The 142,225-nt window shown below is 46.6% G+C and overlaps 7 protein-coding genes across 11 annotated transcripts; 2 read left to right on the top strand and 5 right to left on the bottom strand.

Annotated features, from left to right (window-relative positions):
- Window positions 1-34,703: 34,703 nt before the first annotated feature.
- Window positions 34,704-39,173, bottom strand: amer3 (APC membrane recruitment protein 3; the record flags this gene model as incomplete). The annotated part of the gene is made up of 2 exons (XM_048988432.1): window positions 38,674-39,173; window positions 34,704-37,298 (listed from the first exon to the last, which is right to left on the bottom strand). A coding segment is annotated over exon 2 (2,574 nt), but the record flags the coding sequence as incomplete, so codon positions are not given.
- Window positions 39,174-39,345: 172 nt separating this feature from the next.
- On the bottom strand, window positions 39,346-64,102 carry atr (ATR serine/threonine kinase). The gene is made up of 47 exons (XM_048988429.1): window positions 63,923-64,102; window positions 63,678-63,769; window positions 63,365-63,517; window positions 62,355-63,244; window positions 62,101-62,267; window positions 61,625-61,807; window positions 61,049-61,233; window positions 60,753-60,905; window positions 60,460-60,658; window positions 59,631-59,884; window positions 58,957-59,144; window positions 58,698-58,798; window positions 58,427-58,598; window positions 57,297-57,467; window positions 56,727-56,921; window positions 56,444-56,629; window positions 56,186-56,281; window positions 55,945-56,075; window positions 55,707-55,850; window positions 55,520-55,613; window positions 55,241-55,366; window positions 54,807-55,013; window positions 54,559-54,672; window positions 53,581-53,696; window positions 53,298-53,418; window positions 52,904-53,041; window positions 52,075-52,264; window positions 51,664-51,836; window positions 51,380-51,544; window positions 50,927-51,018; window positions 50,743-50,834; window positions 49,525-49,702; window positions 49,083-49,271; window positions 48,591-48,750; window positions 47,767-47,946; window positions 47,525-47,667; window positions 47,311-47,408; window positions 46,198-46,430; window positions 45,861-45,995; window positions 45,236-45,436; window positions 44,953-45,096; window positions 43,715-43,865; window positions 43,282-43,438; window positions 42,960-43,113; window positions 41,430-41,581; window positions 40,912-41,017; window positions 39,346-39,697 (listed from the first exon to the last, which is right to left on the bottom strand). Exons 1-47 carry the CDS (start codon window positions 63,979-63,981, stop codon window positions 39,524-39,526), a joined length of 7,902 nt encoding a protein of 2,633 aa, XP_048844386.1. The 5' UTR covers window positions 63,982-64,102; the 3' UTR covers window positions 39,346-39,523.
- Window positions 64,103-65,428: 1,326 nt separating this feature from the next.
- On the bottom strand, window positions 65,429-75,574 carry LOC125716301 (U2 snRNP-associated SURP domain containing). 2 transcript variants are annotated; one of them, XM_048988430.1, is made up of 25 exons: window positions 75,508-75,574; window positions 74,578-74,676; window positions 74,272-74,383; window positions 74,022-74,143; window positions 73,876-73,940; window positions 73,713-73,801; window positions 73,301-73,383; window positions 72,947-73,112; window positions 72,304-72,515; window positions 71,662-71,705; window positions 69,452-69,556; window positions 69,209-69,275; window positions 68,956-69,119; window positions 68,595-68,757; window positions 68,393-68,472; window positions 68,216-68,303; window positions 67,939-68,070; window positions 67,614-67,779; window positions 67,445-67,528; window positions 67,299-67,362; window positions 66,900-67,059; window positions 66,699-66,809; window positions 66,407-66,528; window positions 66,053-66,223; window positions 65,429-65,944 (listed from the first exon to the last, which is right to left on the bottom strand). In XM_048988430.1, exons 1-25 carry the CDS (start codon window positions 75,547-75,549, stop codon window positions 65,806-65,808), a joined length of 2,850 nt encoding a protein of 949 aa, XP_048844387.1. In that variant the 5' UTR covers window positions 75,550-75,574; the 3' UTR covers window positions 65,429-65,805. The 2 variants fall into 2 exon arrangements, with proteins under 2 accessions (XP_048844387.1, XP_048844388.1); XM_048988431.1 differs by lacking the exons at window positions 71,662-71,705; window positions 72,947-73,112; window positions 73,301-73,383; ... (4 more) ...; window positions 74,578-74,676; window positions 75,508-75,574 and having other exon boundaries at window positions 72,304-72,441.
- An 858-nt stretch (window positions 75,575-76,432) lies between these two features.
- On the top strand, window positions 76,433-83,710 carry LOC125716306 (procollagen C-endopeptidase enhancer 2-like). Its single transcript, XM_048988439.1, has 9 exons — window positions 76,433-76,588; window positions 76,863-76,971; window positions 77,272-77,527; window positions 78,981-79,105; window positions 79,296-79,432; window positions 79,812-79,975; window positions 81,052-81,135; window positions 81,755-81,922; window positions 82,873-83,710. The coding sequence occupies exons 1-9, from the start codon at window positions 76,518-76,520 to the stop codon at window positions 83,001-83,003; spliced, it is 1,245 nt and encodes a 414-aa protein (XP_048844396.1). The 5' UTR covers window positions 76,433-76,517; the 3' UTR covers window positions 83,004-83,710.
- Window position 83,711: 1 nt separating this feature from the next.
- On the bottom strand, window positions 83,712-97,090 carry LOC125716303 (short transient receptor potential channel 1-like). Of its 3 annotated transcripts, XM_048988435.1 has the most exons (14): window positions 96,669-96,777; window positions 96,104-96,204; window positions 95,794-95,948; window positions 94,229-94,324; window positions 92,632-92,834; window positions 91,457-91,588; window positions 90,865-91,060; window positions 89,809-90,145; window positions 88,792-88,931; window positions 87,987-88,130; window positions 86,183-86,367; window positions 85,890-86,091; window positions 85,046-85,231; window positions 83,712-84,512 (listed from the first exon to the last, which is right to left on the bottom strand). In XM_048988435.1, exons 3-14 carry the CDS (start codon window positions 95,881-95,883, stop codon window positions 84,318-84,320), a joined length of 2,106 nt encoding a protein of 701 aa, XP_048844392.1. In that variant the 5' UTR covers window positions 95,884-95,948; window positions 96,104-96,204; window positions 96,669-96,777; the 3' UTR covers window positions 83,712-84,317. The 3 variants fall into 3 exon arrangements, with proteins under 3 accessions (XP_048844392.1, XP_048844390.1, XP_048844391.1); XM_048988433.1 differs by lacking the exon at window positions 96,104-96,204 and having other exon boundaries at window positions 96,669-97,090; XM_048988434.1 differs by lacking the exons at window positions 94,229-94,324; window positions 96,104-96,204 and having other exon boundaries at window positions 96,669-97,090.
- A 134-nt stretch (window positions 97,091-97,224) lies between these two features.
- On the bottom strand, window positions 97,225-107,128 carry pls1 (plastin 1 (I isoform)). 2 transcript variants are annotated; one of them, XM_048988436.1, is made up of 17 exons: window positions 105,907-107,128; window positions 105,445-105,533; window positions 104,680-104,843; window positions 104,454-104,583; window positions 103,643-103,775; window positions 103,173-103,254; window positions 102,567-102,732; window positions 101,967-102,109; window positions 101,772-101,867; window positions 101,426-101,621; window positions 100,770-100,790; window positions 99,403-99,481; window positions 99,184-99,298; window positions 98,446-98,579; window positions 98,181-98,304; window positions 97,834-97,958; window positions 97,225-97,664 (listed from the first exon to the last, which is right to left on the bottom strand). In XM_048988436.1, the coding sequence occupies exons 2-17, from the start codon at window positions 105,512-105,514 to the stop codon at window positions 97,526-97,528; spliced, it is 1,917 nt and encodes a 638-aa protein (XP_048844393.1). In that variant the 5' UTR covers window positions 105,515-105,533; window positions 105,907-107,128; the 3' UTR covers window positions 97,225-97,525. The 2 variants fall into 2 exon arrangements, with proteins under 2 accessions (XP_048844393.1, XP_048844394.1); XM_048988437.1 differs by lacking the exon at window positions 100,770-100,790.
- Window positions 107,129-110,946: 3,818 nt separating this feature from the next.
- LOC125716305 (carbohydrate sulfotransferase 2-like) lies at window positions 110,947-113,733 on the top strand. The gene has a single exon (XM_048988438.1). It carries the CDS (start codon window positions 111,584-111,586, stop codon window positions 112,973-112,975), a length of 1,392 nt encoding a protein of 463 aa, XP_048844395.1. The 5' UTR covers window positions 110,947-111,583; the 3' UTR covers window positions 112,976-113,733.
- The last annotated feature ends 28,492 nt before the right edge of the window (window positions 113,734-142,225 follow it).

Raw genomic sequence — 142,225 nt, 5'->3', positions numbered from 1 at the left:
TTTGTTTTTGCCATCCCAGATACTAGACTTTGTGTTTACATGTGTTGTTCTGTCACAACCCTGCCCCATCCCAAGAGATCCATTAAGATGGAAATATTTCTAACAAATCTGTTGCCTCCTGCCTAGTCCCTTTGACACAGTGTCCACATTTATTGTTAAAGCCACCACACATATTTCATGATGCTCTTCTAGTGTAGGGAAGACAGCCAAGTAGAGGGTTGAAGCAGAGAGATGCATCTTAGCTTCTTGTCTAAACATGCTCTGTATCTTTCTTAGAACCGGACTCCTTCTGGAGACCTTCACGTCTGGCACCAATTATGTAATCAAGTACCGTCCATATTAAGTGATCCACTAATGAGCTTCCCCATCTTCCCGGCTTCACCTTCTCACACGCCCCACTCCAAAACCAGGGTGGGTTATCTGCCCCCCGCCCCGATGGGATGCCGTGTATTACCGGGGGGTGAGTTAAAAGTGAGGATCTCCACCATGAGCCAGCAGCAAGCAATTCGCGCTCTTGCTGAACACACTCACGGCGACTGCAAACAAGGGCAACCTAGAGACAAGCTTTGCCTTTCACCATGTGAGCAGATATCTTTGTGGGAAACAGTTGATGTAGTGATTCCCCCCTGAGTTCATTATCCAAGCCCTGAAGCAGTGTTCCTAGAAAGGGCAGTCAGTACAGGAGGCACCCAAGCTTATCTGTTCTCCCCATCTACCACACTAGACGCAGACAAGGCACAGTGAACTCCAACACCAAATGACTTTTATGCTGTCATGTTATAACCTTCAATGGCTTACCTGACATCTTCGAGTCACTTATAACCTTAAAACTTTCACCGGCTTGTCACTTACACCGGATACCTCAGCGAGGAAATTCAAGTTCGGTTAGATGCAATTACCGAGCTCCTCCCTCAACCTCCGTCTGAACTGGCAACGTTTTTGTTCTTGTGGGAATCCCGCGCCTCAAGCTTTCCAAAATGGGAAACTGAAAATAGTAGCTCAGTATTGGGGTACTTAATGAGTTAATCTCCCAACTACTTTTTCAGAGTAGGATCAGGTAAGAACCTGAAATCTATCCCAGTAGAGCACAACGTTGGCATAAACCCTAAACAGGCCATCACGGGGAATGTAGATGCATACACCCTTTAAGGGCCATTTAAAGATGCCAATTATCCTAACAAACCCCAAGTGAGTGGTTGGCGGTGAGTGGCTCAGTGAGCCAAATCTGTTTGTCTTTGACTGGAAGATTGCTGGTCTCACTCCCCAGCCTGAGCAGAACAGTCACATGTCTGTGGGCCCTTGAGCAAAGCGTTAACCCCCAACTGCCAGTACTTGTGCAAATAAAAAGGAATGAGGAATCCTCAAGGTAAGTGGCACCATCGCTACTCAACGAGGTACTGTGCTGCCCAGAGTAAAAGCAGTCAACCCTTCCACATCCAGAGTAAAGGCAGTCAACCCTTCCACATCCAGAGTAAAAGCAGTCAACCCTTCCACATCCAGAGTAAAAGCAGTCAACCCTTCCACATCCAGAGTAAAAGCAGTCAACCCTTCCACATCCAGAGTAAAAGCAGTCAAACCTTCCACATCCAGAGTAAAAGCAGTCAACCCTTCCACATCCAGAGTAAAGGCAGTCAACCCTTCCACATCTAGAGTAAAGGCAGTCAACCCTTCCACATCCAGAGTAAAAGCAGTCAACCCTTCCACATCCAGAGTAAAGGCAGTCAACCCTTCCACATCCAGAGTAAAAGCAGTCAACCCTTCCACATCCAGAGTAAAGGCAGTCAACCCTTCCACATCCAGAGTAAAAGCAGTCAACCCTTCCACATCCAGAGTAAAGGCAGTCAACCGTTCCACATTGCGGGGTTTAGAGGCTCCCCTGTGATATGGAAAAAACATACAAAATATTTTGGTCCCGTTGGAGAAACATGGGACAGTAAGATCACTATGAAATATCACGTTGGAAACCGCCATAACCATACCTGGCATCCTCCAATACACGTATTTTATGCATTTATGAGTCACTAAATGCAGAAGGGTGAACTGTACATGAGTGAAGGAAACCTGATTTTCTTCACATCACACTTCAACAGAAATGACACTGCCAGACATTCCTACCCAGAGACCCGGTAGCCTTGGCTTGCTCTACTCCATAAACACAGCCTTGCATCCCTGTTTTGCCCGGTGCCACCTCACTGAGTTAAACCCATTTTCCACTATAATGCCAAGCAAGCATGTGACCAGATCACACTGAACATCAGTGAACCATCTTGCATTTTTCGTTTCTGCTTCTAGACAGAGACTGGGACCAGGGTGAGGCCGGTAAGGTAATAAAAAACTTACACTCAGAAGGGTCACGGCAGCCTGAAGTAATTTTACAACATAATATCCAACTACCATCAGATAAGATCAGTAATAATCAGTTTTAAGAAAATGTGCTATTAGCTAAATTAAAAGTTAACTTAATCCAAAGCTCAACCTTGCCAAATAAAGACAATTGAATTTCTCTCCGCCCTCCCTAGGGTAGGGAAAGAATTATAAATCACCAGCAAATGAGAACGCGTGCTCTGCTGTGGCTGTGGCAACAGAAAAGGCCAGAATATGGGAGGAGCTAAAGGGCTGTGAAGGTTCAGTGTGCTGGATATCACCTGACTAGATAGGATGGCCAGATATTCTCAATTTTTTTTAGTAAACAAAAGCACTGGTTTGTCAAGCTTTAATGAAACTTTAATGAATTAGGGGGTGATGCATCTATCCACACCCCCTGGCATGTGTCACTGTCTTCCCCCAACCCCCAGCACACTTGTTATTGCCCCACCCCCCCAGCAACTGCTGGGGCGAGCCCTGCAGCATGAGATGCCTGAATTCCCCTTCCCCACGGTCATGGCCACACCTAGAGCCTGGATGCCGATACCCCTGGTACAGGCAATTCCTGGTATACATGCACACCCACACACATGTACATGCACACGCTAGCGAGAACCGCCACACAAACTCTTCAGCATAATCCTCACCCCTGGTGACACCCACTCTCCAAAGCATTCCATTCACCTACTCCACCGGCAGCCGCCCGCACACATGACACGTCTGGATTTTCAGCACGGCAAGTGAAGACCCGCCTTCTCCACCCCATGTGTCATGCAACCCGCAAAGGTGTGGCAGGGACGGCGGCAATTGTGTCTTCGGCTCTCTCCCTCCCACACTCACACATATCTTTGTGGGGACCGTCCATTCATTTCTGTGGGAAAAACCCTCATCCCAACATTGACAACCTTAACCCATATGCCACCCCAATGTCAGCCATAAGTAACCAAACAAAATGCATGATTTTTGGTATTTTTAGTTTTTTTTGATTGCACAGACTTTTATATATATATATATATATAACCCCCCCCCCACACACACACACACACACACGTCCCGGTCAGGCATTTACAGGCATGACTAAGCATAACGCTACGATGGCAGGTAGGGACAAAGAGACCCAAAACAAACACTCCTCCACAGCATGCTGGATCTTGGCGGGAGGCCGGTGTGTGAAGCGTGCAGAGGGCATCATGCAGAAAGCGAATCTGAGAACAAACAGGGAAACATCTAAGTGCTTCCTGGACCCATTCCAGTTCGCAGGGATACACCGCACTCCGGCTGTGAGGGCTGTCGTGTTTCTCGTGTTGTGCTGATGAACGTATGATGGGGAGAAGGTCATTTTGGAGAACACTGCTTAGCAGAGTGTAGGAGGGAACATTAGGGCGAGAATCTGAAAAACGAGTCGGCGTGAGACACCCAACCACAAAAGCAATCTGAAGGTGATGATGGCAGTTAAACCTGCTCAGATGCTCTTCCATCCTACCAGAAATGCACCAAACCTACAAATTAATGAAACTCAAGAAACCGACCCGCCCCCCCACAGGACTGAAGCACTGTTGCACCAGCAGCTGAGAAGAACTGAAGCTGCTAATAACAATTGGGGTAACAATGTTAGTGGAATGCTGGTGAGGACGTGCCCTGCAATGTTCTGGAATCCCTACTAGGGTGTTCCCTTCCTCGTGTCCTACTTCCTGGGATAGGCTGCAGCCTCCCGCAAACTTGAACTAGATATGCAGTTATGGAAGACCGACTAATGGACGTATGGATGTCCAGGGAAGGATGCTTAAGGGTAGGAAAGGACGCCTTCATCTCGACAGTAACAAAGTTGGTTTTCAAACCCTAGGGACTCCTGGATCCAGGAAACTCCTTTTCCAAGCCAGAGGGCAATAAGAGGCTACAAGAGGTGTAATGACTCACGAACTGGACTATTAACAAGATGACTAAGAGTCTGCATTCCAAGACACGTAACTGCTTTTGTACACTTAATAAGAACAATTTAACTAAATATTATCCTATCCAGCAGCGCAAATGTGATACTAGCCCATCTCTTCGGATGAGTCGGCTAAAAACCTCGCTAAATCTCCACTAGGCTTGTCTCCACACCCGTGGTTACCTGACTGTCACATGTCAAGCGACTCCCACCTGCTCCTTAGGATCCTGCACATATGAGGACCGAACAGGTGATATTCCTGGCCACACCCTAGTGGCTGCAGACCAGAGCCGAGCTGGGAGTGGAAGGAGCCTGTTGCATTAATGGATAATGTTGGTATGCTGATGCATAAGCGCAGGGCCTGGCAGTCCTGATAGACCATGACGAAGAAGGCAGGGCCCATGATTTGATCAATCCTGCAGGGGATTTGCTCAAGCTAGTCATCCAACAACCACCAAGATTTACTTATTGAACTAGTTAACGAACACCTTCAATAGGAGTTACAGTGTAGCTTGTGGCCAGGCTGTATTCATGCATACATATGCGTTCCACTCCAGTCCCTGCCTTGGAGCAAGTTTCCCAAAAATTTGCAGGATGGGGGGGGGGGGGCAAATCAACCAGAGAAACAACAAACCTACAGCACAGATTATGTTTGCACAACCTGGCACTGGCTACGAATGCGAATCCGTTGGCTTATCTAAAGCAGATTGCTAAAGAACAAACTTCTAAACGTTACGTGATGCACAACGGGCAACTGGCAGCCTGAGTAGGGATAGACGTTTGAGAACATGCGGTGAGCTGTTAGCTCATATCCCATCCTGGTGCAGCCCACTCACTGAAACTCTCATCTACCGTAACTGGATCTCTTGATGAACAACCTTAGCAAGTGACTGCAAATATCTTTTTGGCTAGAAAAGGGGAAAGGCGTTCTCACTTAACTAATTTTCATGGATATCAGTGCCCTACTCTGAAGTTACCCTCTCCTCTCAAGAGCAGATGGGCCTTTGCCGATCACCATGGCAATCCAGAAAGTGGCACTGGCACGCAAGGCTCCGGAAGGGGGAGCAGGGATGAGGGGCAGGAGCATGCGAACGGGGGGGTGTCACCAGAGGTGGCACGCCATCCCCAGTGCAGCCCCCGGCGCTGTCGTGGGTGGGGAGGGGGTGCTGGGAGGTAATCAGAAGCTCCCAGCTGAAGAAGAATCACAAGACCCCGAGCGAAAAAGCAAAGACTCCGACCAAACTCAAGGAACAGTGACTGTCACCTGGTTCCCAAAACACAAGGCACCATTCACCATTCAAATGACCACGCTTTCAAGACCCGAAAAAGACCCCCAGCTGGACAAGGCTTGACCAAAGCCTTCTACACATATGTTGATAGAGTAGAAGAAAAGGGAGAGCATCTCTTCACTCTCTTTGCAGGTTGCCAGCACATTTCACAAATTCCCAGTTGGGTTTGGTGGCAGAGAGGAGAAGTTTGGAAAAAACAAAGAGCATTCATCCTAGGGAGAGAGAGGACGAGGAAGGCCCTTACCTTGAAGAATCTGCGGAGGAAGCACATTACGCTGAACATTTCGAGGGTGTTGCGGAGAGGAAGAGAGCGAGCGAGGGACAGGGGGAGCGGAGAGGCCCCTCGTGCGCAGCCCGCGCTGGCTCCACTCTGACAGGCTGCCGGCAAGGCGCTCACTTGTTGCTGTTTCTGACTGTCTCGAGCAAGAGCAAGAGCACGAGAGAGAGAGGGAGGGAGGGGGGGGGCATGCCAGAGGCTCGGGCTGAGGTGTTGCATAACAATGAGGACTCGGCTGCGCAGGTCTGCCCTGCCCTGCACAGGCAGATGGGGATTCCGCTCCCGGGGGCCTGACTCCATAGCCATTTAGTCATTAACAATTACACCCCCCCCCCTTCCCACCCACAGCTTCATTCGTGCTACATGCTAATGGGGGCCAAGAAAAAGAAGGAGGTGGGATGGGAAAAGTGACAAACTCGGAGCGAACCCAGGGGGTTCTGTAAGGGATCAGAGAGGGGCACTGGAACAGTGGGCCCCTTCATGCTCCGGCCCAAATGAAGATGCGAGTCCTGCCCCTAACCCCACCCCTAGCCCCGCCCCCAATCCTCCCCCTAATCCCGCCCCTCTCTGTTTACTGATGACCACACCTCGTTGCTCCCTTCAGCATTCTGGAGTTCTGATGATTCTCTTCCTGCTGGTTTATGCTCCACAGAGGAGAGTCATGAAAAACCTCATCGACTTGCTTAGATGTAACACAGAGCCAAGATGTCATGCGATATCTGCATTAAACGGCGTACTCCAGCTGCAGCTTAGAAAGATGTGTATTAACACGTCAGGGCAAACTGAAGTGATGTTCAAAGCTTCATATAGCAAATATGCGAAGAATACAAAGAATAAAGAGTTTGACCACTAACAGTACTATGTATAAAAAATTTTATTGATTGAGAAAATAACATCTTATTTTGATTCATAAAATATAATTTTTGTGATACTATTAATAATATTACTGACTATAGTATTCTGAGTTAGGTTATTTACAGTTGTTTACAACTATTTTCAACTTTGGTTGGAAGTTGCACTGTTTTGTACAGCACAGTTATTCTTAAAGTTAGTCTTATGTGTAAAGCTGTTTCAAAAATCCCAGACAAATGCTATTTCATTGAATGCCCTCCGATTTTTGAAACGACCATAAAGTTTGCAGTGACAATACTGCTGCCCTCTACTGTAGGAACATGGTAGTGCAGTTGCTGAAATCCAATCAGCCCCCTGTAATACAAAGCTTTTCATTGGTGTCTTGCTGGAGTCTGAGATGTAAAACATCAACAGTATCATGTAAAAATTCAAAGCTCTGTCAGTCCTTTGTAACGTTCTTCTACTTGCCAAGCCATGAGAAAAATACTTGGGGGGTCACCGGAAAGCTACAGAATATATAAAAAGTGTCACAATTGTCACTGCGGAGCTGTCACCTGATTTTGGAGTCAGTGCCCTTGCAAACACAGGTTAAGATAAGAGACATTTTCATGCTCGTTGTACTTCATCAGTAAAATTAAAACTGGATCGAAAGATACAGCATTGTGCGATCAGTTCACAGAATTTGAAATAAAATTAAAGGATTTTTTATTTACCATTTGTGCAAACAGCCCCCTTACCCCGAAATATACCAATCCAAAGATACTAAAGAAAAATAATCTACAACTTTTACTGGCACTATGTTTGGGTATCGTCTGGGTTTTTATCTGGTACCAGTACTAAAACGGTGCTGGTGCCAAAACAGTGCATAAGGCTGACAACGTTAAACTAAGGCTGACAACGATAAACTAAGGCTGACAACGTTAAACTAAGGCTGACAACGTTAAACTAAGGCTGACGACATTAAACTAAGGCTGACAACGTTAAACTAAGGCTGACGACGTTAAACTAAGGCTGACGACATTAAACTAAGGCTAACAACATTAAACTAAGCCTGGCAACGTTAAACTAAGGCTGACAACGTTAAACTAAGGCTGGCAACATTAAACTAAGGCTGAAAACGTTAAACTAAGGCTAACTACGTTAAACTAAGGCTGACAACGTTAAACTAAGGCTGAAAACGTTAAACTAAGGCTGACAACGTTAAAGAATGGCTTTTTTTTTATCTCTAAAGCAAATTTGAACAATAAGCCTATATTAACTTTGCATCTTAAATCTATGAATATAAATACAAAACACTTCAATTCATGTAATAAATAAAACCTAACCCATGGCAACTACGAAAATTTAACACCAAACGACTTAACACCTTAAATATATACATATAATTAAATCCAAAGTACGTAGATTTACAAAACAGCGTCCTGGTATCAGAATCCTTTAGCCTGAAATACACATTAGACCATTTAGATTTCATCTTATTGTGTTCCAGTGTTGCTTCCTTCTCCGTAGCACCAGAGGGCAAATATTTAAAATCGACAGCTGTCATTTAATAAGCACCGAAATGAAGCAGCGAAATCTGCGTTGCAGTATGGGCTCGTATATACCAATCGTACAAGAATATATATGTTTTGGCAGTCAACCCTAACCGCCACGCCCCCCTTGTAATACTTATAATAGCCCGGTAGCCCCAAATAACCCGGCAGGATAAACAACCAGGAAGCCACTGATAGGGGCATCATGGTGGCAAGTGGGTGACACAGTTATCTGCAAACCCGCCCCTGGTCCCGTGCCCCCCACCCCCCACGCCGTGCGCTCTGATTCTCGGGATTGGTCCCACGATCAGTGGGATGCTGTAGCGGAGTAGGGGGCCGCAGAGGACGGATGGACAGTCCGGAAGTTTGAGATTGCCGAAATGTCCGAGCTTGCCAGACATGTTATGCAACGTGGGAGGAGTGTATGATCCGGATCAGAGGCACGACAAAGCCGAGATACGCCGGCCTGATGGACAAAGGCTCTGCAGTCACTGTTCTATTCATAGCTCTCCAGTTTCATCCATCTCCCACCGCCTTGGATAACAGACGATTCACTCCCCCCTCCAGCATCCACAACCGGCAGTGTCTTCCCTTTTCGGTTCCTACGGCGACGATAATGAGCCCCACACTTACTATCTGGGAGCTCCTCAGTTTGCGTACAATCTGGTAAGACCCTGGCACACGGCCAGCACTCCAGTCAGTCTGGAAATGAGGCCAGCCTGTTTTCTTTTCCAGAGAGTTCCGCCCTGGGGTGCAGTCGAGCCTCCCTCCCCGCCACTCGGAGGCCCGTGACAGCTTCCATTGTGGCCTGAGAATAGCGAGGCTGCTCTCTGCGCGTATAAGTGGCCCGCAGACTCTCGGAGCGCTTCCCGCTTCCCCCCTGGGCGAGCGCTCCTCAAGATGGGCCTGTGGGTTTCCTGACCGACAGCTCCCCGTCACCGGAGACAGGGTGGCGCGACCCGCTCGCCATCGGCCAAACCCTCGGGCAGCAAGATTCCTGCCAGTCACCGCAGTGGCCGGATCCCCGCCACCTCCGCCAAACTTGGTCCCATCAGACTCATTTGTTCCACACTGACAACTGACATCTACAGACACACCCCCCATGCACACAGATAAGAAGAACTTGCTTATTTCCTCCATGTCAGAAGCTGCCAGGACAGCAGTAGGCTACCATAGATACTGTCATGCATGAATAGAATAGACTACCATAGATATTCCACACTATTGAGTCATTATCCTGATGTAACTGTGGGCAAGAACGACGCAGATTCATGTGCTACGGTCACTGAGCTTGGAGTTTTTTTGTAACTTCTGCCCTTTTGACCTTTGACTTATGCGCTGACCTGTGCTGAGAAGCCGCAGACCCCTGCTGGCCACCGGTGAAAGCACATAAAACTGTGCATCTTTTTAGGTGCAGAAAGTTCTAGATGTATTCTATTTTAATTATGCTGTGGCAGCACGCGCAGGGTTATTTTTTTCTGGCAGAAACAGGCAATATAAAGTCCCGACCTACAAGAGGAGTGCTTGTTTTTTTAAGCCATAATCAGACTTTGAATCCTCGCTCAAAACAAGACAAAAAAAAAATCAAAGCTTGCGAAAAGCTACCTGAGCTTCAAGTTCATCTTCGCTCTTCTTTTAAGATGCTGGTTTGGCAGCTGGGTGCGGGTCCCTTAGCGAAGCGGGTGGCCAGTGAGGCAGCACAGAATGTGGCGTGTTCTAAAGCGCAGGACGCAGTGCGGGAAGCCTGACATGGCACCACGCCCCATCGGCAGTGCCTGTCGGGACAGGGCCGCCTCGCCGAACGGCACATTCCTCAGAGGCAGCCGGCAGACTCACCCACGAAACCGGCAGGGCACCTGTCTGCACCAACCGCCGGCGAGATGAAACGGCAGACGATTCGGGTCAGATCGTTGACTCACACTCTATCAATTAATATATAAGAACAAAGTCATAAATTCCAGGCAATTCGCGTTTCTTAGGTACAGTGCAACCGTTTCAAAATAATTTCAATCAAACAATCGCCACTGTGAAAATTGCTTTCATAACAAGTCTAAACAGGCATCCCATCTGATTTTGATTTTAGGGTGGTAGAAGTCGGGGGGGTTGAGCAAGGCTGGAGGACCACAGTGCCGAAGTTTTAGCGTTACAGAACAGCAGATTGACATGTTCCGTGGGTGTCAGGAGAGCTGCTTCGATCTTCTGGGAGATGTGGGATGTGTGTCTCAATGTTATCCCCCTCTATCCCTGTACTGTTTACGTCTGCAGCATAACGTAAAACTCCACCATGAAAACAATACCGGAAACAAAGCCAGTCTACTAGACCTTCACCCGAATCAGGTCGTAGGGATTCCCGGAATCACAGGGATGAGGATTGTCCGTGCAAGCCCTAGGAGGTGTCACTCCAGTGTGCCATTCACAAAGCACTCCACCTGAAAGGGAGCGTAATCCGAATCGACAGCAAATACACGTTTGTGTTTACAAGGGCCGCAGGGTGAGCCGGGTAAACAGGAGAATATGTAAACCAGACCAACTCTAGTCACCCACATCAAAGGCAGCGGTCTGCAGTCACACAAGTTCTTAGCCAGATTGATGCCGACAGTGGTGGGTGAGGACAGCGTTTCACGTGCCGCCGTGCTACGCCCTTGGCGAGAAGCAGCACCCGGGGAGAACGTGGGGAGAACGTGGGGAGAACGCGGGGAGAACGCCGGTCCGCTTCTCACGAGTCAAGAAATCCTGTCCACTTCAGGACCAGACTGGAGCACCTAATCACATCCCCGACGGTCAACAATCCCAGATAATCTGTGTGAGAACCTTGTTATGTGATATATCCCGCTGCTGCTGATCTTTTCTCATAATTACGTGAATGTCCCCCCACCCCAAACCCGGCTGCCCGCCCACCCCTCCAGGTTTTCAAGCACGTTATTTCTCAGAGGCATGGCGTTGTTGAGTTTGCCTGCCCCTCCACAGCATGGAGAGGGGTCCGGCGGAACAGTGGATACTGTGGCACGACGCGAGCCCCCCAAGCAGTCGGATGTGGAGCGTGAGAAAGCTCTAGAGCCCCACAGTAGTACAAGACCTCCTCCCGAGGGCTCCGCCCCCCTCCCCCCACGCCCCCCTCCCTGTCTTCCCCCACCACCCACCTTGCCGACGATCTCTTTGATCATTTTCAGCTGTTGTTATGGGCAAAAAGTGCCCTGCTGGTATGAATTTTGCTCAGATGCCAGCATGGGTGATCTAAGGTTGACCGCCACACATTGTTATGTTTCTGAGAACCAGTCCACAAAAAATAAAAAAATAAAAGCCTACATGGACATTACGGAAAAACAAACGGATATTGCCTCCAGGATGAAATAAATGAATGAATAAAATGAATGGATAAATGAATGGACACCCTACTGTGATCAAATCCGCTCGGTGCTGTTTGGTGTGTTTGAGGGCAGGACTCGGAAAACAGCACATCACCAAACCGAACCAAGATGGCCTGAGAAAACCCCTCACACTGCATGCTAACACCAAGTCTGGACTGTGTCCAGTGAACACTGCTCTTCACGTTTTCTTCTCACACACAGCAGAGCACAGCGATGACGGCCACTTAGCCTGCGTACTTTCATTCAAGGGTCACTGGTCTCTCCCATCTGGGCCTTTTATTGAAGAACTGACAGACCACTCCCACGTGCCCTGTGATTGGCTACATGGTCACATGATGCGGCATTATTATTTCACTAACAGTGAACCACAAACCTCACTAATTCCAGTCTAATCAATCTCATTGCTCCCTATATCCCTAAGCTGTGGCCTCCATCAAAACTAACAGTCGAGCCTCTTTCAATCTAACTGGCTCGTATGCGTTTTCTCAGAGATTTTAGATGTGAATACCAGTAATGATGTTACAGGCAGAGAACCCAGTCTTGTAACCCTATGCAGACACGCTGACAGCCAATCTGTGCACTGAATGCAGGTGAAACCCAATGTAATTAAAGGCTATAAAATTCAATGACACAAAGGACAATACGGACGCTTCCTGGTTTACGTTGGGGTTACGTTCTGAGAAACCTATCATAAGGCGAAAATACATTTTAATACAGTACACTTAACCCAACGAACATCATAGCCTAGCCTAGCTTAAACATGCTCAGAACACTTACATTAGCCTAAAGTCGGGCATAATCATTAACACAAAGGCTATTTTATAATAAAGTGTGAAATGTCTCGTAATAACATTTATCCATGGTAAAGCTGAAATATCATAACACAGACCATCGTAACCTGGGGATCCATCCATCCATCTATTGTCTGAAACCGCTTAATCCCAACTGGGGTCGCGGGGGGGGGGGGGGGGGGGGGGGGGGGACCGGAGCCTATCCCGGGAACACCGGGCGCAGTCAGAAAACAAGCTTTGGGCAGTCGCCAACACATCTCAGAGCACACACACTGACACACACTCACGCAGGGCCAATTTGGACTCACCCATCAATCTATCCTGCACACTTTTGGACCGTGGGAGGAAACCGGAGCCCCCGGTGAAAACCCACGTGAACATGGGGAGAGCGTGCGAGCTCCACACAGAAAGGACCCGGAACCAAACCCAGGACCTTCTTGTTAGGAGGCAGCTTGAGGAAGTTATGCAGTTATGGCAGTTATGAGGAACCACTGCTCCAGCATGCCACCCCAACCAAGGGATCGTCTGCATTAAAATTCTGACAGGCGTTTTAGCCTGTGGCGTTCAAGGTGTACGTCCAGAATATGTGTTCACTGGTTAAATGCAGACTGTGAAAGTGCTGGGTAAAACTATCCAGTGTGCAAACTGGTCTTCTGATAGATGTGGACTGTAACCATTTAAAGGAATGTTATCCATGGAGACCCCTCCTTTCAGGGTGAGTGAGGAACGGGCAGTGGGGAGGGGGGCTGTCTGTACAGAGCCCAGTGTGAGAAAGCCCATTCTCTGGGTCCTGAGAGACTGAAGCCCTCCCGTCTCCACGGTAACTCCCTCAAACAGAGAATAATCGAGTGTTTGCTCCCCATTTGCATGACAAATGAGGATCTTGAGCCTCGTCCAATTTCAGTGCTTGAAAATCCTTTGGAGGCCCGTCTATGTAAAAAATGCCATCTCTGTCCGTCAGCTTGCCCTTTCTTCGGAAAAACAAAGATCATATAAATGTTATTTAGCTAACGGATGCCCAATTAAATTGGAGTCAGCATTCATGCAAAGCAGAAGCTCCGAACGCCCATGTCCGCTCCGTGTCAATGGCGTGGTTTGGGGCTTGTGGCTTTCTTCTACATTTCAGGCCTCCACATCGCAGAAAAACAGAACAGCAGGTCCTCATTCACCCTCTTCATCACACTTGTGTGGTCTTGCATACATTACGAGAGACTGGTGATTCTTTAACCAGGAAACAGTTTTTTTTTTCATATGACCCTCATGAAAGACAGACCATTATGGCTCATCTAGTGGCAGTGTAGCAACTTAGTGGAGCAGAGCTCGTTACTTGAAAAACAATGGCTCCCAAAACGACACACGTTCCCTTCGTTTGCATTCAGGAGGAATAAAAAAAAAAACCACACAGTCTGCTCGCAAACATGCGTGGAGATAAATTCCTTCACGCCGGCCTACTGTGACCAGGTCTGAGAAACAAAAAAGCATGCAGCCAAATGGCTCCAGGAAATATCAATGAATAATTATTCAACAGCCCTGATCAAAAGAATAACATAAATGTGCTATATTGTGATACCACGTAAGAAGCAAGTCATCGCTAACTCCTTCTGCCTTGGACTGACTTCTACCACTGGTCCTTCATTACAAGGCCACATAGTTACAGTACCTACAGAAGCCAGAGAAAAACCAGACATCACTGGCACAGGCTCACGCTATTATCCAGCAAACTCTGTGAGGAGTTTTGTTTGGCCGCGGTGCCGTTCGGTCTGGCCTCGGAGCCCTCAACGACCATGGGGATAGCCGTGCTTTTGTTTGCTGGGGTTACATTCGCGGGCTGCCTGGATGCTGCTCGTTTGCCTTGGGGGGCTGAAAGGGGGTACAGCTACAGGCAGCGTAGGCTGAGGAGGACAGGTGCAGCAGTACACCTCCATCTGAGCCTCACACCTGTTGAGCTACACGTCACACTCTGCATGCGGTTCACATTTGGACCCTGCGCTTGCCCCCCCCCCTCCCAGTATCCTGGCCCTCCCCCACAAGCTCAAGGTCGGCCAAAAGCAAGACACTTGGAATCCAAATAGCAAAAAAAAAAAAGGGTGGGGGGTTGGGGGTTAAGAATATCTATTAGCAGACATCTCCTGGTGTAAATCAGTCATATGACTGGATTCCGGCCCTGAATCTGTGCTCTCTGAAGCCATGCTGGTTTTTATCTGGCCGCGGTACATTGCGGCCATGAGCTACAGACGGAACATGACTGGAACCAGAGTGGTCTGTGTGATGAAACACGCTTTACAGCTGCCGCTCACCCTCGAAATCCCCCCCCCCAAATCACACCACTTCCGAGGACTGGCACAGGTGGGGGCTCTTGACCTGATCACCAAATCATCCTCTTAGTCACAGAATCCCACAGGAACCTCACAGAATTTAAATAAATGTTATTAGAAAATAATACATTTAAATTCTTACCCTCATACCTGGGCATTCATTGGAAGCTCAACCTAACTGCACTTATGCCTAGTAACTAGTAGTGACTAGTAAGTCACTCTGGACAGAAGCGTCTGCTAAATGTGTAGAATGAATGTAAACTCTGCCAGGGTAATTAACACTGAAAATATCATATAGCAATTTTACTCATTGAATTACTTACAATGTGTAAGACAGTGTGATGGACTGACACCCTATGCTGCCCCCCCCCATATTTTACCTGGGACAGGTTCTAGGTCCACCCTGAAGTTTCACTTTGGGGCCCCCACTCCAATTAAATTAATTGAAAAAAATATTTTTGAGCAATCAAGTCTGTTCAATTTTGAACGATTTACGTCTTCCTGATTTATAATGATTTAGCCCAGGATTCAGAGTTGCTACTTATCTAAACATAAACCCTATTGAGTTGAGAAAAGCAGGCAATTCGGTCGGTATAATTAAGCTTTACTGTACCTTGTGCCAGGATTGTTAAAGCTCAATTGAAAGGGGCTGCCAAATATCACAGAAAGGGGTTTGAGTGTGCGACTGCCCTGCACGGACGGAGAACAATTTGTTCCAGTTGGTCTGGCATCCGGCAGCTGGTAGCTGTCAACACAGAAACGCCGCTCTACCCTTGAGCAAGATAATGAACTTGAGCTACATAAGGTCACTGTTCTGTTAAACATAAAGTTAAAAGTGTAACTTTGGACATGTTACAAGTAACTTTGGGTAAAACCATCCGCTATATAAAAATAACATAAATAAGACAGTGAAAGAATGTGGGAGGACTATAGCGGGACTGAGACAGCCTGGGCTGGAGAATTGGGAGAGACTTCTGAGGAAAGACCAGGGAGCATGCAGAAGGCTGCAGCCATAGAGGAGAAACTGCTCTAATAGGTTTTAGCCTCTGTAGCTCTGTAATGAATCACCAGCTAGGCACCCGGAATCCAGGCTCTCCCAGGATGCCGACGGAGATCGGCGGACTCAAGGAGGCATTGAGGGTAAACGGGGTGGTCATCCACGCGGGTTAATAGCTGTGTGGTTTGGCCGTCGTCGCGGGAACCACGACGCAAGGGCCGCGGTCACCTCTGGTGAAGGACGTCACATGGAGCTGAGATAACCTTCCGATTCGAGCACATAGCAGAGGAGATGGGATGCGATGGATGCAACCAGCTTTACGTCAAAGATGACAAGAACGCCTGGACTCACACAGACAGATAGTGCAAATTCGGCACTGCGTAGCTTGCATGCCGTATGCCAGGTGAACTTAGCTCTGTTTGAATTGCACTGGATTAAGTTAGGGCGTGCAGAAGCCGTGACTGAGCAGACAGATAACCCTAGAGGGAGGGCTCTTTGTTGTTCATTCTGTTGACATGCTGGACCCTAAGCCTGTCCTCAAGCCCCGCCGTGATCCCCGCTGAGGTAATGCTGGATTGGGTTACGGTAGCTGTCCTGCTAACAGAGCCACGCAGCAACAGGCGTCTCGCACGTTCACAGAGTTCTAGGAACGCGGAGTCACGGGGGCACGGGCCACCGAAGAGTATGGAAGGTCGTTGTGGCAACCCGCTACTCCTCTCTGAGCCTGGCCTGAGGCAGGCACCCTTGTGACTCGGCGGTGGGGTTGCCCTTGGGAGGGTTGGATGACTGTTCGGCCAGTACAGTGCAGAAAGAGCGGGAGAGAAAAACAGAAAGAGGGGTAAAGGAAGAGAAAGGGGGACTGCAAAAGAGAGGCAGAGGAGACGACTGAATAGAGCGAAGCGGCACAAAGACAGTAGATGCCAAGATATCGGTTACATCGAGGGCAGCACAAAGCAAGAGCAGTCAAACTATGACAACAAGGGCAACATGAATCATCTTTCAATCTAAAGAGCCATGCTCCTAGCACCAAATCGTAATCTTTCACCTTGTGGGACACTATGTGTAACTATACCAGTTCTTGCATGTTCTTGTGTTAAGTAGAAAGGTGAGCGAAGCATGGAAGGCCGCACCAGTGGTCCTGTCTTCCATGGCTGTGGCCAAAGCCAAACCCTGCATCTCCACCCAACTCCAAGCTATGTTTGTCATTTCAAACCCCCGGCACTGTCATCATTCAGCTCATCGAAGGGCTTAAGTGTAACAACAGCTGCTTCTGATAGCTGGATTCTCCGGGCCAGAGCTTGGGGACCTTTGTATCTCCAGAAGAACGTGGAACAACAGACGGTCCAGAAGATTCGGGCCGCCCAACTGTTTTCGCTGAGGTTTTACAAGGACTGGTCCAGAAATCCTGGGAAAGGTTTCAGAGATGCACCAGAAAGCAAAGGTGTACAGAGCAACCTGGCTTGAATTTAGGCCCAAGTTTGTCCTACACGTTACTGTTTGACATGGATTTGTAGGAAAATGATCCTCCTAGGATATTTCATAGGAGACCCAGTAATCATTTTTAATTACCTGTGAATTCTCCTCAACTATGCCTCCAGTTTGAAACTATCCGCTAACCAATTATTCAGTTATTTCTTATCCCTGCTGGTCCATAAGTAAATGCCTGACTTTGACTGCTGTGGGACTTCACTGCACGGTTTCACTGAAATCACTGCTGTCAAAGGCACACGGTAAGATATTTAAAAGATAACAGACATCATTGCTGCTGTCAAACACACACAAACACACACACCAGAGCACAGTGAGCAGACCGGACCGTTATCCAAGCGAGGATCCATCCAGATCCACTCCCATGATGACAAAACAAGGAAAACTCACAGCACACGAATGTTCTATGACCTTATCACTTTTACATAGGACTGGTTTATGAACTGTTGTCTTTCATTTTGCCAACACTGACTGTCTGAAATCCTGACAGTACTTGCAAAGTCTGCTCTTGATTTGCAAAATGAGTCCCTCCTGATAAACAGAATAAACAGTTCGATATTTCGAGGAAACTCTCTCTGGTACAGAGGTCTTGCTTTTTAATGGAATACTATCTCCATACATCTCAAAATATGTCTCAAGTATTCTCCAACTACAGATGGGACAGAAGCAGACATCCCAGGGTGTCTTCCTGGATTTTGTTCTATGTCTCTCTCTCTTTCTTCATGAAGACAGAAAGGCCCTGAGATGCATATCTCAGCACGCCTTTCCAAATGGTTATCATTTGATCACGCACTTCTTGTGCACCCAGCAGCCGCAGTTATGGGATGCAGCGTTCCATTGACAGCTCTTACTGTTTCGCAGTGTCCGTGTCCATGAGAATCCCGGAGAAACGCTCTAATATCAACAGAGCTCTGAAATATCCCGAAACCACTCTTCCCTGCCAGCGCAAAGAAGGTCTCGCAACAGGAATGCGAGCCTTTCTCTGTACGGAGTCTTGTTCCCAAGCCGAGCTTGGCTGCCGATCCTCATATCTGTCGCCGACGTTCCATATCAGCTCCTAAACTGTTTAGCCCAGTCGTGCTTACGCTGTACAGAATGTAGCATAGGCAAGAATACGACAACTCCAACAAACAACAACAACAACAATGGCAGCTTGACACGGAGCACCAGGAACCGGGGCTTGCCCTGCTACATAACACCACGGGGGCCTTATTTAACCAAGGCCGGTATAGACGGAGCACCAGGAACTGGGGCTTGCCCCGCTACATAACACCACGGGGGCCTAATTTAACCAAGGCCGGTACAGACGGAGCAGCAGGAACCGGGGCTTGGCTCATATGGAACCACCGTCATAATGCTATCTGTAACATGTCAGAGGCTGACATGCCTTTTCTTGAACACTAGTACCAGTAAAAACAAGACCCATCTACAAATCCCCATTACATCAACGCCCCCTTTCCACAAGACACGATTGCCTCCTATACTCAGTTTTTTTAGTTGTCTTGTAAGCACTGTTATTTCAACTGACTCACAAGGTCACCAATTTACACAACTGAAAACATTTCCAGTTATAAACTACGCTCATTTCTCTTACTGGTCTTCGAACTCACCACCTTTCAGCCACGAGCCCACCTGCCATCCACCTGTAGTGCCCCTCGTCCCCTTACCTGCGACACGGGTCCGCTTGCACAGCCCCTCACGGGTACCCCGGTGGCCACTATTCCACTCTGCAGTACGGCGTGGAGGATCCCGCACCCCGACATTACTGAACTACTCATCAAACTGAAAGTGCCATGCTCCAGTCCGTGAAAAGGAGAGGAAGAAGGGAAAAAAAAAACAAGAGAGGGAAGAAGTCCAACCCCCGGAGGTAAAAAAAAAACAAAAAAAAAACAAGTCTGTCCAGAAATGAAAAATCTCTGAGCGGCAGAACAAACCAATCAGGTGAAGAAACAGCCTTTGGGGGTAAAAGCATGAGCTTCAGCGTAGCTCGAGGTAAAGCCAATGGAGTCCGCTACCGTTCAACTGGAGGTGTTTGTGAGGCAAGGAGGGTGCTGATTGCCCCCCCCCCCCCAAGCCAGACCGTGGACAGGTGGGACAGGCACAGGGCCTAGGAAACCCACTCTGACACATTCGCCATGTGTCGAAAATCCAGTGCACCAGGAGACAGTGGGTCCATGTTTGGGACAGGGGTCTCCACTAACCAGGATGAGGAGGAGGGATTTGGGGGAAAAAAACCCTACAGGAGTGAGAAGCACACAAGTGAAGGAGCTTTAAAGAGTAATATTTCCTTCCCAGAAAAGCCTCTGCTGTTGTACCCTAAAGCGCTTCAATTTATCCTGCCCTATTAATAGAAGCATTCGATTTACACAAAAGAATTCCACGTTGAATAAAAGCGCTTAATAGATGAATGATAATGCGAATGCGCATGCGGGAGCCCAAGAGGCGATTGTCTACAGGGTAACTAGGGCATATGAATCAGTCAGTGGAGCAGCTGAATAGGTCTGGCACCGCAGTGCACCCTCTCCGGCCAATGAAATGCCAGGAAAAAGATTCAGTAGCCATGGGGGGTAGGGTGGCATGACCGAGTTGTGAAGAGCATTTGAGGGCCCTGCTGGGGGATGACTCCTTCCTTTCAGTGACCCACACTTCCACCGATACGAATACAGACTCCGTGGCCAGTGCCTCCGGTACGCTGGCGGACCCGCGACCGGCATTCTGACCTTCTATCACTTCGGACTGTGTGATAGGTCACCGGGCAGACGGCCAGTCTGGACAAGCCTGGAGCTCTGGTTGCCGGGGGGAATCCTGTGAAAGAAGGCCACTGGGTACCAGCAGCTGAGTACCAGCACAGGCCGTCTGTCACAAGGCGGCCGCTCATTCGCTGACTTTGCCACACTATCCGTCCCATCACCGAAAGCTGAGTGACACCTGGCGTCGACAACCGTAAACAAAAGCGATTTACAGAGCGTGCATTTTCCCTGTCACTTGGTTTCCAGGCCAGGAATTTAACCCCTGCCTTGCAGCACGGCCTTTAAGGTCAAACAAAGGTAATATCGAGGGGCTGTTTTGTTTACCCAGAGACAATTTCAGGGTTTTGCCCTGCCTGAGGTCACCTTTGACGTGTTGGGCCTCTCGCCCAAAGCCACAGGTCCTCCCCCTGACCACATTGCACGTTCCTGCTCTGCCGAAGGTCAGAGACACTGTGCTGTGGAGATACTTGACTAAGGGGAAGAATTTGCAAAGCCTTTGTGACCCAAGCATGCCGTATCACCACGAGTACGCTGTTAAAGAGCTTTACCGCTAGGAACCCCCCCCCCACATTGTCAGAATAAAATGACAGTAAACGGTTTACAGAACAAATGCACCATTAGAGTCGAGATCGCCGAGCTGCATTTCAAACATACTGCCCTCGATGCCAAACATGCTTCAGGTCACAAGTCTGACAAACGAAAGCAACAAAAGGTACATTCCACTTGCATTCTTTTCCGCTATTTTACTTCAAGTGGCCCCGCTACGAGACAGGTGCATCATCGAAACCAAACGGAACCCAGGCAGAACCAAACTCGCCACATGACCCTGACACGCGGAAACCCCAATGGAGACATTCTCCTCTCATTGGTAGATTCATGCTGTAAAATACACTTTCATCAATAGACACCTTGAAGGTGGCTTTTCAGGTACAGTATCAGTCTGCTTTACCCACAATCCTGTGCAGTGCAAATACAAATACATTTGGACAAAGTAATTACTGATTAAATAATTCAGAATATACCTATATCAGATTATACCTACAGCAATGTAATCTGATTTAATTAGTTAACCAGCACTATATTGGGGTATATTGATGATATAAACAATATACAAATTACGTAATTTCATAACTTTAAAACAATTTTTCTGCAATTTCCTTATATAAATGGTCTGGTATTGCTGTTATGGAAGACGAAGATGTGCTGCTAGATTCTAAAACACAGCAGACCGACCTGCACCCATGTAACTCGTTAATCGCCATCTCTATGCACCATTCTGTGTACAAGCACCATTTCCGGCCCTCCGTTTCCGGTAACGGGCACTGACGACACGCCCGGGCCGTCGTGAGACGCCGCAAATTGGGGACATCGTATTTTCGAGAGCGGATTCCCACAGCCTTTGTTTGGCCGATATTTCTGTTGATTCAGCTGGGAGTGTTTGTCGGCGGAGAGGATAATCACTGTTGCTTTTCCGTTTCTGCTTCGGGCCTACGCCCTCATTTTGCATATTCCGATAAAACAAAATAAAACTGGTTCTTTAATATGAAGGCGAGATACAGCTTACTGAACCAAACCCTTGTGGTTAAAAATAAACAGGAAATAAAATTCTAAAAGCGACTATAAGGACAGCAGGAAAGCTTACCTGACCCCTGGCCTGTGAGCATCCCAGTCTCTGCAAAACATAAACGCCAGGGTGTTAAGCAGGGTTACGGTCCGTTGCAAAACAAAGGAATTTATTGTGATGCTGCTCCAAAATATGTGTGCAGGCTGCCTTCCTCCCAAATGGAGGTAAAGAAATCAGCAAAATTGGCTACAGTTTTACTTCACAACCCTTAAAGTATCCTGGCAATAAAAGCAAGTATTAAGTATTTTTTTAAAAATCCCTTAAACTGCTGCAGACAAGCTGAGAAATACCACACCCACATTTCTTAGTTGCAAATTGTCCAGTCCGCTTATCGAAATCACCTCGGGTCTTACTAATTTACCCTGACATCTCTTACCTTTCCGTAAAACATATTACGCAGCATGGATGCATATTGGGAACACACACTTCCCGACCTGGTGTTTCTAAAACTTTGAAACATTTTAAGTCTTCCGTGCAAGAGCAGTCCTAAACCTCAACGTTTCCAGGGTAATTTGACACCGCGAAAGTCTTTCACTTTTAAGAAAACCGGTTCACGTGTCTGACATGATTTGACATGCCATAAATGAGTGATACACTACTTCAGAAGCTGGTGTGAACTGGCACGCTTTATGGGGAAACTCCCGCCGCTCAGTCTGTCTGCCAGTTTCCCATCATTCCCGTCGGCGAATGTGGGTGTTTAGCGAGGATGACGAGTGCCGAAAGCTCGGGGGAGGAGAAGTTCTGGTACGGTGACCTTTGACCTCCCCTGCAACTGTGTGATGTCACCAGCTGATCCAGATCACCTGGCAAACGCAGCGGTTCCAGCAGGTTAGGATGCTAAGTTTGTGATCGGAAGGTTGCAGGTTCAAATCCCACGGCAAGGCCTTTACCCCCCCCAGTTGCTCTTGGGACTGTCTGATCCATCTTTCTCAAAATGTCGCTCTGGATAAAAGCTTCTAAATAAAAACACATGTAAAAATGTCATGTTGCCATGTGAAAAGGGATTGCTGAACAGCTGCCGTCAGGGACACAGAATAACAAGGCAGACACTGAGCATATTTTTGGGCATTAACCCCCCACATCAGTTCAAGTATAGCAGCAGATCAGACGTACCCAAGATACAGGTAATGTCGAGAAGACAGTTCTGGTCACCTGACAGCCTTGATGTGGGGTTCTCTTTGGACCATGATGAAAATAGCAGCAACTGGTCATAACTCGCCCAGTTATACTAAAATACCCACAAGAATGTCTCGACATGCTCCCCTTTCACTACAGTAGGTCTAGAAGTTAAATTTTCCTGCTCCTAGCATAAAAAAAGAGTTGTTTATACTTTGACGAAACCAAAAAGCGTATGATTCTATAAACAAATAACTAGAATATGTATGTCGTCACCAGGAGCACTGCACAGAATTCTGGGCCCTCTGACAGAATGTGACATTGGGCCCTCCTAGTGGGAAGGGGCTCAGGACATTTTGTTGACCTGACCCATAGACTAATATTTTGGGGCCCGTATAAAGTGCTCACCACCTCTTCTATGCCCTCTGACGCCCCTGGCCGTCACCAGGCCTCCTGAATGTTTATTTTCCTACAAGGTGTTGGAAACTTCCGGAACCCTGGATGTCAAAGACGGATCATGTCCTGGTAAAAGTCGTGGAGAGTGGCTCTCTGATGTGCAGTGGGTACTGCCAACACGCCCAAACGGACGAACTGAGGGACAGGAGCCGCGTCGAGTACAAGAAGGCCGGACTTTTATTTATATATATAAATCACGCTGCTATTTTTAGAGCAGACGTGGACCCTTTGGTGTCCTCACAACATCTCTCCTGGCATTTAAATCTTTTACGCCATCGGCGAGGAGCAAAAAAGGCCGTAGCAGTTGTGGCCGAAGGCTGGTTCTAATTCTGTACGCTCCCATGAGTAAAAACCATGCTGACATCCAGGTCCCTTTTGGTGACCCAAGAGAGCATCAGGCGTCCAGGCTAAAGGAGACTCTGGGCTCCCCGGCTTGGCAGGAATACCGCAACGTGAGTCACAGAGTCACATCGCTGCCTGTTTTGCGGTCATAAAATAATGCCCGTTGTAGCAAAGCGAATGCTATTCCTGGAAAGGCTGTAGTAGCCTCCGTAATCACAAGCAAGCCGGCTGCGTTCACTTTACAGCTTTTTTAACTCTCAATTTGCATGCAAGATCCTGCCAAGGTGTACTTCAACTATTCCGTAACCAATTACCCAGCAAGTGCGGAGATTATCCCTGGAAATAAAGGGCACGAAAAGGGGCCATCACAGGCCACTCGCGGCTTTAAGTTCATACCTGGCCGTACCCTGTTTCCAGAGTGTTCTCACTGTGACACATTTCATCCAGACACATTCTGGACATAAATACATCCCACTGCACACTAAGTTTAAACATCCTGACCTATGCTGTGTCCATCACCCCCTCAGAATTCACCAACCCCCCCCCCCCCCCCCCCCCCCACACACACACACACACACAAATAGGACTACAGGACTACACAAACACAGGTAAACAAAAATGTATGATAACCACCTTTCAATTCACTTAATAAATAGATAGGTTCCCTGTGTATGTAAATACACCTTAGTACATATACAAAACTCACCACTCATCCATCGTAATCAGAAGTTTTAGAGTCCGAAATAATTACCTAGTTTCTCAAGTTTTTTATAGTTTCTACAATAACACATCTTAGGCTGTACATGCGTATTTTTCCAGATTTGGCGGTTACTGTCAACTGTTTACTTGTCGGTATGAGGAAAGACTTTGCTGCTCGGTCGTTGGTAGTAGAGCTGATTATGAGCAACCTTGGACAAGGCGTATAATAACGGCCAAAAAATCATAAAGAATAGATTATCGGGTTTCAACATTAAGATATTATGGAGATGATGAACTCCAGCCGAAGGCTGAGGCAGGATGCGTAGTTTCGTTACCGCTAACGTCCCTAGCTCTTACCTGGCATAACTTCAGGACAGTCCAGCAGAAAATATATGCTGACAAGGTGAATTTGGCCCTCATGTAACGCTCGGGCAAGCAGGTAAGGTGCATTTGCACCTCATCCAAATCACCAGCCGGGCCCCGCTCGCCATCCTTCCCGGCGGAGGTGCCATGTGCGACGCTGTCATCCATCTCGTCGCCCCTCTTCCGCCCTACATAATAGCCAGAATCCAAATCGGAAATAAGTTCAGCCCCGAATTACGCTGACAGTGCTAGTTTTCTCGCATACATAAAATTTCCCCAAAAATGGAAGCTTGCCTCATGTCTAACGGCGTGTAAAAGAAAGTTTGGAAACAGAAAAAAAATAAATGCACCACGTCCCAGGTCTCGCCTCATTAATACTGAAAAGCCTCGACAGTTGTAAAGTCTTTAAAAGAAAAAAAACAAGCACTGAAAGAAGCTGTTGTTGAGCGATTGTATGGAGAACAAGACAAATACAGTCCTGGTGTAAAAGTCCCGCAAAACGCATCCAGGACTCCTCTTGCCAAAGAAGAAAGAAAGAAAGAAAAAACGGGGGGCTATTAATTCCTCTTCGTGGGTCTATTGGTATGAAGTGCTAGAAAAATGCAGGCGACATGCAATACGGTGGCATTTTAATATAAGATGCGTCTGACAGATTCTGATGAGGTGGTGTCGTGTATATTTCAGGCGGCGCTGCAAACATCTGCGTACACTAAGCTGAGTCACGGCGCAGGAGAAGCTGCTGAAGTCTTTAATCGTCAGCGGACAAAAGGGGATCGGGTGTCCTCCCCATCTGACCTCCTAAATATTAAATGCCGTTCAGGTGCTGAGCTCGATCGTCCGGGAAGCGATGTTGGCAGCAATGCGCAGTTTTCAGACCTTTCGTTTTCCGCAAACGCGTCTTGGCAGCTGGACCTGGAGCCGCGCAGCAAACTGCACCGGGGAAAGTCTCACATCCTTCGCAGCTTTGCAGGTGTCTGGGGGGCTTGAAAGTGCATGTCACTGATCGTTGCTTAAAAAGGGCACATCCCAATCCCCGTCTCCCTCTTGAGGATTAGCCCAGCTGCGTGCACACAAACCGCCGTATTGTTTCTATCCCCTTCCCTTAATGCTGCCTGGTCCCGGGACATGCTATGAGCTGACTGGTCTATTTCACGTGTGATGATCATTTAGCTGTTCAACCTTTCATTTGGGAAACATCATACGTTTAATGCGCATAACAGATACCCCTCTTCCCCCAATATCTTCTTAAAAAGGGGCTATTAAAGGATATAGCGCGTGGCACGCTGACAAATAATTCTAATAACGCGAAAAGAACTTCGTGATTCAGCCCCCCCAAAGACATCGATGCATGTACAGACATTATGTCAGTCGGGGTTAACATAATACCCAGTGGCGTAGGAATCTGGCAAGGGGGCGTATAGCCCATAATATTTCATTTGGATTTATCCCCCAAATAAATACACCTTTGTATTTAAATAATTAAAGTTGCCCCCCCCCCGCCCCCAAATATCAAATTATCTCCTTTGACAATAGCGACAGGCCTACATTATGCGGTATTAAGTTCACCGTAAATTTAAAGTCCATGGCTTTTAGCGGGCTAGTATGACACAGCACTGAAACTTCGAGTTGTACTGTAAATATATGGGTGTCGGTCTGGGTAAAGGGTCGGTGTTACTGAGACCATTTTCTGACCTATTTTCTCCACTAGCGGGTCCAGTCGTACTTCCCAGCACAACAGGAGTCCAAAGTGACATCATCCCCTCCCGATTCTCCCACACCCTCTAGTTTAACCCTTAACGACCACACTACAAAACTCATAAACCGAAAAAAAACTTGATTATTCATAAATGTCTTTATTATTTATAATGCATCGCATACTTTACATTTTTACTACGTTTTACATATCGGATCCAGGATATGATCAAAGAGTACAAAACGTTTTTATTACTGTATGGTTAGTGCACAAAAAAACCACTTCCTCTAACAAAATTTTATTTTTTTTAGTATCTGCCCAAAAACGCTATTTCAGGAGAAGGTGGCACGTTCTATAGAAATAACGTATTGCACTTTAAGGGTACTAAAAACAGGCATGCAGACGTGAACATTCGTCATCTTCACAAATTAGTACTGTATTTTGTAAAATATTTATCACATTAAATCGCTGTCGTAATCAGCCTAGCGCTGCCGTAGCATGCGGAACAAAGTAATTACCCCAGATTTATTTAAAAGAGAAAAAAAACATCCTGAGTGAACATTTAATGACTGCATGAACTCTGCTTGGACCCTAATATACCGTGGTGTTATTTACAGAGGAGCGCAAACCAATGCCTGTGAAAAAACTAGGGAAAATATAGCTTTCAGCTGTTTACATACCTTTATTACCACGCCTAAGATAAGCTTCCTCGAGAAACAGAAAATGCTGGTCAGTACGTGTGATAACCATTACTGGTCAGCGGGTGGCACAGTAGTTAAATGATCTGACGTTTTCTGAAAAGGTTTCAGATTCTCCGAGGGAATTTATGTCATTTAGTGTAAATGGAGAGCGGTCTCTCCACATGCGGGAAGAAAGGTACTCGTGCCTTGTGGCCCCACAGCAGACAGACACAAAAATGCAGAATTATCACGGAGAAGAGATTCAGGTTGGTGGAGGGGGGTGTTCAAATGCATGAGGAAATGCCAGACTTGGAATTTTCCAGAGCTCTATAGCCTACCGTGCATGTTGGGGGGGGGGGGGGGGGGGTAAGAGCTGCACTTAGTCCCAGGAAGAAATTTCCACAGTGAAGTGCCTGAACCAAGTGCCCCCCCCCCCAGGCTGGCATGAAACACCAGCCTTTCATTTACTGCCAGCCTTTAGCAGAATGGAATCCCCCCCCCCCCCCCTGCAATCTCCACCTGCTCTCAGTCAGCCCTGCTTAGCATACTGGACTTGTACAGGACTATAATGATGCAGGCTTGAAACCCACGATCGCTATGCCACTATAAATCTTTAAACGGGTGTAAGTCAACGCAGATTAAGTAACAGGGCTGGTCCCAGTCTCTCGGGAACTCGATCTGCTTGCCATGATCCGAGAATGGGCCAGTGTGGTCAGGGCGGCACGCCGGAGGCCGTCAGGGTGGCCGGCCCTTAAAGCAACAGGCAAATGTTTTTGGACAATCTTGTTCTGTGGTCAAAACAAGACTCTCGATTGACGGTCTGGACACAGAAGGCTTCTGTGTGAACTCGTCTCCTTGGACGATGGAGGCAGGAGGCAGAGGATCAGCTTTGGAATCACACGAAAACACAGACCTTGATTGAAGGCGACCACCAATCATTTGACAGTGATAGATTGTTCCCACAATGCACCATGTCTAATCGCTAAAATAACACTGTTGCGGATAACCAAAAAGAAACAGTCGATCTTTTACGAGGAAATAGTGCTACGCTGTGGATTTCATGCTCAGCTATGTTGAAACTTACTGGTAATAATTTAGTCTTAATCTTCCACTATCATTTGCTATAGTTAATCAGTACATGTTAAGGCTTTGTGGAAAACAAAACATTAGAAGAATAAGTTTCTGCACCTCGAACTGGACAAACATTGTGGATCAGTGAAAACGCAAAGATAACATAATTTGTTGCTCTTCTCTGCTGATGTAACAGCAATGTGCTTTGTCTTCGTCAGTACAGCGTTCAGTAAAAGCGTCGCATCTTTGCTAGTCAGCAAGCGCTCTTACCTACAGAGATACTTCTAGAATGTTTATAGAATCACGTACAGTTCACAGATTTGACTGGCAGAGGAAAAACTGCAACAGAAAACACTGAAAGAAAAAAACTTTGAGAGACGGGACGCCATCAAAGGTACGAAGAATCCAAGAGGAAGGTTTGAGGCAGGACTGTAGATCAGAGGCCTCAGGTGTCGTCTGGAACCGGGGGAAGCACTGGCCTCTGCCTGGACTCTGTTGGGAAAAGACACGTCACAGTCAGTAGTGAGCGACTGCTCTCTCGCTAGGATCAAATTAGCCTGCCACTGTTTGTTCCTCTCTGCTCGGGAAATCCAGCTAAATCGACAGCAGCCTCTTTGTCACGCTCAGCACCGACACACCAGCCTCATCCCTTTTCCCCTTGGAAGTTCATTTAAATTGTAATGAGACAGGCAGGGCAGAGTGAGCCAGGGAGGTAAAGTCACTCCAGTCAGGCCATGGATCAGCCAAAACAACACACTGTATTTAGCCTCAGAAGAATCCATGAGGATAGGGGGCTCGACACACTTCAGCGACGCCGTCTATTCAATTTTTACGCTGGTTTCCTAAGGCCTCACTATCCCCCGCTGACTATACTTGCTTTTCACTAGCCGGCTGCAGCTGGGCTTTTGTGGTTTGGGAGCGCGCTCGGCCCTTAAGCCTCAGACAGCCCTGGTGTCCGGGCTAGACCCCAGAAAGGCCTGTCTCTTCTCCTACCCCCGTCCTTCCTCTTTCTGCTGCTTTCTGCCCTGCCGTTTTAGGTCCACCAAGAGCACACAGCTTCTCATTGTGCCCAGCGTCACCCAAATAATGGTCTGTGCTGGCAGGTGCTCCAGACATCACAGCGGCTCATTGCACTTTAATTCGGCAGTTTATCTCAGACATCGGTCACTGCATATGTATACGCAGAGTACGAATACGAGAGGGTGTTAATGTGAGATAGTTTAAAGTGAGAAAAAGTTTGATAACACGCACACAGATCTTGACCTATTACAGAACCGTGTTGAAAACGGGGTGATGAAGCGTACGCGTGTATGTATTGCCATCGTGTGGCCATAAGTGGTAATTACAAGAAGAAGATTTGAATGCATTCGATGGTCACGTAATTTTACCAAGGCAAACGCAATATGTAATGAATAATTTAATCCTGTATACTCTGGAGAAGGTACAATAATACTGATAAAATTAATTGCGCTAAAATGAACTACGTGAACCATACAAAATGCTAACCACATAAAAACCCAGAATGAATCCAAAGATATTGAGAAGAAAATGATTAGATTACATAAATTTTGAGATTCTAGGGGGAAACTCCTGAGCATATAGCAGCAAGGAACGTAAAGCACAGTGAACATATATTAAAACAAAGCAGAGAAGATGCAAAATGTTGTTGACTGACCGATTGATTGAAAGTGCAGAGGAGTCAAAGCACAGATGGTGTGAAGTACAAGTGATAGCTTCCCTTTTAAATACCCTCCTTCCAGGTGTAAGAGAGTTTTGTTTACATGGACAGGCCACTAGGGGGAGCTGGTCAGCCATGGAGCCCCCCTAGACAGTGCTGAGACTGTGGGCCACTGTTGATAGGACACAGGAGAACAACAAATTCTTTCTCGGCCAAATGCTGCCCTCTCTCACCCTGAATGCGGCCGTTTGACCAAATGGAGGCCTCATGCTGGCAAGAGACACCCGGTCACTTCATCCCTAAGGGACCAACACCGGTATTTTCCGCGAGTCATTCACACACGGATACAGTAGCAATGAAAGGCAGGGCCGAGGACCAGGAGGAGTGCAGTGGCCACCCCCCAAATGCCACTGGATACACTGTAACCCCCACCCCAGCCCCCGAAGATCACACCTGCCGCTTCGGCGAGGATTCGCAATGCATGCCAAAGCAGAGGACTTAGGCTGATCTCACTATCGCTGGCAGCGGGTGAGGTAAGTCAGCGTGGCAGCCTCTGCGCCAGACTCACTGGCCTCGCTGTTTCAGGCTGTCCCCAGATGAACGTCAATAAATCAGACAGCTTTAAGCCGAGCTGCTTTCTGTTGGGGAAATAAATTTATCCCACGGGATGTTCAGGAACAAATACATTCGGCTGCTCCACCTGTCAATTCAGGCTTAGTCATCATCATGATAAACTGGCCAATAAAGTATCCATGGGGCCCAGCGTGGGTCGGTTCCCCTGAATGCACCCACCCCCACCCCCCAAAAAAAAAAAACTTACACCACAGATCAAAGAAGGCTTCTGGCAAGTGATCCTATCATTACAGGCCAGATGTCCCTGCACTACTGGCCAGACACAAGGTCCAAGTCAGCCTTGGTGGTTTGATGGGTTTACCATGGTAACCGATTCCTCCTGAGCCAGACCCTGATTGCCGCACTCATAAAGGGGTGGAGCCACAGGGACACTGGGCCCAGCTGAAAGCTGATTGGCCCCCAGGGTGCCCTCTCCCCTGTCACTCACCAATTCAAAACATATCATTGGCTACTGATTAGGTTGGCCCTCTGTATGAATTATGTCCCCTCCACCTTAAAAAAAAAAAAAAAAAAAAAAAAGCGCTTAAAATTTTTTATTAATAATTCTGCCAATCTCGATGCGAGCAAAAATGCTCTTGGACGCTCTGCCCTCCTGCTGGAACCTTCCTGCACTGGGGTCCGGATCCTCAGACTGACCCTTTTAATTATTCATCCTCTGTAACTTCACCTGCACTTCTCACTCCATTTATATCGCCGGGCTGCTCCATTATTAATGCTGCGGCGGGACACAGTGAAAGGCAACAAAAAGGTATTGGAAACTTCTGGAAAAACGGGAAATTATGACTGAACAAAGCACATGCACGGGGAGCCATTAGGCAGCCCTCAGCAGAGCTGACCTCGGGCGTTATTAGACTATACTGACGTGTCAGCTTACTTTAGACACTTTATGTTCTGTTACGTCTTACTCATAAAACATGATTTAATCTCATATGCTGAAATTCCATAAACCGAGCTTTTGTCTCCGAACCCTCCGGTTTGCCAGATCCACAGAACAAAAAATGGATGATAAAAAACAACAGGTTAACCAGAACCCATCTTTGTTTTTCGGGACAGTAAGAAGCCAGACCTTATTAAACACCATGTGCAATGAGTATGACTTCCTGCAGGGTTGTCTTCCAGTGTACGAACCACTACTGTCACACAAACTGCTATCCACTGGAAATCAGGTCGAAGCCCGCCATGCCCAGACGAAATTTAAATATCGTAAAATATTCAACAAACTGAAATCCTTGGCGCTCCCTGTCAGGGTCGCGGGTAGCGGACGGGCAGGCTGGCAGGAAGGAGGCAGGGAAGGATGAAGCAGGGAGGCGAAAAGCGGGAAAACTGGGGATTTATTAGGGGAAGGAAGGCTAAGGGTGGAACGGGATATAACTGACAACCCCCCAACATCAAAGACGGACCAAGGGCCGGGCAAGACGTGGACTAATAAAGAAAAGACAGGGCGAAATAACAAGGAACAGCTGGATACGATCGGGAAGCACACGTGGATAATCAGGGGGGCGTGGCACACAGGAGGAGCGGACGAGCCGGGCATGACACTACCTCGATGACTGAATGTTTTTTAAGGCTACAGACTGAAAGCAAAGAAGCGACTGCCATTTTTCCATTACGGCTTACGGTGCTCTGGCCGGGAGGAACCCCGGATTTCAAGGGGGGGTAAAAAGGAGATTTTCAGGGGAAAATGGGATTTTTGCCCAAAGGTGAGGTGACACAGAACAGGAGGAAATTTGCATTTTCCAGGCATAATTTCAACAGTGCTACTGGGTTCCAGTGGGCCATGAGGGCATATGGATGTAAATTATGGGGGAGATAATCAAAACCAGCTAATACAACCCCTGCCCCCCTTAAATGGGTGGAGACCCTAACCCCCCCCCCCCCAGTGCTTAACCCAAAGTTATGCCCTTGTGTTAGCATGTAATAGAGCAGGAAGTATTGATAGGAGTCAGCCTGACCATGAAATGAAAGCCAATCAAATCACAAGCTCCGCCCACCGTCACCACTCCCCTCGTCATATGGTAGCACAGCCCCCACGTTTTGCGGAAAATGCCACATTGTTTCCCTGGGGCTTCTTTAGGGATTTTAATCCCTCTGGTTCATGTTTCCTCCACCTTGTCCCTCAGACACCTTCCTCTGCGTCTAGTGTAGGCAAGCTAATTATAGACCAAAACGACCTTCAGCAGAACCTCCAGATCGATTTATTCCACAAGCCGCCGCTAGTCCAATAATTACAGTGTTAAGTTCTCCTCTATTCATCCAAGTCATCCAGTCAGCACTTCTTACATGCCAACCCTGTGCTACATACAACAGGCATATCGGCAGCTTATAATTGACAGGCATATAAAATCAAAATTAATTTCCTTTAATTCTTCAAAGCCGCCCCTATCCCCCAAAACCTTCAGACGAAAGTCTCCAAAAAAAACGCCAAGATCACACTAAAGCAATCAGCCAAACGCTCCATTTCCACGAGGATGCTGGCTTCCCCACTGTTGCCATGGTAACATGACCAGTAAGGCATTTTGCTAGATTGCATGTTTACACGCTCATTTTCCCTCTTCTGGGTTTTCGCCTGTGTTTTTTAACGCGGGTCAGTGGTTTTCCATTCAGTTCAATACGATGAATACAAACAGTTTGGCTGTTACATAATGAAGGTGCTGCTTAATGACTGAGCCAAACATGTATCATGAAAACCCAGAAGTCATAAAAAAAAAAAAAAAAATCCATAGTGGCTCGTAAGTGTGTCTGTGAACATCAGGGTCATGCTTAATTGTCTGTACAAATCAAATACGAACGTCGTGTTCAAAAGCGGGTCTCAAGTCAACAGGAGACAAAGTTGCCAAGGACTCTGACCACACCAGGTCACAAATTAGAAACAATGAACTTGCCAGGGTAGCATCTGGACCATGTGACTAACCTGATACGTCAGTCAAAAGCAACCTTCAAATCAGCCTCCACGTGGTGTAAAAAGTTACTGTGTGCTAAAGGTTCCTGGTACTCTTAGAGAACCAGATATTCGACGGTAAATGAGTAATGAGTGTGCGGTTTAGAGTTACAGAGAGCTTGGCAGTTGGTGTGCGGTACAGTGCATGCGCTTCTGTCCTTGTGCCGCTTGACAGATAGCCCAGCACATGCTCCCCCCGGGGTGGAGATGGAGAAAGATAAACAACTGCTTTAAATTCATTTAATTAACTGAGGTCTAATTTTACCTCAGTGTTATGCTATATACTTAAGAGTTTCCTGCATGAGCGCTGAGCGGTTTTATTTTCAGCATAAAGCACATTTATTTTTAAAAATTACTATGAATGACTCAGAGAAACATTATTCTATTATACAATTAAGTATAATATATGTTTAATGCTGAAGCCACATTAAATACATCTGATAAAATAACAAAAGCCAGACAAAGTCATATATTAAAGACCAGTTGCTTACATTTCTCAACTTATTCAGAATTAATTTCATCTCATTTCTTCAACTGTTATGAAGCCTTCATCCAACCATTTTCTTTAAATGCTTATCTTATTGAAGGTCACGGGGGTCCAGAGACTACCCAGAGGCTATGGGTACAAAGCAGGGAACAACCAATGCACCACAGGGCACACTGACACACCATTCACTCACACACCACTCACTCACACACCACTCACTCACACGCCATTCACTCACACGCCACTCACTCACACGCCACTCACTCACACGCCATTCACTCACACGCCATTCACTCACGCGCCATTCACTCACACGCCACTCACTCACACGCCACTCACTCACACGCCATTCACTCACACGCCATTCACTCACACGCCATTCACTCACGCGCCATTCACTCACACGCCACTCACTCACACGCCATTCACTCACACGCCATTCACTCACACACCATTCACTGACACATGCACACTTATGGGCAATTTGGAAACTCCAATGAACATGTTTATTGGACTGTGGGCAGAAACCGGAGTAACAAGAGGAAACCCCACGACGACACGGAGAGAACATGCAAACTCCACATACATGGAGCCATGGCGGAGACTCGAACCCGGGTCCCTGAGGTGCGAAACAACAATGGCACAAAGCCTTAAAATTAATATACATAGAATTAACACTTAAATATTACAACGCAGGACTCAGTGTTAGCCTTGTTTCTTTATGATCAACACGCACCTGCATCCTCATTTCTTCATCCTGCGCTTGCGGTCGGCCTTCTTCTCCTCCTGGAGGACGTGTCCACACGGCTCGACGCGGTGAATGGCGGACTTCTTGTGCCGCCGCAGCCTCTCACGCGGCTGCCCCTTGGCCCCGCCTCGCGTGACCATGTGACCCTGGCTGCTGGCGAACTCGGAGTAGGCTGCATTGGAGAGGGGGAGGGGGAGGGGGAGGGGGGAGGGGGAGGGGGAGGGGGAGGGATGTGGGCCCAGGTGTCTGCGTGGGGCTGGCGCTGAAGAGGGCCCCGGCCTTGTCTGGGCACGAGCTGCGGCATTTCTGAAGAACAAGCTCATCTGAGCTGTTGGTTGTGACTAGACCCAAGTTACCGGTCTCTAGGAGTGAAGGAGCGTCCTGGCTGGCAGCTCCACATGAGGGCAAGGAAGCCAGCCCCCTGTTTTCACTGTTCGAACTACGTTTTCTTGGATTTTGCTTGGATTTCAGATATTTTTGACTGTGTTCTTTGCTCTTCTCCACTCTGACATCTTTCTCTTCTGTGTCCTGCTTGCTTTCCTGCAGCGTACTTAATGGGGGCACCATTTCTGGCCCCCCGTCGACCTGATTTCCGTTGATCCTCAGGGTGGACACCTGGGTCATGCACTGCTCCAGCAGGCGCATAAGGCTGACATCACTTTCTGTCCTGCAGGGGCTGATGGGAGATTCTAAGAAGCCTGGCGGCAGTGAGCAAGGGCTTCGTGCGGATCCCATCCTGTGGAAACTGCCGGGGCTTAAGAGGTCTGAAGTCTTGATGTGCTCGATGAAAGACACACAGGAAGCGCAGAGGAACAGCTCCTTGGAGCCCTTCTTCAACAACCTCTTGCAAGACTCGCACAACGATTCCCTGTTAATTGCGAGCAGAAACACGGTGCTTGCTACTGAACCTGGAGACCTGAGTGTGGGAGACTTCAGGTCCCAGTTAGGCGTTAAGGGAGACTCCTTGTTGAAGATTCGGAAGCAAAACCCGTTCGTTGGTGTTCCGATATCGCCCTCTGGAGATGCTATATTGGGTTTATCTTTTCTGAGATTTGGTAGGAATACTAAACTTTCATTGACCGCTGGGGATTCCAGTGCTGGATCCTTAACAGCCAGCTGATTCTTTGGCATATCCTGACCCTCACGGTGGAGTTTATTGCAATTCGGAGGGAAAGTACTTGCCTCAGTGTCTACCCCACCACACACAGACCCTGGTGGACTCATCTGATTGGCCTTTTGCTTCAGCCAGTTCATGATTCCCATGGCCAGGGAGATCTCGGTGTCACACAGCTTCAACAGGCACTCCTTCCCCTTCCAGTTGCTCTGCAGGAGCTCCTGACTGACAAGATCCAGAGCCAATGGCGGGGCCAGATTCTCCTCTGCTCCAACGTGGAAACTGTACATGGATTGTGGATGGTCACCGGCTTGACAAAGAATGCTTTCTGATAGGCTCATGTCCTCATCAATGATGGGGCTCATCCTGGACTCACAAGGGTCATAGAAAAGTTCATAAAGAGCATCGCCGCTATAACTGTCCCTGGGGAACCGGTTGGAAAGGTGAGGTGTGACAGACCCCCTACTGTTGTCCTCCAGTCCAGGTGAGATATAGTCATAATAGCCTTCGTCACTTGTGGACACTATTTCCTGCTTTTCGCTTTTTGGTGTCCCCTTGTCTGGTAAAAGATCTACAATCTTTTGTTCTGTCAGAAGAAGAGTTCTGTCAGGAGTTGATTGCTGGCTAATGGGTTGGGCCAGGGTGAAGGTGTTCAGATCTGGGTTGCCTACCGCCTTGGCTTCTTTACTCTTAAAACTGTCCCACAATCCAAACAAGTCAAGGATCTCTGCATGGGCTGGAGATGCCATCTGCTCCACACCGCCCTGGTAGGATCCCACCACAGGGCTGGTCTTCTTGGACTCACAGATATCCTTGTCAGGGTCTTGCTTCTGTACACCCTCAACTGGATGAGGAATGGGGAGGTGGTGCTCCTCATCTGCAAATATCTCCCCACAGCCAGTATGGGATCCAAAGCTCTGGAGGGACGCCACGTCCTCACAGATGCTACTGCAGAGCTCAATGGAAGAGTCAGACAGATCATCATTGTGGTTGGGCACACCAGAGTAGCCATTGGTGGTCCCTTCCTGGGTCGGCTTGCCCGTGTTGACTGATACGGCTCCTTTGTCTCCTCTTCCTGGAGTGAGGAAACCAGGAGAGACTACCTTCTCCCGCTTGTGACGCCTGATTCCAAGCAGGTCTTTGATAGCCTTTCTCGACTTCCTCAGAGATATCCGCTTCTTTGGGATAGACTTAGCGATGGAGGGCACGAAGGGCACTTGGGGTGTGAGATTACGGTAATCTATGATGTCCCTGCTGCTGGAGGCACTCCGGTTCTCGTGCAACAGCCCGCCTTTGCCGCTCGGGGAAACGCCCAGTCCGGAGAAGCTGACGCTGCTGACCAACTGCCTCCCACTGTCCCTGGTTGGTGTCGCACTCCCGAATCTGCGCGGTCGGCCACTTCCTGCGTGCAGCACCATGCCTGCCACGCAGTCGTGGGTCCTGCTTCTCCGAACCACCCTGCGTCGCACCCAACCGGGAGATTGAGTGTTGGTGGGAGAAGGGGACAGGTCGGTCCCCTGGCTGCTGGGAGAAGAAGGGCATGCTGGGGTGGTGGCAAGCGATCGGCCCTTGTGTCTCCAGCCATCACTAACAGGTGTGGAACTCGGTTGCTTATCACAGTCCCCTGCGCCCGCAGCTGGAGGTGCTGCACAACTTTTCACTGGGCTGTTTGGTAGCTCCATTTGAATATTTTAAGAGCATCTCTGAAGAGAAACAGAGGACAGAAAAAAACACAGAGCTGTCCTTAATTAAAAAAAATCCATTATCATATATATAAAAAAACCTTCATTATCATATATTTCAAATGTCTTGAAGAAGTATTGCATTACCTTATCCCTGACAGAGTTGCTGTAAGCAATCCCAGGAAGCATAGGCCACAGGATGCCAATTTAATCAATGCACATATACTATAAGTTACAATCACACTTTAATCTCTCACACCGTTTGTAAACATATTGCCCCATGAAAGGATTCTTTCATTGTGTACTACTTCGACAGAGATAGGACAACTTACTATATTCCCATAAACACTAGCAGAGATTTATATTCAATATTAAAATTCCAAAAAAATATTCCTTTAAGCAACGATAATTCCCTTCCATTCAAATGACCATGTGCTTTTCTTTGCCTGATCCTTCAACTTCACTACCTGACGCAGTAAAGCTATGCCGTTCCGTAAATGCAACATACATTCATGGTTTTGTGCCATTAATAACTATCACGGTGGATCCGCGCCTTTCCAAAAATCCATAGATCCATCTTATAACCGCCCATCTTAGTCAGGGTAGCGGGGACTTTCTATAAATATAGATACACGAAAAGCAATTATTACTACGCTATATATTAGAAACCATACCAGTAAGATACACCTACGTAACCAATATTGCTGAGTTAGAAAACGAGACTTTAATTGCTTCGAGCCGTTTTCACCACTGGTTTAATAGTACCTAATGATTGACTCGTTTCTGTTATGTTCATGTACGATCTATTTAACCCAGTCACGACGACTACTCATATTTTTCATTATGTGAATATAGTCAAATGGGAAAAATGTGCACGCCAGGATGGCTATTCTACTGTGTATCTTTATTCGTTTATATATCTCTTTAACCAATATCCTGGTATACAATATTGTATATGATATCCGCAACATTTTTATAGAAATCAGTACCCCGCGCATTTACATCAACCTAATCAATATACTAATGCTTATTCAAACATATTTAATTAGCGAATTTAATGGCCAAATCCGGAGCAGCATGACACGGGTACTTGGCTGCAAATATCGTACGATAAGGATGGCGAACGCTTTCGCTGTCCCCAGTTTACATGCATTTCGATGCACGCAGAACAAAAAAAATGCAATGTACGATGGCCAGTAACATATGCATATTTGTAAATAACCACCTGACACCGAATGGAAGATTTAAGCGTTGCCTCCAGCGAAAACATACGTTCGATCAAACGTCTAATTATTTTAACATGCATTCGTGATTTTCCTAAGCAGACCTCATGCCAGGCAATCTGTGCCTGCTTTCAGGTGGCAGACCTCCATTTAACGACGTGACATCGGCGTACCTGTTTCAGCGCTGACGGATGAATCGTGAATCCCAAGCGGAGCTCGGCAGGGACGCGCAGTGCACTTACATGGCGTAGCACGGGGGACAGACACAGTCCTCCGAGCTGTTCAATAACTGGGAATCGATGCGGAGTACTGAATCGGATCAGAAACGCATGGTGGTTACTGGCATGTGATACGAACCGAACTATCGGCGGTGCTACAAGGCAGACCAGAACAAAAGCGTGGCGTGCTGTAATGATGCAATCCTACTACGATGAAAACGAAGACGGCTGGTGCACGCCAGTGATAGTGTGCAAGTTAAAAGAATTGTTCCAGATTGACATGTAGCGCTGCTGATTCAGAATTATCATCGGTCATTCGATCAGCATTTTGCCTCCAAATATAAATAGACAAACAAACAATCTGTAAGGAACGGACACTTAAGGTCACAAGACAGCGGTAAGCGCTCTTTCCCCTTGTGCAGCAGGATCCGTCTCAGAGGGTTTGCAGCCTAATGACTCTGTGGCACGTGGAGACACGATTACGCTCCATGAGCTAATCAATGGGTCGCAGCCAGTTTGCCGTCTCCAGGCTCTCAATCTGCCCACCAACACGGTTGAGGAATTAATGGCGTGTAATTTAGCAGACACAAAGGCACACACACAGGATACCAAGAACATCCCAGCCACTTATGAAAGAAGCACATTTTATTGAACAGCAAGAAGGCACTGATACAGCTTTGAATTTTATTATAATTTTTTTTAACCATGTAAAAATGGAAGACAAAAGTGCAACAAGTGAGAGAAACAGCAACTTCATCAATAGTCCAGGGAAGGATGTGACTCAGGGGTCCGTGGGACCCAGCAGTCACAGGTAGGACCCCCAGCCCAGGTACATCTGACACAGGAAGTTGTCGTCAGTGGCCTCGTGGATCAGGTAGTGAACATGGCCTTCGATAGACAGGGGCAAACCCATCACCTTGTTCCTGTTCTTGATAACTCCCTGCAGGCGCTGCTCGATGTCCAGGACGTGAGTTTTTGCCTGGGGAGGGACGTCACATTACCTGGGTACTGCTTGTTCATCCTCGCTTAACATTTATACTACTTGTAAAAAGAGCTTTAATGAAAAGAAAATGAATTTGGTTACAATGGAGAATTTCCCCAGAGACCTCTGATCCATAGCTAGCATTATAACCCAGAGCATCTGTGCAAATTAGAACGGTACCAAGATTTTCACTTAATGACCGTTTCGCTTAACGACATGGTCTTATGGAATATTATTTAGCACTATACAAGGTAGAATATAATCATTATGGTATTATTAAAAAGTATGACAAACACCCATGACGTAATCATCACAATGTAAACATTATAATGTAAATCAACACAATGTAATCAACTGCGTATGTATTTGCACCTCCTGTTAGCCTAAGAGTTTCTGTTAGCTACTTTATGTCAGTCCTGAATGTATGAATATCCACCTTTATTAGTGTTATACCTTATCACTATGTTGAAGGAGAAATATAATATCAACCACGGCTGAGCGTTTTTAAAAAATCCAAGTGGAGATGCTCGCGCCACCATTATGTTCGGCTGAGGGACCAAGCAGTAAAAGAAATGATGGACTGACTGTGAATGGTTGAAGGAACGATGATGCTCAAGTGACGAGATTGGTGTAAAAATTGGTGTAAAACAGTATTGGCCACAATTGTAAGTGTCCGGCCTTGGTTGTGACTGACTTTGGATCTAAACAAGTGGCTTCTGACTCCTGATTGGCAGGGAAGGAGAAACCATGAGTCAGTGAAGCAGAACTCCGTCGTTCAAAGAGGAGCGGTCGTGACCTCAGATAACTAATTTCGAAATATGCTGTGCAACTTCACCCGAAGAATCACAAAGCACTTTTAGTCAGAGCTACACCACTGGAGGTAGAAATGCAAATTGACATTAAAAGCCATTTTCCAATTGCAATTCATAAGGTAAGGCAATTCCTTCTTACGTTAAGCAAGCATTTTGGTGTATATACAAAATTAGCAACTATTCAAGTAAGATATCAAATTCAAATGAAATAACGGCTTTGGCAATCAAATTCTACTGTGCTAAACATTTCTGACAATAAAAATGCTAGGAGATAAACAGCCTTTGGCAAAATACTATGATGTGCATCTATTAGAACATCCGTTAGTGCATCTGTTAGCATGGTGGAAGCCAGCCCCTGTCTGGTCTGGAAGAACACGCCTGGCTCAGTGAGCACGCTACCTTCTCGTTGAGGATCTCTCCAGATTCGTTGGCCTGTATCTTAGAGGACTCTTTAGCTGACTTACTCCACTCCACCAGGGGGTCATGAAGGAACGTCTTCAAGACGCTGAAACGGAGGGATCGGGAATACATTTACCATCATGATGCTAATCCTGAGAGTGAACCGATAATCCCAATGGGACCTGCTGGGATGCTATACTCTATCAGTAAAACAATGACTCGATTTCTGTTAATTATTCATGCAGGCCATTATCTTGGTGGATTCTTCATTGTGGTTTATATATGAGGACAGTTGGTGGCCTGATGGTTAAAGATCAGCACCGAAGGAACTGTGGCAATATATGACAGATATAAACACTCCTGAAGAGTTAAAGCTTAAACTGTAAGCCTCAGCGAAATATCCAGCTACTAAAAAAATCTGGATTGCTTTTCAAGTTGAAATAAAAATAACGCTAAAAAGGGGACATGAATGGCTAAAGTCTTGCTTGTTTGGAAGCTCCATGGGCTGCAGCTGGTACCTCATGAGGGGCTCCCTCTGGTCCCTCATCAGCCGCAGTGTGACCTCGCAGGCCTGCCTGAAGAGGCCCTCGGTGCCCATGGGTCCCATGGCATGCACCATGTTCTGGGTGAGCCGGAATGGCACCACTTCCGGGACGTCAAAGGTCTCACCCTGCAGGGGAAAACGCGTAGCGGTCAGCCATGCCCCTGTCCGGCAGACCTCGTGCTGTGTCTCCCTGTGTTTTGCTACTGTTTGGACAGACACGCTCCCGTTTGGCTTGTCGTATGTAGCACACGGACAGACACGCTCCCGTTTGGCTTGTCGTATGTAGCACACGGACAGACACGCTCCCGTTTGGCTTGTCGTATGTAGCACACGGACAGACACGCTCCCGTTTGGCTTGTCGTATGTAGCACACGAACAGACACGCTCCCGTTTGGCTTGTCGTATGTAGCACACGGACAGACACGCTCCCGTTTGGCTTGTCGTATGTAGCACACGGACAGACACGCTCCCGTTTGGCTTGTCGTATGTAGCACACGGACAGACACGCTCCCGTTTGGCTTGTCGTATGTAGCACACGGACAGACACGCCCCCCTTTGGCTTGTCGTATGTAGCACACGGACAGACACGCCCCCGTTTGGCTTGTCGTATGTAGCACACGGACAGACACGCTCCCGTTTGGCTTGTCGTATGTAGCACACGGACAGACACGCTCCCGTTTGGCTTGTCGTATGTAGCACACGGACAGACGCTCCTGTATGTAGCACATGGGCAAAAATGCCCCTCTAATTCCACAAGAAAGCAGCTGCTACGTCTATCTCTGTTATATGGGTCACGTCTACGTGCTAATCAACTCACCCCTAACAGAAACAAACCACTGAAATGTGGCACATGGACTCGACTCTATAACCCAACTCAAAAGCAAATCCAAAGGTATAAGGGCCCTAAGCGAAATCTGATTAAGCTAGTTGTCATTTGTCATTTTCCTTCCCATTTTGACAGGCCGAGCAGATGGGTGGAGCCCTCTGGTGGCCACTGGGCCCTAAGCAGCCACTTACATTGCCCCATGAACGTCCCAGGAGAGTGAAGATAGGTGACACTGTAGCCAATCGGCGAGTGCTCACTGCATTCAGATAATCCATTCCAGCCACACAAATAAGGATATTTAAAAGCCACATACGTGCTGAAAAGAAGCTAGAACATAAGTGGAACTGGGCAAGTAATAAAGAATAATTAAAACTTCCCATCATTTAACAAAAGGTATTCTGAGATCTCGCAACAACCTCCTGCACTTTTCTGTATAATATACTGCCGCACTACCATACTATATACTGCTGTGCACATTATATAACGTCGTACCATATGTCACCCCCATCTTTATTATACACTATGGGCTACTCTGTCTTGTACAGTAAATGTTATTCTCAGTTATGGGCAGGATCATGACCCCCTATGAAAGCGTCTAATGTAACATCAAATGACGATAAAACGAGAAATAAACTGAGCGCTTGCCGACTGCCAGTACTTCCGACCGACAGCGCCCACCTTGTTAAACAGGCAGTTGAAGTCCACGTGGACGCACTCCCCCGTTAGTGAGTCGAAGAGGATGTTCTCGCCATGCCGGTCGCCCAAACCCAGGATATAGCCCACCATGGACATCACGGCCGTGGAGCGGCAGTAGGCGGAGCGGCTGCTGTACCTGGGGCCAAAACATTTCCGCGATGGGTGCTGTGAGCATGAACACCAGCATGGTAATAATGACGTCCTCGTCTGGACTTTTGCGATTAAAGCCTCCATTTCCGGATTCATTAGCAGATCTCTGTGGTGAATCGATCTGATGGCCTTAGGCTGAGCAGGGCGTGAATACCATGAGGTAGGATCGGGGAACATGCGGAGGAACCACTCGTGGAAGATGGGTGGGTGCCGGGCGCAGAGCACCTCCTTGTAGAGGGTCAGCTTGTCCCGGAAGGAGGCCGACTTGGGCAGCATACACTTACGGAGCTCTTTGCCAGTCATGTGTATTCCTGGGAGGAGATGGGATCAGATCAAGAGGAGGACAAGGCCTATGGAGGCACATTGATATCTGTAAATCATCCTCGGTGTGTGTGTGTGTGTGTGTGTGAACTGGCATCCTGTCCACGATGTGCCCTGATTTACGTCATGTGCATCCCGGGATAAACTCTAGGCTCAGTGAAACCCTGCACTACATAAGCAGTTGCAGTAAAACGAATGAAAGAATGAATAAATTAATAGAAATAAATATACGATGCTATTACAGAGGCGGCCAGCAGGGGGCATACCCTTCTCCTTGTAGAGCTTGGTGAGGATGTGACGCAGGCCAGCCGTGTTGTCCACCCACTCGATGATGCCACACTCCTCGTTGAGCGGAATAACCGCGTACGTCCGGATGTGTAGCTCCCGCCGCCTGGACTCGGCGTCCTTCCGGAGGCACTGGGCAGAGCCAACAACACACCAGGGTCACCTGGGTCAAGCCCTCCTACCTCCCATTATAGGAACTGCATTCACTACTAGTAAATTCATCAGGATATACTATCAAAACCAGTGCACACTACTGTGCATAGCACTAAGTACACAGAATTCTATAAATATTAACACAAAGTACCATTTAAATGTCATTCTGTTCTATATTTTTAATGCATGACATCCTACTGAGATCCAGCGATTCTTTTTTGCCCTCTGCATAATGTTTTTGCTCATATCTCTCATACTAAACGTGCCATTCTATTAAGTCCTGTTGCTCCTGTGCTTGCCAACTTCCACTTCCCGTCGAATCAAAATTTTAATTAATATTAACCCTCTGGGGTCTGGGGGTAGGGAGCACACTGTCACTGACTGGGGCATGGTCTCACGTTTCATTCAATATCATAGACTTAATTCATGGCAAGTAAATTATTTCTTATATATTTGTTGCGGCATTAAACTCATCTTAACCTTAGTGTACTTAGTAAATATGTCAGATTCATGTGAAGTTTGTAATTTGACATCAAAGTGTAGACATTGCAAAATGCAGTTTGGAACACTTGCAGAAACATTACAAAAAGTACATAGTAAGCAAAGGTGGCAGTTTGTTTTGATCCCAGATATCTGATCACCAGAGTCTTGGCTACATGAAGATGAGTAAATGGTGTAGTTGCAACATTCAGTTTCATAAATAAATAAGAAAAACCTAACATTTCACTATTTCTGGGCTCCTTTCATTGAATATGTAGCAACTTTCATGTGTATGAATCAGCCATGCACACCTGGCCACACCTGACATGGTTTAATTTTTTGTCGATTTAACCTAATTTTAAAAAGTTTAATACTTCCGACGATTGACGTTTTGAAAAGAAGACAGATTACGGATTTAGTCAGCATTTTTTTCATGATTCTACATGAAGATTTCAGTGAGATATAAACTGAAATAGACGCGAAAAGTGCGCTGCGTCACCGACGACGCTCTCCACCCCAGGTTAAAAATCTTGTTTCCCTGAATCTCAGGTGGATATGGACGTGCCGGTGTGTACAAGGGCCAGACCTTGTTGATGAGGCTGTTGAACTCCATAAGCCGGCAGTCCTTCCTCAGGTCGTCTTTGGGCTTGCACATCATGGTGTAGGACTTGCCGTCTGAGCCCTTCAGCGAGATCTTCTTGGGCTTCTGGAGGGAGGCCAGGATCTCGATCTGCAGGGGCCACCAATGGAATTTTGAGATTTAGTTTTCAGTCAAGTTTTTGGTAGGATCACTTCTACAAACGCTTTCGAGCAGAGAGACGGATGAGTCCCCATCCTGCCATGCAGGATTATGGAACTGGTGCGCTCACGTTGTCATCGAAGCCAGCCAGGTAGACCCAGGGCCCGGGGAAGGCGTCGTGGGCAGGATTAGCCCCGCCTGTAGAGGGCAGTGTGGGGATGAGCACTGACTGCCTGGGGATGAGGACCTGGCTGAAGGTGGGTTCTTGAATTAGGCGCTTCAGAAGCTTGAAATGGACACTCATGCTGAGGGTGGTGCTGCTCCCATCCACCTGAAACAACCGAACCAGCAGAGGTGGGTAATTCAAGTCCAGAAAGTACAGATACTGATCCAGATTTTATTACAACTAATATAAATGGAATATAGTCTCTGTCACCGAGTACTTGACTGGGTGGCTGAAACAAAACCTTTGTCTGGATTTGTGCTTTCTGGACCTGAACTTTCCACCTCTGCAAACCAGATCGTTGGTACCCAAAGGAACAGACACCTAACCAGAACACTCTCATGACCCCAACACTGGGGAAACGCAAGCTGTTGAACAAGCTTTGGATCTTGTACCAGTTTGTAACCGAAAAAACTGGTGTCGTACACCAACACCAGGGGATGACCTGGTACTGGTTCCGGTGACACGCATCCTCCTGCATCCCATGACACTTCAAATTTCACCCAGAGCGGCTGCTTGCGGGTTGGGTTACCGGTCTGTTGCAGAGCTCCAGCAAGTTGTCGGTCAACCGGGTGGTGTCGCTGATGAACTTCGCAAGCGAATCCTGCAAGCTTATCGCCTTCCTCAAGATCTCTTTGCATCTGTTGGCACGCACGGTGTAGGAGGACTGCCAGAAGAAATGGAACCTTCTTAAATATTTTTAAACAACGAACGCAAAGACCTTGACTTAAGGCGCCTTCATTTCCTGACAAATGATTGAATCCTACTATGATTAAATCGCCTTTAATTGCAACTCAACAGAATTCAGATTTATTTACATACTATTGGCATGTCATCGTTTGTGTACCATATTTTCCAGTGATACTGACCTTGGACACAGCTGTCATCATCCACATGGCCTGCTGGGGGTACGCCAGGAAGACTTTGGCAATAATCTGGAGCAACACGGCAAAGACCTCGTCGTTGGAGTGGCAGATGCGGGAGATGAGTTGGGAGAAGGCCGTGAGGAACTGGTATGCTGACAAGTTGTTGGTGTGCTCGCTGACGACCGCGTTGATCTTGGCCAGCTCGCTGCGCATCTGGAGCCGGTCCGCGCGCCCCGCTGCCCCAAAAGAACCATAGGTGACATCAACCTCAAGTCTGTGCACTAGTGATGTTCTAGTAGTGAAGGTAACATCAAAACTTCTGTGGAAGTAAAGATGCGCACGGGCACACAAACACACACAATATATTACAATCCTTCAAATATATAACATGCATCATACTTCAGCAGTTTCAGCAAATTGGTGTCACAGGTGGGGTACCCAAGCCGTACCACAAAGAGTGTCTAGGGGGCAGCGTGTAGCTCAGCAGGCTAAGCCCCAGTGCCGGTGATCGGAAGGTCACTGGTTCAAGCCCAGCCTTGGCAGAATAGTCATGTCTGTAGCCCCTTGAGCGAGGCTCTTGACTGTGGGCACTGCTGCAGTACTTTCTAAGTAGGTGGTTGGAAATTTTCAAGTTCCGAGTTCTGAGGAGACGGATCAATACATCACGATGAGCGATGCTACTAATAATGAATAATATATAGAATATGCCTTTTTTTTTTTCTTTCAGATAATCCATGCATATTGACACAGAACAACGGTATCTCCGTGCATTTTGACCCATCAGTACCATGGTACTGATGCAACCACTTCACTAGTAAACAGCTAGTAAGCTGGGCCATGTCGACATGGGTACTGGTCGGGTACAGCTTGGTTAATTTGCAACCGAAAACCGTCAGTTCACAGTAAAAGCCCCGGGGACAGTTCTGCTACGGCTCGGTTCCGGCTCGGTTCCAGGTGGCAGTGGAAACACGCCAAAAGCTGCCCAAAGAGTACGAGTGTGTTTCCTAGTCCCCCACCCAAGGTGTCCCGTGGGCCCAAACTGTGGACCCTGAGATACTCTCCAGGCTCACCGCAGCCCCAGTGCTTTCCGAAAATGGACGTGTCCTGTTCTTGTACCTTTTTCCCACTCAAAAACCTTGGCTCCAAAGTCCAGCCAGAGCGTGAGCATTCGGGGCATGGCTTGGTAGATGTACTGGTTCCCAAACTGGAGAGCCCTTTGGAATGAGAGGTCAGTCTTTAGCAGGGAATTAAAGAAACAACGGCGTAATGTTGGTCAGAATTACTTCGGGCCCGTCGGACAGTTGGGGAGGGGCGGAACAGTCTCACTCACTTCCCGAAATAGGTGACGATGTAGCGGATGAGGTTGCCTTGCTTCTCCAGCTTGTTGTCCGTGACCTTGGGCATCACCTTATCGTAGTATTGGGCCAGGTAGAAATTCCCATCCTCCCATTCAGGCAGCAGGGTGGTGACATCCTGCACCAGGGGATGTGGAATTATGAGGCCAAGCCGGGGGACAGAGACCTACTTTCGGGAGAAGACTCCCCTGCCACCCGCTTCACCTCCGGCCGATACCTTGTAGGCCTTCATTATGGCGTTGCTCTCGAAGTTGGCCGTCTCCTCCATCAGTCGGCCCACCAGTAGCATGGCCTTGCCCTTGATTTCAATGCTCTTGCGGTCCGCGAGCGGCTGCTCCTCAGAGAAACACTGCCCGACCCCCTTCTGCAGGACGATCAGGGCCTGGTGGACGTCACCCTGAAGCAGGGGAGAAACCCCATCGGACATTTTACTTATATATTTAGTCATTTCAGCCCCATCAAAAGCAGGACTGCCAATAAGCTGCTGTATATGAAAAGGAGCATTTCAGCTGAGCTTAGAGACTCCCCAGCTGAGGGCAGGTGCTTGAGATATCCCAGAAGAAGATATACTGCTTCTACTGCATCTTACCTCCATGGGGAACATCTTACATCAAAGCCTCACGTTTTCTTTCCATATATAGTCATACAACTTTGAAACTCATATTTTCTCCATTTATAGGAGTAGAAGCAGGAATGATGTATGGTATGGTTAGACAGGCAATGGAAATGTGTAACTGTGCAGAAATAAACCATATATTACATAAAAACATGAATATTTAACTATTATACAACTATTAAAATACAAGTAGCCAAAGTCAGAGGTGGATAGAACTGCGACTCTATGCTCAACTGGGTGGTTGAAACAAAATTTTGGTCTGGAATGTGACTTCCTGGACCTGAGCTATCCACCTCTGGCGAAATTTAAGGATACAAATCGAAATACCTCCTTAAAAGCTAAAAGCTGTGAATATTTAAGTAGTGTTTTATAAAACCCGAGAACCGAATTCAGCCGAAGCAGGGCCGGCGGAGACGAGGGCCCACCTTGGACCACAGCCACTTGGCCTTCTCCACGAAGAGCTCCGAGAGCCGCGAGTTCTCGCCGTTGAGGAGGGCGTTGTAAGCCGTCTGATGGTGGCCCGCCTGCCGGGCCACCCTGGCACTCTGCAGCCAGCACTGACCCACCAACTCCTCGCTTTCCGACCTGCGGGACATTCACATGAACTGCTTTCCCCCTTGTGCGACTAGGGGGCGCCACACTCAGGTACGCATGTGTAGCGGGAAGAAATATGTGGTGCAGATGCACATTTCAAAATGTCATTACAGCCCCTATGTTGAATCAACATAAACAGAGAGGGGGTCTTACCCAAGGTAACATACTCAGTTTTATAGCTGTAGTTCAAATTAACGAGCGTTCTCCAGGGATGCAATTGTAGCAGCTCTCATGAGACTTAAAAGGCCAACCTGCTAGACCCAAATAACATGCTAAAAAATAATAATAAAAAACCGAAAAACAGGAATGAGAGGTGCTAGTACCGCTTGCTGAGGCCAAGGATGGCACGGCGCAGAGCCAGGATGGGCTCCTTGACCCGGAAGGAGTTCTGGATCATTTCCAGGCGGGCCTGCCAGTTGAGCATGGGCTCAGAGCCCTTGGCACCTGCGTCCTGCTGCCACTGCCTCTGCAGCTCAGTAAATGCATGCTCCATCTCGCATAGCATGTGCAACCTGCCAATCATAGAGTATGCAATGGCTCTCAGTCCCACCCCTTTCACCAGGGCCCACCCCCCCAGAGATGTCAAATCAACGCAATACTGCCACCTGCTGGCAGAGAGGTCAGGAAACTCAAACTATTAATCACTAGTGAGCAGTGTGTACATTAAGAAGTGTTAAAAATGCAAATTTAGACCCTAGTGGGCCCGCTAACTTCTTCAAGCAAGGATACTTGTAAACATTTCCTCTGTAATTTGGCTCACGGTACCTGAGAATATACTCATATCCTCTCTGATACGTCCCCCATTCGAAGCTGGCGGCAGACAGTGGGACCACCTGCTCCTTCCGGGCGAGTTTCAGCTTCTCATAAAACATCTCGCTGTCCTGCTTCTTGGCCGCCAGCAGCATCTGGCCCAGCCTTACGCTCCAGGTGCTCGATTTCCGGTCTACTGACCCAGCCAAGGAGTGAGTCAGAATTCCAACAGAATCATGGGAAGGCCAGCAGAGTGCCGACTCATACCGGATGCACGATTACAGAATGCTACATTTACATTTGCATATTTAACAAACAAACATTCTTGTTAACATTCTTGCCATCAACATTTGGTTTTATACTGCCTGCGTTGTGTGGCCTGATTCTGCTGTCTAGGCACGTTTGATATAGATCTGATATGTATTCAGAAGTACACATAAATAAAATGTGAAATCCTGCTGCAACTCACATATACGGTACCAGCCAAAAGTTTGGACATGTCAAGCCGCCCACAAAGGAGAGTGATAGTGTCACATAATCATGACCTGGCCAACTGACCAGCAGAAATGGTTTTGGAGGAGTTTGACCAGAAAGCAGCCAATGAGTGTTCAGCATATATGTGGGGCCTCCTTCAGGACAGCTATACAGTAAAAGCATCCGGCCACCCCATGGAAAATGGCATAGAGGAGACAGTAGGGTCAGCTGGGCCCTGGAATTGGAGTTAAGGATCTTGCTCAAGGGCCCAATGACGGGATTTGAACTGGTACCCTTCTGAGTCCCAACCCATAGAACTGGTCCCTCCACCCAACAAACTATTTCTAACACTATTTTTTTGGTCAGTGCATAACTCCATATATGCTATTATGTAGTATCTTATAATTATTCTGAAATGGAGAGAACAGCACAAACACAGGCAGCTGTGTTGAAACATCTGACTGGTACTGGATCTGAAGATGTGCCACACAGGCCCAGCGTGAGATCACTCAGAACGGATCTTGACTCACAGAGACCTCACACCATTGTATCTATAAATAGATTTGTCACTGTCAAGCGGAAGGCAGTAGCTGAGAAAGAGCATGTTTATGCAAAAAGTTATGCAACCTTCACATAAATCAAACAGTACAGAAAGGGCAGATGGGACTGTCTTGCGCAGACGCAGTTTCACCCGAATCTCACTCTACGTCAATTCACCCGACTGCGAACCAACGCTTCTGCACGAACGCCACCTCGCACCTGATGCCAGGTAATCGTCCACCAGGTCCCACCGCGTTAACTTCCAGGCGGCCTCAACCCGATAGGTGTTCAGTTCCGACTTCCACTGCGGTCTATAAATAAGGGGGGCAGGAAAAACAAGCATTTAAAACGTCATTTTAATTTGGAATAAGGAGTAAACAATAAACGGAAATAATTACTGTACCTGTTAGCAAGTACTCCGTTGACTTGGGTGATCACTGTCGAAAGTTGTCCAAGTCCTAGCATAGACTTAATTACTCCGTGATAATGAGCTATCTACGGGGGGGGGGGGAACAGGCAAGTAGGATAAAAATGATGAACACGCACTCAGTAGCTGCAACCTCGCTCACATTAACTTTGCAAACAAGAGCAATGGAGTCTTCATAACTCATGCCTTGAAAACTGGGGCAGGACAGCAGGAAGCTACTGTGTATATTTAAGGAAAACATAACCGAGGAAGAGGAACGGATCCAGGGAGAAGAGAGAGAGAGAGAAGGTGGGAACTAACGGAGGGGGATGTTGATGAGAAAATAAGAGGACTGGGAGGCTCTGGTCTGGTGTTGCCCAGCCGCATAAAAGGGACAGCTGGCTAGGACACCCCCTCGGGGTAAGACGGGGGGGGCGTGGGTGTGCCTGCCTGGTCAGACTCCAGCTGGATGGCCCGGTCATAGCAGGCGGTGGCGTCTCGCAGGAGGCCGATGCTCTCGTGCTCCAGGATCTGCTCGCGCAGCGAGGGCGCCTCCTTCCGCAGGGCGTTGACCCCGCGCACGCCGTCCGGCTCGTGCAAGGCGGCGTACAGCGTCTGGGGGGGAGCAAAGGGGGTGGTCAGCTGCGTCGCCAGGTTCAGGCAACGTGCTTTAAACCACGGCTGACAAGCATGTTACCATAAAGCCCAGAAGGGGTTGGTCTACAAACAATTACCTGCAGGAAGGTGAGGTGGTCCTGAATGTTCTGCTTCTTCTCGATGGTGAAGGACTCGAAATGCATTATGGCACGGGTGTAGACTTTGGAACGGTAGGAGGCTTTGGCCAGGACATCCTGCGGGATGCGGTTCAGGAAGGAGACGACGCTCTGGTACTCGCTGTTCTCCCCGTCTGCCAAAAAAAAAAAATAGCTAGACCGTAGGTAGACCGTCTACAAGGTCAAGACCAGCTGTGATTGATAATATAGGTGCTGCTCCTCTGAGCAGGTTTAATATGCCAGGGAGTGACCTCATCCTCACAGAAGGATAAGCACGGCACTTTCTATGTAAAATGACTCAACCGAGGACACTGGAATAAGCAGATATAGGAGACGGGAGCTGAAGAGGTCATGGGGTCAAAGGTCACTCACTGCCTGCAGAGCGTGGTTCATGCTTGGCAGCACTCAGTGTCTGCAGCTTATGGCGGGACCATTGAGTAAGGTGGTCCACCATGGAGAAGACAGTCTGGGTGCTCAGCTGACTCAGTCCGGACACATTCTCCTGCATGCGGGCCGTGCACGAGTCATCCTCCTTCAATACGGCCATCATCTCCTCGCTCACCTGTGGGAGGACACGGGGAAAATGCAGTTAGACCTTTAATTCTTACTTGTAAAAAAAATCTGGACCATGGGACCCTTAGGAGGCTGAGGCAGTGTTGTCGAAAGTATCGAAAGTACAGAAAGCATCGATCCTATTCAACCAATAAGGTATCGATTGGTGTCGATTCAACCAATAAGGTCATGTTGATTAGTGTTGATCATTTGGATACAAGCTTTTAGAGTCCTGGATTTGTTATAAGTGTTTGTGCTCCGAGACACAAGATAAAAAGGCACGTAAAAGTAATGTATATCTGTTCTATTACATTGTAATAAAAATATAAAGTAACATCTAATATTTAAAAGTATTAACTGCTTGTGAATTTCTCTGAGCATGGTTACAATGGCTATTACTGCACTTATTATGCTTCAGAAGACAATGCAAAGGTTTTCTGATATATTGACATGGGTTTACAAAAGGTTTTACTGCAAACAAAATTGGGATTAAATTTTTTTTATTGAATTACATTATATACTATGTTGAGCATCAAAAATGCAATCAAATTTCAATACTTTCCTCGGTATCGCACTGAAGTTTGAAATTTTGGTATCGTGACAACACGATGTCATAGTGTGATGTCATGGCCTAGGTGCGGAACTGTACCTCCTTCTGCTCTTCTTGATTGCGCCCCAGAAGCACATAGACCAGGATGTGAGGCAGAAGATATATGGTCACTTTGTAGTCGTGTTTTATAATGAAACTGCAGCAATTGAAGACTTTGCTGGCAAGATCATGCCGAACCTGCAACACAAAACAGCAAGATCCTCAATACAGGAAAAAAAGATGTCTGTCAACCGTGATGTTATATAACTGTGCTTCCCTACACAGGCCTCAGGGACCTGCAGACAGTCCACATTTTTGCTCCCTCCCCACTCCTGGTAATGTGGACTGTCTGGCAGGGAGCTGAGAGGGAGCAAAAACATGGACTGACCGCAGGTCCCCGAGGAACGGATTGGGAAACACTGTATAGAATTCTGCCGCTTGTGAAGAGCCTCACTTTACTTATCAGGTAGCCTGCCCACGTCGCTGACCAATCCGAGAAATTGCTCCCGCAGCTACTGAGGTAGATTGGCTTCTTTAGCTTGGACCAGTTCTGGACCTTCTGCGAACTTTTGTACCTGGAAGTTACAGGACAACTGAGAACTTATTTCAGGCACTTAAATTAATAACACTTAGAGTAATAACTTTAAAGTTGACAAGGAAGAATGATACTTCTATGGTTTACAGCCAGCTTCCCAATGTATCTGAGATACTTGTGGAGAGCTCCGCTTTCAGCTGACCTGCTGTTGAGGTGTGGCTCCAGGATCTCCTGTACGTGCTCAGGAAAGCGTCGCCAGAGGCGTCGACCTGGGGAGTCCGTACGGCCTTCACGGCACTCAAATATGGAGAGGAGCTCCTACAGGAGAGGGAAGGAAGCAGATAAAATGAAGGGGTGACACTGTACTTGACGTGGCACAAATAATAACTGAGTTACCACTGAAGTACAATCTATGAGCAGATATAATGGGAATGAGATAAAAGATGCACCATGCTTCATTAATGACAAACAGACACGAGATCAGTATTTCACTTCTGTTATTCATGACTTGTTCCTTCAGTAATTCAAAGGTTTACAGAATTAACACGCATGGCAACAAATAATATAACTGCTTGAGATAAAACATGCATCACGATTCATTAATGATGTCTTAACATGAGACAAGAATGCAAGTAAGACTTAGTTTGTGGTTAATTAATGCACAAATAATGAAATAATGCCATATTATTTCTGCCAAGTCAAGTAAACTGTTACTTATGAACGACATAACACAAAGCACGTGCGCCTCAGAGAGTTAGGCTTTGGCACAATAATTGTAGCTCTGTTGGGCCACTGAGCGAGGCCCATAACCCGGCAAAACATCCTGGGAACGCCGGACAAATGGCCTGACCCTGCAGTCGGACCCCGAGCTTTGCTGTCATCTGTATACATGTGTGTGTGTCTCAGAGGAGAGCATGACAGGATATGTGAAAACAAGCATTTAAAATGCACGGTACACGTACTTGCACAAATGGCAAATTATTATTTGATTTCATTATTTCATTCCATGTGAAAGGAATATACCACCACAGCTTGGTAGGAACCTATGTTTCCTTGCCGAATACTGAACAAGCAGGATCCCCGGTTTGTTCCCGAATTAAAATGTCAGTATATATTCTTCCGGTTATTCCTTTTGATGAAGGTCGGGCATGAGACCCAAACGCCTTGGCCGTCTGCGTACCTGCATGGCGTACGCTGCAGAGTCCTGCGCCCTCACGTTGTCAGCGTAGGCCAGAAACGTCCTGGTCAGCAGAGTCAGCAGATCATAGCCGAAGTTGGCATCTCCCACCCCACTCTGCGGATGCGGACATTGAGCTATGAGAATGGCAACTGCTTAAGAAAATGCGCAAACTGTTTTAAAAAGGCTGACGTGATTAAGGGATGGTGCATAAACCACACTGTTGCCTCGGCAGGAAGTCTCGAGCTTACCACAAAGGTGGAGCGCTTGCCATGGATGTGTGGGGCGGAGAGGTCCAGCCGGCCTGGGTCGATGGCCCCCAGCTCCCCCAGGCACTCCCCACACAGCAGCCTGGCCTCAGGGTTGGCATCCTGGCATCCCTTCAGCAGTGCTGTGACCAGCTGGGATATCACCGGTTCCACGGTCTCGCTGTCCATCACGTACTTCAGCAGCTTGTCCTACCAATAGACCGCCAGGACACTAAAAAGGAACTCCCGCCCCTAATGATGAGCACACTACCAACCAGTAGCCTGCTATGACATCGTCAAACTGTCCAATGTCAAGGCTCTATGACTACTCCAACACAACAGCCTACACCAGTACAATCTATGATTACACCTTTTCGGAAAAATACTCCCTTCAACTCCCTTCATAGATGAGCAAGCCATGGGCAGATCCTCCTCACCTGGTTCTTGTACATCATCATCTTCAGGCTGGTGAGGGCGTGGATGCGCACGTCCACATTCTCATGCTGGATGGCCCTCATGGACAGCTGCAGCTCCATCTGCAGATCCGTGCTTTTGGAGGATTGCTGTAGAGGGCAGATGTTAGTGTTGTCCTCAATGTCAACAAACTACCCATCCATCAACGAAGTCATCCAGTCAGGTAGAACTGAATTAGCCTGGACAACGTGACTACATGTCATCATTCTGCACACCATCTGACAGACGGCTGCGGTACTGACCTTCCTATAATCCTGTAGCACTTTGTGGATTTCCTTCAGTTCTGGATGCTCAGGTAGGAAGTAGATCTCATGCAGGAAATCTTTAACTTCATCTCTAGGATATGAGAAGGTGTAGCACTCGTCAGACTCAAAAAAAAATCAATGGTCGTTCCTGCGTCAACTCAACTCAAGGTCACTCAACACACACCTGTTCTCCACTATGAGGTACCGCATGATGACAGCAGTCTCCTTGGGCTGAATGGGGATGAGGGGCAGAAGGGCCACGATAACGTGACTGAGGAGAGGCCCCAGATAGGCTGGGTCAAGGCAGCGTACAAAGCAGTCCCACGTCCTTCAATAAAAAGAAAGACATACACCACTTAAGCTAGCGGTAACTGGTCATTTCAACCATGGAACACAGCGGATTCTTCAGCAGGGCCACGTACTGGCAACAGAGCTCCGGGAAGTCGTCCGTGTATCTGAGACCGGTCCGGAGCGTGGTCATCATCTTCACCCTGACTGAGCTGATGTGTTTGGGTCCCATCAGCTTCATCAGTGCAACCAGGCTCTCCAGAGCCTAGACCATGAGGACAGAGAGAGAGGAGGGTTTAGAGCCATGGTGGGTCAGCTGGACATCTCTGCTGATCCTCTTGATAGTCCAATAGGGTATCTGGGACCTCCACCTACCATCTTCTTCTTGTCCTTCTCGCCCACACTGGAGCTGAGCAGCTGCATGTTGAAGAAGGCCAGGATACCTAGCAGCTTGGGCTGCAGGTAATCAGCCTACGTAGGAAACACAATATATATAACTACTAAAAAACATATCCATGCATATAGCTAAAAATTCCCAGAACATGTTCACCTTGCTCAGCTGCAAAACAGTTCTGCTACTAAAAGCTGAGTTCTAATCATGTTGACTTGGCAAAACCCTACGGGACGAGTTACCATGAGCTCAGGTGTGGTGATGTCACAGGGCCCCCGATAGGGGTCATCGCTGGAAGCGAAAGAAGCGAGTATAGCGAGGCCGTTGAAGACCTGCTGGTAGTGCTCTCCGAGGCGGAGCAGCAGCTCATTGTGCAGGCCCTGAAAGTCTTGCCTCAGCAAGCTACCCAGCTCGATCTCAGTCTCGCTCTGAGGGGGCGGAGACAGAGAGGCATACATCACAAGCTGCACAATGTCATTGGGTGAAAGGAGATGTGGGCGTGGCCAGCTAAACAGGCCTTTCTACCTTCAGGTAATGGAAAGCTCTCTCCAGCTCGTCTTTGGTGCAGGAGCAGACCAGGTGTGAAAATATATACTTGAAGTTGTTGATGAGGATCTCTCTGCGGTTGGCGCCGAGCTGCTTGGCGATGGTGCGGATGAGCGCGGAGGCCGTCGGGCTGGCCTTGGCAGCGAGGTACGGCAGCAGCACCTGTAGGGTGCGCTGGAGGCCAGCCAAGTGCAGACAGGGCGGCTCAGAGGTGCTATTTTCGGGGAATCTCTTGGGTATTTCACCTTTGCTCAAGGACAGACCGAGCTCTTTTGTTTGCTATCTCACCCTACTGCTAAGTCAACTGCTGTTCCAGCAAAAGGCAATTTTGAGACGACTTTGGAGCAAACCAAAATGCTCCAGATTCAATATAAAGTGAAAGCTGCAAGATATATGAGTATATAATAAATAAATAATAATAATAATAATGCTGTTCAGTAACAGTAACTATAACAACAAGAACAAAAGCAACAGGAAGGATAGCCAGATTTCTGCATGTAACCTTAACGCTGATCCAGCTGTAATTCCGTGACGAGAGGAGCTGCTTACACTAAGGAAGCGGCTGAGGTCCGGAAAGTCGAAAACGTGGGCCACCTGCGAGAGCACGTCCAGGGCCAGCTCCCTCTGGCGGGCGACCTCCTCCTGCAGGGCTCCGCTGCTCTGGTCCGGGGTGCAACGCAGGGCCGTTACATGACGGGAGTGCAGGGATTCCACCAGGAACTGCCACGGGAACAAGAACCAGGGTTCAACTAGACGTAAACAGCACACAGCCACACAATCCAGCACCAAAAGCTGCCGGCTGAGGTGCTCTGGGCAACTATCAAGGATGCCTCCCTGGAGAAATGATTCAGTCATGTCCAACCGGGAGGAGACCCCGGGGCAGACCCAAGGCATGCTGGAGAAATTACATCTCTCGGCTGGATTGGGAAGGCAGTGGTATTCTCCTCAGAGGTGGCTGGCGAGAAGGAGGTCTGGCTATGCAGGCATAGACTGCTGCCCTGACCCCAGATAAGCAGCAGAGAATGCGTGGCTGGAAAGATGAATGGATGGATGGATGGATGGAGCTATACGGATGAACAATGCAGCTATACGTCACACATTGTGTGTGTATGGCACACTGTTGATGATCATCCACCTCTGCACTTTATACACTGTGGCTATTTACACATCTTGTCCTGTTGCACCACCTAGTTACTGTCATTTCTTACGTTGCACATTTCCTGCCTTGCACTGTCTCGTCTCTTATGTCACTGCCACTTATCCTATAGTCCAGGGGTGTCCAACCTTATCCGGAAAGGGCCGGTGTGTGCGGGTTTTCGTTGACACTCCCTAATTAGATTACTAATTAGAGGACTGATTGGCTGAAGAGTCCTCACACCAGGGTTTGAACAGCTGACCTAAAGGTTACCCCAAAAACCCGCACACACCGGCCCTCTGAGGGTAAAATTGGACACCCCTGCTATAGTCCCAACATGCACCTGCCCCCTCCCTTGCACCTGTGGCATAAGAATTCCACTGGGTTCCTTGGTAGATGTGACAATAAACCTCAAAACAAATTATATCAATGCTTGATACGTTTGCAGCGTGGGTGGGGTTTACTGAACTCCTGAGAGAAAGGCATGGAACCTCTCTCAGAACCTGAAGACCTGAAGTCCTGGCACCAGAGAACCCATCCATACCTGGCAGACCGGGTTCTTGTACTGGCTGAAGAAAGACTGCAGCTTCACAGTCCGGAAGGCGGCCAGGGCCCGGATCTCGGTGTAGGCCGTGACGGATACCTGGCTGGACTTGGACAGCAGGCAGTGTAGGAGGTGGAGAAGGGCAAAGGACACCAGGTTCCCCTGGGCGGCTCTGCCACAGAGAGAGCAGGAGAGGTCCTCCTGGTCACGTTCTCACCTTCCCAGAGTCAAACGAGCGAAAAATACAGAGAATTGGCACTGGAGGCCCTACCTGCCAATTTCCCCGGTAGTGATGATCAAGGTGTTTTTCAAGTTGTTGTTCCTTCTGGTCTTGGCGCTGGTAAACGCTTCTTTCAGGCGGGAAACCAGAAACTGAAACAGAACCAAGTCACGTGACAAACACAAACAAGTCACATGACCTAATGATTAACACAGCAGCATATTAACTAAGTACATGCACCGAAACGCATCTTTCGACCACAGACATATCCTGACGGTAATTTGAGACTTCCACGGGTATGGGAGCCTACCTCCTTGAGGTAGCCCTCCCCGCTCCAGGCCTCCAGGAAGTGTTTGATGTTCCTGCTAAACACTATGCGGACCCCTTCGTCTGGGTCCTCCATCAAGTCGAGCAGGGCGCCGACCAGGGCCCGCGTGTCCGGATCGCCTTTCATCAGGTCCAGGTGTTTGCACAGGTGGGGGATGTTGCCTATAAATCCTGGGGTGAATATCCAGGAAGACAGGAATCACCTCAGAGGCGGGACTGTGGTCTCTCGGCCGGTCAAGAGGGACATCCGCTAATCATAAGCGAGTGATGCTGACTCTCCTCATCCTCACACCCTGATGCTGTTTCCCAACTCGAGTTCACTGTTTCATGTAACTTTATGTAAATCTTAACTCTACTTTTCAGCACAGTTCTACTATATGTAATAATAGACAGACTAACATTGTTTCATAATGTGGCAGGAAATTCTCTGTTAGATATCAGCCTTGGAACAGAAATAATCACCTGATAATCACTATGAAGACATCTTGACAATATGTCAATTATATGTAATCTTCTGGTATTAACAGAAACATGTTAATACATTTTTGTTTCAGACTACTGGCTCTGCAAACTTGTGGTCCGTAAGAGTTCTGAAGCTCTTTTGCAAAGCTGCACTTGCCCTGGTCTTGAACACACATCCACCCCCAAAGGAATCACCTATTTTAACCGCAGGCTCCACGTCTGGTTTGAGGAGCCTGAGGAACGGGGTGAAGATGGATGCCCCAATGGTGGTGGCCCCTTTGGGGTGAGAGGTGCCGATGGCAAGCCGGGAGCAGAGGAACGTCTGGAGGGGGGTGGCCGCTCCGGCGGGGACCAGGAGGGTGGAATTCTCAGCCAGACAGCAGGCCAGGGCGCCTGTGATGGCCGCCAGCTCCTCCTTCACCTGCGTCGCGTCGTCTTGCAGCTTGGGCCTGCGGAGGACAAAGAGTGAGGCCGTCCATCTCTAACTCCTGCCATGTGGCACCCCAAAAAACAACAATCTCCAAGAACAGTCCACTACGAAAGAAAAAGCAAGGCTTTGTCACTTTAAAACAAGTCATTTAGAAGTCTGTATCCATCCATTCTCTCTACCTGCTTGTCGTACGCAGGGCGATGGGGGTAGAGAACTTATTCAGGGAGCTACGGGCACAAAGCAGGGAATGACCCAGGACTGGCTGCCAAGCCGGTGCATAATGTATTTAACCAGGGAAAAACATGTGCTACATGACTAAACAGGTGGGGTGTGGCTCACGGTTAGGTTAGGAGGCCGTGTATGTTATCAGAAGGTTGCTGGTTCAAATCCCACAAAGTGCTTTTACCATTGAGCCCTTGAGCAAGGCCCTTAACCCCCCCAGGCTATACAGGGACCGTCTGACCCTGCTTTCTCAAGTGCATATCACTTTGGATAAAACTGTCAGCCAAGTAAATCAATGTGTACGTCAGGATCACACAGCCCATCCTTCTCCATGTACCACTCCCCCAACTGTGACGGAGCGGGCTGACATACAGCAGGACCTCGTGGATGAGGTTGAAGGACTTGATGCCGAGGCGGTGCAGCAGGGTGGGGAAGCCGCGGACAGCGCCGGCCTTCACGGCCGCCTGCGCCCCCTGCAGGGCCCCGCGGTACACGCATGACCGCCACTCGGGGCACATTTGCTGGGGCAGCAGGGAGAGGAGGTAGACGCAGCGACCCTGCATCCCGGCAGCTGCGGGAGGGAAGCCGGGCAAGGCAACAAGTGAATAAGGACGCTCAAGATAAAATGAACGGCAGGCACGTGGGAAACCGGGCAGGGCACGTACAGAAGCGGGGCGCCATCTTCTGGCTCAAGCCGATCAGGCTGGCAGAAAAACCAGAAGACTGGTATGCAGAATGTGAAGAGTACTCATGCACCCAGGGTAACGACAGCAGGGCGCACAGACTCATGTGGAGGCCAGTGTCATCCTGGCTGTTGACTTGACGACAAAAAACAAACAAGAAGAAACATATTAGGATTTAGTCTGATTCCTGATTGGATAATCCTGACTACAAAGTTAGGCCTTGTAAAGTAATGAGGTTAAACCTAGGACTTTGGCATGATTTAAAGAGTGCCCCTTACAGGTCATATAAAGAACAGCATCTGCAATCCTCACGGTCCTGTCCACGTAGAGCTCCAACTCAGCTTCATTGCTGGCGCTGCTCAGTGCCAACCGACAGCTCTCGAGTGCCCGGGCCAGCACACAGGGCTGGACCCACACCAGGTCCGGGGCAGCTGGGGAGCTCGTTTGCTCCGTGGGCTTCAGACTGGGCAGTTACACCGGAGGGAGACATACAGCCTATTAGATCAGTTTCTCAACCCAGTCCTCGGGTCCCTCAGACAGTCCACATTTTTACTCACTCCGAGCTTCCAGGTATTTGGTGTTTCTGATTGGCTGGGAGCAGGGAGGGAGCAAAAATGTGGGGTGCTTGAGGACTGGGTGCATGATCCAAATGACTAACTATTTAAAAGTTAACTAGAGAATAGCAGCCTACGTTTCCCACAAAACGTATGCAATAATTTAACAAATGATAACAATTAAAAGCAGCTGACGATGTAACAACCCTAAAGTTCTGAGCAATTTACTTAATGTTTGATAAACGCATACAGGTCATTCATCAAAAAACTGCCTCACAGCTCACGCCCTGTAAATCCCACCTGTCGGACCGTCCTGCAGGGCAGTGCCAGGTGCAGAGAGCAGCCAGGTGCAGTAGCACAGCCACGCCCTCCAGGACATGTGACCTTGGCTGGCCAATGACCTCGTTTGACTGGGTCAGCAGTGCCCCCAGTTTGGCACTGGCTGCAGCCCACACCTCGCTCTTCTGCATCATGTCTGCCGGGCTGAGATACAACACAGCAACAGAGACATGTCACCACCAAATTAGGTTACATCGCTCAGATGCTTACCTAATGCTTTTACTTACATTTCCAGTTACTTGACCATTATGCTACTGGGTGACACCCTCTATGGTGCATTTAGAAGAAAACTACCACCAGTGACGAAGAAATCTGAAGCTAGTCACCAGCTCCATACTTTTCTAGTTAAACCAGTACAGAAAGATCTCACCTGGTATCTACAATTAGGGACATTTTCTAACACAATACGCAAAGTCAGAAGATATTCATGGTCTTACACCAGTGAGGTCTTTGGTTTCCCTGATAAGGGTTCAACAGACAAGCGCTGTTTCTTTGAAGGAATGCTTTCCATACTTCCGATGGACTCTGAGGCAGGAGAGGGGATCTCTTGGAGGACGTCAGATCGCTCACTCCGCAGGGCAGCAAAGAGGTACCCCTCCAGGTACTGATGGTAAGGGCATAAGAATGAGTGAAATGCATATTCATGTTTCCCTGCACTACTTGTCCCTGTCACATTTGACAGGATACTGACCTCCTGGCTCTTCTGCAGTCCAAGTTTCGATATCAGCGCCCTGCATATGTCGTTGACGCGCTCTTTGCGGATCTGAGCAGCGCACTCGTAGCCCGGGGGGACAAAGCCCAGAAGAAACTTGAAGGTCTCGCAAAGCGAGGTCTTCACCTCCTCCGAGTCCAGCTCCTCCAGGATCCCACCCACCAGCAGCTGCTGGAGCTTCACCATCAGCATGCTCAGATGGACCCTCTCGAACCTGAGGTGCATGTCCCTCTCGGGGACGAACACGCAACGGGACAGTTCCCTGAAGGTGGTGCCGTAAACGGTTACGTCCGTCTGGGCCGCCGTGCTAAGCGAGTCCAGGACGTGCAGGTAGGCCGAGAAGAAGTGGTGCGCCTGTCTCTCTGGGAATCCGCCCAGGTCAACGATGCGAGCCAGCATCTCCAAAGCGACAGCCATCAGTTTCGGGCCCCCGTGCACCAGCACTGAGCAGCTGGTTTGCCATACTTTATTAATTTCTGGTCTGAAGAAGACACCCCGCAGGACGTCATTTAGGATGGTTAACGTTGTAGCCTGAAGCGTTTCCACGGCATCTACCGCGGAGACCTGGAGTGTCGCTGGTGTCAGGTACCCAACTTCCCCATCAGGGGTCACCAAAAACCTGTCAAGTGTGACCGGCCACACTGGGGACCCCGTGCTCATTTTACTGCAGCAGTCCCTTTTGTACACTCCAATTAGGTCCTGGCAAAGTCCAACGAGCTCCTTGGCCAACACCCCAAATATAAGTGAGCCTTTGGCCCTAAGAAGATGCAGCAGTGAGCAGATGACTGAGGCCAGTTTCTGGTGCAGACCCTCACATGCTGGGGCAGCAGCGATCCGCAGGAAACGAGCGATGATCCATTTACTGAAATCTGTCAGGGTAAACGGCAAACAAGGTGCATGGCACGAGGTTCCCTGTATCACATTTAGTACTGAAATGTACTATTCTCATTGTGACGTTTCTCCTTTTGAGAATAAGGACTCGAACTCACCTACGCAACTCTGCTGCACATCTTTAACGCTGTCGAGTTGACATGTTGGATTTACAAACATGAGCGGCGATGACTTGATGATGTGCTGCACGAAATCCAGCAGCATCACGCAGGCCGGTTCGGAATGACTCTTCTTTGACAACTCCAAGGCCACTAGGAGAATAAAGGAGACCGCTAATCGCAAAACCCAGTGTAATTCACCTTAAAAGTGCAGCGGGTTCTCCTAAAAATAGTCCTCTTATTTACATAACTCTATATTTTCCGCCAGTAACGAATGGATAACATTCTGTTCTGTAGCAGAAGAGAAACTTACCCACATCGACATCAGTCAGTATCCTGTCAATAAACTGACAGAGGATTTGACGTGGTTTTTGCACTACGCTGTTGTACTCCGTGGAACTGGCACTAAAAAACATATACCATGCGTTAGTTACATCGAATTTGCAAGAACTTTATCATTTATAAAGCAGAGCACAGGCAGTCGCACAGGTCGCGAGCTAACAAGGTAACGCACCCGGGCATGGAGGGACTGCTAACACGTTTCCTCATAACACTTACCTTCCAAGTTCCTGCAAAGCAGGAATCATGGCTGACATTTCTAAACTTGGCTCCAACATGTTGAAGACTCGAAAAAGCCCACGCAGGGAAAAAAAAATCACTCAGCTAAGAAAGTGCACTTCCATCATTACCAGACACTGAGAAGCCATTCAAAAAAGTTCGGTTCATGCTAGGATTTGATTACGGTGTCCCAGAACGGACAAAGGTCCGCGGAAAACCGATTCGCGTTTTATAATTTTGCAGCTCACGTCCCGGCTAAAATCATTTTTAAAAACTTCGTTTACTATATATGTATATCCGACATATTGCATCTTAAATATGTCAACAGCGTCACATTAATCTTCAGCGTACCAGCACCTGCTATTTTCCACAAAGCACCATCCAGAGATAACATAGGACAAAAATTAAAAGCATTTTTCTGCTACTTGGCAAAATCTTTCTGTACTGGTTTAACTAGAAAGGTATGGAGCTGGTGACTAGCTTCAGATTTCTTCGTCACTGGTGGTAGTTTTCTTCTAAATGCACCATAGAGGGTGTCACCCAGTCTTATACTAAAACAAGCGCGCTGATTCCAAATATGAAGTCAGATTTATTGCAGAAGGATTTAAAGTTAAGTCAACTCGTTTAAAAATGAATCTGTACATTATGCAAAACTAAAACTTAGTACATCATCATCATCATCCCATTGACGCATTCAGAGTATAAAAACTGCTAAAAATTCAACTTGGGCTTATTGAATAGGTCTAGCGTTCAAAGGTGCTTAAAGCATTTTTAAAGACACCCGGCTACCGAGGTTCTGATATGCTGTCAGCATGATGTTAACAAGTTCAACATAGTCTTCAGCTCGCTCGTTTCTAAGAAAGCTAGCACTATTAGCACAAATGCAGCAAGTTCAAGTGGGATGAGTAATGTTCTGAAAGCGGTATCACGAATGACTTCGCGAATTTCGGGTCCGACATAAATTCCCGCTCTCAGTTTGGCATCGGTTTTTCTTGACCCAGATTTCTCCCGTAGGTACTGAAAAGCATTTCCATCACGATCCATTGGTACAACAAAATTTTTCATAAGGCCCAATTTTATATGGAGTGGAGGAAGGTAAACTTTCTGTGGTTCGACCAATGACTTACGGTAATCTTTTTTGTCATCACGACTATTCCACACGCACGAGAAGCACATGTTTTGTGTAACCCAATTGTAAACCAAGGAGACGGGATATTACTTTCAGGTTACCACAAATGTTCAAGTTGTGTGTTGGATAGTCATTGCAGACTCAGCAGTGCTGATGTCAGTATGCTGACCCTCCCAAACTTGTCTGTGAAAGTTTCAGAGAAGTATTCATTCAATGGCTAGCAGATCTATTGATGTCAGCAAACAACAGATTCCTATTATCTTTACACACATAAGTTATGCATGATTTTTTATGAATCCCAAGAGTCATCAGCATTAACAGGTTTTGTTATAGTTCAATAAAGGAAGCAGGATGTAAAAGAAGAAGCTGCAACAACATTTTATTTCAAGTCATTTTAATGTGTACTACAAAAAAAACAATGAAAATAAACCTACAGTCATCAGACTAGATACAGAATTGTTCTGCAGCACGACTGAATCCCCTATGAGAAGTAGAACACCAGGTAAGCTCATTAATTTACAATATAAAACATTATTGGCTCTATTCACTGAGACATAGCATGGCAACACATGCATAGCGTTTTTTTTTTGTTTTTTTTAGAAAACCAAGGCAAATAGGACAAAAAAAAAAAAAAAAAAACATGCACGTAAAAAAACTCAACTCCAGTCATGTTTACAGTACAGCAAAGGGACGTGGGGGGTGGAGTTGGGTTGGTAGGGAATGGGGGGGGGGGGGGGAGGGGGGAGACAATCTGTCAGTGTTTGCTCTTCTTTGATTTCTTGTGTGACCGATGTGGAGACCTGGACCGCGACCTGGATTTCTTCACCGACTTCCTGGGTGTTCTTGACCGAGATCTCCGTGACCGCTTGGGTGTTCTAGGTGATGATGGTGACCTTCAAAGAGAAGGACCATCAAAATTGCACACTAACATCTCATTCAGAGAGTCGCTACCTTCTGTGGTCCACCTCGCCGAGGCAAGTTACGGAGGAACGAGCCAGTACCTCTTGGAGGCCTTCCTGTTGCTGTCTCGAGGGGAGTCTCTATGGGAGGAGTGCGATCTGGAGTCGCCCTTCACGTACGACCTGTCGGAGCGCTCGGACCGTGGCGAGGGCGACCGCCCCCGCCGGCTGCTGCTTCGTGTCGGGCTGGGGGAGGTGCTGTGCTTGCGTCTCCTGGAAACCGCACAAGGGAGAGAGGACAGACGAAAAGAAAAATTCACAGGCCGCTTCAACATGAGTATTTTCATACCGCGACTCTTTAGGAGATAATCCCTGAACTAAGACGGGTCTCAGATACTCGGGTAACTAGCAGAATAGCGGGGTAACACAGGTACATGTTAAGGCGTGTACCCTTACCTCTCTTTCTTATTGGCCGGTGAATCCTCCTTCTCCTTTTTATCCATCTTCTTCTCAGATTTTTCCTTTTCTTTTTTGTCCCTCTCTTTTTCTTTCTCTCTCTCCCTTTCAGTTTCTTTTTCCTAAAAGACGAAAATAAACAAAAACGCACCATCAGCTGCCTTACAAATCAGGTGGCAGTTTCTGGCTTGGCTGCAGACCTGCACGTTTCCTGCGGCTTTTCCCCGCCACGCTCACTCCCCGCCACGCTCACTCCCCCCCCCCCCCCCCCCCCGCCCCCCTCCCCGCTTACCTTCTGCAGCAGCTTGTCTCGGTAATGCTCCACTTGCTCCTGGATACTCTGCCCGGACTTCTTGGGCCGCTTTCCGGACTCCAGCTCATCTTGAAACTTCATCACTTTCAGCTAGACGGGCACCAGAGAGCGACAGCAGTTAGCATGGACAGCGAGCCGGGGGTGGCGCCGGTGCGGGCGATGCGCCCCCTGGCACGCTACCTCGATCTCCCGCAGCTTAGCCCGCCTCTCCTCGCTCATCTCCGACAGCTTGGTGGACTTGGGGTCGCTGGAGTCGTCCTTCACGGGGTTGGAGAAAGGCCGCTGGTCCACCGAGTGGGAGCTCCTGGTGTCGTCCTCATCTTCACTTGCCTGTGCCTCCCTGTATTTTTGTGTGTGTGTGTGTGTGTGTGTGTGTGTGTGTGTGTGGGGGGGGCGTGCAAAGCATTACAACTTGCAGCAGAAAGTAAATAACTGAAAAGACAACTATGATTCATAGTCAGTGTATCAACAAGACTGGAAAAAATGGTATTAGAACCCAAAGACCCCCCCCCCCCCCCCCCTCAGAGTGCTCTAAAAATAAAGGGCTGCAGCACAAGGCATCTGACTGGCATCACTCACACTTTATGGCTTTTCTTGGCCTCCTCTGGCTGCTCAAATATTTCCCATTTGGAAGTAGTCACAGCTGGGACAGGAAAAACTATTATCACCATGAGAGCAAGCAGGAAGGACTCAACGCATGTACTGCAGAAATACACCGGCCTCACCTTGCGCTTCCAAGGTCGATCCATCTACCGCTTCCCATTTTGAAGGGGCTACTTTAAAGGCTGGCTTCGTGCCGGAAGGATCCACTGGAAGATAAGGGGAACACGCATCAGAGAGGGGACCAAGCAGAGTAGAGACTCCTGCTTTCCGGAGGGGGACATGATTACGCACGGGGAATTCCGTCTAGGTCGTCGTCCTGGGACTTGATGGGAATGCCGTCCAGGTCGTCCAGCGGGGCATCGTCGATGGGAGCTCCGTCCACATCCTCTAGAGGAGCCCCATCGAGTTCCTCCTCCACAATAGGGGCCCCGTCAATGTCCTCAGTGGTCTCGACCGGCTGAGTAACAGGAAGGAAGGAGTGGGGGAATGCAAGTTAAACAGTGCCCCCTGCAATTTTGACACTCCCCACCCCATATTAGATGTGTCAATCAAGAATTAACCGTCTTTAACCCTGCCCACCAAACACATGCTCCACTGAGCTTGTGCAGAAACTCACTTCAGGAGGAGGAGGTTCCTGCTCTGGGCCTAGGTTGACCAGGCCCAAAAAGAGGTTCTGTAGCTTGATGAGGAAGGGGTCCGGATACACCGCCCAGTCCTCCCAAGCGCGAAAGCAGGACATTACCCTTTGCTGGGAAAGGCCAAGAAACACACAGAAACCTTTTAAATTGCTCAAAATAAAACGACAGTCACTGTTAGTCTGCCACAGTATTTTTCAAAAGCCCAAATCAAACACATAGTTTAGATGTGATTAAGGTAAATTTTAGCCAAAATACCTTGAAGTTCTCAGACTGCAGGTGGCCTTGTATCGTTTTGTACGTCGCATGTAGGTCGGAGAAAATCTGGCAGAGTTTCGTCTCAAAGCTGCGATACGAGGCAGAGCAGTTAGACACCAGATGCATGGCTTGCGAATGAAGCGTCACGGTTCGCAGGACTAAATGGCCGACACTCACTATTTCCTATAATAAGAAGCGTTGGACACTTTCGCCGAAGAGTTGTAGAGCACGTCGGAGACTAAATATAATCGAGCGATCTGGAGAGGGCGCACAAAGCCAAGAGGAACACAGTGAGAAGGATGACAGGAGGCAAATGCTACCATACAATATTAAGACAATGGAGTTCAGGGATAATATTAACCAGTAAGAAGTGGCTGACCTTTTTCGGCAGCGGAGTCTTCAAGATGGACAGAGACTCCGTGATGCACTCCACTATCTCCTCGGCAGCATCGGCGTGACTGAGACAGAAGAACATGGCGTCTGCGATGTCGCTCTTTCTAGGAGTCAGCGCCCTCAGCATCTCCTCCAGCTGGTCCCTCTCCCTAGAGACGATCCACACAGATTTGGATACTGAGGCACATCTTCAGGTGAGGTATCTGGACAAAGGTGCTTTTCACATTTCTTCCCCATAATCAGCATTTTTAAGCAAGCAGTACGGTCTAAGTTTCGCTTAATCCCACAATGCATTGCAGAAGAGTAGAGCGGAAGGCGTCCACGGGACATGTGGAGGAGATACTCACTCTTCTTTTAAGCATCCTTTCTTGGAGGACTCCTCCTCCTCCTCGCTCTCATCATTGTCATCCAGCCTCCCATGCAGGTACGGGTTGAGAGGCGGGGCTCGCCACAGGGACCCGTTCCTGAACATCCGGAAGTCGTCCGTCCTCCACTTGGAGGGTGAATCTCCCTGAAGAGAGATGGATCCGGAATATGACATCAGTCCACCGGCATTCGACGGCGCCACCAAAAGCCACCGCTTGGAAGCCGCTGGCTCACCTGCAGGATTGAGTAGAGCTTCCACCTGTAGTAAACGTGAGCCGGGCTCTGGTTCTCGAACAGGAACCTGGAGGAGAACCGCGAAATGGGGCGAGTGAAGTTCAAAGGCCGGGAACGTGATCAAGTTAGGGAAAGCAAAACATCAAGTGCGGAGACACAGTAACTCAAAACAGAGCATCACCTAACTGAAGAAAACAAACAAATGGACATCAAGGCTGAACCAAAAATGGGGGGCGGTCTTACCTGAACATAGGGTTGTTGAGCTCTCGGTTCATAATCATGGCCTCAAACATGGGACCCTCACGCACCACAAACTCGATCATTCGGTGGATGAGAGAGAGCAAATTCCTACAAGAAAAACACAGTTAAAGCGAAACGGATTCAGAATGGCCACCCTTCTCTCAAACCCTGCCTTCCCTCAGCTGTCTACGGCGCTACTTAACACACTGCGGGGGAGGGGGGGAGGGCCCTGCTGGACAGAAACCCTTCAGATGGGTGGGGGGGTGGGAGAGAAAAGACTAGTAACTTCTGTGCATAAGCACCAGCACCCAGTGTTTGAAATGCTTACAGGTTACAGAAGTTAATAGCTATGATAAGCGTGTTTCCAACACGCTATCTCTGATTGACAGAATAAAATGAAAACCCTTATAGGTGAAATTCGGTACTGAGCAATAGGTTTCTATCTTTATGTCTTCTAGTCTGCAGCTAAGGACGACCACTCAGTTCCACATAATGTCGCTTGCAGAATATGTCTAATTCAATACTGAAATACTGTCTGTCTTCAGTACTCTGACAATCTGAGATATCTGACTTTAATGACACACTAGAAAACAGGGTGGCGAAAAAATAAAAGATTTTGATTTTAAATGCTAAAATTGTGGACTTATAGATGAAGCAAAAGAAAGAAAAACATTTACCGTTATATATTGCCATTAATCCACAGTAAGAGGATATATATATATAGATAGCATAGCATAGCATACGTTAAATTAGAGATATGCAAGCTGTCCGAAAAATAAAAATATGCTACAGTAGATTTAGGAGTGCATTTAATGGGGCAATGTGCGGGTGTATAACATTAGCCTACGGTGGGAAGCGAAACAACAAAAGGATGCCTTTCATTGATAACACAAATCACATATATTGGAGCAGGTCGTACCAATGGCAGGTAAAATTCTGTATACTTTCCCAATCCATCCCATGATGCTTTGCAGGTCCCCCGCTGCCGCTGACAGTTCAACTTGTGCTGCTCACCAAGGCCAATGTCAAAGGTCACTAACTATAAAGATTGGGGTTGTCTTCACCCAGGATCGTTGACAGAGGCCAGGGGGTGTGCAGTTGGAGTGAGCAGTAGTCGGACCGCGACGCTACCGTCAAAGCATCTGCTGAATGACGTGCCGAAGAATGCGAAAAGGTACTTCACAAGTTGCTTCTCTGCTAAGTTACGAAGCTATATGTGGCAGGGCGGTAATTCAACGACGATAACTGGCATGTCAGTGAGCATGTGCACCTAATGGCCACTGAACAAAGGGCTGTATTCTCTAGCCAGGGTTCCCAATCCAAGTCAAATGTCAGAATCCTTGACTTCTCCTTGAGGTTCACTGACTAGAAAGCTGAATTTCCATAACCTAAAATAAACGGAAGGACGGGCCGTTTTAGTGCTGAGCAGATCGGCCAGAGTATTTTGAACCCATGAATTACGGTTTCTGTGGCTGTGAAGGCCCTCCCTCTCCCATATCTGACAGATCAATAGCAGTCTTGCAGACTTCACATTTAGCTTATACGTCACCTACTCTTTGAAGACACTGTTTTGTAGCCAAAGCTCTGGAAATGTACGCGCTACTGGCACGATGGCCTACGGTAGCAGGTACTGGACACTGCGTGTCTTTGACTGAAGTGACTGCCAGCTGTCGACGAGCAGGGAGGCTAATAAATGGGAGCTAAATAATAAAGTAACCAATTGCAACCACTCACACAATATGGGAAAAGTGTGAAACAACCCAGTAAAGAAAAAGACTGCATGGAAAATGATACATTTTGATGTATTATTTCAAGGACTGACTGACAACTAAAATATGCTAGAAAATCCCTGATGTTCAATGAACAGCCTCAAAAATGATTAAAAACCCCTGACTTTCCATGTCTGGAATAGGCTTTTTAAGATTCCATAATATTCCAGATATTCCATGACCTGTGGGAACCCTGCCTAGCTACCATTACGTGGATTTCAGGTGTGAAACCGGTATGCCGGTTTCCATGACCGGGAACTCTGCTGAAGGATTCATCTCTGCATGGGAAACTGACTCACAACAGGAAGTGAGGATCTCAACTATTGCTCACCCAAACTAACCCCCAGCGGCATGCATTGCCCAATTCAAACTAAATGATATGGGATGTTTTTTTTGTTTTTTTTTTCTACATTCGATATCAATTTAAAAAAAGAAAACATGTACCTTTCTGTTGGGATTACCACTTTGACTATGGCTTGCGACAGAGTCTGTATATGAAGTCACATCAGATAATAAACATAGAATATGTGAGTATTGTTAACAAGCAACAAGAAAATATAAAATGCATCAATTACTGCATATAACAATTTCACTGTTAACTGCTTTCACTACACTAATATTTAAATTCAAAATGAAAAAACAATGAACAACTGAACTGAAACAGCTCACATAACCCTGATTTCTGTTCACTGATTTATCAATACTGTAAATACACTACTTCAGTCATATGAAGGCACAGATATTGTCTCTCACAATGATCTTAATACAAACAGCATTTTGTGTATCTGTCGACAGTGCTAATTTCAGAAGACTTACCATTCCTCCAATTATTAAAAATGTACTGAATGAATTATATCCTGAATTATAATCTACACTAAAGGTGGCAATTCATTTTACTGTTTTAATGTAGTACGACTTCTATAGTATCCTAACAGAGATAGCCAAAGTGCAGAACCCAAGAGGAAAGAACATTCTAGAATTTTCAAAAACTAAGTATTATATGAGACAAGTACTATAGAATGTTTGCACTGCAGAGAATAACAGTGTCCGTATTTCAATGACCCTGCTTGTGACATAGCAAATTACCTTGTCAAACTCCTCCTTGTTGGACGGAAGGGGCTGAGGAGTTGCGCTGGGGTTCTTCAGCTTCTCGCGGGGCTGCGCGTTGAACGGCAGGCCTGAGGGGGGCGGCGGTAGGGCGTGCTCCACCATGGAGGGAGGAATGTATATCGGGTGTGGAGGAATCGGGACACCCTTGCCCCAGCCAAGCTTCATCTCAAAATTCATGATCATCTTCCCTAAAGGGGCGGGAGGGCGGGGTGATTAATTGGAAGGTAAATTGGCTCGACCTCAGATAGCTTAACAGAGACGAAATGCTACAGGATCACAGCACTGGGAAGGAAATGAGAGCCGCGGCTGCTTCTGTCTCAGTCTCTAAATCCCATACTGCCATGTTTATGTTTATATGGCTCGGGATTTATATATTATTCATTACTTCTCATTCTCACTGTGACCGACAAGACTAATATTTCACCTCGGTGTACGACTCCATGCATCATATATCAGAAGATACTTTGACTTTTGTTTTTCACACAACAAAACAAACGAGGGATACACACAAAGGCGATCGACTGGACCCAGACGTGTCTGGGGAACAAGGCGCCGACAGGGAAACATCTCCGATATACAGCTGAGCACCTTCAGCTTTGGCCGGCCGGCAGGATTTTACCGTTCAGGTGCTTCAGCGCTCTTTCCGCATCCCTCCGCGTCATGAAGGCCACGAAGCCACAGTTTCGCTCGCGGGCCCTCTCCTCGTTCGTCCGGGGCCACATGATTTTCACGCTGGCCAACGGACCATAGCGACCAAATTCTTGACAGAGCATCTCCTCATTCATCTGCAGACCACCGCGACGGCGGACACGGGGTTAATGGGTCAGCTGTGTCACGGAATGCTGACACACAACAGGGTAATTTTTATACTTGATCACACGGTAACTTACTGTGCGAGTTACCCTGTAACCTGACAGGAAAAAAATCATTCATTTAAATACTACAGAACCCCCACACCATGTAAATTCATCACCTGTGGGTTTATGTTTCCAAGATACAAATTAGTGGTTGATGGGTCTCCCACATCATGTGAACCAGGAGCAGAATCATCCAGGACTGGAAAGCAGAGTAAAGGTGTAATTTTATATGACGGCAAAAAGCCAACGGCAATACAAACAGCTGTTCCCGCATAGGCAAGTACTTCTGGCTTTAATCATTACCCTAGAAAGCTGTTAACTACTAAACACGTTTTAAAAAAAGGCTACATGCCCCCGTTAATCCATTTTACTAATTAAAACTTCTCACCACTTTAAAGAAGGGCAGGACAGCCTGGACATAACCAGAGGTTTTCGGACTATAGGGCATCAAACCTTGACTGTGTAACCCAAATACCCCGGTGTACAAAAAAGATTTTTTTTTCAACTGAGCGCTGACAGCACACTCACAGGAACGCCTTCCCTCTGTGTGGGACAGAGGTTCGAATCGGCTCACTCTGCCCTTATTCTTGTGCCGTTCGTCTCTCTCCTCCTGTATCCTGTTTTGGAAAAATGGTATTAAAACAGTTGCTGGGGGAAAAAAAAAAAATCATCTGTCATCTGAAATACTCACTGCTTCAATTCTTCTTTGAATAGCTCTAGGTTACTCTTCTTCTTCTCCTTTTCAGTTTTCTTTGACTACAAAAAAAAAAGTAAAACCGTTTTATTCAAGGCCTTGTCAAGGAGTTCAGGTGGATGAGACTGACAGCTGTCACTTACAATCTTTTTATCAACAGATATAAAATGAGGTGGCGGCTCCACTGGATGTGTGGATTTCGTATCGGCGAAGCGGGACTTTGGTTTATACAGTTTGCCTCTCTTGTCATCAGCTTCAGCCTCTTCTGCGAGGGGAGAACAAAACAGCTTTAAAAAGCAGACAAAAAGCAGAGGCCGACACAGCTAAGACTTAAAACGACGTCGCAAGAATCAGGTCAAGCATCAGTGTTCCCTGGAATGAGGCTGCCATCACCTTTGGTGGCGTTGGCGATGCCACCCCTGACGAAAGTTTTGACTTTGCCTTCGCCGCCTTCAAAGGCGGCCAAGAACTCTTCATAGATCTCGGCGGCCGCCCGTTCATCCTCCTGCGACGAGTGCGAGAAACGCCGAGTTAACGCCACCCGAACTACGAGGCCCGAACTTCAACCTGGCCACAGCTAAAGCACAGAGCGTCATTCCGGGCAAGCTGGGACTGTCAAAACCCCATCAGGGGGCCACAGGAAGAGATACTGGAGGAACCTGTTCTTTAATTCAGTCAGCTTTCCAGGGAAAACCTTACCTTTTTCTTAATCTCATCTTGCTCTTTTTTGCTGAGAGTTCTTTTAGCAACAGCCATCTTTCCAATGCTGAATGCTTTCAGCTTACTCTCCAGCAGCGCCTACATTGCAAGCATTTAATATTATACATTAAAAATGCATGCTTGGTGAATTTAATAACAAATATATAAATTACTTATAAATAAGAAACTTTCTCTAAAGCTTTGCAGACACAAGAGGCGACATTTTCGAAATATTTCATACGTAGGCTTCCCTTGTTTTAACCGTTATTCAGGTCTGAAACGTGCTAACTTTTCTCAGTTCATAACATATAACGTCAGAAACCCTGTTACTGCCTGTCAAGTAGACACAGAACGACAGTTACGTAACGTAACAACGTACACGTTTACCTAAGCCACCTATCCGTTAAAACTACCTATACTACTCAAGACAGTCAGTTAATATGTCACAGAGCCATGTAACTTGGGTAAGTTGATAAACTGCCTTATCTTTGTAGTGTCTAAGTCACCTAATCACTCCCTGTTAGCTAACGTGTGTGAGCGCGGTAGTATATGCTGCCCCACTGGAGGGGGGGGGGTGACAGATAACATGCCTCATATTTATTCCAATTTTAGTTACTGTAAATATCAAACAACACCAAAAAGTGTTGAACAAGTTACTTTTCAACACACATAATGCATCGACATAAAGCAGTGCGAAATGCCCATTGTGGAGGGAAGCTTTCGATGAGGTTGGTCTCGCATGCTAACTGTTAGTCTGGCCTTCACATGCAAAGGCCTGCGCGCACAATGTTCTCTCTTTCGAGGAGCCCGGCTCTCGCGTACGGCAAGAGTCTCTGCTTTAAGGGCTTACTGTTGCTTATATTAAGTATTTCGCGTGATATTTACACTAACGTTCGTATATTTTAACGTTCCGGCTGCAATTTAATTTACCTTCGCGCTGGCTTTCTGCGTGCCTGGCGTTTTGTCCGCCATCTTGCCCGAAATGCTGCCTAGTCGATTACCGATTCTTTAAACAGCGGACAGGAAGCGCTCAGCGCGCGTTTCGAAAAGTCGAATGCCGATGCGCGGATTGAAACACAACGCTCCTCTCCATGACGACCGGCTCCGCCAAAATTTTCGGGTACAATCGGCAGTCTACGTCTTCCCTGCTTTTACGGGGATGGCAAGGGCCGTTTTACGTAAAAGATCAGAGGATTCTATTTTACTTGAGGTAATAGAAGGCAGTGCGCAGTTACAAAATTACGCCAAATGGTGGCGCCGCAGATATTCGAATAGCTTATCTTAACTTATAACCCATAGCCTACGGCAATATACCGATAAAGTAAATGATAAGCAGTAATGGGAAATGCATGGGCGGATGGAATCATATATGATCGATTTTAAACATGTTAGGCCTTTTTTTAGGCGTTTTGTTATTTAATTATCTTATATATGTACGTATTTTCGTCTTACAATTTTGATATTTAGTGGAAAAGAATTCCGATATTAGGCTAATTATTAGTATAAAAATATAATACATTAATATAATCAATATTCACTAATCCTATATATTAAATTGTCTTTGTGGTTTTATTATGACGTAAATAGATTTCTATAAAACGATCATGGAACAATGCCGTCTCATTCTCTTGTGACTCATACGGCCAATAGAATATTTAAAGAATTATAAATTACTTCTAAATATTGTGAGAGGAAACAAAAACGTTTATGGTATCTATAGACCCGACACTTTGCGACTTTGATCCCAGATTTTGGAAAGCAGAGACAGCTGCCGGCAGCTCCCACCTACTCCTCTACAGAACAAACGTTATATTCATAAATTCCAGATTGTAGCCAAAGTAACTCCCCCATCTCACGTCGGGCTTCTGCCTCTACGGCTCAGCGGCGCAGTCCTCTCTGAACTATCCCGGGCCAGACAGGAGGTTAAACTGCCCGAGACAATGAGATACGCTTTTTGTGTGATTTGGGGTTTTCTCCTTTCTGCATGGGTGGACTCGCAGTCTCAGCGGAGGTATTTGGTTTTTATGTGCATGTACGATTTTTATTTATTTTTTTCCATTTTCCTTCAAAGTCGCATCCAGCGTGTTTACTACCGAGTGTACGGCACACATGCAGCACGAATTGGCGAAGGGAGCGCGATGATAAACTTTAAGGATACGTAGGCTGCTTAGGGACGGCAAAACTTTCGTAATAGGGCGCACTATACCTTCTTATTCTGATGATATAGCTCGCATATCGCACCAATAATTTTAACCACGACTTTTGAATTAATTCTGCTCTCTCAGGCCAAATTTTACATGCGGTGGAAATTTGACGGGCGAATCCGGGGTGATTGGAAGCGAAGGATATCCCGGAGTTTATCCATCAAATACAAAATGTACATGGAAAATAACGGTAAGTTTATTATTATTAATATTAGTTTCAAGTAGAACTACTGCCCACAGAGTACCACTCACTGGCAGAACTGGTAATATTTAGTATTATAATACACCAATTAACTTTTTATAAATATTTATAAATAATTACATAAAAAATGTATTGCACGTACGTAACTTTCAGAGTTAAAAGCCTGCCGTCTGCTGTTAATAATTAGAATATAAATGGCCCACAGAAAAGGCGCTTTAATTGAAATTAAACAATTTAATTTTATTTCGTTAATACGGGTTGTGGCGCTCTCCACATCCCTTCGGGCAGGTCCCCGACGGCAGGGTGGTGTCGCTGAGGTTCCGCTCCATTGACCTGGAGAGCGACACTCTCTGCAGATACGACTACGTGGATGTGTACAGCGACCACGCCGGCGGCCAGCGGCTCGGCCGCTTCTGCGGCACCTTCAGGCCGGGCGCCCTGGTCTCCAGTACCAACAGGATGCTAGTGCAGATGGTGTCGGACGCCAACACTGCCGGTAGCGGGTTTCTGGCTGTGTTTACCGCCGCTCACCCCAATGAACGAGGTGCGCACTCGTGGGACATTATCACTTTTACGCTCATGTAGGACCGACGGGTGGCATTATTATATGACACCACGTGACGTGCACAACTGGGCCAGTCGTGTTACATGGAAAAAGGGTCGTTTTCACAGCTTTTAATTAACTTAACAAAACATGCAGTTATGTGCAGACTCGGCAATGATAAAATTAATTGTTTCTTTGAAGTATTCTTTTAATGTAAATAAAAAAAAAAGATTGAATGTGGTCTCTGCATTTAAGCAGAACAATTTGCATCATTTGGAGAGCAGAGAACTCTGCTGCGGTCGGAGGACTTTGCTTTTCACAGTGCAACTTAAAATGTGACTGTTTTGGAGTTGCAGTGACAGAGCAGGGTGAAAATCTCCCATCCGCCTAGAACTGAAGGCAGAATTCCTGGCTGACTGACAAGTTCCCAGGAATTTTAATTCCAGGGTGTACAGAATGTTCCGTGTGGACAGGTGTTGGTCACCTGGTGCATAAAGTGGTAAGCAGCTGTGTGCAGACTCTCGGAAAGTCCTCTCAGCCACACTGTTCTGCTGAATGAGGAGAAAAGCAGTAATGAACTAAATCCAATGCATCAGCAGTATGCTTTGGTGTACATTAAGGCTAATCAATTTATGGCCCAGAGGGCCAAGTCCATAAGCTCTTCCAGCTCTCATTACACCACTGAAAGCTCGGGATAGAAGGTAGTGTAGCCAAGACAGCATTCGAATCAGGTGCTCTGTGCCCAGTTTGACCAAAGGTGTCTTGGTCTTCGCTGCCCTGGATCATTACCGAGTCACGCTGGCATCCATCTCTAAAAATGCAAAGTTTGCCAAATCAGAACTACAGTTTCAATACTTCACTAAACACTGAAGCTGGTGTGGTTTTACACTACCCTTGAAGGTTGATGATGCTTCTGCATGATGCTGTTTAAGTCTAAACTGAAAACACACACAGAATGTATTTGTGACTGCAGTGCACTGAATGTTATAATCAGAACAAAGAGTGAAAATCGTAGAAAATTCATATTGCCGTGAATAGAGACTGGTATCCCATCCAGTGCCGCTTACCTCACGCTTACTGTGACAGACTCTAGGCTCTGCATCCTATGGATCACGCTGTGATGTCACCTATATTTTCTTTGTTGTTCATTTATTAGAGTGAGCATGATTTTTGTTTAGTGAGTTTGGCTTGTTTTTTTTATTATCTAGATTTGATTGAGCTAGTCTGATGCAGGCCCACATACATAACAAATATATAATCAGATCAAATATATATATATATATATTGATAATTTCATTTAATAGTTGAATTTTCGTTACGCTTGGGCCAGCTGGGATTTAGGACGCATAAAGAAAGCCAGCTGTAGGACTGGGAACCGGCATTGAGGTACAGCAGTTCTAGCTGAAAACTGCTGCTTCAAGCATCGTATTACAACAGCCAGTGCACCTTACAGGCGATCGTTATTGTGGCGGGCGAATGGTGAAGCCGTCCGGCTCCTTTAAGACACCGAATTGGCCGGAGAGGGATTATCCTGCTGGGGTCACCTGCACCTGGCACTTCATAGCACCTAGCAACCAGGTGAGCATCATGTTGTCATGGAGATGGCTTCTCACATTCCAAGGAGAAATGCCCACCTTGCAATGCGATTATGAGGTTAATATGCAAAGGATAGCCATCTGTATTAAAGCCTGACTGTAGTTATTCTACAGCCGGAGCATGTAAATACTTTTGTGACTTTATTTCTGCATGCTCCACTTAAAATGACGAGGTCATCGAGCTGAAGTTCGAGAAGTTTGACGTGGAGAGAGATAGCTACTGTCGCTACGACCACGTGGCGATTTATAACGGCGGGGAGGTCAACGAGGACAAGAGGATTGGCAAATTCTGTGGTGACAGCCCTCCAGCGTAAGTAGAATATCAACAAAACGGTGACCCAAGATTCATAAACACTAACTCACTTGCAGTTTAGGTACATTGACACACTAAAAACTTTTTTTTTGCACTGTAGGAGCAAATGGTATCACTGCACACTTTTTGACCCAGTGCAAAATTACAACTGATAAGACCTGGGTCACTGTTAGAAATTCATGCCCCTTGGCAAAATGTCACCAATCTCGGCAGATTTCACAACTGGGCCCCCAAAGATATATTTTTGGGTCCCCTGAAAAGTGTTAAATCTGCCAAGTTATCCAAATCTCTCTGACGCCCCTTGATGTGAAAGAATATGTAGATTGATGCATTGATGTTAATCTTGATGTTTCATGTTGCTGTCGTTTAATCTCAGGCCAATCACCTCAGAGGGGAATCAGCTTCTCGTTAATTTCCTCTCTGACCTCAGTCTGACCGCAGACGGGTTCATCGGTCACTACAAGTTCAGGCCCAGAAGACTTAGGACCACTGCTGCGCCAGTTATGACCCCCACTACATCCACCACGGTTACCACTGCAAGTATGTGGCTTGACCCCGCCTCCCCCAAAGCCTCTTAGATTCTGCATGCCTCAGAATTTTAAAATACATCCGTTTTTCACCAACAGTTATCCAGTTCAGGATCATGGTGAGCCTGGAGCCTATCCCAGAATGCATTGGGCATGAGGCAGGGGACACCCTGGATGGGAAAGCAGTCACAGGGCATACACTTACACAGGGTGGGCAATTTAGGCACAACTAATTCACCTAAGCGTGTACCTTTGAACTGTGGGAGAAAGACTGAGAAAACCCACACAAAGGGGGCGGGAATTTGAACCTACAACCCTGGAAGGGTTAGGGCGTTTGGTAGGTAGCTTAGGAACAGTGTGACTATTTCTGCCATGTTCCCAAGTGTTGTTTCTTAAGCTGTCTAATCCTAGTTGTTATTGGTGGTGAGCTGATGTTTACACAGAGTTTTTCCAGAATGTTGATGTGTAAGAGTTGGGGTTCTGTTGCGGTTAGATTTCCCACTAGGAGAGAGGAAGTTATGTGGCAACCAGACATGCAATTTTTTCCCCCTGCATTACTGCCGGCCTGTCAGAACAGCATGACAGCAGCGCCCCAACCTTCAGACAGTCACCATGAGAGAGGGAGCCATTGGTCAGACCTCGTCGAGCTCCACTTGTGGTCAGGCCTAGAAGGGCAAAGCATCGGCTAAATCACTCAAGCTCAGTTCATTAAACCTCTAGGACAAAAATAATAAAAATCAGCAGAGATCAGACAATTAAAATGTTTGGAAACCATTCGTCAGGCAAGCGTCCGAGGAAATAACAACCCGTCCTGCCAATCAGAGTGGGTTAATAGCCCCACTTTGCAGTGAAGGAAAACTCCGGCAATCACCGTAAATTGATCCCGGCTGCGACCAGGGCGGAGGCTGCGCCGCGCCGCTGCACCAGGAACTGCGAGCGCTCCCTTACACGCCGATTTCATCATGCGGGCCTGCAGAACCTTCTGGAGCAGTCAAGTCAATTTCGCGCGGCGGCATGAATCGGCGTAAGCGTGCGGCTCATGCTTTTTTCCCCTCAATCTCCCCCCCCCCCCCCCCCCCCCCGTTTCAGTGGTGAAGTACTCCCCAGATCTCTGCAAGAAAAAATGCGAGAGGAACGGCACCCCAGAGAGCCATTTCTGCGCGAGCAGCTTCGGTAAGCTGCCCGCCGCGTTCCTTACACTCGCAGGCAGCATCACAGGGAATTTATCTGCGCGTCCCGATGTACGTTTTTATTCTCTCTGACATGCACTACCAGCGTGTGTGTGTGTGTTTGTGTGTGTAGTCCATGTATACATTACATTGTGGGGACCAAATGTCCTCAGTCTGTGATAAAAACCTGTTATTTGGATGTTCTAGGCACCATTTTTCCAGTCCCCACAAAGGGCAACTCAATTTTATAAAAATCTGTGACAATCGAAAAACTAAAAATGCCAAAACTTCTGCATTTTTCTTGGTTCCTTATGGTTATGGTTAGGGCAGGGTGGGGGTTAAGGTCATCATAGTTAGCATTAGCATTTTTCCCATAGAAGTGAATGAGCAGGCCCCATAAGGATAGGTATACCCTACATGTGCGAGCGTATAGGTGTATGTGCGCTTGAAATGTCATTCACTCCTCCTTATTAGGCTTTTGCTGGTCTTAGCACAGAAAATAATGAACTTCCTAAATCAGTGTGCAGGATATTAAGTAGCTGGCCTTGTCTAGCGGGTGATTGATTCAGAAACGAAAGCTCTGGCCCTCTGCTCTACAACCGATCTTTATGTGTGTCGCCTAGTAATCACAGGCACCGTCATCACCACGACAGTGCGAGAGGGCAGGGTTCACGCCACCATCTCCATCATCAGCATCTACAAGGAGGGCGACCTCACCATCCAGCAGGCCGGGAAGAGCATGAGCACCAAGATCGTCGTGCTGTGCAAGAAGTGCCCCTTCATCCGACGCGGTGAGTCTTGCATGGGCAGCGGCCCGAGTTTCCAGATGATGGTGGCACAAGTGCCTTCTCTCTTGCAGGGGCAGGTGGAGTTTGATGTGTGCACTTGGGGCTTCAAAAAAACCCGCATCCTGCTTACCTAATGTGGTACCACATGCAGAGGTGGAAAGTTCAGGTATAGAAAGTATAAATCCTGACCAAGATTTTGATTCAACCAACCAGTTGAGTTGTCTGTAAATCTGACTCTTTATACTCAACTGTTTGGTTGGTAGCGGAATTAGCTTGTTCCGGTCAGCTGGTGGCACATGGTTTTGAATAGAATAGTACATGTATTCAGATATTGGTGAGAGCAAATTTGGGGGGGGGGGGTTAGTGCAGGGTCAGGCAGCCTGCAGCACCCCTAGAACTGGGGGTTAAGGGTCTTGCTCCAGGGCCCAATGGCAGCATCAGTCTTCTGGCCCCAGGATTCAAACCTGGCGACCTTCTGATGAAGGACATAGACTCCTAACATCAATATCAAAGGAACAGGGTCCCCAGTGTGATTCTGGAAGATTCTCCACATCGATCAGCATTCGAAAGTCAGGATGGTGGGAGGGAGAGAGGATCTTCTAAAAACATTTCTCTGGATAGCTATGAGCCGTAAAGATACTGAGGATGCGAACGTAGCGCTCCGACGCCGCCCTTCAAGCTGAATCAACCGCGGGGCATCATCCAGATCGATCGCGTACTTGTTTTTATTGCTTTTCACTCAGTTTCTGGAAAAAAAAAATGTACTTAACATCTAAGGTCAGCTATGTGGCATTCGATGTAATTTAGACTCCATTATTTGGCTGTTGGATGCCCATAAAATAGCTGTTTGGGTTGGAGTTCTCTTTGTACTTTTGGTATCTCGAGTTTATTGATAGTTTTTTTATTTGTTTCTGAAGCTGTGAGTAGCATGCTGCATTTGTACTCTGTCTTAGGTCTCAGTTACATTTTCATGGGCCAGACGGACGAGAAGGGACAAGGGGCCATCAGCCCTCAGAACTACGTTGCGGCCTTTAAGGGCAAGAGCCAGAGAGTGCTGGACGTATTAAAATACCAGCGCTGCTGAATTCTGCAAAACTTCCCGCTGGACGCAGACCCCAGTCATCACAGAATCCTGGAGGCATATTAGGAACATATGCTCTTGGATTATCTTCTGTTTTTTGTTTCCTTGTTGACTGCTGACCTTTGGAACTGAAGCATAAATGCGGTATGCGTCTTAGGATTTGTCAGCAAGTCCGGTCTCTTCCGAGGACGTCATTTTGTGTGTTTCATGTCTTGCGCGGAAAAACACGGGCCGTACCTTCAGCAGGATTTGTGTCTGTGGTGTAGATGCCGTGTGGCTAGGATCTGTAAATTCACGAGGTTATTGTCGCAACTACTGCGTGTCCTTGCTAACTAGAATTTCTCATAAAAAGCCTCTAGAAAATGCATTGGCTGTTAAAACACGAGAGAAAATGTGATTCGGTTAAAGGGCAGAAACTCACACTATGCTGAAATCATAAAATGTGAAAAGCATTCCCTGTACTGGTTAATGTGCAATAAATTTTTTTAAAAAAAGAGCTTTTCAGATATAATTGGATAAACATATAATTTTATCCTTTGCATAAATCATTTTTTATCAGAAGAGTTATTTATCCAGTTAATTCTTTTTTAGCATAATATTTGATGTTTGTAAAGATGCTGGAAAAAAAATAATCTTTTGAAAGTGTTTTTTAAATATTTATATGATATTTTGTACAAAGAAATAAAACTCACAACAGTGTTTATTCTGAAGTCATGTTGTCTCCGTTACTTTTAATTGCGTGGAAAAAAAACAATGCAAAGCAGTTTAATTTATATTGAATTAATATTCTGACCACGGCCAGGTTGCACAAGCCAAAAGCCAAACTTAACTGGATCTGTCTACAATTTCAATGCCTCTGTCACTCAATAAGCAAACTGGCAGGCAGACACACTATTTTTTGCTATTTGGCAAGACAAAAATTTGAGTGATTTATTATTTTCAATACCGAGAGAATAACTGGGCAAAAACAATTATATTTACGTTGACTGGTGTATGAAATATGACTTATGATCCCAAATTAACTGATCATAATTAGGCTGGTATCATATATTATGGGGCCTTAATCCTGAGAATATTTTTAAAAAATGTTTAAAAAGCCAAAGGGTTTCAGTTTTGGCTGGACTTTGATGCTTATTGGCTCAGGACCGACTTCAGTCTGAAGTAGTTTGCATTGTTTACACAGCTTACTTCTGGAATAGCTGAATATTTTATTACAGTTTTGGGTAAAAATAATCCCCTGGAGCATAACTGTCCGCTTCTGACACCGTCGGGTTACGGGTTCAATTCCGTCACAGCCGGACCTGCTGCACTCAGCCCCTAGGGAGTTCGCAGCACGGCACGGATCTCACTGCGAAACCGGGACAGCTCCTTTCGGAGGTGCTCGAGGTTCTCCACCGTAGCTCGTCCAGCTCTCTGCATCTTCTGCCTGCTGCTGGTGAGGTAGCGGTGGACCAGGCAGCACATGACCTTCTGATAGTTCTTTTCCTGCTTTGCCTTCCGGCTCCTGCATTCCTGGACAAAAATGACAATAAAAACAATGCAATGGGCGGCGCTTTTGACGGAGACCTGAGAAAGGGGCAGGGTTAACACCTTGTATGGAATGTTATGTATCTGGCAAGCGGAGGCGGAAAGTTCAGGTTCAGAAAGTACAAACACGGCAAGATTTTGTTTCAACCAACCAGTTGAGCATAAATAGTGACATTCACAGAATACTCAACTTAGCGTAAATAATTGCCAGAAAGTTTTGCACACTGCTAGATTTCAGAAGCATTCTTTGTACTTTAGGAGACAATTTCAATAACTTTTATTACTTCAATAAGGAAATAACTGGCTTCCCTTTATATTACATTACCTTTACCCATTTAGCAGACACTTTTATCCAGATCGGCATACAATTACAAAAGCAGGGTCAGTCAGTCTCTGGAGTAGTTGGGGGGGGCTGTCGTTACATTTCTTGCTTATTTCATTTACACACTGACACACAGACGTGATCCGGACTATTAGTCATACACGTCAGCGCCACACGCACCCGGAAAACTGGTTACCTTCTCCGTTTCCTCCGTATCCGCGGTGACGCGAGAGTGAACCAGCCTGCTCAGGGCCGTGAGCAGATCGCCCACGGCTTTGGGTGTAGGGAGGATGTTGAAGGGTGGGGGCAGGGTGGCCCTGTTGTCGAAATAGCTCATCCACAGCTTAGCCCGGGCAAACTTCCACTTCTGGTCCTCGTGGCTCTGCATCGATTCGGAGACAAAGGACTCGTAGCTATAGGGGCTGAGAGTAGTGACATTTTCCCTCATGGATACCGATTAAGCACATTTCATGTCTGCTCACCGTCTGGCCTGTATCTGGAATCTGACTGTGAGGGGCGCCACAAAGGGGGTAAAAGCTAGGACAATTCCTAAAGCCCCTGAGGGACATGGGGCTCTAAAAATTCAAAACATAATTGGATTAGTCTGGGTTGGGCGGCCAGTATAAAATACTTTCATGGGGCCAGACATCTCTAATGGCACCCCCTGGTCAAAGGTAGGGTTAATGAGCGGCGTGAAATTAATCAAAGATTCCTGAACTTGAATATAGCCTGTTCAGCTGGTGTCTTCACAACCGCATTTGACTCCGCAGGACACTTTACAGGGTTAATAGCAAGCGCGCAGCAACATGTCGCAGCTGCGTGACTGCCTGGTGACCCGTGACTGCCCCCCCCACCCGCTGCCGTGACCCCAAACCGTCTGACATTTCTCGTAATTGTGAAACTTGGGTTCGCCTGGACGCAGTGTTGAATTTCTGAACGGGAGAAACACGAGCGTGGTGTTTTTTCGAAGTGCGCCGCATGGCCTAGTCGTAGGATTCGCGATTCATTCAGCGAGCGGTGCAGGGAGTTGCCGTGCTTACGGTGATCCGGCGAAAGCTGTTGTGCAGCACGGCCACGAGGAGCTTGCTGAGGACCAGGACGACGGAGACATTGTAGGCGCCAGCGATTAGGGCGCCGATGAAAGAACGTGGCTCTTCCATCGGCCCGATCCTAGTTACGAAGAGTGACACGTGGGCCAGGGAGAAGACGTACCAGAACAGGGCTGAGCAGGTGCCCTGGAACCTACGGTACAGGAAGCATAAAATCATTGGTTAGCCCGCACAGGTTAAAGGTCAAAGGTTAGGGCCCTATACGCGATGTGATAGCGCCTTACGAGCGGAAGACATCGTTGGTCTGCTGCTTGCAGTATATGCCCTGGCAGCCGACCTCTGTCGCTTGGTCTTCCACCATTCCCTCCTTGCCATACAGTTGGGTCAGCCCCATGGAGAAAGACACCAGCCCCAGGAGGAAGAGGCTCAGGAACCTCCCAAAGTCTTGCAGCATCTGGCCCATTGAAATCTGTCAGTGAAACAGCCGTATCTTCAGCAAGGATCTAGCCAAACACCCAAACTAAAGTGATTTCATGATTCTACGTTTCGAGAAGAGACTGCCCTATTATTTTTAGGTACTCATCAGAACTTAATCAGGCCCTTGGCTGTTAAATTTAGCAAAACCAAAATATTATAACATTGCCCTAATTTGATCCCATTTCTCTACGCTCTTGATATGGTAACATCTAAAAATAATGCCGTACACCTTGAATTTCCCCAGAGCTGACAATCAAGAAAGCTAAATAGGCTCAGTCTGGGAGTAGGTATCTGTTCTGGTTTCCTGGTTTTGGGCACCGTAAATAAATATCTGCAGTAGGCTTTTCCCTGTTTCTTAAGGGAGTTTGCATATCTCTGTTTGGTTATCTATTTTTGCTATATACTGGATTCTCATTGCCCTGGAAGCCATGAATGTAAATATTTCATGCATCCCATCACATTCCTAAGATTCCCTTCCCTAAATATTTCCAGAATGTTCTGCAGGGAGGCCGTGAGTCACCAGGTCGGTGCCCCCATATTGAGCCCGGTGTGACCCAGATGGGTGGTCCTTCACTCTGCCTCCCAGCAGCAGCTGTGGGCTTGCTGTCCCATCCAGCTCCTCAGTTGCCAGGATGCCGCATGCAGGCAGATGGGGCCAAACCAATATTTCCCAGTATATTCCCCTCTTAGATCTTGGCAGAAGCTCGGCATCAATAGCTGGAATCCTGAGCATCACACTAATCGTTTCAACTGTTTTTCTGCACAAGACAGCTATACGACAGCATCTAAAGCCTTAAATCTGCCGCCAGTCATCCCATCTCTGTGACAGTAGCAGCCACATAAGATCACACGCGGAACAAAATCTCTCTTTTTCAGAGCTCATCGGAAATCGGGAAGATCCGCTACCGAAAAATGTGAGCTCCACTACCTACAGCATAGTTCTGTACATCTGTGTTTTTTTACACGTGATTGTTTGATTGTGATGATTAACATCACACATTTTAATCTTTATTTGGGGATCTGGGAACAGGGACAGGGAGGTAAAGACAGCATCTGGATGTTAGAGCAGGCTGACCGCATGACTTTTGTATAAACACAAAGAGTTACGCGACATTTAAAGGAGCGTTTAAAGCGCTTAACCTGCAAACTGTTTATAATAGGTGGCCAACTAGGCATAGAGAGCTAACCTATGAAACTCAAGAAAAATAAGCATGTGGGAAAAATTGCTGCTGGCCAAGATGGAATTAGTAGGGTTGGAATCTTTTCGGGGAGAAACTGGAATGAGGACCTCATTGGTTTTTGGGGTGGCAGCGGAGAAAGCCTGGAATATTCCTGAATGTTCTGGAAAGCCCACTGTTATGGGACGGATCTGCTAAGGATGCCATGCAAGACGGTGGATAAAATTATTTTGTAGTCCCACTGCAGTCGGATCAGTTTGAAATAGGAACAGATTCTCTAAGGACCACATATATCAGCAATGGCACATGAAGCAGTTATGTTGTTTTTGAAGATTCCAGAGTAAGACTGGTAGAGGCCCCAGTATGGAAGGAGTGAAGCAATCACTATGCACGTAACAAATTCTGCACTGGATTGACAAAGGCGGTGCAGTACCTGTAATGGGCCGAGGGTGGCGCTACTGGTGTACACAAAGAAAAGCCGCAGGTAGCTCAGAACGCTGGCGAGGGCGAGGAGTCCCTCGGCCACCAAGATGGGGTGAAACGCATCCCAGCTGGTCCTGTCTCCTAAGTGATCGAACTGGAAGGAACATCCAGTCGTCAGCGTTCTTTCACACCTGCGGCAACTTCGGCGCCGTCAGACTGACAGCTGTGCAGCGTATCGGACCCGAGTATCTCAAAGTCATTTAAGTTACAGCCAGAAAAAAAATGCACGCCTGCAGACAAAAGCAAGCCTTCTGTTCTAGACAAAATATCAGTGTCAACAAAAATGGCAACATTAACTGTTTAATAATCCAGTACAGTGTGACAGTGAGTCTGGAGCTCTATCCCAGGAAGCAGAGGCCAGGAGGCAGGGATCACCCAGGTTGATAAGCCAGTCCTTTGCAGGAATTACTCACTATGGGCGAATTTGAGACACTGATTCATCTGAACCAGATGCTTTCGCACTGCGGGAGGAAAATGGGGGACCTCTAGGATACCCAGGTAAACATGGAGAGAATATTCATACTCCACATGCAAGGAGCCAGCAGTGAAACACAAACCCCCAACCCAGGAAGCATTAACCACCGTGTGACAGTGTCACCAAAAATAGCACCAGCATGTTACGTAACGTTCACAGAACGTTATATGCAGTGTGTATTTCCACAGTAAATATGGTTTAGTACAATGCTCTGATTTTGCTTTGAGGTCTTGCTCTGCTGCCAAAATACGTCCGGATGGCGGTGGATGGCGCTACACACCTTGCCGTGTGCCACCACCTTCAGCACAAAGGTTGCCAGGTAGAGCGCGTTCATGGAAAAGCTGAGAAGATTGCGCGACTCCTCCATGAAGTCCTGCAGCCCCTCGTGCCAGATGATCTCAAGGTCCCACCACACCATTCCTGGGGGGGGGGAGAGAGTCCAGCATCAACCACGCAATGAGGATCTGGGAGAGAAATACGGCTTCCCACCTTCAGAGAGCTGGTTACTTCATCGGGGGGAGGAACTTCCATATTTGACACTATGAGATCTGGAATGTGCGGTAAAAACGGCCCACGTTGGTATCCACATCAAGTCACTGCTTGAAGACTTTCATGATTTACAGCCGGGGAGTTTCTGATTGGATGTTACGGTAGTATCCTACCCTGAGATTCTTGAGGTTAAATGATCACAGCAATAAACCAGGTTTCCAGAACGATCTGATTGACGAGGCCTTAGATCCTAGAGTTGAGCTACCACTGTAACATTCGTATAAAAATCACTGTAGTGCTTCTGGATTTTTCTGGATTTTTCCGCAAAGTCTTGGCCAATCTAGCTAATATTTTCACCCGCCAAAATCCCTCCTCTGTGCTGCGTTGGCCCCCAGTTTTGGACAGCCTGGGGTTCCTTTTCTGAGAGTGCACAGTGCCCCCACCCCGTCAGAATCATTTATTCACAGGATTTATTGTTTTTGATATTTTGTTTTGCAATGGGAACACAAGGAACAACTGATTTACACATTATGAGAAATCTTGCCTCAGGGGCGGACCATCAGTTTGTAATAAATAAGAAATAAATAAAACCACTGGCAAAGACATTGAAAGCGTTCTCTATAGCTTGGGGGAACTTAACTGGAAACATAAGCTATAAAAAAACAAGCAGAAAACAACAATCTTTACAAAAGAGATCTTCCTTACTTCTGTTGACAAGACTCCTCGATAAAGCAAAATTAAAGAAAGCATGGGGGGAAAAGTGGCTGGTGATCTGGAGATGGCAGAGGAATCAGTGATCGTATCTCACCCAGGATCCACATGATCAGTAGGTAGTCGACGGCCCCCAGTGCTAGCTCTGCAGGTTGCCGTTTGTCTGCAGAGCACCCCAGTGAGGAGTGGCTGAGCATCAACAGGAAGGTGATGTAGGAGGCGCTGTGCACCAGGAACCGGATGAAGGGCGTGCTCATGGCATGGCCCGGGAGCGAGCGAGGCGCCAGCAGGTAGCAGGCCGCTAGACCCGGCCACAGCACCCCCACCGCCAGCACCACCAAGATCTGACGGTGGGGGTGGCAGCGGCGAAAAGAGGCCATCTCACCAAACCAAACTGTGTTGAGGAACTGCTGGCAGATGGACTGGGCCACAAACTGGGGAAACAGAGGTTCTGGTTAGTGAAATGGAAAAAGGGAAGAGAGAGAGAGAGAGATAGAGAGAGATAAATATTCAAATTCCACATTAGCCAATGTAAACAGTCAAATGTTGTTCTTGTTTGCTGGCTTTGGGTATTTAACACGGATTCCTGCATAGATTGGACACTACAAAAATTCCTTGAATTTTTCTAATTTATGCCTGGAAAATATAATCACTACAAACCAGGGATTCCAATCCTTGCCCAGATGGAAAAATCACCGTATTCCCAATTTTTTTACTTGGGATGACGAAGTGGCCAGAGAAAAAAGATGAAGAAAAATGTGTCCCAGAGAACCAATAAATGACATACAGTCATGGCAAGATGATAAACCTCCTAATGCTGCAGAAATGAAAGACCGTCTCATAAATAATCTGCCACTTTAACCTCCACAATCAGGCTCCATCCGAGGTACACATGCTGATCCCTTGTTCCCTTGACTGATACAATGAGAACATCCTGTTTTTGCAGTGTTCGCCCAGATAAAGGAAAAAAGCATCAATCGTATGCAAAAGCAATGCCACTACAGCTGTATTAGATACTTACTGTCTTCAACTGTAACAATGTGGAATCACTAATATGACTAAATGATAGACATTGAGATTTACCACGTAAACCATTCCCTTTTTCTGGAGTGATTGTTTCCCTGTAGTGATGAAAGCATCATAGATCTTTTACCTCTTTCTGGTTGTACTTGATGGCCAGCTTGAGGCAACTGAGGTTGACGTGCCCATCCTGTGCTGTCCTGTCCCCCACAAGATCCTCACTGGATGTGTGATTCAGGATGACCTCCATCTCCCGTGAGTTGCGTACTTGGGCCAACAGGTCTGTGGCAAACATCGTGCAGTTCCTGGCCAGCTCCTGGTACTCATTCCTGGGTTTATATCAAGGGCCTTTTTAATGCAGAATTGACATTTTAGGTGTTTTTTTAAAGAGCATTTTTCAGTGTTCGCAGCAGTTTATGTGAGGAGCGCTGCCGAAACCAAACTGCATCATTATCAAGCGAAAAAGCCCAAACAAATATATAAAATAACTCTGAACTCCAACAAAACAGATCATCTTTTATATCTGTGACCAACAGCTGACCTTGTCAAGGTTTGCAGGGCCTACTAACCCCATTGACCATTTCTTCGGTCAATGAGGTAGATCATTGTCCTGCAGCTCAAACTTCATCGAGTTGCTGGGCTCCACCATACTTTCTGTTCTTGTCCCCAGGTTCAATCTGGCTAGTTCAAAACAGGCCCGGTCCAACTTTTTGTGCATGCTGTACCTGAACTCCACCTCCACTGCACTGAGCTCCTTCAGGTCATCACTGAGCTCGAAGGCCCTCAGGATGGGATCCTCCTCAGTGAGCATAATCAGGGATGGACTTGCCAGGCAGCGGTAGATATCCAGGCGAAACCTGTGGGAGAGCAAGTAAAGAAGGGTAGGGAAACTGAGGATGGAAATTTGGTGGAAAGTTGCATTAATATGCTATTTGTTCACTGTGGGGTCTGTCCTTGGAACCCCCTGAGATATGTAAGCCCTGATGTGCCAGGAGCGATACATCCCAAAGAGAGAGAAGCATTTTCCTGCATACTGTCTTGGCTTAGTGCATGTCCAATGAGCAATGCCTTAACACCCTCAGCTCGCCGTGTGGTATTTGAAAGTCTCGTTAATACGTCTAGTAACTGAGACAGAACCTGAATCAGGAGTTTCCACCATCCATGTTTAACAGACGTGGCTGTGATGTGTCATGACTTAGAAACTGTTGACATTTGAAGCGGCATGCCACAGTGGGGAAAAAATGTTTAAAAATAGTACGCAGGAAGCATTACTGCGGCGGAACGAAAGATGGGGATTTAGAGAGTGACAGACATTTACAGCTCAGCGGATTGATTCGCACAGGCTAAGACAAAGACGTAAAGCCCATGTGCTTGTGTGTTGATCATATAGCTTTATGTGAGTGATTCTGTGTCAGTAAATGATGAGGAAAAACAAAGCCAGCTGGAGCCACAGGCAAGCTGCCCTCCCCCATCCCCCCCACCCTTCACCAGCCAAGCCTCACTGCTAGCATCACCCCCCCGGCCAGCAGTCTACTGTACATGCGCTGTCTACAGGGGCGTAGCTAGAGATTATTGGCCCCCTGACAAAATGTTGGTTGGATATAATTTGCTGGGGGTTTGGGGGGGGGGACTTTTTTTTTTAATTTTGCCAAGACGAGAGTCCCCGACGGTACATTTCGGGGCCACTATACATTCCTGGGCCCTCGGAATCTGCAAGGGTATCCATGCCCCCCTCTTGCCCCTGACTGTCCAGGACAAATTGAAATCAGCTGGTTGCATCGACACCCCTCAGCAGATGGCGCCCTGGGCGGCCCAACCTATGTCACTTAATGGGTCGACTGGCACCGAGAAACAAAATGAGTTGTTTGGTGTCTGCCGTAAGGTCACCGAGGCACCGTGCCTGGAGTGCCGAAGGCTGTCCTTCCTGTTCTTGACGTGGCACAGGGCACAGGGGCAGCCCGCGGCATGCGGCCGGGGCAGTGAGACTCCGCGGCGCAGCAGCAGCGCCAGGATCTCGTAGCTGTTCCTCTGGGCGGCCAGGATGACGGGCGTGACGTCCATGGTGGTGAAGTACTCGCTGTTCTGGATCTGCTCCATCAGTTTCTAGATGGCAGAGATGTCAAAGCCCCATCCTTTATGCAGATCCACGCAAACGCCACCCCCTCACCAAAACACCCAAAGTATAATTGGCTTTTCTAGTCACATTGTGTGTTGTGCACTTGAACTAGACCAGAGGGTTTAATTTTATTTATTTGTTTGTTTGTTAATTTATTTATAGCTGAATGATTCTTTGTGCTTTTGTTTAGTAAATTAAATATAACTAAATATTATTTATTATCTTTAAATGTTTATTTATTTCTCTTTTCTGTTCTGCAGGATGCTTTATTTGCGTTTACTTTTGCACTATATGTGTCTTTGCACCTTGTTTGGCGCTACATGCGTGTTTGTCTGAGCACTATGTTCCTGCTGCTGTATGTGCTAGGATTTCCCATCGCGATCAATAAAATCCATCTTAATCCTAACAGTGTATACAGTGGGGATGCCTGTGATGGGAAGGTCAGGGGTTCAAATCCCAGGGTCAGCAGAGTGATTATACCCTAAGGAAAACCCTTAACCCCCACGTTGCTTCTGGGACGGCCTGACCCTGCTTTATTTAGAAAAAAAAATGTTTGTTACTTCAAATAAAAACGTGCGCTAAATAAATCTTATGTGTATTATTATTTTTTTAACTGCTCTCTAAGTTACTGCCATATAAACCCGTTTATCTGGGAGGGCTCCGGAGCCGTAAATAACCTGACAGGAAAATTTACACCCGAAAATCAGGTAGGAGCAATTTTTCTTTCTCACTGGTGCTAATAATGGCTTTAAGCATCGGCGCAGCAAACAGAGGCGGGATCGGGGTTTGTGCGCTCGTGCCGCTCTGAACATCACGCGCCAGGGGGGCGTCGCACAAACACCTGTGCCGGAGTGCCGGGGAAGCCGTTCATTCACAAAAAGGCGCTTCAGAACCAAAACAGGAAAAGTGTTACATTTCACCTGCATACAAGACAAAACTAAGGCACGATTCTCCTGACTTTATACTGAGAATCAGATGCTCTTATGCTGAAATGGAAAATAATAAATAAATAATTCAGAAAGCAGTCAGTCAGTCTCACGAGTAATTGGGGGTTAAGGGCCTTGCTAAAGGACCCAATGGTGATGTCAACCTACCGACCCCAGGATTTGATCCAGCAACCTTCCGGTCACAGACAGAGTGTCCTAACCCGCTGAGCCGGGCACCACCAAGGTTATGGGGGAGCTGGAGCCTATGCAAGGAGGTACAGGGCACAAGGCAAAGGTACGTCCATTCCCTGTACCCGCTTGTCCTATTCAGGATCGTGGGGATCCAGAGCCTATCCCGAAAGCTATAGGTGCAAGGCGGGGAATAACCCAGGATGGGATGCCAACCCATCACAGATAATACTAATAATAATAATAATAATACAAGTTGGACTGACTGCCATGGATGCTGGGCGGGGCTGCTGCTGGTTGAGGAGGATGTCTACAGCTTCCACCATTTCTGAACTGATGGCCAACAGAAGCGCATCTGTGGACTAAACAAATATAATCGAGTAAAGCAACCATGATCGTAACCATGATCGCAACCATGATCGTTTACATTACTATTTACAAGGCTGGTATTCCGATGCTCCTCATGTCTGGGCACAAAGCTAGAAGCCTACTGATTGGTCCAACATGCCAACCTGCTTCTCTCTGATTGGTTCGGCTGCTTCGGCTGCGTGTGTATCAGCTGCTTTGGGTGCTATAGCTGCTTTGGCTGCTTCAACTGCCTCGGTTTCGTCAGCTGCTTTGGCTGCTTCAGCTGATTTGGCTGCCTCCACTGCGTCAGCTGCTTCAGCTGCCTAGGCTGCTTTGGCTGCTTCAGCTGCTTTGGCTGCTTCGACTGCCTCGGCCGCGTCAGCTGCTTTGGCTGCTTCAGCTGATTTGGCTGCCTCTGCTGCGTCAGCTGCTTCGGCTGCTTCAGCTGCCTCGGCTGTCTCAGCTGCGTCAGCTGCTTTGGCTGCCTCCGCTGCTTTGGCTGCCTCCGCTGCCTCAGCTGCTTTGGCTGCTGAGGGGTAAATAATGTCAGCTGCTTCGGCTGCCTTGGCTGCTTCAGCTGCGTCAGTTGCTTCAGCTGCGTGTGTATCAGCTGCGTCAGCTGCTCTGGCTGCCTCGGCTGCTTCGGCTGCCTCCAGTAGACCAGGTGACTGACTCCACCGACAAACTGAAGGTGCTTCGCTTTGGTCAGCATCTCCTGGATCAGGTCGAGCACAAAGCCACCTAGCAACTCAGGGAACAGGGTATCAGCAACGCAAAAGGCATCCTTTCTAAGTCCCGCCTCCGCTGCCATCTTACATTCCTCACAGGAAACAGCATCCCCATTACCCAGAAACAGGAATAATGTTTTCCTGCTCTCCGGGTAACTGAGGACGTCTCGGAGCTCATGGTGAGGCACGGCTGCATGGAATCCGTCGGGGTTCTGGGATTGCAGGGCTGTCGGCGCCGACCTGACCGGAGCCATGGGGATGTGGGATGAGGCCGGGCGCCCGGGGTGAGGGAGCTTCTTAATGTAGGCACTTCCGCAGGAGTCAGGAAGTGATAGTGTCCAAAGCAGCTGACGCAGCCGAAGCAGCTGATACACACTGGTCACACTGGTCTAGCACCTTCAGTTTTGTCAGTGGAGTCAATCCCCTGGTCTACTGGAGGCACCCGAAGCAGCCGAGGCAGCTGACGCAGCTGAAGCAGCTGATACACACGCAGCTGAAGCAGCCGAAGCAGCTGACGCAGCTGAAGCAGCTGATACACACACAGCTGAAGCAGCCGAAGCAGCTGACGCAGCTGAAGCAGCCAAGGCAGCCGAAGCAGCTGACATTATTTACCCCTCAGACTTTTCGCTGTCTGGCACGTCAGGCATTAACTTAGCAGATACCAGTTGAGCTGCTTCAGCTGCTTCGGCTGCCAAATAATCGGTCGTGAAAGTGTGCTCTTTTCTGATTGGCTGACATGGTGTGGATGGCATCACCTGGCAACCGTGCTGCAGCAGCAGCTGCAGAACATCCAGGTTCTGGCTCTGGACGGCGATGGACGCGGCGCTGCGGCCCAGCGGGTCCATACAGTGGATATCGAGGCCCTTGTGGAGTTCCTCCTCCAGGAGGCTCCTCACTGTGTAATAGTCACCTAGACGCAAACAACACCAGCTAGTGCAGAGTCCCTCCCACTCATCACAGCCCCCCCCCCCCCGTGACATCATTCCCATCCAGGGACAAAGGCACTCCGCAGACCTCATTCTTGCAGACCTTTATATGGTCAGAACCACAGATGCCATTACTCACTTGGGCCTTGTTGACACAAGCTCTCTCCTCTGATCCGTATAAACTAGCAATCGCCAAATTCTCCAGTCTCACCAACGAACGGACTTTCTCCCACTGAAAAGCTTTAAAGGCAGAAGAAAAATGCAGCACGGCATGCCATCCGTCCGCTTCACCACTCTATTTGTGTTTGGGGACTAAGAGTTGGGAGCCTTGTGTGACTTGGACAAGCACAGATGGAAAGCAGAGGGCAAGGAGCCCAAAAAAATGCAAGACCGCTAAAGAAATAAATAGCTAATTAAATGGCAAAACCGTTTTAAGAAAAAATCTGTAGACAAGTCATCTGTCTGCCACTTCAGTCCAGAAAAAAAGAATTACTCAATGCCAAATATACTCTAAGGCAATAAAACGTGTTATTTAAATTCTTTAGATTCATAAAAAAAAAGATGTGCACTAACTAGAATAGATCATTACTTTACTGCCTGCACAACTCATTGCATCACTCGGGATACATGAACAGTGCTGTGCAGGTTTCTTGGTGCTGTGTATAAAGAGGAGAGATTAAAGCGAATGGTACTTCAAAACTCACCTCTTTCACAAGCCAGCAAGAAGACCTTCTCGTTGAGGGTCAGCTCGCTCTTCTCCGCTCTGACTTCTTTGAGCCTCACGTACTTTTCTCGGATGGAAGAGCTCGCCTTCCGATGAAGATAATCCATGATCACAGGGAGAAGTACGGCAGCGGATCCACGAATAAGCTGGGAGCAGACAGCTGGGGGAGAAGAATGTGCCCAGGAAAAGGTCCAGATGTGGCTCACACTGTACTCCTGCGATCCATCACTGGTATGAGCTCAGTGTTCTGAGCTAAGGTAAACACATACAAATAAGACAAACCTACTCATTCACACACCCCTCAATGTACATGCTGTGACAACAGTACTGACAAGGTTAGAATTCTTGTATCCTGTATTTTAACTATATAATGTTTTAAAAAAAAATCGATTAATCTCTTAATTTAGTTAACACCCTCAGGCAATTAAATGTACAACTAAAACCTGAAAACTAAATACTGTGCAAAATAATTTCCTTTAATTTTCAACGATGTCAATGATGGTTTATGAGAATAAATACCCCAAACAAGGTAAAACTTACTGGGTAAATATGATTTTATTATTAAATTAAAAAACAAAACAAAACATAAAACTTTGATATTTATCACGCAGGGAAAAAGGACAATCGAAATCATATTGGACTATATTCAACTTTAAAGATCCTGAATTTGAGGACATGATGAGATGAGAAGAAAATGCCACAAATCCCATGAAACCCAGTGAAGATGCCGAAGGTCCCACAGACAGCATTATATGATGATAAAATCACAGTCGACAGCTTGGATGGGGGCCCGGGTATGGGACGGGGGCAGTCACACGGGGGGGTCAGGTGGGGGTATCAACCCGCCACCTTCTTCAGGCCCAGAGCCATCAAGCATGCAAACACCGTCAGCACCATCTTCGGTTTCACCTCCACCAGGTCCTCCGGGAGAGCATAGACCTTCGCCCCAATTTTACGAGACACCGAAATAGCGTATCTACCATAAATGAGACGGGAAATTCCTGTCAGATGAAGGGGATTAGACAGCTGATAAATGCAACCTAAAGCCAACGAATAAAGAAAACGAGATGGTTTACAGAATGCACACTTTCAGTAAATTAGACTGCTGTTTTGCTACAAATGTTTTTGCTAGCTGAAAATCTTACTTTGCATTATTAAGTTTGTCATCATTGGTGAAGTCGTCTCTCTTCACCATCTCTGCTTTTATGGCGTTCGGGGCAATGGTGTCGATAAGGTCAATTACTGGCAGGCTTGTGCTTATCGACTTATCCTGAAATGATTGTAATAAATCTCGTTATAGAATTTACAACTGCATATCTGCGAGAGCTACATGTTGGACTTCCATGCACCAGGGTGCATCGCGCTCACAAAAAGCACAGGTGAGATAGAACGTGAAACTGCGCACATGTTGAACAACCGCTAACGGCCCAGATTTGATATTAAATTCAAGTGCCGCTGGATCCAAACGCACACCACATCTTGATTGGGCTACCTTGAAGCTGGTGATGAACGTACTCTTCTTCCCTCGTTGTAGTGAATCATTCACCCAGTCGATGATAATCTGGTCGTTGACTTTTTCGCCGTCTCCCAGAACAGAAAGCACCATCAGCGTGTACCTATGAGCCAAATGGAAGGGATTCAATAGACCCTTAAATGCAAACTAGCGTATACATGCACACAAAACCACATTGTAGTTCAATGGGAGGTGCTATATCAATCCTTGGCGTCTTTAGCTATGTTCTTTGAAGCGGCCCTACCTCCTCATTATCTGCCAGACCAGGGCCAGGGTGTGCATCTGACTCCCCTCGTTTATATTCTCTCCGCCGATCCCCACCAGGGAAAACTTCGCTTCCTGCTTCCCCAAGTCAACGGCATAGTTGCAGTTCTCAAGCTACAGTGCACGGGCGATAAACCACACACTTAAGAAGACCTATTATCTCACGTCAGCAGACACACAGCTGTTACACCGTTACGGCCAGACCACTGGCGTTGCTGTAAGATCCCCCTAACACAAGCGTCATATACTTTCATTACAGTAACTTAATCTGCATTTTCAGCTGCATTCAAAAAGGAAGCCTTTTAATAATTTAAACGAAAATGTTCCCCCAGTTTCCAGAACACTTATTCATAATATTTAGTTCCAGTATTAAATGCAAATGGAAACTGACTTCTCCTAAGTAGCAATGACATACCCCAAGACAAGCAGCATGCAAAATAATCACCCTGTAAATCCTTTTATTATGCACTTAAACAGAATGAGGAAATCTCCGATCTGCTGAAAAATTTAAATGCGATACTACAGGTATGGCATTAAATATGTCATAGACTGGCATCCTGTCCAGGGTGTATCCCTGCCTTGTGCCCAGTGCCACTTGGCATAATCTCCAGGCAGCCATGTCACCCTGCTTAGCACAAACGCTTAAAAGATGAATAGACGGGTAATAAATGTTGAAAGGGTTCTCATATTACATTTGACTGTCTAAAGACTCACTGACCTTTTTCATGTTGGATCCCAGCGCTGCATAAGGTGGCCTGTTTACTTTCCTGTAGTCCACTGGGACCTGGATCCTCTCATACAATTGAAATATGACCAGGGCATCTACCAGGTCGCTATGAAGAAAAGAAAGAGAGGAAGAACGATACAGAGATTAATCAGCTGTGAAACAAAAGTGTGATCAATGAACATAGTAAGAACGTCAATAAGAGGAAAATACCGATATAGATGGTTGACGTATGGTGTCACCCCTAAGGAGTTCATCCAGTTCCGGAACGTTCTCTCCTCTCTGGATTCCCCTGGAATTATAATAATGCCGAAATATGCTACTCTTAAGGGCTGGGGAAGCAGTGGGGCTTGTGATAAACTCATTTTATTTGACCCCCCCCCTCCCATTCATAAGTGTTTCCTTTCCACCAAAAAGGCAGACAGGTGGCAGATTTTTTTCAGAAGAGGGGACCAGATGTTATTGGAAAATAAGAACTAATATGAATGTTAATTACTAATAAAACACAAAATGTACATAATAGATATAATATAAACATAGCCAGGCCACCTGCTATCATTGATTGCTTTGGTGCGCACTGTGAAAGACCAAGGATCCTCCCTCCATTAAAGCAAATGATAAACAAGGAAACAAACCAGGGACCGAGGTAGCAAGTATGCCGTAACGGGCTTGCACAGGACTATAGATATGCTTCTGGGTGGTGAGTTACGGACAACAAATATGCTTTCCTGCAAGATTTTTTGGCCTTTTTATTAACTTGAATACTTTCAATCATAAAAAAAAAACATTATTTAATGTACAATATACAGTATCAGCGAGAAGCACACAACAGGAAGTACGTGCTAAGATCCAGAGAAAGATCTTGGACATGGAAAGTCACGAGGATAGAACACGGGTTAGAATGATTACATACCCATATGATGCTACATTTATAAAGACAGACAGTTATTAATATGCCCCTATTTTACGAAAATACACCGTTTATATGATGCCTCCGCATAGACTGCATGTCGAGCTCAGAAGCTGGGGAAGCTGGACGTATCTGTCTCTGAGATCAAAGAGTGACAGGATATGCAATAAGCCGACGGGAGAAAGCGAGAAATATCTGGCACGCGGTACTGGAGAGCACAGTCGTGACTCTTTTTGTGTTTCAGCACAGCCAGAGAGCGGCCGCAGATTCAGCAATGCGACTTTTTCACCCCAGCTCAGGTCTTATCTTTTAATAGCGATTTAAAGGCAGCGCCACTCAAAGACTTCATTAAAACACGCACTCAGAGCCGTACCGCTTTGCAGTGAAATCGCGTCGGACAAAACCATCGCGCTGACAGCTTCAGTACATGTGCCGAGGAAAGGACACGCTGGGAATTACTGGCATTATTCGCCATTCCCGAAAGATGCCGTCGGAAAACACTGCAGTCATGCGTCACAGATCAGTTTCGCCAGTAAGAGTCACCCCAGCCCTGTATGAGGTGTTTCAAGGGAAAATATACGTTTTATTTGTGGGGGGAGCGGTGAAAGACAGGAAGTGCGAAGATAGGAAGTGTGAAGGCACTCCTAGTGGACTGTGACTGAAACAGTACCTACAATGGGAGGGGTCAGCTCTGGGTTCGAGATGTAGAAGCAAAAAGAGAAACAAGAACCAAATGAGTCTTGTGGTCACCGCTCAACAAGCAAGCATGACCTATTCATTATCATACACCTTTACGTTCAAGATCATACACAAAACGCCCTGTTTTAGTCGACCTCAACACCTCAACCCCACAGACATTTTAACTAGAGTACTACTGCAGAAACAGGTTTAACACACTTAATAATAAACTTTAGCTCGGTTCTTGCGAAATCATGACCTTTCAGTCTAGTCAAAAAACTTGTAGTGCCAATCTGAGGTTATCAAACGATCAGATAATCTAATTAAACAAATGCGCAGAAACATCTAGATGTTAATACACTCCTCAAATAACCTTCTCTTAGTAGTTGCCTAAACTGTGATTCCCCCCCCCCCCCCCCCCACACTTTTATATTTGGAATTGAGTGGGATAAATATGTTGAATCATATCTTGGAATTACCACTAAATATGAACCTAAAAGTTCTTTAATGTCTGATAATGTCCATGCAATTTAATACATTTAAAACCAATGTTGAACTTCAGAGACCCCTATTGGCCAATGGACACACTGCACTACGGTTGCCTCAGATGTATGCATTGATGTATGCATTGACGTATGGTGGGCTCACCCTCCAGCAGAGTGGGGTCAATGCCGTTGTCGGAGGGCCTGCTGACTGCCGGATATGTGTTGAACAGGTTGGCGACGAAGGCCATGTTCAGCTTCTGGTTCCCGGCCACGACGTCCTGCGGGGTGACGAACTGCCGGCAGTCGAGCCGCGCTGCCTGCCTCAGCATGAGCTCCGCCCGCTTCTCGTCATCCGGCTCCTGGAGATGACATTCCAGGATCCCGTGAACGTTTTCCGTTTCAAGCAGACGGTTTCTGCTCTGGGGCGGGCTGGCTCTCATCATTGATTTGCTGGTTACTTAACGCCCAAGTAAATTCTCCCCTGTACTCCTGCAGATCTCTCCTCTTACATTAAATCCCGACATGTCGACGACGACCATCAGCTCGTCCTCATTTTCCCCCTTGGGTGCTATTTGATTGAGAAGGTGGAAGTAGGCCTTGGAATCCTGAAGTAGAAGGAAGACACATGTTACGTCTCTGAAGGGTGACAGAGATACGGGGCCCAGCTTTAGCAGACGGATGTATAGCGGCTGCGGTCCGGGCACCTTGATGTCATCGCCGAAGTTGCCAATTGGCTGCCATCCGGCATTGCTCAGGTGGTAGTTTACCCAACGGAGCAGAAGCTCCTCTGGAGACAAGGAGAGCAGGTGGTCCATCTCCTCGCTCTCCTGCAGCAGTGCGATGAGAGCTGTGGGCACACGGACAAATCACAATTTGCGATTCATATTATAGCTGTCATCCCCAGGCACCACGCTGCTCTCACCTCTCTCCCCCCCCCCCCCAGGGAGTTAACTCACCTCACCTCAAGATACCAAAACATGACTGAACTTATGGAATTATGGAATGCAAGCAGAGATGACACCCTCAGTGACCCCGTCTCCCACAAAAGCATTTCAAGGAGACTGTTGATAACTGTTCAGGACCATCCTCCATGACACGTCACAATCATCTAAAGCAGTGTTTCTCATCCCAGTTAATGGGGATCCCAAAGACAGTCCACATTTTTGCTCCCTTCCAGATCCCAACGCATCTGTACCAGGCATTGGGTATTCTTCACTGGCTGGGAGCTGGGAGAGAGCAGCAGTGTGGAATGTCTGGGGTTCCCCACTAACTGGGTTGAGAAATACTGATTTAAAGTGCCCAACCTTCGTTCTTGGAGATCTCGATGTCGGCGAACAGGCCGATCTTTATGATCTGCCACAGCAGGCCCAGCACCAGGTGCGGCTTGCCGGACATCAGGTCCTGGGCGTCTATATTGATGACTGTACAGCCAATGGCGGAGGCGGAGTTAAGCGCCAGTACCAGGTTCTCCTGCAGAATAGGAGAGGTTTGGAGGAAATGCTAAGTCAACTGTTGGGTTGAGAATCTATCCAACTCAACTGAGTTTAGCATTCAACACAGGCAAGTCCATAGAAATTACTCAGTGGGTTGCAAATTTATAACAGAATTTGGGGGAAAGTAGACATTGCACTTATGAATAATCTAAGTCTTTGGGGTTTTACTAAACAGTCAGGCTATTAATTTGCAGCTGAAACACAAAGTCTTCCATTTTCACTACACAGACATGGAAAGGCAGAAAGTCTTTTTGTGTCTTGTGGATGCAGCTAAACCTGAAAGTGAAAAGAAAATCGTTTCGAGGCTGTGTACCGTGAAAAGATGGGAAAGACTAGCAGGAGGTTAAGAGGAACAGCTGCCAGTAGCAGGTCATTTAGCTAAAACGAGTTAAGGCAGAAGTTTAAGAATGCACTTACGGTCATCGTAAAAGTCGTGAGTTTCTTTGTGTTTATGACCCTCTCGTCAATCGTGTCCGGTTGGGATAAATTGATCATTTTGCTGAACAAAGAGAATTATGTGTTATTACTCTAAGAAAGAACACCCATGGAACAGTGATTGAAAATCCATGAAATAGCTGCATTTTCCAGGGCGAAAAACCTTAATATTGAGTGTGGTTTAGGTCTGAGACTGTTCGAAATGAAGGAAAAGTAAAACGGATGATCCTAGATTCATTACTGTCTTGGGTCCAGAAAACCCTAAAATGTGTTTTAGTCGTGTAAGGCTAAGTGACTAGAGAGGCATTAAATCTTCAGGTTGACCAGAACGGCTCTAAAGAAGTGAAACGTAAATGCTGAAAGTGAGCCATGCGCCACTTAGCAGACAGCATCAAAGGCAGCGACTGCTGACGAGGTGTATTAAAGTGCTGTTAGCCATCTGGGGCTCTTACCAGAGCAAGATGCCATCCTTGACAGATTTGAAGAGGCTTTCGTTGACGGGGTCCATGGGAACGAGGTGCTTACAGTCAGAATCATCTGCCAAGGCCTTGTTGATCCAGTTAACAAAGGCCACCTTCTCTTCATCTGCGGGAGAGCAACAGTCAAGCACAGTTAAATATTTTCCCTGTTTCTCGTCAACACAAGCGACATACGACGGTGGTAAATGGATTAAAAATCCATTCAGCTGGCCCAAGGAGGCCCATGTTAACTAAATCTGATTGGGCAAAACTTCTGTAACAACCCTATTAATTTTAAGATGCTCTAGATTAGATAAAAACATTTTATCGAAACAAAGAGAATTTTTTTTTGCTGAGTGTACTACATCAATCCAGATTAGGAGGCTTCCTCGTGAGTATAATATCTGACTCCATGAAACTTGACCTTGCGGCCTCTTGTTCTGTAATATAGTGCGTTAGCTGTTGAGCAAGCCAGCTCGCGATTCCCTAGATCCTCCAGCATTTAATCCTACATGAATATTCCATCATGCAGACCATATCTACAGCATAATATAACTATTTAATATTTTCTGAAGCTTGGTGGACAGTAATAGAAGTCTAATTTTAAGACCACCACTGGAGAGAGGTGGGTAGTTCGGGTCCATAGAGTAAAAGTCCAGAGCAGGATTTTGTTTCAACCAACCAGTTGAGTACTAAGAGTCGTAGTCACAAAGTACTCAACTGGTTGGTTGAAACAAAATTTTGGTCTGGACTTTTACTCTCTGGACCTGGGCTACCCACCTCTGTCACCAGAAGCTTGAGTTACCAGAGTAGGAGTGCTGGGTTCCTTCACTGGAGATTCCAGAGGTGCCACCAAATGACCTGATCCCATCTCTCCTGGTTATGGCTTTCCGAAAAGACTCTCTGATATCTTGGCTCTTCAGTTCCTGGTACATCTAACATGGGCAAAAAAAACAGCAGCGGAAGCATTTTTTAGAACAAATTTATTCCATTGACAAGCTTGACGACTATGACGGGAGCGAGGGGATTACCGAAACAAACTCCTCAAACGTAATCTTGTCATCCTTGTTGGTGTCAGCAGCAGCCATGAATTTTTCCACTATCTCCCGCACCTTGAAGCCAGGAAGCGAGAAGCTGGCCTCTCTGAAGAGCTCTTGCAGCTCGAAGTCACTCACGTAGCCGCTGTTGTCAATATCTGAGTGGAATCGGTTTCACCTGTATTACCATCATTTTCCTGTCCGTCAATAAGTCTCCAAACAACCAGGACATTGTGACATGAATATCTGACATGCCCTAACAGAAAAATATACAAAAAAATCTACATTTTACAACACACAATACTGGCTTTATTGTGTACCATAAAGAACCAGGGGCATTTGTCATTCCTGTAAAAGCTGCTAATGTTTGATATGCTCGCGTGCAATTTTTGTCACATAACCAGATGTGGATCTTGTAATAGTCTTAAGCCTCAAAACAAAAGAAGAGTAAATAAAGAGATTATCGAAATATAGATTGTTAGGGTCAGCGCCTGTCCGATCCTACCCTTCGTGTCTTTACACCGTTTGACCTGCAGGTGTCGCTGGCCATCCCGTCTTTTCACTCCGTCTCACCCTAGTGTGTTCCCCTGCTCCCTGAACTGCCACATGGGTCAGGGGTTTGAGTGTGCAATACAGAGACTGTAACCCCACAGTTACGGGTTCAAAGCCAGCTTCGCCTGTTTTCTTAATAAACCCCTTTCGTCTTGGAGCTGCTAGTGGATCGTCACCTTTGCCGCGCCACGACAATAGACAGCTCACCAATTTTATCGAACGCCTCTCTCAGCTCCTCCAGGTCCTCCCGGGAAATCTGGGTCACGTTGGTCTCCATGTCTGATGGTTTGGTATCCCTGGATTACACAGGCGTATAATTTGGTTAGTCATATCAAGATAAATACAAAGAGGATTGACTTCACTTGGAGCAGGGCGTTCCAAATTAAGTATTCCGTCATCCACTTTTATTTCCCCTGAAGATTCTTTTTAAAAAATGCCAGGCAAAATGAATATTGAGCAACATCCAATGACATGCTAAACATCTAACACAACGTTCAATTCATTATTCTTGTTGTCTTTCAATCAAATGTGTCAGTGCCCATCTGGTTCAACTTTCAATCAGAGTGAGAATTAAGATTAGCAAATGAACAGCTCCTTTTTCTCACATTGGTGGCGTTATAGCAACAGACAAAAAGAGACAGATGTTAATCTTTGATGAGGTACTCATACCTTGCTTTGTATTGAGTCAGTTCCCTGTCACATAGAGCCAGGAACCCTCAGAGGTTTAAAGGTAAGAAACTCCTTGCAGGTCCCAGGAAAAGTAGCCTGCTGTCCTCCAACCACTCTGAGAACCAGAAGTGGCCCAGCTGACTGGACTTTGATCCTCTATGCTGAGCTAAAGGGCGTGTTCCTGCTGACGACATCTAACCCCCTTCCCCGGGAATCATGACCATTAAAGCCCCAGCACTTACTCAGCAGTATCTGCCAGCGCTTTACAGCCCTGCGGCATCATGGGACATAAGCCAAGGACATGCAGTTTGGCCTAAGTGCCAGATTTTTCAAGATCAGTCAATGAAGAGGTGATGAAGATGACAGGTACCATTTTCAATTTTTTTCCCTCATATATAATTATTATTACTGAGGATGTCAGTAGCTAAGAAGTACTCATTAACTGTTTTATTGCTTAAGTAGCGTTTACTGAGGCAACAGAGGACAGCTACACAGCAAGGAGCAGATTGCAGACACAAATACGGTGCATATGAATAGACTGTGCTTGATGGTCAACTGAGGTATTGGAGTAGATTTCATTGTTTTTTATACTGTATGTGGTATCATGGGTGTAAATTATGGGGTTAGGGTCGTAACCCAAATAACCCAAAATTTCGAAGTCTCTTCGGTGACTTCGGGTCGTAACCCAAATCCTAATAATCCGAACCAGGCAATGCAACCCCCCACACCCCAAATAATCACGATGAATGGGTGAGGACCTCAACGCCCCTGATGTTTACTCCAAAGTTACGCCCTTGTGTGCCTGTACCAGCATCAGAGAGGAAACTGAATAGAGCAGTGGTCCAGAAAGCAGGATGTGGGCCCCAGGGCATATTAACTTAGCTGGGGGCCCCAGGGCATATTAACTTAGCTGGGGGCCCCAGGGCATATTAACTTAGCTGGGGGCCCCAGGGCATATTAACTTAGCTGGGGGCCCAAAGTTGATACCAGCATGGACACTCAGATGGTGGCAGTTTAGCTAACCGTTACATTTTTCTTGAGGTGGGGAGGGATGTAGGATACCCACCCCTGAATGTGCCTCAGGATAAGATGAATGCATATACACCTTAGAACAGGGTATCAGCTGTGGCTGAAAGCAAAACAGCTGAGGTAAGGGCAGGACCGAGGCCATTACGGCAACTGCTGGGAGTGAAATAATTACTGCTGTGGTGGCAGGGAACTGGAAGCTCTGCGCCAGTGGAGCGTTTTTAGAGGCAGATACTTAAAGGGGCGGTGTAGTAGCAGATGCTTAAAGGGGCGGTTTCCTGGCAGATGCTTAAAGGGGCAGTGTGGTGACAGATGCTTAAAGGGGCGGTGTCTTGGCAGATACTTAAAGGGGCGGTGTGGTGCCAGATGCATAAAAGGGTGGTGTGGTGGTTCGATCAGTAGCACCTGTGACCAAAGGCTGTGGGTTCAACTCTATACCGTGGCTTGGTGAAGTTTGGATGTTCACCTCAACTTGGAATGGGTTCCCCAACATGTAAAAACTTGCAGTGTAGGTGAATTAGTGTCTCTAATTTGCCCCGAGTTTGTGAGTGTGTGTCCTGTGAAGATCTGGCATCCCTACAAGGGTGTCCCTTATGTCCTTAATTAGTAAATCAACGTGTTTAAAACACACAGGCCCCTGAGGTGACATTGCTCCATGTTGTAATAACGGATGACACAATACATCCAGCGTGAAGTGCTTTAGGAAAAGGCACGATCAAGTAATTATGCTCTTCTAAATCCCACTAAAGTGGAGAAGTTCATGGCCCATTAACCAATCGAGATTGTCTGACAAAGCACTTCATCCACCGGGATCAACAGAGTGCATCTTAATCTTAAAAAGACAGAAATATGTTTTTTTACAAAGGGTGTGACCCTTCGCACAGTTGGAATTTTGTAAACCTACTTGCTCATTTTATCGTATCGTGAATGATGTTTCCGTACTACCACTGAACGAAACCTTAACTAAAGTTAAAGAGTTTTTAGGGGGAAACGCAGTAACCAACGAAGAAACAAAGGCCAAAATCCCCCAAAATAACAGATGTACTCTTTTGTAAAAATCCTAAAACAGAAATCAGCTTAACAAAACTGTATGAGATTTCTTTCCTTTCTTTGTTCCTCCCAGAGGGAAAGGAAGTCTCACTTTACACTCTGCAAGAAAAGCTGAATCTTAGCAACGGTATCTTACTCAGAGAGCCAAGGGAAAATCAACAGCATCAAACCCCCGCCCCCGAAGTGGAGATCACCCCCTGTCCAGGCCCCCGGAGAAGATACCGAGGCAGACATAGAGGCCTACTGCCCACCCCGGACACAGGCCGTTGACAAACGCCAGAGAAAAGCCTACTTCCAGCATTATAGAGGCTTTCTCGGTCTCTCTCACACTCTTATACACCTGGTTTGCACCCTTAATTATTTACAGCCTACGAAAGGGATCAGTTAGCCTTTTTAGCAGAAGGGCTGCCAACCCCCCCCCCCCACCCCCAACCCTGACCTTTTGTGTTACTCTCTCCACAGCAACCGGCTCCCCCGTCTATCAGCCGGCCGTCTGTTTTTATCCATCGCGGACGTCTCCCCATCAACGTCGGAATTCTCGAACCCACTAAGGAGCCTAGATGCCGATCAATTAAACTCGTAAACCTACTCGAGTCCTAAGTTACTGCCCACTGCAGCTTGGCACATCACGGCGAATTTGAAAGGCCAAGAAGAGCAGAAGCGTATCTCAACCGCTTCTGCGCGCTGTCTACATTTATTTATGCTTGATGCGAATGCTACGGGCTGCGCTCGCAGGCACTCCAACAACTGCAATATAATCAAGCCGATACATCAGTGGCACATGCACCAGAGAATCAACCTAATACTCGAAACTACTTATCTACAGGAGAACATAACTTTGTGCAAGATGACGAGAATCTTACCGTTTCCAATCAAGCTACGTGCTACTTCTGCATCCAGTGATGAGGCATAAGACTCTATGGTCTCTTCTGCTGAAGCTGTTCAGTGTGCTCTGCTGGGCATGACTGGTGAAGGTGTCTCCTTCAGCGATCATGGGAGGGTGTAGAAGGGTTGGGGAAGGTGGAGGGATGGGGGGGAGGGTGAGTTGAGAGTGTCACGGCTAAGACAGGTGGCTCACGCTCCAACGCACAGCTGCCCGGAGAAGCTTCTGGAAGGCCTGACGGTGACCAGGTGTATGTGAGACGTGCAGGCTGGTGAGAGTGAGCACACCGTCAGGTGCTGTCGCGGAGGTGAGTGGATAGGTCCCCCTGCTGCTCATAGTGTCACACATGTGCTGTCGTACTCACGCGCACGCGCACACACACACACACAGCGCTACACTCAGTTCCCCTGGGCACTGTAGCGTGGCCCCTCCTATGTCCCTAAGTGGGAGGTCCCCAGTCTGACGCCCTGGCACAGAAAAACCTAAAAACCCCTCCCTCCTAAAAGCCACCAAGCGTCAGCAGAGTCCATTGTTTCCCACTTTTGCACAACACAGACTCTAAGTGGTGGCCTTAATCTACTAATTATACCATAATCTAACTGGACAAATACTCTCGCTATTATCATGTCAGTATACACCTGCCTAAAAGCAGCAACTTACAGTGTCAGACATTTTAACAAAGTGGCTATTTACTAATTTAGTGCAGAATAAGTGTTAGTTAAACATATGCAAGAATATTTTTGTTAGGACATTTATTTGGAACCAACCCCTTATTTTTTTTTTTTAAAGTGTGTATTCTGGGCTTTTAGAACAATTACACACACACGTGCAGTATTTAATGTTTTATTTGAAAACAAACGCATTTAAATTTTACATTGATACCGTTTACCGTTGATTTTTATAATAGACTAACGGGTGGTTATGACGGCGCACTATAATCCACACTACTAAACGTTTCGAAAAATATATGAAAACTAAAACATGAATCATATTACAGTGCACAAAATATTGCTTTGTAATTCTAACTGTACGAAACTGGACACACGAGTTTTCTTTCTATTAAGTCGTGAATGGATTACCCTAAGCGTTGCTAAACCCCTATATTCCTCTGTTATTATAAATAAGCAAGCTTTATAAAATCGATTATACGACGAAACGTATCGTGCAGCGTTACTATTGGTAGCAATTATGAAGAGGGAAAATGATAAGCGACAAAATTATCATTAATTTGACATATTTTGCCCCGTCCTCTTCGAGATCATTGTTTACACGTATGTTATACCGGGACCTCATATGTCATGTTTGCAGCGTCCTCATGTGGAAACAGGAGATAGTGACACTATTTTTTCCTTGTGTGTTGCGTCGGTAAATAATACATAATTATAACGTCCAAGGATTAAAAATTAATTCTCCTATGTAGATGAATAAGTTATAGATTACGTAAACAACTTTATATTTTCCAAACCACTCGATTCGATGTTTGTATTGCAATTTTTCTTAAGCAGAAAGTTTGTCGCATCCTTCTCTTAACGCTATTCATACACATTGTTTATGTGTTTTACCAAGATCGCAGTACACAGAATACCGAATGCACACACTGTCATTTATAAAACACGTACGCTATGAATAAAAACAGTACAGCCTTCGACAGCATTATATCATCACGCACCACTGGAAATACTGTTCCGATGTGCTCTATCAGAATGCAAGCTATATTTTTTTATTGCAACCTTCCCGACAGCAAAGGCCTCTTACATACCCTCATTTTAAAATGCGTTTAATTTGATGCGGCATCTTAAACAAGAGTTTTAAACCCGGGAGAATTAATCTTTCCAAAATTTTGTTAACATAAACGACGACATGAATCCCAGTTGGTGTCTTTGCGACGCATATCAGTAATATTTTACTTTAAGTTCGGATTACTTTCCGCGTCGCTTTTGAACATTTTGCACTTGAAATAAGCATCCGGCTGCAACAACAGTACAAACGCAAGTCTAGACTTCGAAAGGGGGCGGTACCAAACATGAGATTGACCGGGAAGGAAACCAATAGCATTGCAGCATCTAAAGCTGAACGCTGGTAGTTCCATCAATAGCGGCTTGGGATAGGAGGGATTTTTTGCCTTTAAACCCTGATTGAATCGGTCCGGTTACAATTAGTTAAAAGATATAGCACAATAGAAAGCGGAATAACGGATACAGACGAAATCACTATACGCCTGGACTGGACGCAAAGATTCGACGTTTCCTTTTACACCAACGCAAGGGATCGAGCGGAGGCTTGCGGCTGTAATTATGTGCGATTTTGTACATTAAAACATGATTTCTTTTTGTCGCTCGTGTAACACTGGTTTCTTAAGCTGCCGGGAAATGGTTACATTGATTGTCAATGTTTAAGGGTGTGTTTCTTGAAAGCAGGCCGCCTTCCTTCTCCATCTGCAATGGAATCATCTCGGAGCTGTTTTTTAATGGATGTATTTTGCACTATATCAGCCGAATGAGGATACTTGCGCACTGCAGTAAAATGCCCCGTTTACGTTATCGTATTTTAGATGGCAGAGTTAACATTAAATAACCAATTCCTCTGGATCACCTAATCTACACCCGTCTACATTTTTTTCTTTATTTTTCGTTGGACTAGTGTGGGCGGTCCGACCTCTCCTGAAGACCTGGCATATTTTACATCTAAGGCGCTTGTACAATCCCAGTCGTTGCATAAATGAAAAACAAACAGTATCATCTTAAGTTGACGGCACCCTGGGAAAAGGATGCGAGTTTTGGGCGAAAGCTCAAAACGTACAGGAACCATACCAAAATAATCGCCCATCCAGGAATCGTGATGAAAGTGTTGCGCAGGAAGCGGATCGTCTTATTTATGGCGTATTTCTTGCTCCTAGTTCTGACCATGCTGAATCTAGCTAACTACAAATGGACTAAGGAACCGCAGCAATGCAATCACCAAATGAGAAGTGCGACTTATCAGGGCAGGTCGGACATACGCTTTCTTTATAGACCGCCCCTGGCTAAGAAGAGGCAGCTCGTCTATGTCCTGACAACTTGGAGGTCCGGATCCTCGTTTTTCGGGGAATTGTTTAACCAAAATCCGGAGGTTTTCTTTTTGTATGAACCCATGTGGCACATCTGGCAGAAGCTGTATCCAGGGGATGCAGTATCTCTCCAAGGAGCAGCCAGAGACATGCTGAGCTCCTTGTACCGGTGTGATCTTTCAGTTTTTCAACTGTACAACACACCGGGAAACAAGAACATTACTTCTCTGGGGCTTTTCGGCGCTACACTTAACAAGGTGATCTGCTCCTATCCCCTCTGCTCAGCTTACAGGAAAGATGTGGTGGGCATGGTGGACGATAAGGTGTGCAAGAAGTGTCCTCCGCAGAGCTTACGGCTTCTGGAAGAGGAGTGCCTCAAGTATAACACCGTGGTGATAAAAGGGGTACGCATCCTGGACGTCAATGTTTTAGCCCCTTTGATGGAGGACCCCTCCTTGGATCTGAAGGTGATCCACTTGGTGAGAGACCCCAGGGCAGTAGCTAACTCCAGGATCAAATCGCGGCATGGGCTGATACGTGAAAATTTGCAAGTGGTTAGAAGCAGGGATCCTAAACTTCGCCGAATCCCTTTTGTGGACCCCAACCACAAGGTAAACAAAAAAGACGGGTCAGACTACCACTCCATCGGGGCCATGGAGGTGATTTGCGACCGGACCTCCAAGACACTAAGAACGGCCTTAAATCCTCCGAGCTGGATCAAGGGGAAGTACATGGCAGTGCGTTACGAGGATCTGGTGGAGAATCCCATCAAAACGCTAAGAAACGTGTACCGGTTCGTGAACCTGTCGGCAAACCACGACATCGAGTCCTTCGCCCTGAACATGACGAGCGGCACCAGCTCGTCCTCGAAGCCTTTCATTGTCTCGTCCAGAAATGCGACGCAGGCAGCCAGTGCGTGGAGAACTGCGCTGAGTTTCCAGCAGATGAAACAGGTGGAGGACTACTGTCAGCACTCCATGAATGTCCTGGGTTATGAACGTGTGAGGACGGCCGGCGAAGCCAAGGACCTCGGCAAATCCCTGTTGACAGCCCCTAAACTGTGACATTGTCCATACCAAAGACAGTGATTTGCATATTCATGCTCTCCCACCCCCCCCCCATTTTTTTTTGCATCAAGTACAGTTTGTTGTGAATTTTTCAAAAAGTTCAAACTTTACTTCACTGTCATCATTCTTGGAGAGTTTCAAAAGGCACGTTGGAATGTATTATTATAATAATTATTATTATTATTATTTAATCCAGTTGAATTTATTTAGAGCATTACGTTTAACTTGGACCACTGGATATTTGACAACGCTACGCATCACATATATTTTTAGTTGCGGCCTTTCAAAGTAAAGAAACTGGGATTGTGTACAATGCAACTTAAGATAATGATGCGAATGTTACTGAAGTTGCGTCAAAAGTCCAAATATGCTGGAAAATTCTAGTGGTTAGCTTTCACAAGTATGTCCATGTGAAAGCGTTAAACTGCGGGGAAGGATCTTTACATCATCTGAGAATAATTGTGTGCTCTAGTAATTGTATGTTATGTTTGTAAGTTCTCGTGCTTGTTGAACTCTACAAGAGACAATCATTAAAATGTTTTAGCAATTACTTTGTGCAATATGTAAATACAAATCTTTTTTTATGCAGATTGACTTCATATTTCTATTAAGTCATTATGTGTCTTTTGCCATTGAGGCTTCAGAAATCGTGCCAAACTGTCTTATCTCCAGTCTTAGAATGTCGAACTTGTCCTATTTCCAAAAAAAAAAAATTAAATTTATTCATTAGTCTGACTGAAAACAGACATGCTTAAGATTTTTCAGAGGGTGGTGTTTGTGTTATTTCGATATTGAGACATGCTGTTATAATGCTGGTATTGAAAGGAAGCTTAAAAAACATTCCGGAAGTATTACAGAGAGTATTTCTATTATTCACATTAGATGAAATTTAAATATTAATTTCTAAAAGTGTTTTGACCTGTATCGTCATACGATGGATAGCCACAAATAGAAGGCGCCCAGTTGTGTTCCGTTTAAAACGTATGCTAATTATGGTAAGGCGTTATGCCTCCATTACCTTTACGGTCTTTGTACCGTTACCGAGGATGGGTCCGAACTCTGCTGAGTTGTGCTCTAATGGTTTATGGAGCTAAACTGGAACACGTAATTTCGGACAATGACATCATCATGATATTTCAGAATGATGATTTTGTCTTCTCTCAAGTAGTGTTGTAAGACTCCCCTAATTTAGTGACGTAACAAATTACAAAGTGCATGTTATGTACAGCTATCATTCGTGTTGGTGTTCAGGAAAATTTAATCAGAATTATTACAATATTAAATGTCTTGGACTGCTTAGGTCATATTTAAAATGCTAGATAAAATGAGACCGGTTTGCTTCATTACAGTACATGTGTGAGTGAACTAATGGAAAGACATGCGTACAGAGTACGGTGGCAGACAGGATATGCTCGGTTTTGTTGCACAGTAAGCACTGTGTGTGGCTTCTCCGTTGCTTTGAGGCAAACCGCAAGGCCATTGTTGAGGAGCCATGGCTGGTGCAGATGGTTGTTTACGCCATGTCAGAGAGAGAGAAAGAGAGAGAGAGAGAGAGAGAGAGAGAGAGAGACAGACAATCTCGTGAGCGAGATCGAAGCTATTCGGCCTGCTTCCTGTCACGGTGTGAGGATGCCCGTCCAGCAGCTTCTCGTGTGTTCTCCAGCTGTGAGGCACCAGCAATTAACTTCAGCAGGTGTTCTGTGTGGGCCCGCACGCCGCAGAGCGGGAGAGATGGTGGGAACCGAGGTGGAGACTCCGTGTTTCGCTCCAGCAGTACATCTTAAGGAGGTGGCATGTGGCTCAGCAGGCTAAGCCTCTGTTCCTGTGACCAGAAGGTTGCTGGTTCAAGCCCCCCTTTGGTAAATTTGCTACATGTCGCATGGTGGCTGTGACCTCAAGCCTGCTCTAACCTGTAATGGAGATAATTTAATAAAGTATCACTGTTCTATTCTAGTCACCTCCAAGGAGAGACTCCTTGAGTGATAGGGGCCCAGGCCCTAATTCGTTCAAACTGAGGAGTGGAAGGTTTACATTTGCACGTGACATTTAGACACAAGAGGGTGAGAGCGCAGCATGTTGGACTCAAGCCCAGTACAACAAGGACCATTAGAGCAGGTCAGTTCATGGAGAGCGAGCAGAAGATGGCAAAGCGAAACACAGCTTGCACTTTGCCGCACGTTGCCTTTCTTCGAGATTGCTGCTACTAATTTAGCCGTGCTGAGCCAAGCAGAGTGCGGAGGCTGTCATCGATATTTATCGATTACGAAACAAAAATGACCTTCAAACTTCGAAGCCCCTTGAGTTTCGGCATAAACTGAAAAAAAAAAGAATATGATGTTTTCAGCTGACGTTCACGTATTAGAAAAATTCAGAGATGTCACATTGCATTACAAGCGGTTTGATTTACCTGACCTTTGTAGGGAGGTATCAGTGTAAGGGGAGGGGGTGGGTTCCGGGTTCCTGGTGTTGATTCCATCCACCTCTAGCTTGTTCTTAGAAAATACACAAATCGGTGTCTCCTGTTCCTTCCCCCACAGTTTTGATGTCAGCCCCTAGCACTTTTGTAATTGAATAGAATGCCCGTTTTCCTGTTCCCAGACTATCATGACTGAGCATATTTCATCATCGTTCGGAATGCCAGAATGGCGTCTTTGTTTGTCACGTCTGTTTATGTTTTGTGTGCCGTGCCAAACACTACCCCTCTCCCACTCTGTAACCTCCTTCCCATGTCACTTCCTGGCCAATCCCACATGGTCTCATGGTTCTAACTGCCAGCCTCGCTCGAGGGGTTTTCCCACAGTCATGTGTTTTTAGCATGTGAATTAAGGAAACGCCGGCAATACGAATCAACTTCACTGAAGTAGAGCAGACTGAAGGGTTTACAGCATGGTTCGCTGGGAGTGGTATATTTTAAAAACGCAAATGAAAAAATCATGCTGTCACACATGACTTAACTGAAGTCTCTTTTTGCTCTCTGGGATCTAATCGGAAATATCGTCGTAAAGGGAATTCTGTGCCTTCGGACAAAGGGTGACGGCTTCGCTTCAGCTGGAGTTTGACCAGGAGATCTTCTCATAGGCAGATTATATTTGTTATTTATTATTTGGGCACTGCAGTAATTAATGCCGCAGGAATTGTTAAAGACGAAGGACGGGACTGTAGAGTAGCATTCGCGTCGCAGAGGGTTTTACTCGCGACAGAGTAAATTGGCTGTCAGCCCGTGTCTCTTCCATTTTGAAGAGTTAAAACGAACACTTCTAGCTTGTCATCCAGCTGACACGCAGACGGCTCTGTCACATCACTGTGAAACGTACGTCGGAAGATCTTAAAATTAGACTTGACCAAGGCATGAAGCTAATCAGATTCATTATTTTAGAAGAGCAGGGCCTTTTATTAACAGGTGGATTTAGTCAACTTAATTTCAGGCGGACCTCTGATCCGAACGGTAACGTGATTCTGCCCTGCGTGAAGGTTCGGGTGACAGCGTGGCTGTCTGCTCTATGTCGAGCTGGAGCGGGGGGGGGGGGGGGGGGGGAGGGGCAGTGGTTAGATAACGCTGGAGAAGACTGTGAAAACATGCTATTTTAAGTCCTGACAAGAACAAAGAGGTAAAACAAAAAGCCAGCATCTGCCAAAAATAAAAAAAACATAAAGTGGTTTAACGATTTCTGCTCATTCGAGACGGGAGTCTGGCATTAACGCGACCACAGATGAGACGCTCCTTAAATGACAGAGGCAAGGAACATGGTGTGGAAATTTGGCGGCAGCAATTAAAATATGTAGACAGGTCGCCAAAAACCTCTTGAGAATCAAGAACCCATTTGGCACCAGTTGACTGTCGCCGTACCAGAGCAACAGTCCCAGAAATGCCCGAAAATACACCAGCTGAACCTGGCAGCTCCTTAAAAGGACACAACAAGCTTGAACGTCGATGGAGACTGGAGATCTTCCCATAATTCTTAGCTCAGCTCTCCAATGTGGAATGTTGCTGGCTTCATGCTAACTGAAATAGCTGAAACACTCACATGACAGATTACTTTCCTTTTTAGGGGTGAAGCCAACACAATAAAACCAGTAACTATAGAGGATGGTCGAATATCCTTTGGTTAAGCACATTTAATGGATGTGTAAACGCTGGCCTCTCCATTTAATGTGGATCATAAACTTGCCTGTAAAACAGGGATGGAAAACATGTATTAATAAAAACTTTAACTGACTACAATATTGACAGAACCATACAGTTATGTAAAAGCATAATTTCCCCAAAACCACACTCCTCCCCATTGTTTTCAGATGCAGTCGTCTCAACACAAAGCGAAGGAACATTTAACAATAAATCAGCTTTGGATATACAATTGTAATGGAAAGATCTTAGATAACAGAGAGGAAAAAGTTACGCTCAGCTTCCGAGTTCTGTTTGCGAACAGCAAAATCAATGGCGGGCGAAATAACAGCATCTGTATTTCTGTATCCAGCAGTTTTCTGCAGAAAATTGAAGGGCTTGCAATGATTCTCACACTGGTTATGCTGTGGAGCAGCTGTAGACCTTGACACAGGAATTCCAGATCAAATGGGAGTGAGTGGCAACACATTTTGATTAAAAGTGTCCGGGAAGAGTTGTGTAATATTCTTTGTTTTGGAACTTAACCACTGCGGTGGTACTTGTGGGGTCGAGAACGGCTGGGGGAGTGCCTCCATTCCAGGAACTGATGCTGGTGTAAGAAAGTGAAGTGACAAAACTGCCCCCCCCACCCCCCAATTCAGCAATATCCATAGTGGAGGGGAGGTTGACAGAGTCCGTATCTGTTTCTTGGTTACCTGTTAAGTGTGGCAGCATCCACTGGAATGAAAAACAAGTGTCACTGTGAGTGCTGTCTCTGCCTGGTAACGGGGGCAGTGTTTTAAAGGCACAGTCACCTTAACTGAGGACAGATGAGTTAGGGGACTTTATATCAGTGACAAACTGAAAAAACTCGGAGACGCATCTCATCGAAATAGCTCTCAAAGGCCCTTTATCATCCTTACGGCACCTGTAAAGAAGTGAAAGGGCATAAAATGATCCTTTGCACACATCATGCTTCACTTAACTGAAATGGCATACGTACCTGTCAGATAATCTATAATACCTGACAGACTTGACAAGGGCAGGGTAGCGGGTTACACATCTGTACTGGTATCGCGCATGCAGTCTGGGACATGTTACATGTCTCTGCGTGTGACCGTTTACTTGGATCTATGGGGATTGGCAATGTCTGTGCGCTATCATATAACTTGGACTTTTTTTTTTTGCATTGCCGGTCTAGTATCTGCCAAGCAGATATTATCTGGCTCTCAGTGATGCATCGCAGATCTAGAACGTTTAAAACTCTACAGTGGGGAATAAAATTATATCAGAAGTATCAATCTTAATTCAGCATAAACCGAGACGTCACTGGTGTCATGGGCCCAGGTTAACTTACCTAGCTCTAGGCTTGACCTTGTGGCCATTACCGCTGAGGACGGTGAAAGCTGGGGCATGCTAATGAAGTAAAAACAGGGTCATCATGTCCAAAGAAACTCAAGTGTGCGACACAGACATGCCAAAATCCCTTTGCATATGAATGCCAGTCTTTCGAAATGGGTGGCACCGACATAAGACCTCATGGAAAAGGTTTTATATAATTAGCTATCTCAGAGAACCTCTGCTGAAAAGCTTATTATGGAAATTACTACTGAAGCCTACAGCAGACCTTTGGATTTGGATTTAACAATTGTCGATATTTCAGCCCGTAAGCGTGGAAAGTGGAAAAGACGTATTAATAGAGTATGGTACTTTATAAACAGTGGTGCCAAAAATGGTCAGAATTGTGAATTAAAATATTACAAAATTGATCGCTGCCCCTCCTTTCCGCAGACACATCAACAAGAGCAGTAATTAGTCTTACATGCGGCTTTAACAGCCGCATATTCCCTACTGTGGCTGTCAGTGATGTTTCTGTGGACTGATGCTTGCTGCGGTTGCTATGGTAACATGGCGCAAGATGCCCCGTAATATGAAAAGGGGCAGATCAATTGGAACAGATGGTGGTTTGCGTGAACCTTTGGGGAGAGCAAGGAGGGAGTAATGAAGCTTCCCTCATCAGTCTGGGGTGGGGGGGGGGGGGGGGGGGGGGGGGAGGCGCTGGCAACCAATGGCAGCTGAGCTAACTCCAGTGTGGGCGACTGGGCCAGAAACAGACTCAAGTAAGCGGAGCCAAAATGGACGCTTTTGGAATTCATAAGGAAAATGGAACCAATTCAGCCTCCGTGACTCACGCAGACGTCGTCTGTACATTGCGGGCAGCGGCAGCGCCATGCCGCCGGTTTAAACCCTACGGCTGGCATTGTCTTAGAGGCCGAGCTGAGGGCATTTCAGTCACGGGCACAGCAGACGGGGCACCGAACATAAAAAGCAAGGGGGCGATTCTGGGATTTTTAAGAGGGGCCGTAATTCATACAGAGGGGCTAACTTGATCAGTAGCCAATAATATGCTTTGAATCCGTGAGTGACAGGGGAGAGGGCACTCCGGGGCCAATCAGCTTTTAGCTGGGGCCAGTGCTCTCACCCATGCATGCACCCCTAGAAAGGCATAACTTTCCATTTTAATTGGTTCTGGCAGCCCCTCTCACAACATTTCTGTGACTTTCACTCCAGCCTGTGTTAAGAGCATGGGGGGGGATTTTTCTCTTCTGCACAAAGCCTACATTAGCAGAACTTGGCATGACAGATCTCTGTTGGTAATATTCAGAACCGGCACCCCCACCCCCCCCGCATCCCATCATAAGTGATAATATGAAAAAATATTCAAGGACAACTGGCTGTTTAAAGTTTATCGGGAGATGAAAGGGAATTTTCTCTGTTTACACTTATTATGCAGGCTCTCTGTGTATCTTGTACTTTTGGTTACGTGGTTTTGCATATTCTCTGTTTAAGAAAGGCAATAAAGTGTCTTTTTATGTCTACAGGCTGTGTGAAGCTACTTGGACATTAAAATGCATTGCAGTTCCAGGCAAAGAAAAGATTGCTTAATAATTTGATGTTTAGAACTCAACTTCAATACAATGCACTCAATGGATCATATTAAGGGTGAGGCGTCTCCTGGGAGAATTATGTGAGGCGTACTACAATTTCGGGCATCACTAGACAAATTTGTCACTTTTATTCAGGTTGTAGAGGACAACCTTAACTCAGGCCAAGTCATTTAATCCAAGGATCATCAGTGAGATCAAATCCATCTTATTTTAATATACTTTTTAATGGCAGTTAATGTGAATAGCGATGCATGCCACTGCAGAAACTGGATCTGCAGTGAACTAAAAACAGATCCCCCTCCACTGCAGTGAAGATGCTGGTGGATCTCTGTTAACATTCCCAGTGCATCTGTGGCACCATCCACATTTCACTGTTTATTTTTACATGCCGGTTGGCAGTTGAGTCCGTAACCAATAATAGGGGGTCGTGTTGCATCTAACGAAAACAGTTTGTTCACAGGGAAATGACATCTAGATATTTGATAAACTTCCCGGTTTAGTTGGTGTTGGTGTCAAATGAGTTGTTTTTGGAGGATGTATAGCTAAGTGACCATCAGCACTAGCTGAGCTGATGTTTGTTATTTATGATCTATAAGAGAATCTGCATGAGTGCCGTCATTGTTTAATGGCAGCGATGAGAATGCACGCGGCTCCATTTCCCCCTACCAAAATGTTTTTCAGTTTGAAGGTGTAATTATATTACTTGTGATTGTTTGGATATCGTTTCATGTGCTCCGAGCTGCACCGGGTTTGCGAAATGACCTGATAAAGGATTAATAGCTAGATCAGAGAAGCGAACATGTTATGCTTAATTATTATAAATAACCCAGTTGCCTCCAGATTTGGATTTTGGCAATGTTCATATTTCAGCCCACACATGTGACAAGTGGAAACACTTTTGTTTTTGACCCTGGTTGCCTAGTTGCCATGGGAAATGGGCCAATCACACAAAGGGAAAGAGGGAGGACCATCACCTGAGGTGCACAATCGAATTACCCCACTTTAAGCACAATGCTTGTTTGTCATGTTCACTGACATAAATCCCAGTTACTGTTTAAATGGCTATTTTAGACATTCAGATGCAGTACTGTATCTAGCACAGAGAATCCTGCTGGAAGCTTGAACAACAAGAGATGCCATGCACTGGCCTCGCCTTTCAATCTGGGGGCTATTCCACAAAGCCGGATTACCCAGTTAGCTGGCTAACTTAAGCCAAACGTGAAAACTGTCCAGTTGGATGAAAGTGACATCCCTACTGGATGATCCTTTCGGCTTAAATTATCTGGCTAATGAAGAAACTCTGCTTTGTGGAATACCCCCCAGGCCTTTAGCCAGAAATGAATTTTGTGACTGGGGGGGGGGGGGGGGGGTCTCACTTGGCAGATTTTATTGCAGGGGCCATTCAGGTGCGGGGATGCCCCTTCAGTACATTTTGCCGAAAGACAGTGGGATTTAAACAAATATTGTCCATTCATATTCATGCAGAAAATTGTGGTCAGAATTGTGGGAATAAAAGTGATAGTAATACATTTGGAGGTAAATAATTCCGAAAGGCCTGTTTTCTTAACAGTGGCTCAGAGGGGACCACCGTAGCCTTATAGCCCTAAGGTTTGGTAAGTAGGTGTTGCCTCTGGCTCTCACGGAGTTAGCCTTCAGGCCTGCACTGAATACGCCTGTTATGGAAAACAGATGAACGTTTTCCTTAAGGCCGCAAAGAATCAAAGCCATAATGCACATGCCGGATACAGCACAGGGCTCAGTGTAAAATGACAGTTGGAGGACCATCATCAGATCAGTGCTGTCATGCTTTGAGGAATAACTGGGCGAGAAAAAAGACGGAAAGTCATTGACCTTCTGCGAACGTGGACACTTCACCGGGAGAGATGGGGTGGGGGGTGTGTGGGTTAGTGGGTTAGGGCGGTCATCAGTTCTAATCCCAGGCTCAGCAGAGTAACCTGACTGTTGGACCCTTGAGCAAGGTCCCCCATAACTGCTCCAACTACTGTCCCACCCTGCTGGTTCACTTTGGATAAAAGTATCTGATAAATGAATGTAACGTGGAACAGCACAGTACATGTGGATGAAAGCCAGACATGTGGTGCGTGTGGCCATCAGTTACCCTCGCGTGTCATTCTTTGGTCCACCTGTGTCATTCGTCAGTATCTCTTATCCATGAGCACATCCACAACCAAGCTCTAGACACAGTCCAGGGACCTCAACATCCAGGTGCCCCAGACCCCATGATTATTAACCAAAACTATCCCATTACTCATTACTATAATGTAACTCAATACTATCGTATTATTGCTACGTGGCAGAAGGTACTCAGAAGCATGTCATTTTAATCGTGCAGCATCTTTATAAGCCACAAGCCTTCCTGTCGTGGAGCAGTGATGCGCTAGCAGAGGTAAAACGCAAAGACTGCGAGGACAGGAATTATTTTAGAGCCACAGCGGTTTGTCCCGAGCGCAGGAGTGCTGCGATGCCGGAAGGTCACCCATTCCGCCCACCACCCTGGACTTGCCTGGTCCCGTTTGGTTTAAGTGCTGCCATTGCAAGAAACCCCCCAAAACAGAACAATATTAAAACTGATGCAAGTACAGGCAGTTCTCGACTGACCTGAGTAAATCATTCCACAAATGTACTTCATATTTTACTATAGTCAGATTTAACTTCCCATACCATTTATGACACTACTGAGCAGAAACACATAACACCAAAAGATGTACCACTAATGCATACTATCCATCCATTTTCTGTGACCACTTATTCCATTCAGGGTCATGGGGGGGGTCTTGAGCCTATCGGCACAAAGCGGGGGATGACCCAGGACAATTACATCATTTGCTCACACACGCACACCTACGGGCAATTTGGTAACTCCAACTTGCCTCAGCATGTTTTTGGACTGTGGGGGGGGAAACCAGAGTACCCAGAGGGAACCCCTTGACAACAGAGGTATGGCAGAGACTTAAACACAGGTCCCAGAGGTGTGAGGCAACAGCGTTAACCACTGCACCACCATGCACCCCAAAACCTATTAAAGAACACATATTAAATAAATGAAAAACAGGAGAGGCAGACATATGTCGGCTTCCTGCATAATTTTGTATTTTATCTGGATTTATTTACATCGGTAAGTCAAGAACTGCCTGCGCATGACAGAGACACAAATTAAGCATTTTGTTGCAGAGCCTTTTAGCCGGATCTGCTTTTACCACACAGCCGCTGCCTTTGACGTTAATGGGGGAAGTCTGGATGCCACCCATCATCTGGCGGGTCCTGGTTCATCGTACCAGTTTGAGAGTTTCCTATTCAATTAGGGAGGCCACTTTTAGCAACAAAATACGCCATTGTATCCGGAGCTCCAAAGATCTCGGGGGGGCGGGGCCACGGGGGTGGATATTTTCTGGATGACTGGCCTCGGGGTGCGTTTGTGTGGAGTAAGGGTAGAGGGGTGCTTCTTTAAACTGTGCTGTTGGTCATGTGATACCAGACCAGAAGTGTAACGGAGACCTGTCATCACCAGCAAATATACGGTGGCTCAAAATATAGAGTATATAGAAAACCAATGACTGTTTTGCATAATATTAAATAAATGTAAATAATATGTTAGTATGCTCTTCCAGCAGAGCTTATAATATAAATGATCTATAAATAGAACATTACAAAGATGCTAAAAAGACATTTAAATAACAAAATGCTATAACACGAACATAAACAATATTTATTGATATATACAGTAAATACATTAGAACACACAACACGGGCCCTTGTGTGTTTATAAACCTGCAGTGTTGTACGAGTAAGAAACCATAAAAATGAAATAGCTTTAGTGGGCTTTTAAAAAGTGCATATGTAAGAATTACAGAAAGGAACATCAATTAGCCGCAAGAGACTCTTCTGGCATCTAAATGCAGTTTATTGGTCATTACTGTGGTTGAAAAGAGGCAGATAATAGCTGACAGGTATGAAAGGGTGGGATGAATGATTCCACACTTCCACAGCAGCCTAATTGTGCTCTTACCGAGCTTTACGTAACGTTAAAATCACAGTATTTCTGACCTGTCTTCTGTGGCAGACGGACAGGTGATTAGCAGTCAAACTCGATAGTCCGTCAAAGAATGAAAGATAAAGAGCGATTGGTTTTTCAAAAACAAACAAAAAAAAACAGAAAAGAAATCCAGCCCACAAGCTGAAGTTAAATTGTGCCAAGACTCTGCCAGTGCTGTGCACCGGCTACATGGTTATTTGTTCCTAAAATCCAGTCATTGCTTTGGAAGCACTTTGTTTATTAAACTAACATGGAATGGCTGCCACTACAATTAAGTCTCCATTTTCCTACGATATCTCGGTGCTATCAGTTTACTAACAATTGAAACGGTGGTCATATCCTGTCACAGTAAAAAGATGCACGAAATAAAAGAACTGCCTACATTTATCTGATGTTTCTATCCAAAGCAAATTTAGGGAGAGAGGGTTACAATTCACGCATCTTCCTTGGGACCTGAACCCACTCGTTTTGCGTTGTCAGCATGATGCGCTTCTTGTTGAGCTACCCCTGGCTTGAAAGCTGTGTCCACATCTGGAGGAATGTTTAGACTGTGGGAGAGAGATGCAGAGTCGGGCGGGGGGGGCAGGCAGGGGTGGGGGTTAATAAGCAGAGCTAAGTGTTAGTGTGCCGCAGGGAGCTGGTGATTAGGCGAATGCTGAGCTGTGGCACATTGGAGGGACCCCGCCGAGTTTGGGAGCCCTCCAGGGGAGCACATGCAATCAGAACACTGGGAGAAGGCTTATTAATGCACAGCTAAGAGGCCGCATTTTCCTCCTCCGATTTCGTGAGGTACGCCAGTTCTCAGACCATGTGATGCACCCTAATTAGGATTAGAGGATTACAGCGCAGCGGCAACCTGAGAGTGAGATTTTATAATTAAGGCCAAAACTATCCCACTAATCAGACAAAAAAAAAAAAAAAAAGAAATCTGCTTTCCAGAGAGTAATGTAACTGGAAGCGCAGACTAATTATATGTGATAGAGGTGTTCACTGAAGTGTGACCGACCTGACAGGCTGGTCAGCATGATTGACTGTGGCCGGACAGGGCTGCTCGCCGACGGCCCTGACGTAACTCATTAGCGCGCTGGGGTCGGCGGAGAAGATAGATGTGGAAATTGTGCGAGTGTATCGAAGTGTCAGACAGAAAAACGTATTAGCGTGACAAAGCTAATCAGCATGATGGGGTTGACAGATTAAATCTATGCAGTGGAGCTGATCAGAGCAATGGGCACAGAATGAAAGGATTCCTACAATCAGAAAGGTTATATAATATTATACGTTAGTTAGGACTTGATGAGAAACATCTTTGAGGTCAGGTTAGGGTTTGAAGTCTTACAGAAAACGTTATAGGAATATCTCCCTGCTACACTTCTGTTGAGTTGAAGAGTCCAGGACTCTTAATCCCCAGCAACACTTTACTTAAGGCCATGTTTTTAGTCATTTGTAAGCACATTCATAATGCATTATAATGCTTTCATAAAGGACGGAGGCAGACCAGGATGGCAGGGCAGGGAAGGCAGGCGGGGAAGGCAGAGACGACCTGGGAAGCAGGACAGGCACGACGGCAGGATACGGAGAGGCAGGCAGGGCAGGAGAGCAAGAGACACGAGACAGAGAGATGCTTGCTAACTGTCATCTAGAACGGCAGCAATACTTCGCAACCTTGACAGTTTGCTGCGGAGTTAAGAAGTTTGGTTAGATTGCGAGAATCGACGGCTGCTGGGGGCATGACATATTATGTGTTATACGTTTTTATAAATATTTATAGCCGTGTTTATAATGTCTTATAACTGCATTATAATGCATTATGAATGTGCTTAAACATTACTAAAAAATATGGCCTTAAGTAAAGTCTCACCCAATCACTCCCCCCACACAAGAAAGATGGGTCAAGGAAGTTTAATCCAAAAGAACTGCGAGTTTCTGGCAGCTTCCAGGAAAAGGCGGACCTTGATGCATTTGCTGCCACCGCATATTGTTGACTTTGTAAACATGCAGAGGAAGTTCAATCAGCCAAGGATAATATCAGCATCAGACGTTATCAGCGCCAGTATGCTACGCTTCAGATGTAAAGGATATTCCGCCACAGTAGTTTAGCCATTCAGTTTACAATCACCAAGGGTTTCATAAACAACAGCAGCATTTTGCTTTTCATTTACAATAATATAGGAGACCTGTTTGCAAAGCGCATGTTTTCTTCTTTACATCATTCGGTAATGTAATGCCTTATGGAACTGCATCACTGTACCCCATACAGCCATTGTGTTACCAGGCAATATTCAACTTTCAAGAGGTTATATTTTAAAAGACCAGTCCTACTAGCTAGAATATACTGTGACATCTTTGTCCTTCTTCTGGGATAAATTCCAATATTCTAGCTTGTATTTTCAAGTCCACTTGGCAGTAACAAGACTGGGTAATGAGCTTGCGGACTGGAATGTGTTTGCTTGGAGAAAACAAATACTGATGTTACAAGGGTAATATTAATCCGGAATGGCTCAATAACCATAGAAAAATACGTTCTGTGCTTTTCCACACAAGAACTAAAAACTAGGTCTCCTGTAGGCTGATTCTAGCCTTACTCAGCTAAAGTTGTGGGTTTGATTCCCACCCAGTTTGTGGAGGTTAGAAGCCTTGTCAGAGTCTGAGTGGGATTCCCTTGGGTACTCCAGTTTCCTCCAACGGTCCAAAACATGTAATTATTCAAATTGGTATCTCTGAATTGCCTGCGGCGTGTATTTATGCACATTTGTTTGTCCTGATTTGCCCTTGGTTTGTGTGCTCTGTGATAGACCATCAAAGGAGTTCCCTTGGCTTGTGTTTGCTGGGATAAGTTCCAGGATTATCATGGCCCTGTCTTTGTGGACCCATACTGTACCTCTCCTGATGTGAGGCGCTGGGACTGAGAAGAGACAGGAAGCTGAATCTGCAGTTTTCATCCTGTTCATGGGCTAAATGAGTGAGGAGGATGAGTACAGGCTGACGAACTGTGATCAGCAAACAAAGCAGAACTGTCACATAGAGCTAATAATAATAATTAATAATAATAATAATAATAATAAGATAAATAAGGTACATTCATATGGCACCTTTCACAATTCGAAGGTTGCTTTACAGAAAAAAAAATCAGTAGTCAGTAGAGGAAGAAACTGAAGAGAAATGTCTTTATTTCTGATTATAAGGAAGAGAAAGTAGAGAGAGGTAGAACTCTCACGTCGTAGAACATGATCCCACAACCTTCAGCAGAAGAGATGTGACATTTAAAAAACAAATTCCTGCCAAATCAAACTGCAGGCATGTCATGTTGCATTTTCATATTGCCAGCTTAGGCAGACAGTCCCTATGGAAAACAAAAGAAACATATGAGGAAGAGCTCATATCTTTATTAGAAGCAGTAGGCTCTCTGTTCGGGTTTGTCTGGTGAGATTTGCACCAGTGCTCACTCCCCTGCTTCTCTCCAGGGCTGCCCTTACGTAACTGAACTTCACTGGGCTATTTTAGCACCCCAAAGCTCTCCTACTGGCAGTCAACTTAAACACCGCTTTAAGTGGGAGACGTTCTCTGCAGTGGGCTGTCATTTCATATATTTATTCATGTCATTGTGCGGGCATTCACCTCTTCCTTTTTGGGGAATCTTAATGATTCCTCTTTAAAACAATAACAATAACAACAGTAGGTTTCCATATGACCTCGGATGTTGCCGCCGCCTGGGGTACAAGGACAATGTAAGCCTCCCATTGTGACCCATCAACCGTGCGATGTATCTGTTTGAAACTTCTCAGTGGCACCTTGTAGACATGACATCTGCACACGTCTAGGGTGGGTGGTAAGACTGTATAACAAATTGAAACAACAGCAGCACCAGGAAGCAGAGAGCAGATCAAGACGAAACATTGTAGCGTTTGCATATTACTGAATATATGGCCTGTATGGCGTGATAAAATTATTGGAGTGACAAGAAGGGTTTTCGTAAGTGGCAGGGACCTCATAAATTCATAATGATGCACAATGCCGATGATGCATCTGCTAAAGGTGAGTTAAACCACATGATCCTGGAGTGATATTAGACTGTCGCAGGCAATATCCTTCTTTCAGTTTTCGAGGCCGGCTCTGTATAGAAAAGCCCCAGTGGCCCTTCCTTGCCTCATGCGGCACTATGTCTATTTATGAGAGGTGATAAAGAAGCTACGCCAGTCCCTGTTTGACAGGAATGCAATGCAATGGTCTCTCTGTGGTACTAAAGACAGGAACAGGAACGCCGAATAGACCGAAGGGTAGCACCATCAATCCATACGGACCCAGTCTCTGGTTTTTATACACACACATATGTACAAGATTAACATTAATATATTAATATGCTTTTATAAATGATTTTGATTAGATTCAATATATTTTTTATACCTGCAATAAAATAGAGCAAAACCCATGTCACAGATCTTCTGTTACCATGGAAATTATTTTCCTGCGAAGGGCCAAATCTGAACTTTTCTGTGTCGACAGGGGGCCATTTTTAAATCTCCTGTGATGGCTACAATAGCAGACCTATTAGATTGTACTATATGCATTATTAATTGAAAGAATAACAATCTGTTCCTCTTTATAAACTTGCCCAGGTTTGTGTTATGTAGTCTTGAATACATTTCTTCTCCACTACAAAATTCAGTGCCTGTGCAGTCCTCCGGGGGCAGAGTTCACCTGGCTTAATTGTTCCATTTGTAGCAAAGAGTAGCGTAAGCCTGCCGAATATAGTCTAAAGGAAAGAGGGCTCCCTTTCATTGGGGAGCGCCGAGGATAAAAAATGGACACTATTCCCTGGAGGTCCATGGGTAATTACGGACGCTTACGAGCACCTCTCTGCCACACTTTTGCCACGCTCGAGGGAGCATGTTGCGGTGGGATCCTGCTCACTGCTTACCACGCCATAACTGGCATGACTCAGAACGAAATTTGTCATGTAATATTTCCTGTGTGACTACTGGAGTGCCAAAGCAGGGATTTTCCAACCAAAGGCATCAGGAAAGCCAGTCCTTGTTGTAATGCGAAAACCTCTGGGTCTTTTACTGACTTCCTGCTTAGGCTTGTGACGGTTCGAAAAGCCTCCCTTTCTTGAATTAAACTTTTAAAATAAAGCATGTCAAGACTGACAGCTCTGGCCCAGGATTGACACCACTGAAGACTTCACAACACGGTTTTCAGTGTCACAGTTAATGCACTTTACAGCCATCTTATGTCAATAATATTAGCACGCCTGTGGGGTGGAGGCAGCCAGTTGACTTTTTTCTTCTCCCTAACTGGGAGCTTTCGGTTCCGCTCTTCCCTTGTCATCTTTCTTTCTTTCTTTTGTTTCTTTGTCCTCCTTTTTTCCTGTTTTTGAATCCCGTATAAATGATGGAGGAATGTATCACAAAACACCAATGTAAAGTGACTAGGGGCGACTCTGTTGTGAAAGGCGTTATATAAAAATGGACTGAATTGAATCGAACCGAATCAATTCCAATCGCATCTTGGGCCCAAAGCACGTCTTTATGACTACAACCTAGTGACATCAAGCTGACAAAAATCAAGGTGACTCTTGACAAATGAGTCCAAAGTCTTTTTTCTGCCTTATGAGTCTATAAACTCGCATGACTTTCAACGTCCCTTGCAAGAGGCAGTGAAAGGGTCAGATGGACCAGAGGCAGTGAAAGTGAAGCCCTCTGCCGCTGGTATTTGATCGGATAATGTTTCTCTGGCCCCGCCTGTGATATTTTCTTTTATCGTCACAGTGTCAAACAGCCCCTCAGGAGCTCACACCTCTGGCCCTAGCCACCACAACGCGCCATCCCTCATCTTTTCCATTCTCTCTGTATCCCAAGAGCTCTGTGAGGTCATAGAAGATTGATGAAAATTTCAAGGCCACCATTCATTATTTAAGGTGATAGTCTTGAAAGCGAATTCTCACACTGCTGAAGGTTTCTGAACTAATGTCTCTATCCAGACTCCGTAACTTAATACTCTGGCCTCACTGTTTACAGAACAACATTAATTACACGTGATTCTTTCAACTGAACCCAGTGCTACCGCACGTTCCCTCAAATATAAGCTTTGTATGTGATTCCAAAAGGTATAAAGGAAATCTGTTTCAGGGCTAAAATGAAGCGTAATGCATGGCAACTTTTAAAGAAATCAGCTCTAGGTCTTCTGTCTTGTAATTCACTTTGAATTTTTGACTGTTGTATAAATCTGCTTCCCTCCACACAGCCTCATTAAAATGAAATCCATCTGTTTCGTTCCCACTACCCACTGCTTAATCGTGTTCTGCTCAGAGTGTAGATTAGGATGGAGGAAACAAGGCGAGACACTTTTGGGGATTAATATTTGCCTTTCTTTGCACATGGGAGCGGATGGGTGTGCTAAGAGTTTGTTTCTCTGTCAGCTGTGGCGATGCTGAACTCCAAACCACTTAAGCTGACACCCCCAGTTCCCCTAAAAACGATAGCAGAGCAGCAAATTTATTTTAAAAATGCACTCCAAATAGGTTCCGAAATCAAGCACAGATTTACGATGACTTATGCCAGGGCTGGGGAACCTGATCCATGAAGAGCCGGTGCAGGTTTTTAGGATGACCTCTCTATCAGCCAATCATAAAGCAGTGGTTCTCAACTGTAGTTCTGGGGACCCACTGTGATTGGCTGGTTGAGAGGCCATCCCAAAAACCTGCATCCAAGTCAGCCCTCCATGGATGAAGTTCCCCACCCCTGACTTAGGCAAACCAGTTCAAGTTCATACTACATAAAAACAGCTCCATTCTTAACCCCACAATACACAATACACAAAATATGCAATGTCCCCCTTTGGAAAAACTGCTTACCAGAGTAGGGGGCTGTGACCGGTGGTTGTGCTGACTGGTGGGACATTTTACTGGCCAGTGCCCTGATTTTGAGACCCCCATAAAGTGCCAGGCCCCTGAATCTGCCTTGGTATCCATGCCCCCCCGGTGTGTGTATTATATTATCCATCCATCCATTTTCCAAACCACTTATACTACTGGGTCGCGGGGGGTCCGGAGCCTATCCCGGAAGCAATGAGCATCAGGTAGGGAACAACCCAGGATGGGAGGCCAGCCCATCGCAGGGCACACTCACACACCATTCACTCACATATGCGCACCTACGGGCAATTTAGCAACTCCAATTAACCTCAGCATGTTTTTGGACTGTGGGGGGAAATCGGAGTACCCACAGGAAACCCCACGACAACATGGGGAGAACATGCAAACTCCACACACATGTAACCCAGGCGGAGACTCGAACCCGGATCCCAGAGGTGTGAGGCAACAGTGCTAACCACTGAACCACCATGCTGCCCCGTATTATATTATATTATATTATATTATATTATATTATATTATATTATATTATATTATATTATATTATATTATATTATATATGTATGATGGGTGCAGAGACTTTGTGAAGGGCAGACTCGCCCGACTGGTGGGGGGGATTTTCACTCAGTAAAATTCACTGACTGGGGGGTCTTTGGTCAATTTTGCGTGATTGTAATGGGGCACTTTGTACAGACACCCACTGCCCCTCCTCATGGATCATACCTTCGTAAGCCTAAGTAGACAAGTGGTATAGAAGAGATATGTACAGTATATACAGTCAGACGGCATCAGCTGTATGGACAGTGGGGATTGTAAGGGAGAGGAGCATGTAGACGGACCTGTTTCTGCTCCCAGACTGTCTGAATCCCTGGGGAGACTCACTCTCGCTCATGAATGATGGAAGATGCTGAAGGAAATACGTATGGGATGGAGGAGAATATGTGCATCTCAGGGAAGCCGCACTGGCGGAAAAAAAGATGGTAAAAAATGCATGTTCACTGTGGGAGTGGAGCTGAGTTTCAATTATCCTGCTGTTGCCTCTAGCCTCGACGAGGAGCTCGGTCTGATGTGCCAGTTCGCCCCCAATTAGCCGCCACTTCTGCAGATCATGGTGCCTCTCCAGGCTGTAATTCCAGAAGGAGCCACGTCGTCTCACGTCCGACAGGAATGCAAAACCAGAATGAAAGTTGCTAGCTGGCTCGATGATGCAATATTTTGGTGAAAGCTGATATCTGGAGATGCTTGCGGACCCCGGGGATGACTCTAGGAAGTTGGACAGTTAAACAATAGCGAAAAAAAGTCCCCCGTAGGCAACATTCTGGACGTCGCCGTGACTGATGGCATTAATTTTAGTGGCTCCTGTGAGAAAGGGTTTGTGGCGTAGGAGGCAACGTAGGCGACATTAGCAGAGATCAACGCCAACAAGGTCTCGGGCAGCAGCAGCATGTCAACCTCTACTTCCCAAATAGCCCTCTCTGGACCCAAGCTGCTTCTCCAGGTCCAAGTGTTTTTATAGGTCGTGACACATTTTAACAAGGCAAGAAAGAGAGAGAGTAAGAAGGGGCCGATAAATTGGGCCGAGGGCTTCATGTTACTTCACAAGCGTATGTGGAAGAAGACAGAGATGAGACATCCCAGCGCTCAGGGAAGAGGGGCCTGGAACCAGGACTTGATGAGAGCCGTTTAATGAGGAGATTCCCGAGACGACAGCAAGTGATTAAAAAAACATATGGTGGGAAGATGGGAATGTCATGGGAACGAAACTGCTAGTCGAAAGGAAGCAGAGATTATTATTATTAATTCCGACTGTTCAAACACTCTTACATCAAGTTATCCACATCAATCTCCTGCACTGAACTGAAAAGACCCATATTTAACAAGTTAAATATTGAAATCGTTGCAAAGGGATCTAGCTATTTTGTCACCCCGAGCTCTCTCCATGACCCAGACGGCGAAGACCAGAATCGCTATCTATAATCTGGATTTTTACGTGATACTTATTAGGATATTTAGCTCACGTTTCCACCGAAATGATACATTTCCATTGCTAATTGGTTCATTTATATCAGTCTCACGTGATTAATTCCAAAGCCCTGTGAGTTGTAAAGGAGCCAAAAATCATAGCAGATAAGTAATTCTCCAATTAAGCGAGTTAATCAAATTTTCCCAGTGTTTACAACTCGATATGGAGGTGAATGCACAGCACTGTCCCTGACGTAATGCTACAGCTCCGGTGTTATGTCTTGCGGTCATACTGCTTGTAATTCATTATTTATGCCCTGAATTCCTCACAAGGTGTTCTGGCTCTTGCAATATCGTCTCTACGGCCATGCATGATGAGCAGCGGTAATTTTCCCAGCCTGCTTTATTATTTATGTCTATCCACAAGGAGCCGATTGTGGTCCACGGACACCGTCCCTGCAGAACGGGAGGGCGTCGTGCCTCAACGCCTCATCACAACCGCTGAGGGACTGTGACCCAGGACTGGCATTCATTTGCTGACACATTGGTCCAAAGTGACTTGCATTTCTGAGAAAATCCCTTGAGGAATCATTGGTTCGAGATCCTACTCAGGGGCCAAACAGTGTAATAACGCTGCCGACTTTGGGATTAGAGCTTGCAACCTTCTGTTTATAGTACAGCCCCCTAGCCTACATGCTGGCAGACGTTCTAATCACTTATCCAGTATCTCTTTACCCAGGTTTGTCGATTCTGAAGTTTGTTGCATGCTTAAGATAATTCATGGCTCTAAGAACTGGATTGAAATGGGCCTGCTCGTTTGGCAGTCACATGTCTTGGCATGGGCATATACAGGGGTGGGACCACAGGGGCACTGGCCTCAGTTCAAAGCTTATTGGCCCATGGAGTGCCCTTCCCTTGTCACTCACCGATTCACAACACGTCATTGGCTATTGATAAAGTTGGACCCTCTATATGAATTATGTCCCCTGATCCTAAAATCCCCCCTATGCCTTTCATGACTCATATTCCGTCCCATCTTGGGTTGAGACATTGGCTTGATAGGTGGTGCATTCATCTCACCCCTTCAGGGTATTTTTTTGCATCCTGCCCCTGACCCTGTGGTTTGTACATTCACCCAATTTTGGTGTGGGTTTCCTTCAGGTCCAGTGCGCCGTCCAGAACCGTGCTTTGGTTAAATGGCCCTTAGTGTGTAGTCATGCGTGAGTGCGTGCCCTGTGATGCCGTGTCCTGCCCGTTCCTCTGCCTCCACCCTCTGCTCCATCACCTTCTCGGCTGTTTTGTGGCGACTCTTTCCGGATGACGCAACTTCAGTCCTCTCATCTCTGCCTTGGTTGTGACAGACAAACATGAAATGAGTCATTTACTTCTCTCGTTTCATCATCCTTCCTGCCTGCCTAGATTGGTATGATGTAACATTCATTTCAAGATACCTCTTAGACATATTACTGTGGGTTGCATCTAAGGTTATGCGATGAATAGAATTATGATAAGCGTATGCTGCTTTCTTTATAGCTGGGCAGTGGGACTTTCTGATGGTTTTGGTCTAATCGAATCAAAAAAAAGAAAAGGATGATCCTCGCAATCGATCGGTAGTCACACGTGACCGTGGTTTGTGGCTGTTAAATGACATTAACCTTTCATGACTTATCCCTGTCATCATCCCCCCCCCCCCCCCCCCCCCCCCCCCTCCGTCACCCTGCAAGTCGGCACACGGCAAATCTGTGTGACACTCACTGGAAAATTGACCTACCGACGGCTCAAAAACACATCTGCTTCTGACGGGGCGGTGAAAGGTGGAGGACATCGTTTCAGACACTCAAACCCCATGGGGATGAACATCGTATAGGCAATAATTGCCTTTTAGTAAAAAAAAATAACAAAAAACGTTGCAAATTATAGCACGTCACATGACCACTTTTACATCAAATGTTGTATGTGGACATTTATATATCTATACTGTATCTACACTGTACCTGCATAGCATTCATAGCCAAGATGCTTAACATAGGAGAGAGTACACATACGAATAATGACAAAAGTACAACAACGAAAATACATGATACAATGTTTATTATTGCTATTGAGTATTATGGCCGTTACAATAGATAAAACGTAATAGATATATAGATACATACTGTATCATACAACTGGTCAGTTCGTTTTCGGCAGCTGCACAAAGTGCATTGCTGTCGCTCACGTAAGCTGCGTCCCATTTGCTGATCTGGGTTCTTCGGCTCTTTCAACCTTACGGCACTTTGTATATATATGCGACCGGTCGTTGTGCGGAAGGACATCATCGCATGCGAGCTCCTTAGGACAGATTGCCATGCAGCATTTCAAAGATAACCGTTCTGTAATCCGCACGTCTCTCACATTGCACATTTTTAGGAATCAATCCGGCAAAAAGAGGTGAAGCCGAACACCTGGCAGAGGTGTGACGTCTTCGCCCCGTGAAAATGCATTCTGACTCATTCTGTTCACCAATCACAGAGAACATTGTTTCTTCTGTCTCCCTTGGCCTCAAATACACTCATTTACACTGCTGCCTATTTTCCTGAAGCAATTCTAACTACTTCACTCAAGGTAGACTCTGCACCCTCCCGCTCACATCTCCATAGTTAAGAGGGCGCTGATGCCTGGCTTTGACTCGCGGCTTTAATATGAACAAAGACTGAATCTTTGGGTAGCTGTGGGATCAGCACAAGGTTCAATACGGAAATCCACAGAGTCGACACTTTGCATCCTTTTACCTCCTTGAATAAGAGAGAGCAAATAAGTCCTGAGGTCCTCGATGCAAAAAAACACCAGTCTAACAAGGAGGCAGCCTCTAATCTTAAGGGATGTCAAAAAATATGGCTGCACAGACGTTCTGGTGAGGTCTTTGTACATTTTCCCATCTGACTTCAAGCTCATATTTCTTTTTAAGATCGTGTTGTGTTCTTGGGGTGAAGTATGTGAGGGAGCAGACATCAAATCTTGGAGCCTGTAGCCAGGTTTTGCTGAATGGGTTGGAGGAAGCCTCAATGAAACTGGGGGCCGGTATCCACACCTCCATTATTCTGAGGAACCCCAACAGAAGCGCTAGAGCGTCATAGCTGGGGGGCTCATGCACTCCCAGCCGTCTCTTTAAAAGCCTAGCGTTTACTGCGGTGGGGGTGGGATTTTCTTTGACTGACAGGAATACAGCACCGTCTTCAATGGGCAGCCATTGACAGTAGCAGTGAGGAATTCAAGGGCCCATGACCCTCTGTGTTGATCCACCAGGGGCGTGTCCAGGGGGGGAGTCACAGGGACACTAACCCCAGCTGAAAGCTGATTGGCCCCATGAGTACCATCTCCCATATCACTCACCCTTTAAAAATAAAGCATTGGCTAGTGATAAGGTTGGTCCCTTTGTATAAATTATGGCTCCCTTTATCCCAAAAAAAATCAGACAATCGTCCCCATCGCCCAGCATTGTGGGGGGGGGGGGGGGGGGGGGGACCAGGCGTGGATAGTCATTGACGCGGAGTGAAGAGAGGCGTGAAACAAGGTTTTGGTACCACCAGGAGACTCCTCCGTCTGCCCCATTGAGATGGGAATGCAGACGCAGCAGGTCTTATTAACCACGCAGCTGTTCCAGGGCAGAGCGGCACAGCGGTCGCTGGCAGGACCGTGGCGAACTGGAGCAAACATTTCTCCAAAGAAGACCACCTTTGGTGGAAGTAGGACATGCACAGCTAGAGACCCGGTCCAGAATAAAGTGGCACAAGTTCCAGAAGCAGCACTTAGAAGATCTGACCTATTATAGTAAAACAAAAAGTGTTACCTACCCACAGGGAAGCTAGTAATCCTGCCACCTGCATCTTTGTGACGTTGGGAGCGATATGAAAACTTGATGCGTCAACGTCAAGAGTAGCTCAACATGTACCTTGGTGTGCAAGCGATGAGAAGGTTGTGGCTTCAGATCCCTGGGAGTAGGTATAAATTATGACCATAGTGGCTTTGAATTAGTTGTGTCAGATAAATTAAATAAATCATTTAAGAGTATCTTGAAAATCTTAAAGCTCTTAAAAAATTTTAAACACCTCTGTGAAAAAAGCAATATATATCATCTAAAGCCCTATTACTCAAATCAAGGTCCTCGAGTTCCGAGCCCTGCTGGTTTTCCAGCCTTCCTTTACCTGTGAGCCAGGTGTGAAGCCTCTGACCAATCAGAATCAGCAATTATTAAACTACCTACCTGGGAGAACTGAAAACAAGGCCTGGATTTGCAATCTAGGTCCAGATTTGAAGAACCCTGATCTAAAGGCTAACGCCACCCGGAGCGACGCATTACGGGAGTTTGGCCCTCTCTCCCAGGGTCTGACTGATGGTCCTGTTACCTGCTCTGTTCCTCCTCCATCTTGCATCACACCTCAGTTTGCTCTATTATTGTGTAGCTTGAGACCAATAAATGAAAGGGAGAAGGATATAAAATATGTTTGTTTATACGCTCTCTTTTGTGAAACTCACCTTAATCAACTCAACTTAATCAGGAGAAACATTAATGCCCATAAAGACAGGGAAAGCTCGGACCATTCCAATCGGGGGCCCTAAAAAATTTGCGGCACAACTGGACTGGTTTGCGAACCCGATACCATACGTCCAAAACTTTATGGCACCCCCAGATGTTAATTGTTTGGTGGGCAAAAAAGGAGAAGATGTTCAGCGCCTGTGCTAACGTTCAGGGCCTGTTTCTATGCTAATGTTCAAGGCCTGCACCTGTGCTAACGTTCAGGGCCTGAGCTTGTGCTAAGGTTCAGGGCCTGTATTTATGCTAACGTTCAGGCCCTGAGCTTGTGCTAACGTTCAGGGCCTGCATTTATGCTAACATTCAGGGTTTGTACCTGTGCTAACGTTCATGGCCTGCACCTGTGCTAACATTCAGGGCCTTAGCCTGTGCTCACATCCAGGGCCTGCACCTGTGCTAATGTTCAGGGCCTGCATCTGTGCTAACATTCAGGGCCTTAGCCTGTGCTCACATCCAGGGCCTGCACCTGTGCTAATGAGGACACCACACAAAAAGCTGTGAAACAAGGGGGAAGACCCTAGGCTGCTAGCGGGATAGCTAACGGCTCGCTGTCCCTGCTGATGAACACGCTCCAGCTGCTGCTGTGGTTATCGCTGCTGACATGTTGCAGAAGTAAGCAACCTGCAAAAGGGAGGGGGAGGAATATGACGAAGACGAAGAAGATATGGCCTCATTCAACCTCGTGGCCTTTCAGTCAGTGTGGAGGAGCAGCGATGAAAAGGTGCGAGAGGAGAAACCGGTTAAAGTCGTCAGCATTTCTGCTATCGGTGTTTTAGGAGCGGGTCTGGCGGTGCGGTTCTTTCTGCCTGAACTCATTCCGGAGTCAGCTTCAGTCCTCAGTGAATCACGACAGGAGGGATACCATGACAGAGGAGAGCAGACGCATTCTGCCATATTATCTCCTTTGCTCCAAATTCGAAACAAATATACACCGTTACAGATTGTCTATTTTTTTTTTCGCCCTCAGAAATTCGATAAGCCAGTATATCAGAGCTGCAGCCTATTATTACAGAGACTGCAGTTCTCCTGCCATTCAGAACAAGGCTGTACAGAGAGTCTGCTGTGATTAAGCAGCTCGAGATAATCTAACCACCCCCCCCCCACCCCCCCACTGCCACCTGTTCTCCCAGACAGCGCATCCGTCGCAGCCTCTGGCTCATCCCAGCTCAACTTACTTTGAGGTGATAAGTGTGTGTGTGTGTCTGTGCATGCATGCGGGGGGGGGGGGGGGGGGGGGGGTACACAGTGTAAACAAAGGAGCAGCTATGAGATACACATCTTTGGGAGGACGATTCTCGATTTCAATGAACGAGGAGTGTAAGAGCAAAGGCAAGGTGACGGATGGCAGCTCGGATGAATCTGGAGGGATGGCTGCCTTAGATTCCCAGTGCTTATCTGCTGGCCCCAGCCATCATCAACCCTGCCTGCCCTGTAGTCACGTCTTTAATACTCTCCCTACCCTGTAGACGTCAGGACGTCTGCTCTTACTCCGTCGAAGAGCAAGTATGTTTACTTGGCTTTTGCTCATCCCTCCTTTTAAAAACAGTGGCCCTTAATTACTTGTAGGTCACAAGCAGTTTGTACCAATATATGACCTAAGCGGGTCAAAAAAAAAGAAAAATCACTGGCTGATGGACCCCCCATCTTCAGCGACGGCTTGTGCGGCAATCTGAGGAGTTCAGGATCCCGAGCTGCGTCTTTAAATCTGCTTGCCTTGCTAAGGACACAAATCACACTGAAACTGCACCTCCTCGGAATACCATGGCGCAGTGCGTATATAGACCAGTTGAGTACTCTGCGACTGTGATTCTTTACCCTGAAGTGGTTGTAACAAAATCCTGGTCTGGACTTTTACTTTCCGGACCTGAACTATCCACCTCTGTCATTATTCTATTTATATTCATTCCCACTCCTCCCATATCCAGCGATAACTATGGATTTATATTTCACGTCGTATAAGTATATTAAATGGGAACTCCTGTTATAATTGCATTAGGTCAGTGTTTCCCAGTCCGGTCCTCAGGGACCCACAGCCAGTCCGCATTTTTGCTCCTTCTTAGCTCCTTAACGTGGACTGGCTGTGGTTCCCCAAGGACCACACTGGGAAAGACTGCATTAGTGCATCTGATAATAGCAGGCTGTGAGAGTGGTCTTTGTACACTGTCCATATGAACTGAGGGGTCCCTCTGGGTTCCTGCCCTTTTTGTTGGAGGATGGTGGATGAACTTACTTTCCCTCGTCTCAAATGGATTATGAAAAATCATCCACATGGCTGATTGCTTTGCACGCATTGGCGTTCCTCAGGCACCATGTCGCATTCCGTCTCCCGGCGCTGCTTGATTGACCGACCTCTAGCTTTGGACTTCCTGTTTAGTTTGTCTCAGGGTCGCACGGCCTGCCAGTCCAATGCTGTTCAGTGACTCACACGCGTGTGCATGTGGCTGTGTGACTCGGGGTCATTATCAGAGTGCAGGAGCATTTATACAAGCAGTATTAATGGGGTTCGAAGATACTTTAAGACCAACTGAAGCCTCCAATACCTGTATTGTAATAATATACTAAACTAAACTGGCATGGGCCGAGGTCAGTCTCTCACTAAGAGGGAATCCTGGGTAATCATGTGGGAACATTTCAATCTGTCCCACTTTGCTGGCTGCTTCATGGCTGCCTGATCATCCTGAATATGCCTCTGAGGCAAGTGCCTGGGTGGAGCACGCAAGACCTAGTGAATTCACAGTCCTGAATATCAAATTATAGGTATATCAAATTAAGCCTGTGATTAGTCACTATCTTCCATCCATCCGTCCACCCATCCATCCATCCATCCATCCATCCATCCATCTGTCCATCCGTTCATCTTCTATAATTCACCCAGTGCAGGGTTAAGGTTAGCATAAAACCTATTTTTGGAAGTACAATACAGAGAGCAGGATATGCTGGTGGATGGGATGCCGGTCAAGTCACATCTAAATAGTGCACTTCTCCCCATAGCATCTCAGATTACGGCTCTCTTGTCATTTTAATCGTAGAATCTTGACCACACTGAAGGGTCAGTTGTACCGGGGAGCCCCCATCCTTCGTGTTACAGGTCACAGTCCATGACCAGCATGCTGAGTCAAATTCCGGAGTCATGTATGTAACCCTGGGACAAACGTCACCGTAGGCAAAAGAGCAACCCAGCAGGAAATTATTACCGTCAGACCCAGGAGCGTGAAGCTAGCTTCCTGCTAACCCGCTAACAGCCCCAGCTATGGACACATGAGGCTGATGACTCGCAAATCAAGGTATGACGACACCCCCCACCCCCACCCCCCCCAGTCCCATTCACCGGCCCTGCTAACTAACAGAACCGAACTGACCTGACAGATTTAATGAGGACTGTACTGCTCTATAAAAGCCACATTTCTTATTTATAACTCAGGGGTGATGAGTTGAATGTAGCTAATTAAAGAGCCTTGAAAAAAAAGCTTTATCAATCTTCTTTAAATAAAGTCATCTTCCTTTCCATTCATAGTGTAATGCGATGAATACATTGAGATGAGGCATGAACAGTATCACAGATAATAACCTCAGAGTGATTACACAGGGGTTAGGACATAAAGAGTAAAGTAAGATGTCCATCTCTATTTCAACGTCTCATAAAATAGAAGCGTTCACACAGCCCCCAGAAACCCAGTGTATCGCACTTAATGTATTTTTTATGGAGCTTAATTATACTACAATTATGCAAAATAAAAATAAAATGCCAGAACGGTTTAAATACAGAGAATTGTTTCAAAAAGAATGGCTGCCCTTAATGTGCAGAACCAACTGCGGAGTGGAATGGTGACGTGCCGGTCATCTACTCTTGGGGGGGCGGCCATGTTACACTTTAAGGGTTCTGCGGATTCTTCTGTCCTGTCCATCACGGCTACGGAGGCCAGTGACGTAGCTGCCTCTTCCCGTAAATGTGGGTTATCGTTCTTGTTAAGCTTCGGAGGTCAGCCAACGGTTCATGTGGGATTTTAATGCCATGGAACTTAATGATGTCATGGCAACAAGGCAATGTTCCAAAGTGGAACGTAATCGCTATCGATTTGTTAATGTTCACATTGGTCTATCGCAACAGGACAAGTCCAATGGGTAAACAGGAAGGGGCGGGGCCTATTCTCCTTCGCGTACACCGGACTCTCGCACCGCCGAAGACGCTAAGAAGCATTCCTGAAGGTGCAGAATAAGAAAAATAAAGAAAAATTGATAAACAGCATCTGGCTAATCGGCATTCGTCAGAGGACCTGGTACAGTCACCAATTAGATATGAGACCCCCCCCCCCCCCCCAACTCCACGCTGCTCGATGGAGAGCAAGACCACAACAGGCACGGTCACAGCCTGTCTGTGCAGCAGTGTCCCAATCTGGTCCTCGGGGGACCCACAGTCGGTCCATGTTTTTGCTCCCTCCGACCTCCCTGCCCGGCAGTCCACATGTTTGCTCCCGAGCTGGGAGGGAACAGAAGCGTGGGGGGTTAGGGTTGGGGGGGTCCCCAAGGACTACATTTCTCTGCAGTGATGTCAACAAGGTCAGTGAAAGGGAGCAAGCAGTGAATTAAATGGAAATGAAGCAACACGCTTGACATACAATGTTATTCTGTATTCTGTCCTTTAAAGATCTATAAAGGTCCATCCTCAGAGCTGGAATCATTCAGAGAAATGCAGGAAGGAAAAAGTATCGCAACTATAGCTAAGCATTAAAGGACAGGGCA

Source organism: Brienomyrus brachyistius, chromosome 21 (genome assembly GCF_023856365.1).
Source record: "Brienomyrus brachyistius isolate T26 chromosome 21, BBRACH_0.4, whole genome shotgun sequence".
Taxonomy (NCBI): Eukaryota; Metazoa; Chordata; class Actinopteri; order Osteoglossiformes; family Mormyridae; genus Brienomyrus; species Brienomyrus brachyistius.
The sequence above is the reverse complement of the archived record's forward strand: the minus strand, read 5'-3'. Positions and strand labels throughout refer to the sequence as shown.

Bases quoted from the DNA above. Each gene is read 5' to 3' on its own strand.
- atr (XM_048988429.1), bottom strand. From the start codon at position 63,981: ATGTTGGAGCCAAGTTTAGAAATGTCAGCCATGATTCCTGCTTTGCAG. The intron at 56,922-57,296 runs GTAAGCAGCTCC...GCTGGCCTCCAG, and splicing joins ACCTCAGCCGCTTCCTTAGT to CGCACCCTACAGGTGCTGCT. The intron at 52,265-52,903 runs GTACAGTTCCGC...GTCCTCCCACAG, and splicing joins ATCAAGAAGAGCAGAAGGAG to GTGAGCGAGGAGATGATGGC.
- pls1 (XM_048988436.1), bottom strand. From the start codon at position 105,514: ATGGAGACCAACGTGACCCAGATTTCCCGGGAGGACCTGGAGGAGCTG. The intron at 103,776-104,453 runs GTAACTCAAGCT...GCTCTCCCGCAG, and splicing joins AACCCAGCACTCCTACTCTG to ATGAAGAGAAGGTGGCCTTT. The intron at 97,665-97,833 runs GTAAGATTTTCA...CATTTATGGTAG, and splicing joins GACAAACTTAATAATGCAAA to ATACGCTATTTCGGTGTCTC.
- LOC125716303 (XM_048988433.1), bottom strand. From the start codon at position 96,795: ATGGATTATCTTCATCGGAAGGCGAGCTCTTCCATCCGAGAAAAGTAC. The intron at 91,061-91,456 runs GTACAGCATGCA...ATATAAACCCAG, and splicing joins GCAGTGGAGGTGGAGTTCAG to GAATGAGTACCAGGAGCTGG. The intron at 86,092-86,182 runs GTAAGGCGCTAT...CCTGTACCGTAG, and splicing joins ACCAACGATGTCTTCCGCTC to GTTCCAGGGCACCTGCTCAG.
- LOC125716306 (XM_048988439.1), top strand. From the start codon at position 76,518: ATGAGATACGCTTTTTGTGTGATTTGGGGTTTTCTCCTTTCTGCATGG. The intron at 76,972-77,271 runs GTAAGTTTATTA...CCCTTCGGGCAG, and splicing joins AATGTACATGGAAAATAACG to GTCCCCGACGGCAGGGTGGT. The intron at 77,528-78,980 runs GTGCGCACTCGT...TGCACCTTACAG, and splicing joins CGCTCACCCCAATGAACGAG to GCGATCGTTATTGTGGCGGG.
- LOC125716305 (XM_048988438.1), top strand. From the start codon at position 111,584: ATGAAAAACAAACAGTATCATCTTAAGTTGACGGCACCCTGGGAAAAG.
- LOC125716301 (XM_048988430.1), bottom strand. From the start codon at position 75,549: ATGGCGGACAAAACGCCAGGCACGCAGAAAGCCAGCGCGAAG. The intron at 73,941-74,021 runs GTAAGTGACAGC...TTTTTTTTGTAG, and splicing joins TATCTGTTGATAAAAAGATT to TCAAAGAAAACTGAAAAGGA. The intron at 66,529-66,698 runs GTAAGCGGGGAG...TTCGTCTTTTAG, and splicing joins GAGACAAGCTGCTGCAGAAG to GAAAAAGAAACTGAAAGGGA.